Source organism: Nelumbo lutea, chromosome 1 (assembly GCF_056320005.1).
Source record: "Nelumbo lutea isolate HS-2025 chromosome 1, American lotus-T2T, whole genome shotgun sequence".
Lineage (NCBI taxonomy): Eukaryota > Viridiplantae > Streptophyta > Magnoliopsida > Proteales > Nelumbonaceae > Nelumbo > Nelumbo lutea.
Window position 1 is genome coordinate 206,445,485 of NC_142684.1, and position 124,986 is coordinate 206,570,470.

At 38.5% G+C, this 124,986-nt stretch overlaps 5 protein-coding genes and 1 long non-coding RNA gene across 6 annotated transcripts in view; all 6 read right to left on the reverse strand.

The window, feature by feature from the left end:
- Nucleotides 1-14,501: 14,501 nt before the first annotated feature.
- LOC148880585 (WAT1-related protein At5g64700-like) lies at nucleotides 14,502-18,330 on the reverse strand. The gene is made up of 7 exons (XM_088962542.1): nucleotides 17,872-18,330; nucleotides 17,689-17,751; nucleotides 17,435-17,551; nucleotides 16,791-17,022; nucleotides 16,180-16,338; nucleotides 15,011-15,162; nucleotides 14,502-14,905 (listed from the first exon to the last, which is right to left on the reverse strand). Exons 1-7 carry the CDS (start codon nucleotides 18,060-18,062, stop codon nucleotides 14,740-14,742), a joined length of 1,080 nt encoding a protein of 359 aa, XP_088818668.1. The 5' UTR covers nucleotides 18,063-18,330; the 3' UTR covers nucleotides 14,502-14,739.
- A 2,241-nt stretch (nucleotides 18,331-20,571) lies between these two features.
- Nucleotides 20,572-58,208, reverse strand: SRS2 (P-loop containing nucleoside triphosphate hydrolases superfamily protein). Its single transcript, XM_088962543.1, has 29 exons — nucleotides 57,844-58,208; nucleotides 57,023-57,758; nucleotides 56,855-56,896; nucleotides 56,623-56,786; nucleotides 56,139-56,340; nucleotides 55,502-55,558; nucleotides 55,316-55,421; nucleotides 55,102-55,235; nucleotides 54,887-54,961; nucleotides 54,553-54,678; nucleotides 54,332-54,463; nucleotides 54,167-54,250; nucleotides 44,638-44,751; nucleotides 44,402-44,502; nucleotides 39,524-39,590; nucleotides 39,047-39,097; nucleotides 36,750-36,827; nucleotides 36,285-36,494; nucleotides 36,114-36,152; nucleotides 35,674-35,745; nucleotides 35,480-35,566; nucleotides 35,342-35,398; nucleotides 33,295-33,500; nucleotides 33,087-33,180; nucleotides 29,528-29,578; nucleotides 28,665-28,727; nucleotides 28,412-28,471; nucleotides 22,778-22,840; nucleotides 20,572-20,887 (listed from the first exon to the last, which is right to left on the reverse strand). The coding sequence occupies exons 1-29, from the start codon at nucleotides 58,002-58,004 to the stop codon at nucleotides 20,798-20,800; spliced, it is 3,522 nt and encodes a 1,173-aa protein (XP_088818669.1). The 5' UTR covers nucleotides 58,005-58,208; the 3' UTR covers nucleotides 20,572-20,797.
- A 16,647-nt stretch (nucleotides 58,209-74,855) lies between these two features.
- Nucleotides 74,856-79,187, reverse strand: LOC148880587 (uncharacterized). The gene is made up of 2 exons (XR_016104605.1): nucleotides 78,630-79,187; nucleotides 74,856-75,097 (listed from the first exon to the last, which is right to left on the reverse strand). It is a non-coding gene; the product is annotated as an uncharacterized LOC148880587 (long non-coding RNA).
- A 7,598-nt stretch (nucleotides 79,188-86,785) lies between these two features.
- LOC148880588 (U-box domain-containing protein 33-like) lies at nucleotides 86,786-101,590 on the reverse strand. The gene is made up of 3 exons (XM_088962544.1): nucleotides 100,522-101,590; nucleotides 87,446-88,207; nucleotides 86,786-87,098 (listed from the first exon to the last, which is right to left on the reverse strand). The coding sequence occupies exons 1-3, from the start codon at nucleotides 101,059-101,061 to the stop codon at nucleotides 86,916-86,918; spliced, it is 1,485 nt and encodes a 494-aa protein (XP_088818670.1). The 5' UTR covers nucleotides 101,062-101,590; the 3' UTR covers nucleotides 86,786-86,915.
- A 3,461-nt stretch (nucleotides 101,591-105,051) lies between these two features.
- On the reverse strand, nucleotides 105,052-107,602 carry LOC148880589 (U-box domain-containing protein 33-like). Its single transcript, XM_088962545.1, has 3 exons — nucleotides 107,025-107,602; nucleotides 105,572-106,342; nucleotides 105,052-105,497 (listed from the first exon to the last, which is right to left on the reverse strand). The coding sequence occupies exons 1-3, from the start codon at nucleotides 107,562-107,564 to the stop codon at nucleotides 105,315-105,317; spliced, it is 1,494 nt and encodes a 497-aa protein (XP_088818671.1). The 5' UTR covers nucleotides 107,565-107,602; the 3' UTR covers nucleotides 105,052-105,314.
- A 10,894-nt stretch (nucleotides 107,603-118,496) lies between these two features.
- Nucleotides 118,497-124,986, reverse strand: part of LOC148880590 (Mitochondrial import inner membrane translocase subunit Tim17/Tim22/Tim23 family protein) — a 9,148-nt gene continuing 2,658 nt past the window's right edge. The window contains exons 2-8 of the mRNA XM_088962546.1: nucleotides 121,728-121,867; nucleotides 120,917-121,016; nucleotides 120,716-120,814; nucleotides 120,238-120,585; nucleotides 119,775-119,867; nucleotides 119,480-119,686; nucleotides 118,497-118,975 (exon numbers count right to left, since the gene is read on the reverse strand). Of these exons, the coding sequence (XP_088818672.1) occupies nucleotides 118,712-118,975; nucleotides 119,480-119,686; nucleotides 119,775-119,867; nucleotides 120,238-120,585; nucleotides 120,716-120,814; nucleotides 120,917-121,016; nucleotides 121,728-121,867 (1,251 nt within the window). The 3' untranslated portion in view covers nucleotides 118,497-118,711. The remainder of the gene's footprint in view (nucleotides 118,976-119,479; nucleotides 119,687-119,774; nucleotides 119,868-120,237; nucleotides 120,586-120,715; nucleotides 120,815-120,916; nucleotides 121,017-121,727; nucleotides 121,868-124,986) is intronic.

The following is a 124,986-nucleotide window of genomic DNA, read 5'->3' on the forward strand; positions in this document are numbered from 1 at the left end:
AGGTTTTCCAGATCCGAGGCAACATTCGACAGCCGTCGATGCCTCTGCAACAGCATTCACTAGCCATTACAATGGCCGGAGAGCTGCTGGAAAATGAAACTGCCTCTGCTATCATGTCGTTGGCTAGGGTTTCATATTTTAGAGATTTTGGAACCCTGCTTTACCGGTGATCTGAGAGCGAGAATTGTTTGATTGACTGGAAGAAAAGATTCTGGGAGAAACTTTTGAATTGTTTCTTTTTCCGGCGGTGTTGGACGGTGATTCTGAGCATGGCTGCAGGAAAAGGGAATTTGGAGAGAACTCGGAGAGGCATTCGGACAATTTTCTTCATGTTGACGATGGTAGCGGCACTTCTGCCCTTCTTGGCGCCTCTTCTCGTCGCAATAAGAGACATCTATATTGGTTTCAAGTTTTACGCGTGTGCTAAGTCTGTAAGATGCTATAGCTATATTGATAGAGCATTTGACGGTTACTGGTATCAAAAGAAAATGAGATAATAGGTAAAGGGCATTTTTGTCTTTTTAATATAATACTTAATGTCGGTTAACGGTTTTGCACTAATTTGACACTTTTTGAAGATAATGGAATGACACGTTTGAAAGTTCGTGTACTAAGTTGACACTGAAGTGAAATTTTCCCCACCTACTGTGTTGACACTGAAGTGAAATTTTCCCCACCAATACTATGTTGAGTTTGAGCCCGAAGCGGATCAAACTGGTTCGTTTGAAAGAGTGAGGGTCCATTTGATTCGTGGACAGGAACGAAATCACCTATTCTTTACATACAATTGGTTCAATCAGGAATCCAAATTTAATTTCAATTGTTGTTGTTTGGTTCATTTGAAGTTGGATCAGAATTAGCTAAAAATTTTTTATTTTTATTTAGTCTATTTATTATTTTATTAATTTATGATTAATACACTATTACTTTAATAATATTATTATTATATTGTTTTTGTTTTGTTACTTTATAATTAATTTATTATTATTTAATAATAATATATTTTTTATTATAAATTTATTAATATTTTAATATTATTTTAATTATCAATATATTCTTATCTTATCATTACTTTCATAATATTTTATTATATAATTGTAAATTTTTATTATTATTTCATGAATTGTTTATTAATATTGCATTTGTTATTTTATTATTGCTTTAACTATATTGTATTAATATTTTATTTATACTTTATTATTATTTAATAATAATATCTTTGTTTGTTATTATTAATTTATTAATTTTTATAGTATTATCAATTTATTAATATTAGGGTTTTGGGGTTTTTTTGTTATGAATTCTTTACTTCTTGGCAGACTTTAGAATAGAAATGGCATTCCCCCATTTTGTAAGAATCCTATTCCACCAAGAATGGGAATCGAAATCTCATTCCAACCAAACAAACGGTTGTATTTGAAATGAGCCATTCCGGAACTAAACAAACCCTGACTGATAAGTCATTATGATCATAAGGTTTTAACCTTTGGGGTGTGAGGTTGAGGGTTTATCATTTCTAGCCTAACCGGCAATTATAGATATAGAGGTGCATGAGTTTAAAAACCCAGAACATGATGAAGCTATGTTTGGTAAAAATAAAATCCAAAAAATTGAAAGTAGACTTGTACGAGTTGTAAAATCAAATTTTCTATGAATTTATTTCATACATGTGCCTCATGTGGACAGAAGAACAATAGTGTGTTCACTCCTAATACTAATGGGTTGCCCATCCCATTCCTTCCAGAAGTGGTTCAGTGATGCATCCAAATCAACATAGTGCATTTTACGTACAAGTAAAAGAGATAAAAAAGACCAAAGTTGGGCATCAAGCTCTCTCTTTGATGTAGCCTGTAGGTTATAAATATAGACATACTTTATAAATATAAACAAATATATTATTTTATATGATATGATATATGTTATAAAATGATATACACAATAATATTATATATCATATTTCATGTTGATATAAATAATAATATAAATTTTATACATATAATATGCCATACTAATATAAATTATTATTATATATATATATAGTAAGATAGTCCACGTCATCATGCCTGTCCTTGATCCATTACCCTCTTTCTCCTCTCCCCTTCCCATCACTCCTATTAAGCCAACTAAGAACCCTCTATCTCCATTTCCTAATTAACTCAATATATTTTACCTAAAATCTCTCTTTCTTTACAACTTAAGTTTCTCACTCTCTCAACCCAAATAACTACTCTCCTTAATTAATTAAATTCAACTCATCTCTCTCTCTCTCTCTCCTAAGAGCATTCCTATCCTATTGAGACGTCTCCTTAATAAAAAACAATTCTAAAATTCCTCTTTATCCCCTCTCTCTCCTAAAACCTCTCCACACTCCTAATTTATTGTTATTCATAAAGTCCTAATTCCTAAAACCTCTCTTCATTCCTAAAATGCTGCTCATAACAAATCCCCACTTCCTCAAAGGCATCTCTCTCTCTCTCTCTTCAATCCATTTAACTAAAGTGATGCGATTTATTAGATCGGGTATGGTTTGTGATATGGCGTAATCCGACTGCTCCTTGTTGGAGACGATTTGGCTACTAGCAACAACAAGTACTGAGGTTCCTATAAGAAATGAGTCAGAGATCCTGGGGTGGCTTACCCGACGGGGATGCTCCAATGGCTAAGTTAGCACAATATAGAGAGCTTGAAGATGACAACAGAGAATTAGAGAGCTAGAGAGCAAAGATTATGCATACACACATAAAAAACATAACATACCTTCACCCCTGGGGGGTGAAGTCTTTATATACTGGGTCCACATGGGTTGGTGGAACAGTTCCTGGATCCTCGTTGTGATGGGATCCGTTTGCGTGTTTGGTTGATAAAATGCCACCAAACGGTAAGATTGCCTGCTTTTGTCTGAACCAGGGAGTGGTTGAACTAATATAACTGTTATAAGTCATAACCTCGTAAAATGCATAGTACGGTGGTGAGCTCCTTGGGGTTGTAATGTGGAAGTCGGCCTGACTAGGTAGCGGGCTGTCTGTAAGGTGTCGGGCTTCCAGGTGGCGGGCCGACTACTGACGAGCTTCCTGAGCTCATATACTTTAGATCCGACCTATTAAGAATGCCGAAGTGCCTTGGGACCGAGGTGGTCCTGGTGTGCCCTTGCGCTGAGGTAGTCTTGACCAAGGTGGTTCACCTATTCCGGCTGTGATCTGTAGTGGACTTGATATTGTTATCCTGGCCGCGATCAGATACCAGAGTGACTTCAGCTCGGGGTATCAGGGTACCTGAGGTTGCTTGGTAACGAACTGATCTGTCACTTGTGTCGAGTCATGTCCATGTGTCAATCTGATCATGTTGAGTTGTCACTCACGTCGAGTCACGTCCACGTGTCTCCCAATTACAAGGTCGGGCCAAATCATCCTTCATCAATTGCCCCCCACTCCCCGAGCCAGGGATCCTGATCTAGTGCGGGGAGTTCACGATGTGACAAGTGGATTTGGCTCGAAGTCCAGACCGCTCTATTAGACAAGTCGCGTGCGGTTTACGCGCGGACGTCACACGGTCTATCAATTCCTTGGATGCCAAAAAATGCTTTAAACTGTTTTTGATCTCGAGGGTCGTGTAGTCGGTTTTCTTAGGAGCAGCCAGATTGCTTTGATCTTGACCATTGCTTCTTCGGTACTGATGGAGGATGATTTGACCCGATCCCTTGAGACAAAGACACGTGGACCTGACTCAGCACGAGCAACAACTCAGCACCACAACCTAACTATGACTAAGTAACGAGCCTACAGGACATCTTGCTATGTCGTAGCTCGCTACAACACGAGCTTGAGGTCCCCTGAGCTACCGAAAGGGAATACTCCAAGACTATCCCAACTCGCGAGCTAGGGTAACCAACTCGCTCCAACACTTAGGTAGAAAAACTGCCCCAAAGAAAACCTTGAGAAGGGTCACCTCGAAGTACCCCTGGGAGCTCGCTACGAAGTAGCTCGTGATAAGATAGCTCGCTGCGTGACAGGGTAGCTTGCGACTAAGCAATGCGACTCTCTCAAGGAAGCTTCTATCTAACAAGACAGTACCTGTCAAACTGTGCCACGTCTCTCGACTGATGGCGCGGTCCCTGTCCTTTCGGCAGACCATACCCACGTCTCTTGACAGATGGTGGCATGTCTGTCCTCCCGGGACGTGTCACCCATCCAATTGGGTAGTACCCTACAGCGATCACCTGCGCAGCCCTGGCAGGTAATGGTTGCGACAGAAGCCCAGTGGAAGTTACGCCCGATTTGACAAGAACGCCTATATAAGAGCTCCTAGTTAAAGGGAAGCTCTCTCTCGAACATCAGAGATCCTATTTGAAACTTACTTGAGAACTCAGTGATCTAGCGTGACCTACATTCTTTGCTTTCTCCCCCAGCATTCTAACTTAAGCTTCAGAGTATTCCCGCCGGGAAAATCCCTCGGGAGTCCATCTTCTTCTTCTCAGGTGTCATCACAGATTGTTGTACTTAGCGTCCAACTATTGTTTTTGAGGAGCAGCTCGCGGCAGGGCTGCGCTTCCCTCTTCACCCTTTCCTAATAGAAGTAGTTAAGTTTTACAACATCACCATTGACCAGCTTCATCCAAACTCTATTCAGAACATAGTTTGTACTATTTCTTTGTTTCACGCCTATAATCGGCCTTTAACCCTTGACATCTCTCCCAGGCCTGGATTCAAAATCCTGTCCGGTTGCCCGAACAAGGTTCTGGCCTAGAAAAGACAGTACCTCATCGTCCATAACCCGGAAGGGTGGTCTTTTCCAACCCACTGGAGGGTGGCTACCCAGGACCCCGGGGTGATCTTGGATGCAAAGACCAGGGCAGTGATAAATTCTTGGAGGGACCTCGGCCTCGAGATGAAAAGCTTCTTGGCCGAGGAGACACTGGTGCAAGCTGGTCTGAGCCTTCCCGATAGGTTTCTTTTTTCGGGTACTTATTAAAAATGCTTTTTAAGTTCTTGATTAATTGCCTTGCTTTTTTGCAGTTACAATGCCAGAGGTCGATGCGGATAGCCTTCTGAGGAGTTCCCAAAAGGGGAAGAAACGGAAGGCCACAAAGAGACCTCATCGGGAAGTTGGGCCTTCAAACTCTGGACCCACCGAGGTCCTAGCCGTGGAGCCGATCTCCAATCAACCTCCCAGGGAGGAGGTCCGAATAGCAGCTCCCGTGTTGGTTGGGGGCGAGGACTGCGAGGGGTAAGCTCGTACCCAAGAGCCAGGAGGCTCGTCTATGCCCAAGGGGGCGAATTCTGAACCGGAGGGCGTTCCTGCAAGCACGCCAGGAAGCATAATGGATCACGAGCTTGCGATTCACAAGAGTCGGGATGTCGTCTACCACAAAGAGGTCGCGAGATGGGTTGACATGCCTCCAAAGCGACTCTTGGGACTAGCCGCTAGTTGATGTATGGTGGTAAGTATCCTGCCATCAATTCTCTCTTCTTTTTCTTTTTCTTTTTTACTGACCTTGGTCTTCTGTTGCTAGGCTAACTCTACTATTCACACGTTGGCTTTCCAATCTGCAATCCAGTCAAAGGAAGCTTGGGATGCCAAGGTGAAGGTGTGGAAGCTTCATCGCGAGCTGGGCCTATTTCGGGGCAAAGTACTTAAAGCCAAAAAGGGAGCTGAGGCCCAAAAGCTGATGATCTTGGCACACCAATTCTGGAATTTGATATCTTCAAATTGCTTACCGTTGTCAGAAATGAGCACTCGAGGTAGTCTGAAGCAGCATACTATGCTCTTCCAACAGAAGTTCTGTACAGTTCGAGTTATGATTGTTGCTAAGTGTTCCGCCTCTACCCATTCTGTAAAGTAATCCACTGCTACTACCAGGAATTTCCTCTGTCCTGTCGCTGGCGGGAATGGTCCAAGAATGTCAATTCCCCACTGCGAAGGGCCATGGGCTAGTGAGGTACTTCAAGTCGGCAGTAGGTTGGTGATGGATGTTGGTGTGCCTTTGGCATTTATCCCATTTCTTGACAAGCTCGAGTGCGTCTACCTTCATCATGGGCCACTAATATCCTTGTCGTAGCACTTTCTGAGCAAGAGCCCTGCCCCCAAAGTGTCTGCCACACAGGCCTTCATGAGTGTCGTGGAGAACGACCTCAGCCTCTGAAGGTCACAAGCAACGCAAGTAGGGGAGCATGTAGGATCTCTGGTAAAGCCATCCGTTTATCTGACGTACTTGGCTGCCCGTCACTTTACCCTTCTTGCCACATTGCGATCTGTAGGTTGGGTTCCGTGAAGTAGGTAGGTCGCGAGTGGGTCAATCCAGCTCGACTCTATTTGAATAACAAAAGCGACCTCTTCTACGCCCCCCCCCCCCCCCCCGAGAATGTTGGGCCGAGGTAAGTTCTCTATGTACATGGTCCTCATGGCATTGCTGCCCGTGCTGGCTAACCAGGATAGGGCATCGACCTCAGCATTCTCAGACCTTGGAATCTTCCTGATGAAGTATGACTGGAAGCGGCATAGAACCTCTCTGACTTTGGTAAATAATCAGTCATGGTGGGGTCGCGAGCTTCATAATCGCCAGTGACCTGGTGGACCACGAGCTGAGAGTCACTGCAGATAATGATGTGTTTTACATGTACCTCGTTTGCCAGTATGAGCCCGGCTAGCAATGCTTCGTACTCTGCTTCATTGTTGGATGCCACGAACTCGAACCGAAGTGCGTACTCCAGCTTTACCACACTTGGCCCGTGTAGAATGACGCTGGCTCCGCTTCCTTGCTGATTGGATGAGCTGTCTATATGGAGGATCCAGGGCTCCTCGTCCCATGTTGGCCCCACTCTAACCAGGGGTGGTGCCGCAATGGTCGAAGCCTCCTCTCTGTGCTCGAGCTCAATCAGTTCAGGAACTGCGGTGCTGAAGGTGCATTCTGCAATGAAGTCGGCCAAGGCTTGGGCCTTAATCACCATCCGAGGCTCATACTAGAGGTCGTATTCATTGATTTCAATGGCCCACTTCATCAGTCTGTCGAACACCTCGGGCTTGAGTAAGACTTGCCTCAGAGGTTTGTTGGTGAGAACGACGACTGTGTGGGCTTAGAAATATGGGCAAAGCTTTCGAGGTGCTATGATTAGTGCGTATGCCAACTTCTCGATCTCTGGGTACCTAGTTTCGGCATCTTGCAAAACTTTGCTCACATAGTAGATAGGTCGTTGCACTCGATCTACTTCCTTTATTAGTACCGAGCTGACCACCTCATCGCTCGCGGAGAGGTACAACTTTAAAACATCACCTTCCTCGGGTCGGGTTAGAACCGGGATGCTAGCTAGGTATTTCTTTAGCTCGTCAAAGGCGAGCTGGCACTCTTCAGTCCATTCAAAGTCTTTACTTTTCTTAATTGCTTTGAAAAAAGACAAGCAACAATCTGCTGACTTGGACATGAAGCGGCTTAGGGCAGCCATGCGGCCATTCAACCTTTGAACCTCTTTCAATTTGCGAGGTGGCTTCATATCCTAGATAGCCTTTATCTTTTTGGGGTTTGCTTCGATGCCATGTCGGTTAACTATGTAACCCAGGAATTTTCCTGAGGTGACACGAAAAACACAGTTGTTGGGGTTCAATTTCATACTATACTTGTGCAGAATTTCAAAAACACATTGCAGGTCACTTATTAAACAATTCAAAAATTGGGTTTTGACGACCATGTCGTCTACATAGCATTTAACCTTATTGCCGATCAATGGCTCAAACAGTTTGTTGACAAGGCTTTGAAAGGTTGCATCGGCATTTTTAGCCCAATGGGCATGACCTTATAATAATACAGTCCTAGCTTGGTTATGAATGTTGTTTTTTCCTCATCGATGGGGTCCATCTTGATCTGGTTATAGCTCGAGTATGCATCCAAAAAACTCAGCAACTCGTGCCCTGAGGTCGCGTCCACTAGACGGTCGATCTTAGGGAGTGGGAAACAATCATTCGGGCAAGCTCAATTCAGGTTGGTGTAACTGACGCACATGCATCATTTATCGTTGGCCTTTTTTACTAGAATGGGGTTAGCCACCCAGCTCGGGTAATGGACCTCCCTAATGAAATTGGCTGCGAGGAGTTTCCTGACATCCTCGTTGACTATCCTCTAGCGCTTCAGGGCAAGGTTGCGTTTTTTTCTGTCTAACTGCCCTGACTAAAGGATTAGTATTCAGTTTGTGAGTTATTATTTTTACATCTATACCGGGCATCTCTGCCGTGGACCATGCAAATATATCTAAATTTTTAAGTAAAAAGCTTACCAGCTAGGAACGGAGAGGCTCATCAATTATTGCTCCGATCTGGAGGGTCCTGGATGGATCTTCTGTTGAGGTTGAGATGTGGACTGTCCCTTCGGTTGGTGTAGCTCGCTCCTCGAAATACTCTACAGGTCGCTCTAGCTCAAGGTTGTCCGCCAGCTTGGCTTTCCCTTTGAGGGTGGCAACGTAACACCTACGGGACTCGAGCTGGTCGCCTCACACTACCCCAACTTTGAAGTCTGTGGGGAACTTCATAGCCCAGTAGTAGGTGGACACCAATGTGCAAAGCGCGTGGGTGATAGGCTGACCTATAATGGCGTTGTACGGGGAGGGAGTCGCAACCACCAAGAAAGTGTGCTCGAACCTTGCAATGCTAGGCCAGGTGCCGATCTCCACTAGTAATGAGATCACCCTAGGGGCTTGACTTCCTCTCCGCTAAAGCCTACCAGTGGAGTGCTTGTTGGTTTGAGGTCACCTTCCCGGAGCTGGAGCTTGTTGAACACGTCTTTGAACAGGATGTCTGTTGAACTGCCAGAGTCGACTAGCATGCGCTTCACCACGAAGTCGTTGACCCTCATCTTTATCACCAGTGCATCATCTTCCATGAAGAATATCAGGTCTTCGGGCTTAGGTCACTTCGGCAGATTCCGCTCTACGCATTCTAGTTCACGAACTGAGGACTCCCCTGCGGCCGAGGTGCAGCCCGCGACTATGGATCCGCCAATGATCTTGCTGATCATCCTGCAGATTGGTCTCTCCTCGGGCAACTGCCTTTGCGGTTGCTCGTTGTACTGGCTGCTGGGCTCGGGAGCATCTCTCCTTTGCTCCCCTTGCCGATCTGCCTGGTTTTTATTACTTTTTTGTACAAAATCTTTCAGGTACCCACGGCGGATGAGCTCTTCAATCTCGTTGCGGAGTTTTAGGCGTCCTTGATCGCCATGAGAATTTCCCCTCGCTTCGCGTTGAGGAGTGTGAAGTTCTTTCTTTGAACCGGGGGAGCTCGGGGATGAAAATCTGACATGTTCCCTCCCCTGGTTGGGGACTTGCTTTTAATTCTTTTGCTGCCACCATCATGCGACCTATCGTCTTCCCTCTTCCTCTTCTCTGTCGGGACTTCAGACCTTTGGTTCATCTCCTCTTTAGTCTCGATGAACTGATCAGCGAGCTTGAGGAATGCAATGATGTCCTTAGGCTTGTTCGCCACCACGTGCCACTTGAACTCCCTATGTGTGATTCTCTTCTTTGCTACCGCGAGTCTTACAACAGGATCCAAGTCCGGGATCAACAAACAAGTATCATTGAAGCGCTTAATGTAGCTTCGAAAGGACTCTCCTCCCCTATGGACTATGCTGAGGAGGCTTTCTTGTGACCTCGGACACTTCTTGCTAGTGATGAAGTGCGAGGTGAACAATTGTACGAGTTGCGCCCAACTTTTAACTATCTCGAGCACGAGGTTTCTGTACCATATGCGAGCTACCCCTTTGAAAGTTATGGAAAAGGCAATGCACATGCAAACTTTGTCAGCCCCAGCGAGGTGCATCTGGGACTAGAAAGAGTCTATGTGGTCATTGGGGTCGAAAGACCCGTCATATTTGTCCAATAGAGGCATTTTGAAGTCCTTTTGCCTTGGAATGGCTAAGAGCTCAGAGGACAAAGGGGTGGCACAAAGAGGAGGGGAGCGGTTTTTGCAACTTTCAAGCTCACCTCTGCCTTGCCTTTGGGCAGCCTGGGTCGGCTGGGTTCCGCAGCAGTGCGGCTGCCCTCCGTGTTGTCAGATGGTATCTTGGTCGGAAGTGATTCGGACTGCTGACGCTAGCTGCTACAGACAGAAAGGCCTTATCTTGAGTCCTCGGCTAGGACCTCAAACTGGTTTCCTGTGTTGAGTGGGCTGATTTATGTTGGGCCAATTTATGTTTAGTTTGTTTTCTTTTAAATTAAGAAGTTGTTGGGCCTTGGGCCCATTAGTCTTTTATTTTCAAAAGAATTGTAAGTACTTAGTTGAGTTGCCACCCTACTAGGGGCATCTTTGTAATATCCCATATTTAAGTTAATTATAAATAGAATGAGGGGCTGGCGGCTAGGGTTATTATCACTATCCTAGTCGACCTTCTTCTCCTTTTCTTCCCTTTCCTCTGTCTATTGCTGAAACCCCCAACTTTCCCCTCTTCCTTTCACAAGAAGTTTGGCCGAAATCAACACATAAGGCTTTCTACTTCCTGCAAGTGTGCCTTCAAGTTGCGAGGCCCGAGGTGAACTTGTTCTGGTGGGTCGAGTATCTCTTGACCTGCTTACTTGCTGGGAGACAAGAGGAACTTATCTTTCCTTCCTGCCACAAGGCGAGACCTGGGAGGTCTCCCCTCAGAAAGGATGGTTGTTCTGGTGGTGAGGCTTGCTCGGGGTGATTGGACACTGAGGTGGGGTTGGTTGTTGGTCCTGCTGCAGCGATGGGAACTGCTGCTGGTACATGTGGTGCAGAACTTACTGTTGGTAATGATGGAACTGTTGGACCTGCTGCATTTGGGCTTGAATAGCCCATACACGGTGTACCAGGTCACTTAGTTGGTTATGTTCAACTCCAAGGGAAACTGCAGAGGGTTCAATGGAAGTCGCACCCACTACAAGGTGAAGTGGGGCGTTCACAAACACAGTTGGCTGAGGCATAGTCAGTGCTGGGATCCCACCCGCGAAGAGTGGTACGGTAAGTTGACCTATGCTGAAAAACGGGAACTGAGGTTGCCCCCGGAGACGTTTGCTTTGTTGTGTTGTTCGGCGTTGCTAGAAGAAGCCATGAATTTGATTCTGAATTTGAGGTTTTGGAATGGAGATAAAAAGCTTTTAGTAACGATTTCCCACAAACGGCGCCAAATGATGTGTCATAATCCGGCTGCTCCTTGCTGGAGACGATCTGGCTGCCAGCAACGACAAGTATTGAGGTTCCTGTAAGAAATGAGTCAAAGATCCCAGGGTGGCTTACCCGGCGGGGACGCTCCGGGGGCTAAGTTAGCAAAGTATAGAGAACTTGAAGATGACAATAGAGAATTAGAGAGCTAGAGAGCAAAGATTACTCATACACACATAAAAAACATAACATACCTTCGCCCCTGGGGGGTGAAGTCTTTATATACTGGGTCCACATGGGTTGGTGGAACAGTTCCTGGATCCTCACTGTGATGGGATCCGTTTGCGTGTTTGGTGGGTAAAATGCCACCAAATGGTAAGATTGCCCGCTTCCATCTGAACCGGGGAGTGGGTGAACTAATATAGTCGTTATAAGTCATAATCCTGTAAAATGCAGAGTACGGTGGTGAGTTCCTCAGGGTTGTAATGCGAAAGTCGGCCTGACTAGGTAGCGGGTTGTCTATAAGGTGCTAGGCTTCCTGGTGGCAGGTCGACTGGTGACGAGCTTCCTGAGCTCGTGTTCTTTAGATCCGACCCGTTAAGAACGCCGAAGTGCCTTGGGACCCAGGTGGTCCTGGTGTGCCCTTGCACCGAGGTATACTTGTCCTGAGGTAGTCTTGACCGAGGTGGTTCACCTGTTCCGGGTGCGATCTGTAGTGGACTTGATATCGTTATCCTGGCCGCGATCCGATACCGGGGTGACTTCAGCTCAGGGTATCACGGTACCCGAGGTTGCTTGGTAATAAACTGATCTGTCACTTGTATCGAGTCATGTCCACGTGCCGATCTAATCATGTTGAGTTGTCGCTCACGTCGAGTCACGTCCACATGTCTCCCAATTACAAGGTCGGGCCAAATCCTCCTTCATCAGTTTGGTTGCCATTAATCCAGCCCATTTACTTTGAATAGTATACTACCTATTACTTATAATTAATAATTTCATTTTATTTTATTATAACTCATACCAAAATGAATTAATTATTTTCGTTATTAATTAAAAATTCCCAAACAATATTACTATTGTTAATAATTAATAATTTTCACTTTAGTAACATTTTTTGGATTAATTACTAATATTGTCAACAATTTAATAATACCTTACCAAAATTAATTAATTCTTTTTAGGATTAATTGAAAAACACCAAAATTCACTTAAAGTCTATTATTTATATCCATGATTTATTAAAAATTTCCAAAAATTAATACCAAAATATATTACTATTTTTAATATTTAATATTAGTGATATATTAATAATTCATGATCAATTAATTATTGATATATTACCAACAAATTAAATAATTACCAATAATAATTAAATTTTTTACCAATTAATATTAAAATTTAAAAATTAATAAAATTTTCATGAATAATTAAATTGATTATTAAATTAACTATTATTAATGTTAATAACAGTAATATTTTATAAATTAAGAATTATAAAGTTTATTAATTTATAATTTAGAATTATTATTTATAATTATAAATTTATTAATATTTTTTAAATATTAATTATAAAATTTTAAAAATAAGTATTAACTATTTTTTGAGTAAATAAAAAATACCATAAAATATTACTATTATTAGTAATTAATATTACTATTAGTAACTAGAAATTAAACTTAGTGCTATTAATTACTAGTGAGGACCCTACGATGCACAAGTTTTGTTAAAAGAATTTGAGGCAAAAGGAGATATGGGTGTACCTTGGGTTGGGTGGGCCTAATTTGAGCCCAACCTAGTTCAACCGAAGCTTTTGCACAAGTTGGGCTTGAGTTTTTGAACTTCAAGTTGGGTTTAGGCCAAGAAAATTAAGGCTCACCTAAACTCAGTTTGGCTTTGGGTTGAGCCCTCGAGTAATTTAAGCTTGACCCAATTCAATTTGAGCCTATGCCAACATTTTAAGATATACATATCTGCATATTATCAATATATTCTACTTGTAAATTGGGCTATAAAGCTCAATACACCCAAGCCCAAGTCTAGCTTAAGATGTTACGTTAAGCTTGGATTGGGCCTAAGTTGGTAAACTCGGGCCTGTGTTAGTAAATTATCAGTAATTATTGAAAATTATCACTAATTTTTCTCTTACCAACTTAGGCCTAACCCGACCTTTAACCCAACATCTTGAGCTAGGCTTGGGATTGGACGTGTTGAGCTTTGTAGCCCAATTTATAAGCTTATAATATGTAGATATATATATATTACAAAATGTTGGGCAGGTTTGAATTGATCGAATTAGACTTGGGCTGTTCAAGCCCAACCTAAATTTAGGTTAGACTTGAATTAAGCCCAACTTGAAGTTGAAAACTCAAACTCAACCTATACAAAATCTTTAGTAGAGTTGGATCGGGTTAGGACCTCTCAAGGTGCACCCCTAATTTCTTTTCCCTCAAGTTCTTTTAACAAAGCCCATAGGATGAAAGGCCTAAAACTCGGTCCAGCCCAGGTCCAATTAGAGATCACCATGGATGCTTTGTTTATGTGAGAAGAGCTAACTACTCACTCCCAGCTCAGGCCTTTGTCGAAGGGCTTCGTTCTAGGACTTCCATTCCGTCTGGCCTTGTATATAATATCCCCAGTTTTCTATCTAGGAATTTGTAGCCGAGTTTGATGGTGAATGGAATTTGCCTTTTAGTCTTTTTAAAATAATTTTTTTTAAAGGCTGGTAAAATGTTGAATTAAATTGGTTGACATGATTAAATCATGCTTGGTTTTTGTAGTAGATGATCCTCGTCCATTGGTGCAGTGAGACCCAAAATGTCAACAGATGGAGAGCTAAAAGAGACAACCTCAATCAACCATGTTTAGTTTAAGCACTCAAAGCCTAAATAACATGGGAAGAGTGAGTGGTAAGTAGAGTCTGGCAGTCAGGTCTGGTCTAATACTAAATAAATACTTTTGTGTTAGGGTAATCGTTAAAATGAAGCTTTTCCTAACCATTGATTTGGTATTTATTTTTTGTTCCACTTAGGTAGCGTCTAGCTATCGATAAATACCAGAAAAATGTTTATTAACCATTTTTTCTCAATTTTAAAAATAAATAAAATACAAATATTTATTTAATAAATGCCCACAGAATCAAACATATGCTTGGTCTGGTTGGATTGGCGCTGCATAGTACCCAGTTGATAAGGTATCTTTCTGACAATAACCGACACTTGGGATCAAATCCCGCCTGCACCACGGTTAGAATGGACACAGGTCTGCCTGAACCCAGTCCAAACTCAATCAAGCTCCAAAATAGAGACCATCCCAACCTTTGAGGTCTGGGCAGGGTAATTCTGGCCCAATATATACAAGCTACGGTCCAAGCAAGATTGCTAGATATGAACTCTTTGGTTATATGGGTTTAATGGGTTCAATGCTGCATAACACAACTAATGTTTTTCTTTAGCAAAACTACATAATTAATGCTTGATTGTGAGTAAAGCAAGCTTTCTTACGTGTCAACTAATTAACAGAATCAGAAACATCAAAATTTGAAGTGAAGTATTTTCTGATGACCCAGAACTAGTTCTCAAACCTTAGCATCTAGAGCACATATATAAAGCTCAATCAGGCCTTCTCATGTGCTATGATAAATCACTTTCCTTCAATTTCAGAAGATGTAATCTTCATCTTAGATGATTCAGAGCCCGTCTCCATTTCTCCTCCATTTGTTGTTTTTGGTATGAGCTTTTTTGCCTCCTTTATCCTTCCCCATAGAAAAGCATAGAGCCCAACTATAATCATAAACATGCCAATTAACCTGCAAATTACATCAAATCCTGTGGTCAGAGCCTTCAAGTGTTAGAGAAAGGAAACTACAGATGGATTAGGGTTGTATCAAATTGCAGGAGGGAGGGATACTGACGTCCCAATACTAATAGCCTGGCCGAAGAAAAGGAACTCAGAGAAAGCCACAAAGATGAGGCATAACGGACTGAACATGGGGGGATAAGTTGGTCCCTGATTGGTAACTACCCAGGAGACAATGCAGAACTTGGCACCTGTGCCCAATGCTCCCTGTGGCATTAATCAACATTAGAGTGAGAATTGCATTAACCATCTTTTAGGTTTAGTTTGGGAAGAGTACAAATACATACAAAATAATATAGAATACAAAGTTTTGCGCTTCACATAAAAGAGATTTGTTGCAACTTGAAAGGGTAGATAAAACGGACATGGATTGAAGTAGTAAGAAATGATTTGGAGGGTGTTTGAGAACGTGGTTGCTAGGTGTGGATTTGAGCCAACTCGAGCCGAATATTTGGCTATTCGAACTCGACTTGCTGAAACTATGTTAAATAAAAAAACATACATATAAAAATTATTTTTATTTTACATACAAAAAATAAGAATTATAAAAATTATTTACTATTACACATAAAAAATAAAAATATTATATATAAAATGTTATTATATAAAATAAAAATTATATATATTATACTAGGCTCGTGAGCCTTACGAGTCGAGCTTCATTAGGCTTGAACTCAGTTTAAACCGAGCCGAGCCAAGTTGAGCTTTTTATAAGATGAACTCGAATAACTCGTGAAAAGCTATTAAAAGGCGGCCACAAATCATTTATACACGTCATATGAAATTAGGTCATTTCATTGCATGTTTATTTCAAAGTATCAATTCTCTGAAACTCGCAAAATCCTGTATCCAGAGTTTTTAACATACAATACTCTTTTCTTTTTTCAGTTTGATAAATTCACAAATATATTAAGATAGATATTAACAATATTTAAACCTATTTAAAGGCCCTAACTTAGTGTCTCAATGACCCTGAAAACCGATATGTGTTGATATTTGGAAGCATAATTGCATAATAAAATCCAAAAAGCAAAGTAAATCTGTTAATTCTGAAGAGAATAAATGGAGATTAAGAAGATGCATGCATTTACTTTATCATATCAGAACCAAATAAAGTATTTGATTCGGTGGCTTTCAAAAGCTCCAACATTAGTTGACTATATGATTTTGATCTGGCTTTACCAAAAAAAAAAAAAAAATCAAAGGAAGGAATCGTATATATACCGAGTAAATTATTGTAAGTAGCTCCAAATTCCATCTTAACTCCCATGCAGCCTTGCTTCTATTTATCAATAATCCTACCACAGTCGATTGCAAGCACCCTACAGCGCAAGTTAGCGTTGTTGCCCAATATTTTGAAGGGTATACTTTGAACAGTCTTACCTGTACAACAAATATAAATTATATTAATCTAAATATTATATATCGTTAATATTTACTTGCATATATGTATAGTACGTACTCTTACACTAGTTACAACGATGGTGTTTCTAATGCTACAAGTTAATTAAATAACATCTACTATTGAAACATTTATAGCCTAAAATCATGTTTCAAAGTATTAATACAGATGATATATGCAAAAAATTCCATGTCACACGATTCTAAACATCTATATGAGATGAAAACTAAAATCTTTCAGAATGATTTTTTGATTTCTACATTTTATTTATTTTTTTTTCATGTATCGCCCACCCCGAAAACGATATATATTTATACTTTGAACCATGGTTCAGAATCAAGAAATTAGCCTTGGAGTGAAGAAGAAATGGAACAATTGGAAACCATAGTCTCTACTAGACTGAAGAGATCAATATGATAGAGTAGTCTCATACCTGTAATACATACCAAAAAGAGACGCTCAACAAACTGCCAAGGAGCATGAGCGAACCACGAGCCCAACTGTTGCTGTAAGCTTTGATGATGGGGTGGTTCTGGGAAAGAGATGGGCGAATGTGAAATGTCTTTCCCTTGTAAAGGCTGAAAACTAATGCTCCACCAACACAAAGTATCACTCCTCCTATCTTCAACCTCCCTTCTTTGCTTCTTAATCCCAATTTCTCTATCCTTTTTGCACCAAACAAGCCATAAAAGAAATTAGCAGTAGATGCTAGATAGTTTCGTCAACATGCATAACTATGAAAGAGTGGTTTGATCAGTTGAGAACCTTCCATTTTTCTCTTTATTGACCAAAAATACCCTTGACCCAGTTCATGAATTGGTGTGGTTTTTTACTTGTTTTAGGATTTTTGTTTCACATAATAGTGAGAAGGATATCCTTGTTTGCCCCAAAAGAAATTACCAGTAGATAATGACAACATGCATACTGCTAATCAAAATGGCAAATGTAATGGGAAGGATGGTTTGGTCAGTTGAGAGCTTTCCGTTTTTCCCTTTATTGACCAAAATACCCTCGACCCAGTTCCTGAATTCTTGTGGTTTTTTACTTGTTTTGAGAATGAGGTTACGATTTACTTACCCAGCTGTCACAGACATGGCGAAGGTGACGATAGGAGCCATATTGAGGAAACTAACGCTATATGTGGCCGAGGTAGCTGCCAGCCCATAGTAGTACAACCCCATTCCAATTGTCACCCTATGGAAAAACACAAAATGGGCCCATCGAGTGGGCCCTACTACGTAAGAAGGAATGAATTGTGGACATAGGTTAGCACAAAGTAGGCCCATTTGAGGGGGTCTTAAACGTCAAATCGGACCCATTTCATCATTTACCCGCATAAGGCGTTGGTGAAAATCCAAAACGAAGCAGCCCAACTGATCCTTCTTTCCATACCTCTATTGAGAATTTGAAATTAAAACAGTGAAAAGAGAAGAAACAATCACATACTCAGATAGAAAATGAATATATGAAAGAAAGGAATGAAGAAACAAAGAATAAGGGAGGGGCGAGAGTACTTCTCCATGAAGAAGGCAAATGGAGCAACGAAAATGGCTGCAACCAAATGCCTGTAAGCAATCACAGCAAAAACGAAAGACCCTTGACTCAGTATCACACGCGACAACAGTTGCAGCCCCGTCAGCGCCACCTCTACAAACAACATGCCCAGCGCCCACTGTGATTTCTGAAGCCAACCCTTACTACCCATCTTCTCACTCCCTCTCTCTCCACCGAAACCAAAGGACTTAAATAGCAGAAATGAGAGAGAGAGAGAGAGAGAGAGAGATGGGCAAAGTTTTAAGCATAAAAATGGCAGAATTTTAAGCAAAGAAGTTAAGAAGGTGAGGGTGAGTTAATGTGGTCATTGGGAAAAGAATCGTGAACTTCTGGTATAGATGTCGACAGCTATGGAATTCAATAACATTCTTTTCCTTTTTCATTTGGAATGCACAAATGGGCATATTATACAGCATTCTGAAAGAAGGGTTGTTATTGCAACAGATAAGGTATTACCCAATTGGGTGGATCTACTATTACTCCACTTTTTGCTGTTGCCACTACTGTGGCCCCATTTTGTTAATAAGATCATTCCACTGGCATCCGTGGCAGCTCCTAAATTCTATTCTTTTATCTATTAATTTGGTGGCAACATTGCAGTCATTTAATGATTTGCCCAACTTAAGCAAAGTCAGTATAATCATCACTACTTACTAGGGAAGGGGGTTCCAAGTTGATCTGGGTGGAAAGGGATCCAAGGTAACATAAAAACCCTTCTCCTTAACCTGATGTGGTGGTGGGCACACTCTCACAAAAGCCCTCCATTCCAAGTGGAGGCATGGGACCTAACCTGTATAATGGCAGTCTCATTGTGGTAGGGCTAATAGACCTCATGTGCACCCTTCTCTGCCCCCTCCTGAATCCCCAATTATGTAATACCACAAAAACAAAAAAGAAAGAAATTCAATCTCTCACTTTGTGTTCATGGATGGGATGGTGTAGAGCATATTATTGGTTGGGCAATCATCCTATTGAGCCAATCCAAATTCAACAAAGTAATCGATGGGTGAAGACATGAGTGGTAATTCTAATACTTCACTCAGTTACATTTCTGCCATCCTTTTCAAAGGTGCATCATGCATCATGCATTATGATATGCATATATTTGACATTCTTTCTATTGGTATACTATTCAAATCATAAGTGAAGAAATATAATTATTTTGGGGCCACCAAATAAGATTTCAAGTCAGACCTGATGGATACTCATTAGCGGAATCCATTGTTGGGATCTCAATTGGAGAGTACCTTCGTGTTTGTTCGTAAGTACAGACAACTCTAAATGCAGCATGTGGTCTGTTTTTTTGGTAGAAAGCAAAGCAAAGGCCATACAACATGATAAATATATGGCTCCCCTCCAACCAAATGCATACATATTAATTTTCAAGTTTCGGGTAGGAGCCAAGTAATGTGAGTTGGGATTTCCTGCACTTGGTTTCGTGTATGCCGGGGAGCACTTCCAATCGGATTTTAACACGCTGTGGTTCACATGAACATCTGGCTCACATGTGTCATAAAAACCCCTAAAAATCTTAACTCTACCCTACTGAACTAAAAAAAACCCTAAAATTAAATAAAAAAAACCAAAAAAGATGTGAATTTATCTTCTTCCCCAACTCGACAACTAGAGAGTGATGGCTGGTTCTACACCCACTATTCCTCTCCTCTCTCGCCCTCTTCCTATCTATTGTTTCCGTTTAATTTGGATTCAGCCACGTTTAATTTGGATTCCCCCTTCATATTCTAATTTCCCTAATAATCGGCTTAGACTAGGGAGCTAAGACGGTAATGGTAGTAGACTTGCCATTTTGGAGAGCGAAGCGTGTTGTTCTGATGTGCTGCCGGATTGCACCTCCGGCTGTACTGTGAAGTTGCAGTTGTTGATAATAGTTAATGTCTTTAATAATACCCCTGTAGAAACTGAAGCAAAATAAAACAAAGAATATAAATCCAAATCGAGAAATGAAATATGCGCAGAGTCGTCGTTGACACAGGTTCTTATACTGCATTACTTGAAACAAGCGCAGTAAGAATAACATAAGGCAAGAAAAAACACAAAGAACGTTAAGCTAGGCCAAACCGTGAAATAGCTTCATATTGGCTGCTTTAAATTGTCAACAACCATAGAAGATTTTGAAACTTAAATGAAGATTCAATCTACCCAAGCGGTTAGTTCCCCATTAGGCACTAGCTCTTTTTTTCTTCAGAGCATTTGTCAATGTTGTTTGGATGCCATAGTGAATGATCAAATAAGAGAGTGATCTTCTGAGTACCAACTTCTGTTACCCAGAGATGGAAAAGAATTGAAGGGTGTATCCGTGAAGCTGGCCGCCGCTCTTTAGTTGTCGAGTTGGAGAAGATGAGTAGTTCTCTTTTTCATTTTTTAATTTCAAAAAATGTTTTATAAAATTATAAGAGAAGAAAGTTCTGTGCATAAAATGATTAATAACATAGGAGGATGAGATGTTAATCCCGACTTTCTTATCCCTGCTGTGCTCTTTCATTTTGAATCAATTATTTCAAAATTCGAAAAAACCAAGATGCTGGTCAAGTAGCCCAATGTACTAATATAATAATATTTGCTGGTAGCCCATCCAGAGATTGCATAAACCTGTGGTAGCACATCAGTCTTTGTTTTTCCTTTTTGATGGCATGGTAAATCAGTAATGAATTGTTAATTCAATATATTTTACAAAAGTGGCGTTATGCATTTAAAATTTACATGAACTTTTACTAAAGATGACAATGAACCCCATCCCCCTAGTAAGAATGTAATTTTCATCAGAGAAGTTGATACATTTTTACATTGGTCATTATCCATCAATATATTAAAAAAATAAAATAAATATGGACAACCAAACCATTTCCTAGTATGCAAAGCAATCCCTCACAAGGACTTGTACTGCTCAATCAAATGGGAGGCATGGAGACGCGATGTAGGGACTATAGTGCACCCTAAATTCTGAAGATAAGCTATCTGCAACCAAAAATGATGGTTGAAAACACACAAGACTAGAAATGGTGCTAGAAAAAGAGAGGACCACCAATAGTTGGAAATCAAATGCAGACTTAGATAACATGAACACGTCAAAATAATGAATGGATATGGGAATTGAAAGAAAAATCAAGTCCTATTAGCAAACTATGCTAGGATCCGACATATCAACTAATGTCAGGACGATTTGAAAAACTTCTTAAATACTCTTTTTCATTAATCTTATTTCATCCGTAACTACTATAAACAAGCATGGCAAAATCCAAAGAGACTTTCTTGTACTCACAAGACTTATCAAATAAGAAAAATCTTTTCCTTCTCCAACATACAGCATATCCCTCTAGAAAAGATAATCCGTAGTAGTTCTGTATACATTTATGACGATATTGTAGAATGTAGAGATAGTCGTTCACAAAAATGCTCCAGGATAAAAGATCAGATTGAATGCCAGATCAGCAATAATGTCTATAAAGTATAAACCAAATAAGGGATTTGTTATAAATCGGATTTGGTCCTCACAGCCTTTGCAGCCGAGCATTGGGAACATCTCCTTGTATATATTTTTTTTCATGGGGAGGTATTCTCATTGCACGGTTGCAAGGGACTGTGAGGACTTTGTGAGGATGATCCTGTGAGGACCAGATCCAATTTACATTTCATGATTGCTTTCCAAAAGCAGTGCATTTAAATGAGTAAACAAAAGGAGTACAAGGTTGGAGAAACAAATAAAAGCAGTGCATTGATGGGTAAGTTCAGCAGAAAGCTTTTTGGACAGAACATGGATTAGAGATCAACCTCTAAATGAGCTATGTCTAAGTCTGTATTTGCTGGCTCAGAACAAGGAAGATCCTATGAACGAGTATTATGCAAGGCTGGGGAATGAAGGAGTTCTAATGTGAAGGAATCTAAAGTGACTAGGAAAGCTCAAGACCTCCAATGAGTCCTGCTCACATTAGGAGTTTTCTTCAAGGGAGACTGCATCCTGAACCAGAACAGAATTAAGAGGGGAGGGGGGGCTTCTCTATGATTTCATTACTCCCAACCTTACATTTCAGTTACATTACAAGTACTGGACCTGTTTGAGAGGACCCTGACTATGCACAAACCTGATGGGCCAGGCTCGGTTTGAACCATCCTTCTTAACAACCTCATATATCTGCTAGAAGTGCTGCAACGGACCAATTGATCCATCTACTCAAGACAGCATGAGATGGAATTTAGAAACATCAGGAATATTCACTGTGAAATCCTTCTTCAGATTCTTGATTCCATTTAACATAGAGAAAGTCCGATGGTAAGATATTTAGCCTACTGCATATGGTCCCATTTCTTGCGGTTCTTCAGGCAGTTTACAGAATTTCCTCGAGAGTTGGAAAGCCTTATTGCAACCTGACCTGGCTAAGATATTTAGCAGTAGAAGAAACAAGTTGTGGTCCTTGACTCCTGACACCAAATGGTGGGTTATCTGGTTATAAAGGAAAAACAGAATATTCTGCCAGTCAGGTTTAGAGGTTGATAGTTTGACTGCAAAGGTGGACAATTAACTACTTGATTGGGCAAGAGTGAATTCAAGGGCTTGAAGCAGTAACAGTTTCCTAATCAGTGGGATAGAATTCTTTTTGGGGATGCTGTAAATGAGCGACCAACAGATGTTTTTCGTTTAGTTAGTAATACTTTTTGTTTATCATTCAACTTTGTACAGTGGCTTGGTACACCAAGGCTCTGATGTGTATCTTGATTCTTCTTCAGTTAATACAATACAATTTGTACTTTTCAAAAAAAAAAAAAGTCCTCAGTTCATATTCGTAAAGAGAAGAAATGCAAAAATAAGAAGATTGAACTTAAAAACCCAACAAACTGAAGATCCCTAACCTGTTTAGATGTAGCTTCTGACGACCCCATTGCATTTTCAATTCTCAGTTTCTGGAAATGCTCCTAATAGCAAAGTAAATAGTACATAGAATAAGGATCGTGCAAGAGCATGCATACATTTGACAGGAATTGAAATAAACCTACTTATTTATCTCCGTGTATCTCAAATTCTATACCAGAAGCACCCTGATATTTCCGTGTAAAGCATCCAAGCCTATTTGAATCATGTCAAAATGCAACCACCACATCTTATAAGACAATATATTTGCCATTCTTTAATATATGCATACAGAACCACTACCCAGTGATAGTCCTGATTATCCAGGATCCTGGGAGGAATAGACTGGATATAGACCTAAAATTTGGATTTTTTTTTCCCCTTCTTCTTCGTTTGCAGAGTGGCTGTCCTTAGACAAGAAATGCCTAGATGACAAGGCCTCCATGAAAGGTTGTTTCACTCAAGCACCTAACGATTTTATGCACAGTGCTATGAAATATTCTTATATTCTTTATTTCTGAGGCTACAATAAAAAATAGGCATTATTAAACTTAGTTATTCATTTTGTGGGATTATCACTAGATTCCTTTTATTATTTTCTTATTTGTTAAGGTTCAATAAACAAAAGTGTCGGTGTAGGCAGTCTTCAACCCTCAAAGATTTCAAAAACTAAACCGATAAGGAAAAACTTAACTATGTTGATTTACTATGTTTCAGATGAAGTTTACACTTTTTTATGAAGATTATAGATAATTACTTGTGAAAAATGGTCGGTGGTTATATTGAACCTAGGGAATTACCATAGGATTAATTGTTACTAAAATAAAACATCACCTAGGCGACACCTTGGCACCTTGAATACTATGTTCCCATACTTGTATCCAAGATTTTACCATTTTCAAAGCAGTGGCCCCTATTTGTTTAAACATTTGTGTACACATTGCAAATAAAAGAAATCCTTATCTATATGAATAATAACATCAATCTCTGTGAAAACTTGCTTCCTTCTGTCTGAACTCATGGCTGACAAAACAACCACCGCACATTTTCTTTCTTATTGTAATTTATATGACTACAGGATCAATTAGAAATAGAAACTTATAATCGTGCAAAAAGGCTACTCTTTCCATCTTACTTTTGCTTTAGAATCAGTGTTTTAAAGGTGCAAGGCACAAAAAATGTGCAGGGGTCAATTTGCGCCTGAGGCACAAGGTGCAAGGCGAGGCACACGCCTTTTGAAGCAAGGCGCAAAAATACAAAAAAAAAATGCTAAAAAATAAAAAATATGTCTGAAATTTTAAAAAAATGTCAAAAATTAAAAAAAAATAAAAATATATATATTAAACATAATATTACTAAAAAATATAAAGTTAAATTTTAAGATAATGTTTTCAAGCATATTCAAATGAAAATTTAAAAATAAAATCAAAGATATAAAACATTTTCAAGCATGTAAAACCTCTAATCTCTTTTTTCACTCAATTGCAGTACTTTACATAGCTAATGTAATGTTAAACATATAACAATCCTGATTCTACGAGCCACCTTTGTGCCACTCCCCTTGAGGCAAGCCCAAACAAGTCCACGTTAGGTCTTAAATTCTTAATTTTCATGCAAAAAATAATGATTTTATAGTTTTAACTGCTTTTTAAGAAGACATTTTATTAGGATGAATGAATGAACAACATTACCAAATTGAGGGTTCTCGGACCTTTGGTGAGCGAGCAAAGCGAGAGAATTTCTTTTTATTATTTTATTACAAAATAGACATTATTAAAGAAAAATATTCATTTTTGTGTTTATAAACACATTTCTTCCATAAGGGAAGAACTTAAAATTTTGTCTAATCAACACATTTCTTCCATAAGGGAAGAACTTAAAATTTTGTCTAATCAACACATTTCTTCCACATCATCATCATCTTCTTTTCCTATAACAAAAATAGGGGTTCAGCCCTATATTTTTTGAATTTTCTTTCCTTCCTTCTTTTTCTTCTTTTTCTTCTCATAAACATGAAGTTTATAATTTTCTTATGAAAATTATGGATAGTTATTAAAGAAAGTTGGTTATGGAACCTAGGGAACTACCCTAGGATATGTGATTTTTACTTAAAACAATCCATCGTTTAGGCAACCAGGCAACAAAGCGTCCCATTGTTGCCTAGCCTCACCTTGGCGCCTTGAAAACTATACACCAAAATTTTCTGTTATAATAAATATGAAATCCTCAGGCTTCTTCAAAAGTTCAAGAGGCATTCGCCAGGGTGATCCCTTGTCTGCTCTCCTCTTCCTTTGTATAATGGAGGTCCTGACCCAATTCATCAATAATGCAGGGCAGGCAGGTCTCTGGGAAGGTTTTGAAATTATTCCAGGGGGTGAAAGGGTCAATGTACTCCACTTTGTGGATGATACACTTTGTTTCATTAATGCTTTGATCTCTCAATTAGAAACACTAGTGGGAATCTTCTCTTGGTTTGAAGTGGTAACAGGGCTGATGTTGAACTTGGGGAAATCTTCTCACATTCTGATGGACAGGGTTGAGGACAATGATCTATGGGCAGAAACTCTTCGATGTAAGGTGAATAATCTTCTTACCACCTATCTTGGTTTGCCTTTGGGTGCAAACTAAGATAGGTGGAAACCAAGTTTTTTTCTACAACAATTTGCGAGCCAGTGATGGAAAGACTAGAAAGGAAACTTACATCTTGGAAGGAAAAATATTTATCAAAAGGGGGAAGAATGACCTTTATCAGAAGTACTCTCGCAAATCTACCAACGTACTACCTCTCCTTCTTCCTTAAACCAAGCTCAATAGCTAAGAGAATAGAAAAATTGCAAAAGAACTTCCTATGGAAAGCATGGGAAGAAGAGAAGAAAATCCACATGATATCTTGGGATAAAATTTGCACTCCACAGGATTCAGGTGGTCTGGGTCTAAGAAGAATTAAAACTTTCAGCACAGCCTTAAAAGGAGTGGGATTCCAGTTAGGAGATGGGGGTGGAGCTCGTTTTTTGAAGAACAATTTGTTAAACGATGTATCTTTGGAAGAGAGATTCCCCCTTTTGTTCTCAGTGGCTGACTCTTTCAAGTTAGTTCGAGATGAAGTGGTGTGGAAGCCTAAATTCTGAAGGGATTTTCAAGACTGGGAAGTGGCTGAAGTTGTGAACCTGCTGAGTAGCCTAAATAGTTTCTCCTTCCACCCCCAGTCAAGAGACCAATGGACCTGGACCTGGACAGCTGATGGAAATTTCTCAATCAGATCTTTTGCATGAGCTGACTAGGGGTGAGCATTATTCGGTTAAAACCAAATAACTGAACCAAAAATTTTGGTTTCGCCTTTTTGGGTTTTTGGTTAAATCGGTTCCGTTTTTCGGCTTTTGGCTATTTCGGTTTTCAGTTTCGGTTTTTGAAATTAGAATTCCAGTTAACTGAATTAACCAAACTTTTTATTATTATATGTAATATATAATATGTAATATGTAACATATAATATAATATATAATATACTGAAATTTGATTTCATAATATATATTTTAAAAATATAATAGAGTATATATTATTAAAATTCGGTTTTAACTGAAATAACCGAACTGAAAATTTCGGTTTTGGTTATTTCAGTTTTTCTAAATTTCGGTTCGGTTTTTTATTTTTTTAATTCAGTTTTTTAAATTTTGGTTTATTCCGTTCGGTTTTTAACTGAATAAACCGAATGCACACCCCTAGAGCTGACTGGCAATAGGAATGCAGACTTCCCTTGTAAGCAAATCTAGATCCCTTCATCCCCATCTAAAATCAATTTCTTGATCTGGACCTCAGCACTAGGAAAATGCCTAACAAGAAGCAACCTGGCTAAGAAGGGATTCAGTTTAGAGGACCTAAGTTGTGGAATTTGTGGTCTGGTCCAGGAATCCATGGACCACCTCTGCATTCATTGCAAGCTTTCTTGGAAAATATGATCCCATTTCCTCTCTGCTGTGGGTGTTTGCGGGGTAATGCCGAGCACAGTAAAGGATCTGTTACAAAGCTGGCACCTCCTGGGCTATCAAAGAAAGACAATTACATTTGGAGATCTATCCCAGCAGCAGTAATCAGCACTTTATGGTCAGAGAGAAATGACAAAATTTATAGAAAATAGAAGAGCCCTAAGGTGTTGATGCAATTTATTTTTGGCTGCGTTCTGTAATCAGAACTCAGCTCTTGGTTATCAGTCCTACCCGAGTTCTGTTATCAGAATATGTTTCTGATTCTTAATTTAGTTAGTTCAAGGGATCTCTGATCTTTTCCTGAGGGGGGATCTGGTTTATGGTTCTTCCCTCTTTGTATGACTATTTTTCTCATTAGGCTCAGTTTGGAAGGAGTACAAATACAAATATGTAGAGTGCAAAACTATGTATTTTGTATTATTTTGTATGTATTTGTACTGTACATATTTGTATTTCTACTCCTTCCAAACTGAACCATAATAGAATTTACCTTCCAAACTGGGGGGACCACACAATAAACGACAAATAAGCACTTTACGCACTTGGCAAAAAAGGAGTGAATAAGTGCATATTTTCAAAATAAATACTTAAAAGCAACCCAGTGGATGCTTAAGTTAAAAGCACTTATTCCATATTTTTTGGACAAAACTGTCCCCATCGTTTTTCAAAAATCCCATCAAGCATCTTCTCCACTTGAGCTCCAACACAAACCAGGGCTGGCAGCAAGCTACTCCAGGCTGAGATATTGTTCCAGGTGCGTGGATATCCTCTCTTTTTCTCCATTTTGTGTGCCGTTTTGGGCAACTCTTCCTGGCTATAATTGTCAATTCCACAAATATAAGTACTTATTGGTTATGTGGCTCACCAAACACTGTAACCCAAATAAGTACTAATGAACTTATTTCTCAAACCACTTATTTACCAAACATAGCTTGGGTCCACCTGACAACCAATTATGTCAGTTCTTGTTCTGTGATTTTGTCCCGAATAATAATTGGATTGGAACTGGTTCTTAAGGTTCTGAACCGATGCGTACCGAAACCAATTATATAGTTAATGATATATAAAGATCTCTTGTTTTTCTTTTTTCAACTTTCTATTATATTTTATATCTAAAAGAGTAAATGTCATAAACGGTAAATATGATGATTGTGGTTAAAAGCATATATTTTATCAACATATAAACAGTTTAGTATTTTAGTCTCAGTTTCATTAAGGTTTTTTTATCAAGGAAAAGTTGTATATCAAGAATTCTTTTCTTTTTCAACGAAGGTGGCAATAGCAGGACTGGAAGCCGCATTTCCACTGGGACTACCCAGCTAACATACCAACCGAGTCACCACTCAGTTTTATTAAGGTTATATTATGAAAACGATGTTCTAAACTGTTATTATCATTGGTAATTATAAGTGCCAAGTATAGTTGGGTCCAATCAGGTCAAACCCGACTCTCCTGATTAATAATCGGTTCGGTTCTGGGTCCTTCATACTGTCCCGATTAGTACCTGCAATGGGGCTGGTACAACATGTCCCAAACCAGACAACCCATTGACAGCCCTACCTAAGAGCGCCCAAAGTGTGCCTTCAAAAAATTTGATTCATCCACTACATTCCAAGAATGAAAGGCATTGCAATCCATGAAATGGAAGACTACCTGTTTTTCTCTCATTAAATAAGCACGCTTATCAGCAGGAATTTGCTCCCAGCTTAAGACCTGTTCAAGAAAAGCATGTCAACAAATTGATCAGTAAGTTTACTTCAAAACGGATGCAAATATTTGACCCAAAGAAGCAAAGTTACAGCCCCAATTGCAACTAATATGAAGTTGTAAAGAGCTTCACAATCAGAAACGTAACACTTCTTATTGGTAAATAAAACTTAAATTTTGAAAATGTCAATTAGCATACATATTCAGCATAATGAAATGCTTCTTCACACTTCAAGGAAGACTTCAGCGCACGTAAAACATCCTGAAGAAAAACTGCTAGTCAGAATAATACAGGCAATAAAAAGGACAAAAACTAAAAACCGTGGGTAATACAAATTTAATTATATATGTAAAAATTGAAAAAAAAACAATTTAAAAAATGAAGGTAATCTGAAGAAAAACAGTTATCATTTTTTCTTCAGAGAAGGTCCAAAAGAAGCTACACTAAAACTACAGATTAAATGCAACAACCAGTTATATGGCTTTTGATGCATTACTAAAATCTAAACCCAATGAAACTAAGGCATAAAAATCAAGTACTGAACCTTATGACTTATTCTCAGAGCTGTAGCAACAGTATCTGGTTATTTCCAAAGTAGTGGAACCAAATACAAAGAAGCTGTGAGAGTTTCAGACCAAAAACACAAAAGCTAGACAAAATTGTCAAAAATATATCCAAATATATCTTGGAAATGCTATTCCCAAAACAGCGAGATAAAATCAGTAAGCAAATTAAGAAACAACCTTCTTGAATATCATCAAATTTTCTCAATAAGAAATAAACAAATAAGTCCTTTGTTCCATTAACCATCTCCCTGTTTTCAAACCATGCATTTCCCTAACCGCCTCAAAGAGATACCCATGTTACAAGATGAAGCAAATAAGGATAATTTAAGATGTTGGTGAAGTTCTTGATCTTCAAATCTTAATTCCACTTAGACAAGGATAGAAATTCACTTGTGTGCATGCTATGTGAGGTTAAGCAATGAATGGCAATTGTTAAAGTAATTACAAGTTAAGAGCACAATGAACTAGTAAATTTATTGCAAAATGGGGACAAACCTTGTTTTTGCATGTCTTTATTCTAAGCCGCTCATCAATTACAAAGCCAACCTGAACCATACATTAAAAAAGTAAATAATAATCGAAGAAAATCGTCATCAGATGCATATATCCTAGTATTAAACTAAAAAAATAAGCATGGAAATAATGTCACCATGGCATTATGGCATTTTAACCATATTAGTTTTGGTTTTCAAGTATGATAATGTCATTATGGAATTGTGCATTGGCATTTTAACCCAGACAGTTGACCTGCTGCTAAACCATTAGTTTCCAGCTCTAATGGATGTTCATCCACTATTGTATTCTTGATCAGTATTAGGTTTCCCAGCATCAATACTGGATTGAAATTTCTATGCCAACCATTTCCAAAAAGGAACAACAATGCAGAAGCTGCACACTTTTGAGGAGATAAAGAGCAGACGTAAGAAATAACAATAAGATTCCTTATCAGTGTGGCCAACTGATAAAGAGCACAGTCCAAAGTACTGTGCTGCACACCACAAATATCAGAGGTTCAACTGTGGTAAAAAAAGAGGTCAAACTGTGATGGCATATATATGTACATATATATTGCAAGTTACATAATAACTATATCCGATATATTCTACAAATGTTATTGCACTTGAATGTGATGGATAAATGGCTAAAACCTTGGTTTTTTAAAGCAAATGACCAAGATCCAAGACTCAACTCACATTTTCTTTAAAAGAACGTGTGTATTAAAGCAAAATATACATCAAAGAGGCATAAATCAACACAATTTTTTTTCACAATTGAAGAGGAATTTTATTAAGACAATATGAGAACTGTTACAATCACCTTACTGAGAGGCATGAGGTGTGATCTCCCTTAAAGAGTGAAAATGAAAACAAATTAAGAGATGAATTTGTTAGACAATGTATGCCCTTAGGCCTTAGCTCCAATCAGATTGATGTACATAAACATTTACTTGTAAATGAAAAAAATACATTATTGTTTCATGTTAATGACGATATGTTTTCTGTGAATTACCCCTTAAAATGGACACTTATGAGACTCATGTTAGTTTAGAATGTTCTTAGCCATTGGGTAAACTTGGGGAGTTTATCCCGACAAGGCTAACACTGGCGTGCTCCAAATAGTTAGAGCAGCATGTCTTGGTTGGTAGGGTTAGACCCCAAGCACAAGCAATAACGGGTGTTTGAAAGAAACACTGAACCTAGACCAATTTTCCAGTTATTAAGGGTGGATTCGAACTGAGTTGAGCCGAATACTTGGCTATTCAAGCTCAGCTTGCAAAAACAATGTTAGGCTTGAGCTTGAGCTCGACTTGGTTAAAAAGATCGCAAGTTTGAGCTCGACTACAAGCCAAGCTTTTCTAGAAAATAAAAATTATACATATAAAAATATTTTCTATTTTACATAGAAAAAATTAAGAATTATAAAAATTATTTACTATTGTACATAAAAAAATAAAAGTATTATTATACATAATAATTTTTTTATTATAATATATAATATAAGAACTATTTAATTATTATACTAGGCTCACAAGCCTCACTAGCCAAGCTTCATTGGGCTCGATTAGCAAATGAGCCTATATATCGAGCTTGAGCTCAGCTCGAAGCTTGGTTTCAACCAACCCGAGTCGAGCTCGAATAGCATGCAAGAAGCTCGACTTGTGGCCACCCCTACCAGTTATACCCTGGATTTGGAGATAGATGGGCAAAACTAGAAAGTTACACATAACCTCAGACTTGATTTTGATACTACACTAAATAGTGGACCGGGTTGCCATTGATGTGCCAAGCAGTGAGATCAATCATGTGTCAAAATATTTAGGCATGTTGGGGCAGTTTGGGATATTACTTGAGTGGGTGATCATAGTGATAGGATTGACCCCTTTGTCAGACAAAGTGAATACAAGGCTTTGACTCTCTCTAATGGAAACCCAAACTGTCAGCAATGGATTTCATCTGTGTTTGAAATTCGGTTTTGAAAAATACATTTATATATCATTATACCACTAATTTATGAAAAAGGTTTGCAAAAGATTTTACTCCCGGGATCCATTCGAGTAGAGAATGTAACATTATATCTTGCAAGGGAGAGGTCCTTCCCTGTGTGTAATGTTTTAATGATTATTGGCTGAGATTGTGTAAGAGACCATTACAGGGATGATTACTTGATGGGCTTTATCTCACATAAGTCCATTATCCTTGAGACTTTATAGGGTGGTTGAATCCAATGATTATTTAGGTGTAAATGTTGGGTCTAGACTGAGCCCATGCTGATTGGCTCAGGGGTTCACTACCCTGAGTAGTGATTTTAGCCTAACCTCTTTCAGAGGTGGGGCCGAACCCTCATGGACTTGTGTGAGCCCTTTGTGGGGTCCCACGCCATACAATATCAGGCTCAAAATGGTCATGCAAAACCTAACCTAGGGACATGAGTCATTAAAGAAAATGGGCCAAAGCCATATACGGGGTTAAGAAGAAGAAGGCCAATAGAACTTGCCTTCCTCCCCTCTTGCTCTCTCCTCTTATCTCCTTTCCAGAAACCTTAGTTCAACCTAAGCATTGATAGAACTGATTTTTATCAGTTTTCCGAGTATGTTTTTGCAAGAAAAACATTGGGGAAATCAGGCTTACAAAACCCTGTCGATCCAAGGAAGTTGGATAGCAGTTTTGCAGAAAATAGTGTCGGTGAAATAGCTTCTCATTCACTGCGCCATCTTCAATCAGAGGCCAATTTTTTGGACTGATTTTGAGTGTGAACTACCACTCTGGGAGCTGCGATTTGTGGACTCGGCATCAGGTACAAATAGTGTTAATTTTGGCTTCAAATCTGGTCTGTTTCAGAGCAAAGATCGATCCAGAAATTTCAGATTTCAAAATCTCCAGGAAACTGGTTCCCGGGTTGGGTTAGAAAAGTTTTGAAATTCAGCCAGCCATTAAACCTAGTTTGTCCATCCATATTCTGAATTCTAACTCATCCAACAGAATTAATAGTAACAAGACAATACACAATTAGAAGGCAATGGGTTCAAGTCTTGCCACCAACAATTTTGAAACTTCCATTCATTTGATGGCCATGCGGTTTTATAAAACCGGGTCTGATTCACCTATTTTGTAGTTAAACTAGATGGTTGGCCAGTTTTTCATGAATTAGGGTATTCAGCAAATGACTGAACTAACAAAGGCATCAGGTCACGACTCAACCAGTCTGATGAGCCAGTTCAATCTAGTTTTCTACACAATCATTCTAGGTATAGATTACCTTCCCACAAATCATGAAAGACAAGGCTTTACAAAACACGTTAACATCAGCATATGAACTATCTCATGACAATATTTACCATATGAAGCATTGTAAGTGGGAATTGTAAAACAATAGGTCTCGATCATTTTCTACCGTTATAGATACCCATGCATTGTATAATAGAATTCCTCTATGGTACTTGTGGCCCCAAATGGAATAACTTTTTGAGACCAAAGAGGGCCAATGCAAAGACAAAAAATAACAGTAAGCAGAATCAAGAACAAAAAATCATATGACAATGAGGCATCAAGAACACCTTGTCCAGTAACCGCTTAGGATTTTGGAATGCTTGCTTTTTTGCCCATTGATGAAATAAATGGGAAATTATTGATCGGTCCTCCAAATTGAATCTGTCAAATATGGTTAGATCAAATGACATTGAGCAGTGGAAGAGCAAAAAAAAAACAGAAAATAACAAGAAATGATTGCAGGATTTAGTCAATAATCCTACTTTAAATAAATACCTTCTTAAAAAGTTATTGCCATTTGACCCCAACAACAGTTCTGGTGGAACATTAAAAACTTCATCACCTAGAGTATTGGAAGTGTCAGTTTCCCCCACATCTGCCTTCAGAAACTGTTCACGTTCTGCTGCAGCAACAGAAAATTGAGCATTTCCTTCTGAAAGCTCCCGAGGTATTTTTTGCAAATCTTTTCTAACCAATTCACCCTGCAAAGAAATAAATTTGGCAACTAAACAAAACCAACAAAGAACAATATAATTGTAGAGGAAAAGGATAATCCTCAACTACCATGCATGGAACTGCCCAAATCTCTGATATATGTTCACTTCAAAATGTGTATCCCATCTTTGATGAAGCTGGTAATAACTAAAGACCCTCAAACTCTTGAGATAAAAATTGATTATGAACTGTTGGTTTGTAATGATTAGTGATATTATATACGGTCAAATAGATATTAATCTCAACTTCTTGTTGTTTGTGTTGAGTTATGGCTCTACAATTAATTTATTTTGTTACATAGGTACCACTTAACAGCTATTTAATAATGGTAAAATGGAGTAATCCGAGGACTTATCAATTTGTCTTTTAGCAAACAAGTTATCAAGGATGTTGTGATCTCCTTAATGACTGAAACTAAAATAGGGCTGAATGACGGTCTGCCTGTAGGGAGAAATCTGGAGCCAAAAGTAATAAGAAACAATCTAGGGCTGTTAAGATCAATGGCAAAGAACCAAGTAGATATCAACACCAATAGCTTATGTGTGCAGTTTCTCGTCAAGTTGTTATTAAAGCCAAGACTAATAGTGATATGCATCATTATTCATGCAACCAGGCTGCAATAAGTATTTCTCACAAATCCAGAAGGCAGGGTCAAACAACACACAATGGGATTGCAATACATTGTCAAAACTTGAATAGAAAAGTTTCAACATCTCATCAGATCTGACTACCCATACAAACTTCAGTTCACCAACATATTAACTTAGGGAGTTCATATAGTTTTGGCGCAAGATAATTTGACCTAGTCATGAAGGATTGAAACTTTCCTCATAAATGACGGGAATTGGTGATGAATAGATTGACTATTGTCTGTGCATTACTTACTAAACTTGTGGATGATGAGGACAATATTAAACTTGATAAATGAAGAGAAAAATAAGAAGAAAGCAAAAGATATAGGTTAAGTCAGAAGAGAAAAGAGATTGATCAAAGAAAAAGGTGAGAAGAGAAGAGAAGATTTTAAAAGGAAGAATCCTTTTAATAATTATGCATGTGGAGTGGTCCCAATACAATAACCCAAAAGAAAAAGATCACAATACCCCTGCTGTCAGTATACCAATAAAATAACAAGGAAAAAACAAGAAACCAGTTAGACGAAAGACTAAAGACTAAAAATTGCAACTACAGTGCTGTCCAAATACATACATCATCTAAGCCTTATCCCAATTATATGCCAGGTATACGAGGTTGGCTACACGAATTGTGTTTCACCATTCCATTCTCTTTACTGTCATATCCATTGGGCTGTTCCAATACAATTATAACTCAAGAAAAAAGACCATAATACCCCTGTTGCCAGAACAGCAACAAATAACAAGGAAAATAAATTGTTACTTAAAACTGTCATCGATTAACATAATTATGCTATCACTTGTGATTTCATATTTACAGGTCAACAATTGACTAATCAGTATGCACTAATTAGTCAATCATATGAAAAAAAAAACACATATTAGTGGTGGAATTAACACATGCTGCTAAAATTGCTAACTGTGTCCCAATATAATAAGAACAACTTTCAAGTTCTCCAATCAGGACCAAAATTTGGTAATTTCAAAGTCAACACGATATAGAAGTTTCAGAAAAGAATAGCATATCAAAGAAATAAAAGGCAACACTCCACCCTGCTGCAAGCTAATATTAGATGCAAATATCAAGCAATTATTATAGACATGGCAACCCCAATTAAAAAGACTGCTCATGATATTAATAGCACAACTTTTCTAGCCGGCAGAATCAAAATTACTACACTCACAACTGTACATACCTGTACCTCCAAGAGGTGATCTGGAATTTCTTTTAGAAATCGTGAAGGCCGGAGCAACTGAAAGGCCCAGGTATATCAATTATAAATGAAGTAAGAAATACGGAAGCAAATAATAGATAACAGATAAGTAAAATTGACCTGCCAATTTGAATCCATAACAACATAAAAGATGTAAAGTTTCTTTCTTGCACGAGTCATTGCGACATACAATAAACGCCTCTCCTCCTGAGAAAATATGCCAAAAAGTCAGGATACTATGAAAAACAAACAAATGAAGTAACACGCACACACACACACATGAAAAACAAACATCTGTTGAGATGCACGCTTACCTCAAGAGAGGTTCCACTTTCATTCACAACACCATTATATTCATGCAACAAAGGGATCTCAGATTCATTTGCCTGTGATAATAGATCAAAGAATCACTAAGCATAATAAATTCAAATGGAAACGAACACCCTCTTTTAACATGACCTAGCAAAAGAATTATATGTAATTGTTGAAGTGATCTATTAGGCCCTATGGTTTGTTTTGTCTTTTTTCAAATAAGCTGTATTAGGGGCATGTAGTTAAGGGCAAACTTGTAATTTCCTCATTTCAGTATAAATAACAATTATTAGAGTGTGAGATCCAAGTTAGACTAGCAGCCCATTTTCTATTTTCTTTCTTCCTTTCTTTTCTTCTTTTCTGTTCAAACCAGATTCTAAGCCATATATCAAATGAGCAAACACAAAACTAAAAGCCAAACTATCAAATTCCATCTACATACCTTGACAATGAAAACAGTGTCCCATTCCAATCCTTTTGACTGCACTAGCAACGAATCAAAAAGGGGAAAAGCAAGAAAGAAAATGCCTGTGAGATTCCAAAACCTCAACACAACTGGCTTTAGCAAGAAACTAAAGTTAACTCAGTAAGAATACATTTGCCTGTGAAACACCTGATGAATTGTGGTCAATGTGACAGAATCCTCATTATCTCGTCTCCTAGCCCGAAAGTTTTCTACCTCCCTGGCAGATATATAGTCAACAAATGCCTTGAGTACTTTGATACAGCCTTTCTTTTCTAATACACAGTCTCCTTCCACGTCAGTATTACTAAAATGTGTTGATAAGAAATCAGAGACATCATCCAGTAGGTACTGAAGGACCTGCATTGTGATATGTCCTCTAAACTTAGGTTAAACTTCCAGAGTGCAATCCTATTGTTACAATTGTGAAGATGTTTCCATGCAGATTTAGGGTTACATCATCTAGCTCTTGAGCCCATCTTTAGAGAATATGATGAAACAGATACACCCTCAATAATAGAAACCAGTAAGGAATAATGTTTGATAAGGGTAAAAAAAAGAGAGGAGAATGGATCAAATACACTTAATACTCTAAATAAATTAATTAGAACTTACAGATCTTATGTCATTATCCTCATTCAATAATTTCCCACTATCAACATCAACAACAGCCCGCTGCTCAAGAAGGTATTTCTACAACATGGAAATGATAATAATTGTGTAGTGTCAATTTAAGCAAAAAAGCATGTACTACTCAACATAAGAAATGTTGTCACTAAAGAGAATCCTTCACATCTAAGATATCATATTATTGCATTCTAAGTAATAGCACAAGAGAAGTCACTAGTACTTATGGCATTTTGGACAGGGAAGTAGATGAACATTACCAATGCCACCAAACCATCAACTAGTCAACCAACTAGTCAGTTGAGGGCCAAACTAACTACATCACATCACTAACTAGTTGGTCAAAAGTCATAACGCAGTTCCCTAGAATGACAAATGACAAGCAAACCTAGCCAACGAAAAGGTCATTTTGAAGCTTTGTTTGTTTGCTTCAATATCTAATTACTTGAAATGATATAGACTATGTTTACATTTTGTTAATTCATGATTGCTGCCTTAAAATGTTTTCTTCCAATCAGTAGTTTGTTCATATGGATTTTCCACAAAGAAGGGGCTCATCTAATGGTCAAGATGGCACCCTTCTTTGGAAAATAAAGGCTGCGATTCCCTGCCCTACTCTATCCATCCCAGTGATTTAAAAGGCACGCCTAGGCGCTCAGGCGAGGCACATTTTAGGGTAGGCGCCACACCCAGGTCCTAGGTGCAGCCCATTCAAAAGGCGCATGCCTAGTGCGCCTTGCGCCTTAGACCAAGCATGCGCCTTTTGAAAATTTGCTGCTTTTTCCCTTTATTGAGTCTGGCTGCTGGGTAATGTTGTCCATTTGGTAATGTTGTCCATTCATTCATCTTAATAAAATATCTTCTTAAAAGCAATTTAAACTATAAAATTATTATTTTTTTGTGTGAAATCTAAGAATTAAAGACCTTAACATGGACTTGTTTGGGCTTGCCTCGAGGGGCGTGGCACAAAGACGGCTCGTAGAACTAGCCCAGGTCCTAGGTGCACGCCTGGTGCGCCTTGCGCCTTAGCCCAAGCGTGTGCCTTTTGAAAATTTGCCGCTTTTTCCCTTTTTATGAGTCTGGCCGCTGGGTAATGTTGTCCATTTGGTAATGTCCATTCATTCGTCTTAATAAAATATCTTCTTAAAAGCAATTTAAACTATAAAATTATTATAGTTTTGAGTGAAATCTAAGAATTTAAGACCCTAACATGGTCATGTTTGCGCTTGCCTCGAGGGGCAAGGCACAAAGGCGGCTCGTAGAATTAGGAATGTAATATATCACATTAGCTACTTGATGCAATGGAGAAAAAAAAAGAGATTGTGGGTTTTATATGCTTGAAAATGTTTTATATGTTTGATTTCATTTTTATATTCTCATTTGAATATGCTTTACATATTATATTTATGTATTTTAATTTTAGATGATAGGTTTTTGAAACATTTATTTTAAAACTTAAGTTAATATTTTATTAATATTATGTTTTATAATTTTTTTAGAAAATTTTGCATTTTTTCTAAATTGTGTGCCTTGCCTCAAAAAGGCGCACACCTTGCCTTGCGCCTTGCGCTTTTAAAGCATTGATCCATCCCAACTTTTCCTTTATTTGTAAAACAATGACTATAAAAGTAAATGTTCAATATCATTCTTTTCTTGCAATTTAGTCTATACTAAGTTATCTATGAGATTGCATCTATATCTTTTCTATACACTAGCCAGCAACACCTAGGACTGATTATTCATTGACTTGTCGCATCAACTAATGAGACCAAAACAACTAGTCGTTACTTTACCACATTGATAACAGTAACACAGATCATTACTTCAAAAGCTTGAAATGGAAGTAATATAGTTTCATGACAGATGACATTCTCTGCTTCAGTTATCACCTGAATCATAGCCATCTGCTTTTAGCATAAAGCTTGAAATAATTTTAGCTTCAAGCCTTCAAGTAATCATTTGACAAGGAAAATGAAAAGGGGTTATTTTTGGGTCTAATGGTAAAATCTTGAGATGAGAAGCATGAGAATGCAGTTATGAGTTTGATTGCAGCCATTTTGTGTAAAAAGATAACAAAGTAGAGGCCCATATCAAGCCCACCCCTCTCAAGACCCCAGATGGCTAGCACCAACTTTGGGCATTCACCTTTTGGCTATCAAGAAAATGAGAATAGCTAAAAGCAGCAGAATACAAATTAATACACAGAATACCAAGCATTTAAATAGAAATCAATGTAACACTGCCACAACATTATTTTTCATATATTCATGAATGAGGATGCAAACCTGAGGCAACAAGTTCGCCACTGATGTTATGACAACTGAAATCGATTGTTCCTGTAACCACCAACAGACAATTAGAATCTTCCAAACACAAGAGAAAAATCCTCCAACAATACAAAAGGAAAGAATTTTGTATTAGACCGAGCAAAAAGATGGTGATAAAATCTGGAGAATTCTCATTCAACCCGGTAAAATTGTTGGGATTAAGCAGTGAAGACAAGTAGTATCAGTGGCGACACTAGGTCCCACATTCATTCTCCAACAATAAAGTCTTGAGCATTCCAGCTAGACACTTACAACCCTGGGCCCCACATACAACATACGTCAAATGGCGTAGACCAAGCTATACAAAAATATCTAGACCTAGAACTAGAACTACCTCCGATCATAACATTGCACAAAATTTAGCTAATATTCATAATGTGACAACAAAGAAGTAATAATTCCCGAACATTTTCCACAAACAAGCCTAAGGTTTACCCTCTGAACAAGTTTGGATATCATTTCTAGTGTAAGCAGCACTTTGCGTCCATGGTTAAGTTGTCTCCTACATCAGGAAAAACTAAAATTTAGCACACAGATGTATCAAAAGCATACAAAATAAAAGGAAATAGAAGTGATTTCATAAATCTAAAAAATTAAAAAATAAAGACAAAGAGATAAAAAAAAAAAAAAGATGCTCTGCTGAGAAATCTTGTAATACAAGCAAACCCCTCAAACAAAAGAATAGATTAAATACATGTATGAACTAAGGGCCATTGGGATAAGGCTAAGATAAAGACAATGATATGAACTAAGGACCTGTTTGGAGAAGCTACTAAATTAAGTTTCAATAAAAAGCCCTTTTTTGGCTGAACGATAGCAAATTTGGGCTCTCTGCAATTCTCACCAAACATTGCTTACATGCTGTCAAGGGGGGCCCACTTTGCAAAGCCAAAACCTCTCAAACGAACAAAGGGCTAAACTAAAACAAAAAATTAAGTGCAGAAATAAAGGGGATTGCAACTACAGCTGTATATTCTCCTTCTCTTTTATCTTCACCTCTTTCCCTTTGGGAGGGACGAGATGCAGCCTCCCCTAAACATTATAAGTAGTCATAGAAAAAAGAATACACAGCTGCAAAAATAGCCAATCCCTAGCAGACCCTTTTTTGCAAGATAATCAGCCAAAGCATTTGACTCCCTACCCACCCACTGGTATCTAAACGAGATGTGCCTTGTTAAACATTTGACTTTTTCGAAGTCATCCCTATTACTCCAAGCAACTGAGTCTGGATTTGACAACCAACAACCAACCCACAATCACCTTTGAATCCCTTTCAATTAAAAGGTTCTCTACTCCTAGTTCATTAGCAATCCGAATTCCTTGTACTGCATCCAACAACTCAGCTCTTGTGGAATCCCCTATTTCAACTAGGCCTGAGAATAAAGAAATAATATTGTCATTCTCATTCCTCATAACTCCTATGCCAGACAGTCCTGGGTTACCCTGACTTCTTCCATCAAAATTTAGTTTAATAACCCCCATCTGGAAGAGTTACCCAAAATGTTGCAGCCTGGTTTTCCTAATCAAAGTGTGTGCAACTGCAGCCCAATTCCTCCAAATATCATCAAATGAGAAAGGGTTGAACCCCCTTAAGTCAGATGAAAGGATTCGGTTCCCTTCTCTTAAAGGATTAAACCCCCTTTTCAGTTGCTTCTTCTTTCAAAATACTTTGCTCATCCTGTCTTTGTACCCTTTCCTGTTAAGAAAGTATGGACTAAGCCTATTCCCCCAAAGGTTTCTGTCTTTTGTTGGGAAGTGTTCCTTGGGAAGGTTAATACTTTGGAAAAGGTGCAGAACAAAAGGCCTTACTTCTGCTTGTCCCCAAACTGGTGTTCTCTTTGTAAATCCAATAGTGAGTAATGTTTCCATTGGTTCCTATCTTGCCCAGTTGCTACAGCTATTTGGTGTTGGATTTTTGCCCACTTTGGTTGCAGGTGGTTGCTGCCAGTAGAAGTCTCTCAGCTGTTTGAATCCTCAGTTCTTGGTGATCAATCAAAAAGAGGACGATTAAAGTGGAGGTGCATTAATGCAGCTTCCCTTGGACTATTTGGGAGGAAAGGACAGTGATTTAAAAGGTGTGCCTAGGCGCACAGGCGAAGCGCATTTTAGGGTATGCACCTCGCCCTGGTCCTAGGCGCAACACTTTCAAAAGGCACAAGCCTTGTGCGCCCAAGTGTACGTGTTTTGAAAATTTAATGCTTTTTTTGCTTTTTTTAACCTAACAACTAGGTCGGGGCTATGCCCCCAGACCCCTGACCTACGCTTGCTCACCGAAGCTCCGAGAACCCCCTATTTGCTAATGTTGTTCATTCATTCATATTAATAAAATATCTTCTTAAAAAATGATAAAAATTATAAAATCACTATTTTTTGTGTGAAAATAAAGAATTAAGACCCTAGCATGGGCTTGCCTCGAGGAGCGTGGAACAAAGGTGGCACGTAGAATTAGGAATGTAATATGTTTTACATCACATTAGCTACTTGAAGTAATGCAATTGAGGAAAAAAAGAGATTGCAGGTTTTACATACTTGAAAACGTTTTATATGTTTGATTTTATTTTTAAATTTTCATTTGAATATGCTTTACATGTTATGTTTATGTATTTTAATTTTAGATAATAGGTTTTAAAACATTTATTTTAAATTTTAAGTTTATATTTTTTTACTAGCGGGGACCTATGCGATGCACGGGCTTTGTTAAGCAAAAGTTAACCAACAGAAACATATTAAGAGTAGACAATTGTTTTATATTCTAACTTTTTAACTAATTAATTACTATTTATATTTTATATAGTAATTTTAATAATTTTTTTCCAATGCAAAAATAAAAATAATCAATTTCAGCTAGTGTTTCCCCTCAAACCAATGAAATGACCCAACTCGACTCGAGTTGGATGGTTTTCTAATATTTTAGGACGGCTTTGGTTAAACAATTTTCCAACGCAATTAAGTTGGGCCAAATTTGGTTTGGTCATTTGTAAACTTTCCAAAATCGAACCAACCCATATATATATCTTAATATTTTATATTCTAAATATAATTATTCTAATAAGGGAAAGTTGGAAAATTCCCATATTTCTAACTCTAAAAATATTTTATATTGTAAATTTCAAATTTTTAATTTATTTTTTCAAAAGAACCGTTCTAATTTTTTTATTTAAATTTCTAGTTTATATCTTTTGAACCAACCAACCCAAACTAATACAACCCGAATTGGTTGGTTTTCACAAATGGTCAGTTGATTTCAAGTAACCAACTCCCCAACCTGACCAAGTCCCAAATCTCCTTGGTTGTAACTAAGAACATAAAATTCACACTAATCTTAAGTACCATATTGTTCCACAACCATGTCATAATATGTGCATCTTCTTGTTCCCACTTATTGTTACCTTAGAATCAACTAAGGTTTTCTCCTCTTTCACATGATTCACCTTATTCTTAGCCCCAACAAAGACTTCTACAGATTTAGCCCAAGGTACATAATTTTCACCATTCAATTTAATAGAGGTCATCATCACATTAAGACAATCAGGGGGAATCGTAACACTAGGAGTCTAGATTTATGTTCAATGTTGTCTCCTATTGCTGCCATAAAACCAAAAAAAGCACTCACTATTACTTCACAATGCTTCACTTGCTAACCACCACATTGCACTTTTTTCTTTTTAGCCCTAACTATCACTACAGTCCTGTTGTTTCGGCCAATGTTCTAAAACGCAAAGGCGTGTCACAAGGCATTCCATTACCTGGAGTCGGGAGGCGTAATTCAGAACATAAGAGGCATAAGCCTCCTTAAGAGAAGAGGGATGAGGAGGAAGAAGGAGGCATAAGCCTCCTTAAGGGGCAAGCCTTCTTAAGAAGAGGGGGATGAGGAGGAAGGAGGAGGCGTAAGCCTTCACTTTCTTTTCCTTTCTTTTTTTCTTCTTTTCTTTCTTTTTTCCTTTTTTTCTATCTTTTTATATGAAATGTGCATGAGGTGTACGCCTCTAGCACGCCTCATGAAAAAGGCATATGAGGCATATGCCTAAGAGGTATCAACGCCTATGGCATATGCCTCAGGGCATTTTGGGGGCGCCTCACCTAGAGGCACACCTCCAGGCGTACACCTCCCACACCTTTTAAAAGACTGGTTTCAACACCACAACAATCCTACTTTTTAGCCCTAAATGAAGAAGCCTACAGCCACAATCACAACTGTGGCACATTGCACATGTTTTTTTTTTCTTATTAGCCCTAATTGTCGTTGTAGTCCTGCTGTTTCAGCACCACAGCAGTCCCTTCATTTTAGCCCTAAATGAAGAAGCCTACAACCACAGTCACAACTTCTCCCTCTTGCATTAGATTTTATATGTGAGATTTGGGCTCATGAGTTCAAACTTGCAAGCTCGATTAGTTTTTTAAAGTTTCAAGTCGAAGTCAACTTATTGAATATTTAATCAAACCGAAATCAAACAAGAAAACAAAGTCCAAATCGAACCCATTCAAATATAAGAGTATTTTAGAAGAACCAAGCCAACACATGCTAAAGTTTGACTTGGCTTAGTTCAATTACACCCCTATCTTAGAGCCCTAGATTCTTTGCTTCAATCCAACCTCCAAACTCCAAAGCCTATTACACCAAAGGATGCCACAGTAACATTTTTTATAAAAATAAGAAATTTTCATTAAAATAAAAATAAAAATTACAAAGCATTCTCAAGTTTATATTCTTTAATTTCAAAAATGTCCCAAAAATTAGATGCTAGATCTGAGGCATTCACTTGAGCAAATACAAGTAAGATGAACACCCAATCAATGACAGCCCTTCCTGTAGATGCCACAATCTTCTGTCTCCCATTGCTTATCTTCAAACACACACCATAGTAACATCACCTTTCATTCCTCTAACATCTACCTCCTCCGCACATTTCTTCTTTGTTTTGCTATCAAATGTAAAGGGAGGAGAAAATAGAAAAAGGAAAAAATGGACAAGAGACAGAAAAAACTTAATATAGACTGCAACATTGCTATTGGCCCTCATGTCCAAGTTGTGTCTCAAGTTTCAGATGTAAAAATAAGTTGAATGTTTAAGCACAAATTCAAAATTTAAGATGCAACAGTAAACAACAATCAAGCAAGAGCCACTCAATTTACAAAAAGAACAATTGAACCTTCCAACACAATAGAGACTAATTAAATACTTCAATAAGTGCACCAATTTCAATATTAAAGGCTACTAAGAGATAACATATTATTCCATTGAAATAGAAACTTAAATCCATCCATACTAATATAAGAAACCAACTCAAACGAGAGAAATGTTTAAATCAAGACCTCTTGAAGGTACCAGAGATCTTTGCAGAAAATATGTTGCAAGCAGCTGACATAAAGCTACACTTCCTAACTGTGCATATCTTGTCAATATATTCAATTACCTAAAAGAATCATCCCAATGTAATGAAGTAAGAAGACAAAGTAACAGAAAAAAACTAACTTCAGTTTGAAGTAAAAATTAAAGAAGCAACAATACACGATATGTAGAACAGTAGAATAAATAATAAAACAACTACCCTCTTCTTTTCTTCTTTCTCACAGAGCAATAAAGCTTTGAATGCCTGACGAAACGGGCCATCATCACAACCAGGCAATGTAGTTTTAAGCATTGCCATAATGGAATTAATTACCTAAAATAAGATATAACATTAAAGCAATATCAAAAAACTGAAGCCAGTATATCATCAATACTTATGCATATATCCTTCAAAAATGAAACAGAGATTCATGGATCAAATAACTGAATAAGACATGGATAACAATATTGTTGTTGCAACTGTTTCAAACAAAGACAACTTAAAAGGTCATCATTCTTTTATTTTTTGAAATTCCCATTAGTGTCTTTGGGTGTATGTGCTTGATGTAGTGCCAGCTCAGTTATAGTCCTTAGAGAATGTTTAATCCTCTTCTTGATCAGAGTTTTATGGCTGTTGATGGCTGTAATGGAACCTGGAATCACTCACAGGGTGCCTAAAATCACTCTAGGGCATGGGACTCAATCACCATAGCTAGCATAAGGTGAAGAAAATTCAATAAACTTCATTGCCTTTGTGTAAAACGTCCATACATATTTATAGACTCTAAAACTCATAATAATCCTAGGAGTCAAACTGTTAGACTCATAATAGTCTTAGAAGTCCAACTGTTGGACTCAATAATCCTACTAGGACTCAAATTAAGTTGTCATATCCTATTTCAATTCAAAAGAATACTCAATAACTCTAATCCTACTTATGCAATGACTTTAAAGTTTTAAATATAAACAAACTATAAATAGACAATAAAACCCTATTATTGGACCCTACAGAAAAATTATAAAATGGCAAAAATACCCTTGGTGTTCAATTCAGTCCAAATCCCAAGTACCATCATTACGCCATGTCAGGACCCGTTGTAGGGCCTTCTTCTTTCTAGAACAAGTCTTTAAGGGTGCCGATCAAGTCCTATCAGTGCTTGTTTGTTCTTTATCCAAGCTTTGAGTCCTAAATGTTCAAACTTGATTCAAATCTATTAAGATTGTTTTCCTAGGACACATAAATATGTAGAAAGGTTATCATTGTCTTGATCATATCTCTAGAAAGGGGTATGCATGTATAGTCCTAACTGTTCAAACTTGTTGATGATTTCTTGTACCCATCCTTGTTTTTCTCAAGGGAAACCTTTGCCTAAGTTGCCAAAATGAATAAATCAAATTCTTTTGCCACTTGTAGCATATTATTACCAGCCTATGTATAGGTTGAACATAAAAAATGCCTACCTAAAAGAAGATTTACAAGAAGTACATATGCAACATCTTCATTGGATAAAAGGGATAGAAAGGAAATTGGTGAGGACTGTCAAAGAGGTGCTGAGGTAAAGGTGATGATGAAGTTGGAGGAGGGAAAGAAGGTGTAGAAATTTCAGGTTCAAATTTTATAAAAGAAAAAGGAAATACAGTTTTCACCCATTGCATGAGGTCGAGAACCTTGAAGCTGAGTCTGATGGAGTTAATAGACATAGATGAGAAAGATGTTATTATTGACGAAACTTAAATTAAAAATGCCCAAAAATGACAAGGTGGGCTTGAAGCAACACAATGTTTGGCACATGCATCTCAGCATAAACCTCACTAGAACTCTTCTCCTCACGATCCCCTTGCATTCCAAGACATTAATTTCATTTTCACCATCAAACACCCCACTCCTCCTTTATTAGCTTTCAGGTGAGTCCATTCACTCTTCCTAGGCAAATTCCTCTTCCCGCCCTTCTCCTTCGTTCACACCTCTCCTACCATCTCCCAGTGCTTTCCTTTATTACATTCTTCCCTCTTATTCCTTTTGAATTGTTCAATTGCCTTTCTAACCACCCTCTCCCCATCCAAGAAGAATAATCCAAGTGATTTTCCTACCTCCACTTGTCTTTCCATGAATTATTCAATCTCCGCCCTCCCTTCAGCAGTATTTTCTTTGCCAAAAAAAAATCCCCTCTTCCAAAACCTTCTGTCACCTCACCACCCTCCTTTAATTCCTCTGCCCCCTTCCTACTAACATCCACTTCTCCCCTTGCAGCCCCAATCCCTACACTTCCCTGTTAATGAAAATCTTCTCTTTCGACTATGCACTCTAGCGTTGTTCATTTTTCAGAATGTCAATTGTCCAAGTAAATGTTTCCTAGGAAACACTTACCCAAGTAAGTTCACTTACTTATCTTCTTTTAATTCCCAGGCAAGTTGTATAATGACTTATTAAACCATAAAAAGCCAATGTTAGATTGGGCAAACATGTCCCATTATGTTTTGCAAACTTTCCCCGCATGTGGGAATTTTACTTACCCACTTGGGAAATGGAAATCACTTACTTGAAAACAACTTTACCAGGGGGCCCAGAGCTTACCAAAAAAGAGCATTGTAAAGATGGTCGATGGAAATCACTTTCCCATTGACCAATTGTCTCCCTCCTATTTCCAGAAAAACAAACAATTTCCCCAATATACTCAAGTCTGTCACACTCCCCATGTGGCTTCCTCTTCAAATAGTTTCCCCAACTAGCCCTTTCAACTCCCCTTCTCCGAATATCCTCTTCAATATTGGAGACTATCAGCCCAGACAAAGAGGGAAGAAGAACTGAACTTACTTGGTGTTTAGTTGTTCAACTGTCTCAAAGGTCTTCAATCCAGGAGGGTATCTTTCCACACCTTGCAACTTAGCCTCCAAACTTCCGTAAGTGACACTGGCTAAGATATCATCGCCACATGAAGAAATGTTCTCAACTTCAACTTGATTTTCTAGCAAATGGGCTTCGACCAGTTATCCTCCTTGTGGTCTGAAAACGCTTTTTATCTAGATTGCCTTTCAAGCCACCTGAACATTCTCTTGTTGAGCATCTTCTATCTAATAAGAATCATTCACTGTCGCCTTCATCTTCCTTCCTCAAGTTTGTGAGATTTTCTTATCTTTTTCGAACATTGTTACAACCAACACCCATTCATCCTTCACAATCCCCAACCTTCTACAATTATTATCCCCTTTTGGACCCTCAATCTCAACATAACTCAACTTATTTCCCAAAAATGCCCCTCATAAATTACAACTTATTTCTCTAGTCCTTGTTCTTTAACCTCCTTGTTCTTTTGAAAAAGTGAATCCACAATCCCCAAAAATGCCCCTTTAAGCTCCTTATTCTTTTGAAAAAGTGGATCCACCCCTTAAATCCCTCTTACTTTCACCAACTAACAATTATTGCTTCCCCCTTCTCCCCCACATCTTGCCCGACTGTTGGTCTTCCACCACTTTGCATGACTCACCCACCACCTATCTTCCATAAAAACCCCCCAACCCCACTCCCACTCCCACCACATCATCCTCTCTCTCCCCTCTAATATTGCCACCTCAACTTCTTCCTCCATACAACTCTCCAAATACCTCTCTTCCTCCAACTTTTGCTTAGCTAATTAGCTCTGAAGCCAATGTGACCTTCAACACCCACCCTTCACGATGTTTCCTTCCTCACCCCTTTACCAACATTGTCTCTTGCTCCACTCGTTCACATTCTCCTCTACTCTAAGAAAGGTCTCATCTTCCCCTCAACCAGAATCATCAATGAATACTAATGTAACCATTTCTGGTCACGTACCAATTTTTTGTGATGTATCAATTTTTTTGGCTAAGTACCTCGTCATTTGACCTAGTGGTGAAGTGCCTGGTGGTGAGCTACTTGGTGGTGAGCTACCTAGTGACGAGATCCCTGGTGGAGAGCTACCTGGCACTTCACCACTAGGTCAAATGACAAGGTACTTAGCCAAAAAAATTGGTATGTGACCAGAAACAGTTACATCAATTGGCGCCGTCTGTGGGATTTTGTTCTCTGGCGGCCTCCCGGGTTGATGCCCGAGCTGCTGCTGAGGTGCATCCTGCTATGATTGATCCTCCGATGATCATGTGGATTGTTCCCCAAACTGGTCTTTCCTCCGAGGGTTGCTTCTACGGTTCGGCTGGTCGGCTGCTGGACTCGAAAGCATCTCTGTTTTGCTCTCCCTGTCGACCAGTCTTATGACCATTATTATTATTATTATGTTGTACAAAATTTCGTAGGTACCCGCGACGGATAAGCTCCTCTCTCGTCGTGGAGATTATTATAATGTCCGGTGCTATGACCGTGGTCCCTATGGAAGCTGCAGTACAAGTTTTTATTCCTCTTGTTCAGGTTTCCCTTCAAACGAGGTGGCCGCTTCACATACGAGGCGTCTTTGATCGTCATTAAGATCTCGGCCCGCTTTGCGTTTAAGGGCGTGTAATCCGCCCGACCTGCTAAGGGAGCTCGAAACAGCTGGCTTGGCTTCGGCCCCCAAGCTAGGTCTCTCTTTCTCTTGTCATCTGAGTTGGAGGGCTCGCCTTCCCTCTTCCATTTTTCAATCCCGCCTTCAATCCTTTGGTTGATTTCCTCCTCTGTTCTTATGAATTTATCCGCGAGCTTGAGGAACTCGGCTACGGTCGCGGGTTGGTTGACTACCATGTGCCACCTGAACTCCTTATGTGTCACACCCCTCTTGGCTGCCGCAAACTGTACCGCGGGGTCTAGGCGCGGTATCTGCAAGCATGCGTCATTGAACTGTTTGATATAGCCCCGGATGGATTCTCCTTCCTTCTGGACTATTCTGAGGAGGCTCTCCTCGATGCGGGGGCACCGCTTGCTGGTAACAAAGTGTGCGGTGAAGACCTGTACGAACTGGGTCCAGCTTCTTATCGACCCGGGGGCCAAATTCCTGTACCAGGTGCGGGCTACTCCCCTGAAGGTTGTAGTGAACGCCACACACATACAAGACTCACTGGCCCTTGCTAGGTGCATTTGGGACTAGAAAGCATCGACATGGTCATTGGGGTCAAAAGACCCGTCATACTTGTCTAAAGGAGGGAGTTTGAAATTCTTGGGCATGGGGACTACAAGGAGTTCCGATGACAGGGGGAAGGGACTGAAAGAATAGGGGCAACTTTTACCTCGTCCGAGCTTGTTTCTTCTTTACCTCAGAGCTCGGGCAAGATGCAGGTGGTTGTTCGGCGACTTAGTCGACGTCTTCGCTGCTGCTTAGAGGGCCTGGTGTTGGCGCTACTTGCCTCGGTGTTGCCGAGGTTGATCAACTCGGACTACTGGTAGTCCGCTGCCAGGACGCCGAACTAGTTCTCTGTGAGCGAGAGCTCGAACTGAGAGTGCCGAGGTGCTGACTTGACTGGCAAGGAGGTTCCTGATCCGCCGGCGAGTTGCAAGGCAGGGGTGATTAGTCTTTCCCTCCTGCCCGGGGATGAGGCCTAGTTCTTGGAGGGGTCCTGGAGTCAAGAGACTCCTCCTTAGTGAAGGCGCCCGCCCTGAGCGGAGGGCTTGGCCAGCTTTGGATTAGGGTGCCAAGGTGGGAGTTGTGGTTGGTTCAAAGGCAGTTGGGGGAACTACTGTTGATAGTGATACTGGGAAATGTGGTGCAGTACTTGCTGCTGATGGAGTTGATGTTGCTGGAATTGCTGCATTTGGGCTTGCATTGCCCGCATGCACTGCATCAAGTCATTGAATTGGTTTTGGCTAGTCGTTAGAGGGACAACAGTAAGTTCAACGAAAGTTGTCTCAATAGGGAGGGGAAGGGGAACATTCACAGGTGCCACCATGCTTGGTGCATTGAGGCTAGGGATTCCGACCGTTGAGAGGGGGACAGTGAACTGTCCGATGCATACAGTGGCGGGCTGAGGGTGTTCCCCTACAGCATTCAAGTCGGCATTGTGCCTGTTGCTACTGGAGGAAGCCATAGAAGCTAAAGTTTCTTTGTGAGAGAGAGTTAAAGGATTAGGGAGGCCTTTTGAAAGTTTCCCACAAACGGCGCCAATTGATGTAACCGTTTCTGGTCACGTACCAATTTTTTGTGATGTATCAATTTTTTTGGCTAAGTACCTTGTCATTTGACCTAGTGGTGAAGTGCCTAGTGGTGAGCTACTTGGTGACGAGCTCCCTAGTGGTGAGCTACCTGGTGACGAGCTCCCTGTTGGTGAGCTACCTAGCGACGAGCTCCCTGGTGGTGAGCTACCTGGTGACGAGCTCCCTGGTGGTGAGCTACCTGGTGACGAGCTACTTGGTGACAAGCTCCGTGGTGGTGAGCTACTTGGTGATGAGCTCCCAGGTAGCTCACCACAAGGGAGCTCGTTACCAAGTAGCTCACCACCAGGGAGCTTGTCACCAGGTAGCTCACCACCAGGGAGCTCGTCACCAGATAGCTCACCACCAGGGAGCTTGTCACCAGGTAGCTCACCACCAGGAAGCTCGTCACTAGGTAGCTCACCACTAGGGAGCTCGTCACCAAGTAGCTCACCACCAGGGAGCTCGTCACCAGGTAGCTCACCACCAGGGAGCCCGTCACCAAGTAGCTCACCACTAGGGAACTCGTCACCAAGTAGCTCACCACCAGGCACTTCACCACTAGGTCAAATGACGAGGTACTTAGCCAAAAAAATTGACACATCACAAAAAATTGGTACGTGACTAGAAACGGTTACATCAAATACCTTTCCCAAGCACAAATAAGGCCAAGACTATATGGAATGGCTAAATGGCTACCACCTCAATCATCCTTGCCAGGTCCAACTCCCACAATCTATTCTTATCATTAATCTTCAAAAAGTTGTCACAATGATTTCCCACTTCTTCGGAACTCAGAAGTCAATAAGCTCCAAGCATGCAAAGGAATACTTGCCACCCCAATCCAAACCATGTGTCTTCTCCTATTTGCATAGACTTCCCTTACCGCCAAGTACCACCAATCTAATCTCAACTCAAATTCTCTCTTCTTTGAACTTTTAGTCTCTAAAACCCACTCCGCATACTGTTTGTTATGGAACATAAACAATAACTAACCAAACTCACCTGTAAAACTCTCATTATTCCCTCCATTTTCCCTACCTATCTAACATCCACAAATTGTAGTGAGGTGTTGTATTGGAGTATAGTGTCCACTTGTTGCAAGATTTTAATCAAATTTTTTGGGGTTTGAGGTTTTTGGTTGTTGGGATGAGTAGGTTACTGGTCTTTCAATTTGGAGGTCAGGATTTGGTTGTGCAACTATGGTTATTTGTAAGGTCTATTTGGCGACTAGTGACTACTTCTCAGTTTGGATTTGGTGAGTTTTGTTTGTTGGGGTTTTTCTTTGGTTGTAAAGATCTGAGATTCATGTTGGAATGCAGTAGGGTGTAGTAGTCTTCTTTTTTCTTCAGGGTGACCTCTGGTCACCTTTCTATGTAATCTATTTTTTCCCAAGTTGATAGGATTTTACATTCCAAGAAATAAAGTGATGTTGAAAAGGTCCATTTATGTGCTGAAATAGTCGCCAAGATCTTGGCCCAAGAGGTTCAGAAATGTTGTTCAATCCCAAGTTGATCAACCCTTTTACCAAAAAATAAGAGTAACCGATTGCTGCACATATTATTTTTTTGTAAGTAGATAGCCTCACATATTGTTTATGTAGATGGTATTGTAGTTATGAGTAATCATCCTCAGGAAATAACAAAATGAATTTGTTTCTTTTTTGCAGTTCACCTTAAAAACTCATTCTAGGGAACTTTTCATTTCCAAACAGAAATGTCCTTAGTTTGTTAATACAAGCAAGTTCAGAGTTAAGATTGTGGAAACTCCTATTAACCATAACCACAATTTTTTATCAGTAACTCAGAAGGAATATCATTACACTTATGAGCAGACATAAGAACAAGAAGTTGTGGAGTAAACAAATAGACTTGACAATGTCTAAATCCCCCCACAGAATTCAAACGAGCCCAAAACATAGGTTGTCTCTGAACCCCTTGCTTAGCTAGACCATCTGCCAAGATGTTTGCAAACCTTCTAACCCAATTAACTTGAATGAGCATGTCCTTTGAGAGCCAGTTGAACCGTCTGAGATCATTCCTTAGATGCCAAGACACCCCTTCCCCCTTCTTTAACCAGTCCACAACTATTCTGGAATCACCTTCAACAATTAACCTTTTGAAACCCAATTCTTTGGCTTTATCAACCCCAAAAACAGCTGCAAAGAATTCTGTTGTAACAACATCATCACCTTGCTCAATTGGACCTGAGAAAAAGGCATGTATCTTTCCTTCTTCATCCCTTATTACCCCTCCAATTCTGGATCAGTCTGGATTGCCCACACAACTCCCATCAAAGTTCAGGTTCATGAGGAGATCATTCCACAGCTATCATCTGTCTTCTAGAGGATGAGTCAGCAATAGACCCACAAGACCTAAAGAAACCACCGACCTTAAAATCGGAGAAGAGTTTAACCTAATCACAATTGATGACTAGGAAAAAAACTAGCTGAAGATAAGGATAGTGATTAACTGAGCATTACACTTTGTATAATTTCACATTTTGACTATACGCATCTTATATATTTAGCATAGTCAACCAATAAACACATCAGGCAGCGGTTCCATATATAGAAGTCACTAAAAGGATTTTAGCCAATCTGAAAGATACTCTAGGTATGGGAATTTTATATCCAATCATGAGCATCTAAAAGTGGAAGCTTTATGGATGCTAACTAGGCAAGCAAACTGATGATACATGCACAATATCTAGAAATTGCACCTTTATTGGAGGTAGTGTTCTAGCACACAAGGTACAAGGTGAGGTGTAGGCCCAGATGAAGCAAGGCAATTTTTTAAAATATTCAAAAAAAAAAGCATTAATATATGAAAGGAGTGGAAAACCTTAATTTTAAAAGAAATTAAATGTTTTAAACAGCATATTAGCTCAAATTAAAATGGGTGAGAACAACATATAAGACAAATTCAAGGTACAAACAAAACCAAAAAGATGTAGCAAGGTGCCTCAAGCACTCAACAATTCAATCATGTGAAACTCTAGCATGTTTGTCAATATCCTATTTGCATTGCTTCTACAAGAATGTTTGTATGTGTGTATTTTTTTTCTTGAGGAATTTGTTGCTCTTTGGTGAAAATTTTGCTATCTAAGATCCTATCAGCAATGACTAAAGTTCCAGGTATTCAAAAGGTTTGTTTTCCATTCTTTTAAAAGTTAATAGACCATTACAAGGCTGTAAAACACATAAAGAATGTGGGGAAAAAAAAACTTATAAAAGGGGAATGCACAGGCCAAGGCACAAGGCACGTTCTCATGCTTGTCAACCCAAGATTTTGCCATTGCAAAAAGCAATGGCCCCTAGGTTGTTCCTGAGTCCAAAACTAAGATGGACCAGACCACCCCGACTAACCAGATCAGCTTTTGGCCCAGGTCTTAACTTTTAAGATTTTGACTTTCTCATTAGAAGATAATAAATACAGTACAACCCCAACTCAACAGAGAACTGAGAAATTTAATAATCATGAAAAAATGGCATAGAAAATATGTGACCAGCATATGTAACTAATATAGACAAGTTCATATGTATAATCATTTTCATCAAGATTTCCCACAGCCAGAAAATATGCAAATAGGTTCTTCTAATGTGTGAACGCTTGCTTAATGCAACCATGTCAAGGTAAGAAATCCCCACAAACTGAAAAATAAGGATGCCATAAACCTTTTTCCTATAGAAGGCAACACCATGAACATTAAATGGTATTTTCCTACTGCGGAAGGCTATTTGGAATACTTTCCCAGAGACCTGCAGAAGATGAGAAGGTAGATTGGTCATTAGACATCCCATTAGTAATTCATGAATATTAGGAATTGGTTAACACCTTACCTGCCTCCGATAAAGAATTGCTATACTCCCGAAGGAACACTTAGCATCTGAACCATTAGAGACAATTTCCATGATTTTATCAACGACAAATGCACACTGTGCATCTTCATTGTGGCATTCCTTGACAATTACCTGAACATTGTCAAGCAGACCATGCATTTACATAAGCAGTTAAAACTTAAAAGTAGAAAGTTAAAAATAAACCTCATTAGCAAAAATACCTTACAACCAGAAGAATTATCAGTAGTAACTTGTTTTAGTTGGCACCGTTTTACATTATTACGGATAAGCGATGATGCAGCCTCAACAATATATTGTGTGGAGCGATAGTTTTTAGTTAACCGAATCTGAAACCATCAGGACAAAAAATTGAAAATATATGGGCCAAACATGATGGAGTCAAATAGTTAGTTGATAGAGTCATCACTGTTAAATATCTACATCTATATCTATATCTATATCTATATCTATATCTATATCTATATCTATATCTGTATCTGTATCTGTATCTATATCTATATCTATATCTATCTATCTATCATAAGAAATAAATACCTCTTTGTGTCTAGGGAAATCCTTACGAAATGAATCAAAGCCAGAAACATCAGCCCCATTGAAACTGAAAATGGACTGCAATAAGATACACAACCAATTGGACTTCAGAATGCTCCTTAAGTAAATAACAAATGCTGCCAAAAGAAAAAATAATAATAATAAGATTATGCCAAAAGATTTCTTCCATTCAATATTCAACAAGAAAAAGGAAGCACCTGATCCTCATCACCAACAATTGTAATGCAGTTATGAGATGCAAGAATCCTCAAGAGTTTATATTGCATTGCACTTGTATCCTGAAACTCATCTATTACCAGGGCTTTCCATGCATTTTGGCACTCACAGTAAACTGAAATTTGCAAAATATTTGTCAAGACAACAGACAATTATGAAGTAGAATGGTCCAATAAATCTACAGACTATAATAACCTTCAGGAAAGTCAGTAAGCAGCTCCACTGAACAGCTGATTAAGTCATGGTAGTCCAAAGCGTTACAGGATTTCAAGATGTCACTGTAGTTCCCAAGAATTGCTGCCTGATTCAAATGTAGAGATATGAAATTTTGAAAATATTAAGAAAGTCAGTATACATTCTAGCGATATAATATCAACTTACTCCAATCTCATCACCCAGTTTTCGGCACTCTGAAGGAGTTCTACCAGAAGCTTTAGCCTGAAATGAAGTTCATTTACCAGATTTAGCACTAAAACAGTATAGATATGCAGAACCTCCATGACCAGACACCTTCAGTATACTACCAGGAGGTATAAATAGAAATAGAAAAGAAGAAAAGAAAAGATGACTCTTCATTACTTCCTATCTGCAACATTGGCATATTGAAATGTTTTTGGCCTATTACGAGTCTAATGTATTTAACACTTTTTGAATATCCTGTACGATAAGGAACTTGAGAAAATAGAAAGAACTATGCCCCCTTTTATACCATCCCCCTATCTGCAACATTGGCATATTGACTGGGAAGATAATTTGAAGAACTATGCCCCCTTTAATTGTTTAACCTATCATAGCGCAGGATTCTAACATGGTTACATGCTTTAAGTCCACAAAACCAAACACTTAAAATGGACGAAAACAATGATCACAAGGAGAAGTTCAGTAAGATTAACAGTCCAGGGGAAGGAAAAAAGTCTTATCATAAGTACTTAAGAAGGGAGTCTGAACTAGTATAAATCCACATAATTTCCATCCAGGCATAAATAGCAATAAGAAGTATAGAAGTAACATTACTTACCTGAGTCAAAAACTTCTGCCATTTTTTTGACCTACCCTTACAATATTCTAAACCACTTGAATCTTCATTAAGTTCCCAAGAAACAAGATTTTGTTCATTTTGTTCATTCTTTCGTGCATTTTCCAATAATCGCACCGCCTCAATGATTGCTCGCCTCTGTTGCCCATGGCCATATACTAGGAACTCGGATGTGCGCCCCAACCTGCACACAAGTTAACAAATTAGTAGTTGTGTAATTGCCATATCAGCTGAGAAAAGCAAAGTTAAACAGCATTAGAGCAGTTGGTGAGAAGTTTTTTTACAGTACAGAAAATAACCATAAAATATTCTTCTAAGGGCAACAGAATCTAAGAAAATAGAATATATAACTGTAACCACTCATGTTAATGTCGAACAAAAAAACATTATTCAAAATTTAAAGATTCAAGTTTTTTGTGCGTAAAAAATTTAGAACTCTCAATTATCATTGACAAAATATGCATACTTCTCTGCATGTGAACGACAAAGTTGCAAACAGAACGAATGGAACGTGCTGATCATAAGCTCCTTTGCAACTGATTTCCCAGTCACTGCTCCAATCCGATCCCTCATCTCAGATGCAGCTGCCGTTGTAAAAGTCATGGCGAGAATATGTGATGCTCCAATACCCTAAAAATACAGGAAGGGACAGTGGATCAAATTTATAATAAAATCCAAGGAGTTTAATGTGTCATTACCTCATTTAGCAGTGTCAACACTCGCCCAACCATAGTTGAAGTCTGAAACCAAAAACAAGAAATGAAGTCCATGCTTACATGCAATAGAAAATTTTACAAAAAAAAAAAAAAAAGTAAACAGAAATTAACAGATGTTAGAAATGGATCTCGTCCCATTAAAACGCGTACCTTTCCACTTCCTGGACCTGCAATGATCATTAAAGGAACTGAAACATCACTTAGAGCAGCTTCCTGTTGTTTGTCATTAAGACCCCGCAAATACTCGAAATATGCTTGCGGCAAGCCCTCACTCTCGACGTCCGGAGAAGCATTTATCCCATCTGCTTCTGCTTCTGCTTCAACCCTTAACACTCCCTTAGTTTTATCACTGGAAGTGTTCTCATTGGATTGCCTCCCCACAAGATGATCGCTACAAGCATCCTGTTTTTCTTTCTCTATTGTAGCAGACTCTAAACTGCTTTGATAACCCGCTCTATTCTCATTGGACTGACTTTCCACGGGAATATTGTTACATAGGTGCTGCTTCTGTAATTTTTCCGCTGACCTCTGCTCGCATAATGCATCAATCTCCTTCAAGACAATCTCGTCGATATCATCATCAAGAACACTAGTCGAACAGAAAGCATCGCTTAATTTACAGCTTTCGAGTTGCTTATCCGGGGTGATAACAGATATCATCACAACCCCATCTTCCTTGGAAACCTCCTGGACCCCGGTACCAAATTGCGCATGTTCAATAGCGCTCTTGATGGATATCCTTTCAGGGCATGATCTAATGAACTTGTCGCTTGTTAATCGGGCTCCCTTTATCGGAATTGGGGAAGGGGTGTTTACGGGTATCTCTGCAAGGGGAAGTCTGGAGTTGCTAGACGCCGGAGCCATCGGATGCAAACTGTGCGCCTCCCTATTGATGAAAGCAGAAATTAATCAAAACATTCAAATGTAGATTAGAACTAAGGATTGAGAAATGAGAGAGTAGGTTGACTAACTTTCCAGGTGTTCGGAATGGGATAGTTGCGACATTGCGGGGCCTCTTGCGAGCGAGAAGTGCCTTGGCGGCCCTGAAATTCTGCGATATTCGAGTTTTTTGTTCAGCTGTAAGTCCTTCGCTGGGCAGTGGCAGCGTCTCGGACGCATTTTCCTTGCTCATTCTTTGTTCCAGAGTGATGGTGAGGTCCGCAAATCCACCCAGATGAGACGAACCATCCCTTTCGTGCTTGATTTAAAGCAGCCTGTTACCATTTCTAGCCCTAGGCGACGCGGAAGAAGCCATTCCTCGTTGTTTCGAGCGGAGCGAGTTGACACTTTTTCTCTTCGCGCCCTTTCTTCTACTTTTAAATGAAGCGTCTTGAGCACGTTTCAATCCATGAGGCTACTGACAATTATAAAAACCTACCCTTAAATTATAAAGACCCCGTGTACTATGGTTCTGTGACAAAGACCCTCCTATACTATGACCGTGAGACAAAGACCCCCTTCTTTTAGCCTTCTGTTGAAAAAGGCTGTTATAATATTTTTTAATTCCCACATTACCCATGTAATAACTATTTAGGCAAGGGAGAAAAACACTGTTCGTCCTCCCCAACCTCACGATACACGAACAACAGTGGCAATAATCCCCTATACCTCGGATTCCTTCACATTTCTCTCTCCCCCGATCTCTCTTCTTCCCCTTCTTCATCATCTACCACCACAACAATGTCACCATTTTGCATGCCATTTGCATCAATAATATCCAAGTCCTCGCCCCAATCACCATCAGCAGCCTCTTCATCATCTTCCTCTGCACCCATTCATGCATTATCCATCCCACCCTCAAAGACACCTTTCATAGCCCTCAACAAGGGCCAATCTCCTCCACAAAGAATAGGTGATGGAGGCATCAAAAGCGGTAGTACTCTCCCCTCTGACAAGGTTGGAACATCATCTCCTAATTCAGCTATAAGATGTTCAGCAACATCTTTGATACCATGGACAACAACAGTAACATATGCAAGGGGCAAATGGCCAGCATTCTCCAAAATCTTGACACACTCCTTGACATCACCCAAGTACAGGGCATTATGAAATTGGCCCATAACATCATGTACGTTTTCCTTTTCTGATTTGTTGTTTCTTTATATTACCTTTTTTCACCTCCATCTCACTTTGTCCCTAGTTGAAGTCTTGAAGATATAATCAAAGGGTACCAGTAAAAACCCACTTTCCTACATTTCTTTTGATGTACTGCGATCTGACTACTCCCTACTAGAGGATGATTTGGCTTCCAGTCGGGCGGCAAGCTAAGCGATTCTACAAGAAAGGATCAGAGAACCTAGGCTGGCTAACCCAACGAGGTCGCTCCGATGCTTAAGTCAATAAATTGATGCGAGCTGAAAAGCTTTGAGAGCTTAGAGAGCTAGAGAGCTAGAGAGTATAAAAATTACATGTACCTTGCACCATTGGGGTTGGTGCCTTTATATAATGAATTAGTCATGGAGCTCACGAAAGAGCTCTGAGATATTCGAGGTGTGGAGATAGAGTTCGTTCCGCTTCCGAATGAACAATATACATGTAAGGCTTATCGTTCCACTTCCGACTCTGGCGAAGTCAAGATGAATCCTCATCGTAATCTCGGAAAAGTCAGAATCTATTAGCTCATTGTGATCTCGAGAGATTCGGGATTCGTTAGAGAGACCTCTGGAGTCAGTTACGTGGCGATTCGAGTTGTTGGTCCCGAGCTAGTACTTCAGTCTTTTAGTTCCAAACTGATTTGAATACCAAGGTGCCTCGAAGCCAAAGTGAACCTTATGCCGAGGTAGCCTTGCACCAAGGTGAGCCTTATGTCGAGGTGACTGAATACCCAAGCTCAATTATTGCAAACTAAACTTGGCAGGCTGAGTTGTCATCTCTTGGTCAGGTCGTGTCCACATGTCCCCTTATCTTTCACCGTGTTTTAGAATGTTAAAGGCGAATCTAGATTGTGCTGTTGTTTTGATTTCAATTTTCAGGTGTTTTTGGGCAATTTAGTTTTGAAAAGCTATTCTACACTGAGTTCCCGAATCTCTAGTGAAATATTTGAAGTTTGAAGGAGAAACTTGATAATTTGATATGTAAACTTTAGATTGAGTTATGCCTTTATTTGCTTTCTTGTAGGATTCGTGAGAATTTTGGATGAGCAGGAAGTAGATTGGTAATGACTTTTTTTGAACTTTTTTTGCTTTTGGCATGCTTGATCTTTGTTGTTGGTGTTTCTTTAATGGATAATATTCATTTCATTTATTTGTTATATTTTTATCTATGAATGAGATTGTCATACTAGTTAGTTGGATGGAAAAAGGGGGAAAAAAAGGTTAAATAGGTTTTAAGAAAAAAAGTGCAAAAAAAGAAAATAGAAAAAGTTTAGTGGGGTATTTTGGTAATTTAATGCATTTCATCATTTGACTTAACAGTCAAGGGGGGTCTTTGTCTCACGATCATAGTACATGGGGGTCTTTGTCACAAACCCCATAGTACAGGGGGTCTTTGTAATTCACCCTATCTTTTATTTCTAAAAAAGCCTTCCATAAAATTTTGAAAAAAAAAGAAAAACTGTAAGTCTACAACTGCTTCCCTTCCATAGTTCCATTATTGTCACAGTTCATTAAAAAAAGGAAAAATTCCCAATTAATACATTGTACTTTGGGCTAGTGCCACTTTGGTATCCAAATTTTAAAATGCAATAATTCAATACCCGAACTTTCAAAGCATGACAATCCAAAATCTGTTGTTAACTAATTGTTAACTAGTTGTTAAGTGACATTTAAGAAAGGCACAAATGTCATTTTAAGTGTCATCTAATTTTTTTATCAACTAATAGTCTTAAATATTTACCTCTTCTATTCAAAAAAATTGGGGTCACCAGAATGCCCACTCAAATGTGACCCCAACTTTCTTGAATGGAAAAGGCAAACATTTGGGACTGTTAATTTTTTATCAACATTTAGATGGTTTATAAAGAAAATTAATAGCAGTGACCAATTAACAACTAGTTAACGACAGGTATTGGATTGCCACATTTTAAAAGTTTGAGTATTTAATTGTTGCATTTTAAAATCCAGGGACCAAATTGGCACAAATCCCAAAGTACAGGATATTAATTGGGGATTTTCCCTAAACAAAATGATTGTTTCAATAACAGAGACTTAAAAAGTTACTAATCGTTAGGGCATCTTTCAATATAATCCAGATTTTTCCCTTTTAGACTTCAATCGATCATAATGATCTTACAAAATGAAATTACTCTTTTTAATCTGACATAAGGAACTTTTTAGTTAAAAATTAAAAGTCTGTTTTTTTTTTAAATATTTTAGTAAATCTCCACCTCAATTGATAAACATAAGATTAAATTGGGCATTTTCAAAAAAATAAACTAATGCATTAAGCCAATGTTTTTTATAGGGAGACGATTGAATGGAGGTAATTGCAGGATAAACTTCAAGCGATGTTTTTATTATTATCAAAAACTTTTGGGAGGTTTAGGTTTTTATATTTTACCCAAATAATTAAACCACCCTTAAGTTTTGATAAATCGACTAAGACTTATCCTATTGTTAAAAAATTACTTAAATATCATTAAATTTTCGAATAATAAACAAAATTCTCCTTGCCATTAACACACCGTTAGAGTCTGCTTGCATGTAATGCCACATGATTATTAGTGATTGCGCATATGAATAGTATTCATAGTTGGTAGGAATAGTTTTAAGTGATTTTTAAACGATATGGTAAATTTTAATCTGTTTGCTAAAAGGGTAGTTTAAGTATTTTACCCTTTTGAGTCCAATCATCTAGAATTTTAATGTTAGAAGCTGCATCTGATTGTCCAAGTGTAGGTTTATAACTACAAGCTTGGATATCAGAGTCCATATTTGCTAACTATAACACGTAGTTGGTTGGGTTAGCATGGCCGACAATGTGTTGTGGTCAGTAGATCCAAATTCTAAATATCCTTTTTAAAAAATATATATTGTGAAAATGCATTCTTTTACCATTCAAGTTTATTAATAATAAATGTGCATTTTATGATATTCATAAAGCAAATATGTGGGTTCATAGTTTCAACATTACCATTTTTTTTAATACATTGTATAATAGAAGGATCTAACTACATTGTAACCACAGATGGAAAGGTTGAAACTACCAATTCAAAATATTAAGATGGTAACGACGTATTGCTATGCCTCTCTTATGATAAGTGCCTTAGTAGATTGTTCACATCCAATGAAAAATTAAAAGAGTTTTAATTCAATTAAAGTGGAAGGAGTTCCACCTTGAATGCTGAAAGAGCATGGCATTAGATGCCACTACCCAATAGTCTTAAACCAAAGAGGTCACAAACATTAAGGGGCAAAAATCAGCCAAAGTATTAGCAAATGGTCTAATCACTAAAAGGGTTTTGGTGGAAGGACCTAATTGCAATTATCAAAAAATTAAGTTTTGTTAACAACAACTAGGTCAAACTCCATATTATCTATAAAATAGGAGTGGATTCGAGCTCGAGCCTCGTCGAGCTCACCTTGCCAAGGTAGTACAAGGCTCGAGCTTGGTTTGAGCTAGAACCTTGAGCTCCAACTCGGCTTGAGTTAAAAACTCGTAAGCTCAAGCTCGACTTGAGAAATAATATTTTATAAAAAAAATTATATATATAATATTTTTTATTTGATATTTAAAAAAATTAAGAATTATAATAATTAGTTATTATTATATATAAAAATGAAAATAATATATATATATATATATATATAGTTGTTCAAGCTCAGCTCGATTATAAAACAAGCATGTAAATTAGGCTCGAGCTCGGCTTGATTATTAAACGAGCCTATAAATTGGGCTCAAGCTCGGTTGAAACCGAACTGAACCAAGTTTTTTACGAACCGAGCTAGAATAGCTCGTAAAGAGCTCAGCTCGTGACCACCTCTACTATAAGGAGAGCATTTTATAGTGAAACTCAAAAAAAAGTCAAAACCCCTATTGACAGAGAACGCTATCACAATTATTTGGAGTCGCCCCCTTCTCCCTCTTTCCTTAATTTTTGTTGGTTCAAATTAAAGAAAGGTGAATTTGGGGCATTGATTTACTGATTGTTTCATGTGAAATATCTTAGAAACCAAACATTTGCAAGGTTGCACGACATAACCAAGGCAGTTTTTTTTTTTTTTGTCAACATTATTGGATTTGAAAGACAAAAGTTACATAATTTTATTTTATTTTAAATTAGGGTTTTATAAATCATCGGGAACATTGTCTTTGGTGATATCAAGATTCTTGTTACCCTAAATTAAAATTGGTAATATTAATATTAAAATTACTGATGTCAGTAATAATAATTATTAATATCGATAAGTAATATTAATGTTAATCACTGATTTTGGTATTTTTAATTAATTTCAAAATAAATGTACATTTAATTATATTATAGGATAAGTTAAGTAATTTTTGGTAATTTATCTTTGTTTTTGGTATATTGGGAAATATTAAATTATTGATTTCCATAAACTAACTTTCATGAATTTGGTAATTATTTTGAAATTACTGAAATTAAATATTCAAAATAATTTTCGAAAATTAAATTTGGTAATTTTCATTGGTTTTCGGAAAATTGGAAAGTCATTAAATTATTGATATTATTTTCAAAAACGATTCCAGTTCCAGTAATTTCGAAAAATTAATTGCAATATTGGGATTGATACTTAATGAAGATTTAAATTGAAGAAAATTAATACTATTCTCTTTCAAGATTATTACATGTTGTTAGTTAAAAATATTATTATCTGAATATATATATTTTTAAATTTGAATACTACTATACCTAAATTGTCAAATAAAGAAATAATTATAAAAATGATATAAAAAGAAACCACAAGAAATTATTAATAAATAAATTACCAAATAGATACCAAATAGTTATCAAAAATAGTAAAAAATTACCAATAATCTATCACATAATAAGTATAAAAAAATTATATATTTACCAAAAATAAACTGTTCATAATTAAATATTTAATAATAAAAATTAGCAAAAACAATGTTTGAATTTTGCTGATTGAATTGGTTTTGTTTAAATTTTTGGGTTTTGTACTTTGAATGTTACATAATGTTAGTTAAAAATGCTGTCATTTGAATTCTGCTTAATGAATTACTTTGGTTTAGATTTATAGATTTTGTGCTTTGAATATTGTTAGTTAAAAATTTTGTTACTCGATTTTTCTTTTATTTGATAACTGTTACAATTGAAATTATCAAATAATGTAACCATAAAATTTATCAAATAAATTATCAAAAAATGAGTAGAGATTATGACGACAATTACTTGAAATTATCAATAAATTACATATAATTATGATGATAATTACTTGAAATTACATGAAACTATCAAATAATTTACCAAGAATTATCAACTCTTAGTAAATAAATATAGTGAAAAAATTAGAACTCTCCAGAATTTAGTACAAATAGTATAAATATCAAAAACCATGAATTATCAAAAATAGTTTACCAAAATTTAAAATAAATTAATTAATACAAATTAACAGAAAATAGCTAAAAAATAAAAAATGAATTATCATAAAATATAGCCAATAATAAATTACCATTAATCAACATAAATTATCAGTATTTATAAAAATTACTTAAAATACATGAAAAGAAATTAGCACAAATTATATATTATTTAAATATTTAAATAACTAAATATTTTAATTAATGAAATATAACATAACTATATTTTAAACAGTTAAAATAATGAAATTATGTAATAATTTAAAAAATTTTCCTAAAACTAGAAAAATAATTATAACATAATATTCAAATTAATAACAATTTAATATTTTACAATTTTAATTAAAAATATGTAAAAATACTATAAATTATAATTTTAAGGATTATTTAATTCAATAAATAATTAATATTTTCAAGTTTAAATAATGAGATTATGTAAATAACTAATTTCACTTACATTAATTAACAATTCTATAAAATAACTATCAAAAAATAATATTTATTAATAATAATTTAAAAATCATAATCTATATTTATTATATTTTAATATATACTAAAATTAATATTTATTGTGTTTTAATTAATTTTTTATTGTTTTTTATAAATATATTTTCGGTAATTATGTATAAATCTATTTTTGTTTTTATTTAATAGTAATTTTTTAATAACTATTGGAGATTAAACTACTCTTGTTTAACTTTTAAAGTTTAATTTGTTGTATTTATTGTATTTATTGTATTTTTATTATCTACATATTTTCAATATTTGTGTATTTTCGCAATAAATCTTCAATAATTATTGAAGATTAAACTATTATTATTTATTAGAGACATTTAACTATTAATTTAGTTGAAATTAGGAGTGTTCATGGATTGGTTCTGTTTGGTTGTAGGTTGTTTGGCCAATCAAATCAACCCAGTCAGGTTGGGGAGTTGGTCACTCGAACTTGACTAACCATTAGTGAAAATTGGACAACTTGGGTTGTATCAATTTGGCTCGTTTTTCGGTTTGGTCGATCGGTTCAAAAGATTTAAACTGAAAATTTTAAATTTAAATTTAAAAATTGTTGTAGCATTATTAAAAAATAAAACTTTAAAATTAAATTTATGATATAAAATATTTTAGAATAAGAAATATGAGAATTTTTTCACTTTCCCATATTAAAAGAATTATACTAAAAATAATATATATATATATATATATTAAATTTAAATTTAAAAATTGTTGTAGCATTATTAACAAATAAAACTTTAAAATTAAATTTATGATATAAAATATTTTAGAATAAGAAATATGAGAAAATTTTCACTTTCCCATATAAAAAGAATTATACTAAAAATAATATATACACACACACACACACACACGCCAAGTCGTTTGATTTTGGTTGATTTACAAATGACCAAAGCGAAACTAATCCAACCTAGTGAAGTTGGGAAATTATATATTGAACCAAAGCTTACCAGAAATAATAGAAAACTGATCAACTCGGTTCATGTTGGTCAAGTTGGTCGGTTTCATAAGTTTGATGAACAACCCTAGCTAAAATTAATTATTATTATTTTTGTATTGTAAAAAATGATTAAAAGTAGTATATAAAATATAAGGAAAAATCTATAATGCGGGAAAGATTTGGCATCGAAGGAGTTTTGATCAATCAAAATCCCCCATGAATTTTTATAAATAACACCTGATTGGCACATTTATGATACGAATTGATTGGTCAAAAAATTTTCAGACTGTTTCTATTGTTTAGCCTTCGTTTAATAAAACACATGCATCGCACGGGTCCCTACTAGTAAATATATATAGCAAGATGGTACATGGCATCATGCCTCTCGTTCTTCCAAGCCCCCATTCTAATTTCCAATTTTTTTATTTTTTTAATTCCACATAATTTCCCATTAAACTAATAAGAAGGTACCACATCCCCCCACTTTCTCCTAAATTATTTTTATATTATAATGAAATTATATACTAACTTTAAAATATTTATTAAAACTTAAAAATTAAGTATAATAGATTTAATAATATTCATATTATTAATAATTCAATATTTTTACAAATTTCACCATGAAATTATGTCGTAACAATATAAATTATAATTTTAAGAATTATTCAATTTAAATGCTATTCAAGTAATAAAAATTTAATATTAAAAATATAAAACATTATTTAAAGATTTCATCAAGTAAAAAATTTAAAATAGCTAAATAATTATATAACAAAACATTTAATATTAGACAATAACATTAAAATAAATAAAATTCAAACAATATAAAAAATTTTAATATTTTACATATTATTTAAATAACAAAATATTTAATGTGACTAAATTTTAAATAGTTAAAATAACGAAATTATGTAATAAATTTTAAAAAAGTCTTAAAAGTAGAAAAATAATTATAATATATGTATAAATAATAATTTAATATTTTACAAAATTAATAATGAGTTATGTAATAATAGTACTAATTATAATTTTATGGATTATGAAATCCAATAAGTAATTAATGTTTTAAAATTTTAAATAACAATATTATTTAAATAACTAAATAATATTGTAAATAACTAATTTCACTTATATCAATTAATAATTATAGAAAATAACTTTCTAAAAAATAATATATCTTAGTAACCATTTTACAATAATAGTGTATATTCATTATATATTTATACATACTAAAATTAATATTTATTTTTTATTCAGTAATTATATATTATATTTTTATAAATATGTTTTCAAATAATTATTTATAAACCTATTTTGTTTTGTTATTTAACAAAAAAATTGCCAATGATTATTGGAGATTAATCAACTATTATTTAACTTTTGAAATTTAACTTCTCGTATTTATTGTATTTTTTAAAAAATTATTTTTAGTAATTATGTATTTTTACAATTTATTGATTAATATTTATTAGAGGTTAACCATTATTTGAGATTACACTATTTATTGACTAATTTAATATATTTTCAGTATTTATTGTATTTTTATTAGATATATATTGTATTTTCATTATAAATTAATTTTCAATAACTGTGTATTTTTCTATAAATTTTTAATAGTTATTGGAGATTAAATTATTATTATTTATTATAGATTAGACTATTAATTTAACTAAAATTAGGAGTATTCAAGGATTGGTTCTTTCAGTTGTAGGCTGTTTCGCCAACCAAATTGACATGGTTAAGTGGGGAGTTTGTCACCGAAACCAGTTGACCATTAATGAAAACCCGCCAACTCGAGTTGTAATAGTTTTGGTCTATTTTCGGTTTAGATTGTTTCTAGAAAATATTTAAACTTAAAAATTGAACTTAAATATAATAATTTATAGTGGTATTATTAAAAATAAATTAAAAATTTAAATTTATGATATAAAATATTTTAGACTAAAAAAACATGGGAATTTTCCCACTTTCCTGAATAAAAAAAATTATATTTAAAATATAAAATGTTAATATATATCTATGGTAAGGTCTTACAAATGGCTAAACCGAAACTTACCAAACTTGGTTGAGTCGGAAAATTGCTAAATCAATGTTGAACAGAAATACTAGAAAATCGACCAACTCGTGGAGTTCCACTACAAAAAAGACTGTCGGCATTGACCAATGCCGACAATCTACCGACGGTCTTTCTTTCCCGATATAGCCACTGTCGGGGAAACTCATGACTGCCAACAAAATTGTACAAAACCGCGAGCCTAGGTGGCATCAATTTGGACTATTAAATTAAGTATTGCCGACATTTTGTCAGAATTGTCAGCTTATCGTATACTATACCAGCAATCATAAACCGTTGGTAAAGTAAAAAATAAATTGATAATTTTCAAATATATTACAAATACCAGCATTACAAACCGCGGGTACAAGTAAAAGCAGACCGCTGACATGATTTTCAATGTACATGTGTGGCGGTAGTGTAAACCACCGGCGTAGGTTTTGGCAAAAAAAAGTCCTACTCTTTTACCAAAATGGTCCACGACACCTCCTTCCCTTCCTCATGATAAGCCCTACGTAAAATTGATAAGCTCTACTTAATGTCCCACCTCAAAAAAATATTTGATTAGATGACAAGAATGGCGTCCCAATGGTCCCACATATATTTCTTCTCCTCCTTGCTTCAATAGAAGTAGCTATTTTTTCCAACATTGAAGGCATTGATTTATAAATATTGGTTAACTCATGTATAGCCTACTGATTTTTTTTTTTTTGAATTAAACATGTATCACCTCATCAAAGGCATCAAATGCACCAACCTCCCAGCTAAGACATTCATTAGAACGGTCTTACCAGCACCACTGACATGCATAAGAGTTGTAAAGACTCCTAGCCTAAAAGCTCCACTCACTCCCTTAAGAAGCTCTAGCTGATCTTCTGGAACACTTTGTGCTTTGAGTTCCTGGGTGTACAGAATAATCAACTAATCGTTGGTATTATCAAATAAACTAGAAAGAAAGAACCCTTCCTGTTCATAAGGCTTGATTTGGAAAGAGTACAAATACAAATATGTACAATGCAAATACAAAGTTTAGAAATGCAATTTACGAGGTTTTGTACTATACATATTTGTATTTGCTTTCTTCCCAAATTGAACCTAAACAAATGATTGGATATGCACATCGGGAATTGACAAGGGAAAAATTCAAGGGAGTCACATGGACTCCTTGATTAGAGGATGGATGGGTTACAAAGATTGGATATGCATAAAGAAGACAACAAATGAATGCCACATGGGCAAGGCATGGCTGGGAAGATCAAAGTTTAACTTCAAAGGTTGCAGCCTTAGCAACCCAGAACCTTCAGGTATTGCAAGTGTAATAAAAAAAATCCTAATCATTTATAGAAATCTGGTGTTGGTAGGAAGCTCATAAAGAGCTTAAATGGTGGCTCTTTTGCAAGGACTAAAACTTGGACTCACATCACATTGAACAGAACTGATTTTAGAAGGTGATCGTAGAGTGGCAATTGGGTAGACATCGTCAATGAATGAGGGATTGTGGCTCTTGTTGTAAGGCTTATTTAATTGTTACTTTATAGTTGTTGTTAGTAGGTTGTTCTCTTAAAGATACTATCAGTTAGTTATTTTTCCTTTTTTCTTATTAGTTTGTTTCTAGGGTGTGCCGTTAGGGGCATATTTGTAATTTCTATTCTTTTTATTAAGTTAATATAAATAGTGAACTAGCGGCAGCCAAAGATAGTTTTCTTTTTCTCTCAATCGCATCTCCCTTTCCTTTTCTTTCCCTCTCTCTCGTCTCCCACTCTCCATGAATGATTACATGGTATCAAAACAAGTTTTTGGGCTGTAAAAGAATTTTGGTCCCTCCTGTTTTGAACCTGCTTTGCCTTTTTTTTTCCTTCTTTAAATTCTTGGACATGGAAGACAGAGAAACCCTAGCAGACTACTGGTGGCACCTTCTTCTGTGGGTTCTTCTTTGATCGTAGTATCAAGGAAACCCTAATCGAAGAAGGGCGATGCTGATAAAGACTCCCTTTCTTCTCTGTTCGATGTTGTGAAGTCGATTTTTGGTTGGCACCTTCGTACAAGTGCTAGATAGGTGTGTTCTTGTTTTTGTCTCTTTTTTGGCCAATGGTGTGAAGACCTTATTCCTTGGTTCTTTACACTCGTTTGGATGTTGGATTCTTAGACTGTATGGGCTGTAGTCGGATTGATAGTAACGTCTGCCTTGGTTGTGTTGGACTGATTATCACAGAGTTTATTTCAACAATTTCTTATTTTCTTCCTCACATCCTAGAAGTAAATTTCTTGATGGTTAGTATTCTGCTTGTGACTGTTGTGTAGTTGTGTGGGATTTGGATTGTTTTCAGTAGTATTCTATGGCAAATTATGAATCAACTTCATCGGGGGTTACACCGACTCGTAGCACAACTGGTATGGGAGGTGAAAACATGATGTTTCCCATGCCAATTACCCCTTTAAATGGTCTGAACTACTTGGAGTGGGCTAAAAGTGTAAAATTCTATGTAATGGCAAAGGGAAAAACTGGTTAGATAAATGGAAGGGTGAAAGAACCCAAAGGTGAGACAGTTGAAAATGATAGGTAGGACCAAGAAAACAGTATGGTGATGTCTTGGCTCCTTGCAGCCATGGAATCTGATGTGAAGAAGAACTTTATGTGGGCAAACACCGCTAGTGAAATCTGGGAACAAGCCAAAACTACCTATTCTGAGCAAAGGCATTATGCCAAGGTTTACCAGTTACAAACTGAATCTTCAACCTATAAACAGGGAAACCGTAGTTTGTCTTCATATTATTCAGCCCTTACCTCCATATGGAAAGAATTGGATCATTATCAGGCTATAGAGAGGAAACATGATGATGATGCTAAGGCCTACAGGAAGCTGGTCTCTCAACAACGTGTGTTTGCCTTCTTGTTGGAACTGAACCCTGCCTATGAACCTTTGAGGGTTCAGATCCTAGGAAGCAAAGAGTTGTCATTAGTTCACGAGGTATACTCCCTTGTTCAATCGGAAGAAAGTAGGCAGAGTGTGATAGTTACAGCTGAGGAGGAGCAACAAGTTGCTTTGGCTACGATGAATAATAACTCCATAGGGAAGAAAAGTGACACTAAGAAGACTGATGATAAAGACAAGTTGTTTTGTACCCACTGTTGGCGTGCACGACATACACGTGACACATGTTGGGACATCCACGGGAAACCCAAGTGGGCAGTGAAGAACCAAGAACAAGGTAAAAATCAATGACAGAAAAAGATGAATACAACACAGAATGCAGCACATGTGGCAACCCAAGATACTCAAGTTGCCGATACTACCCGGGACCACCTTAATAATTCTGACCCCAAGGCAGATATAATGAATTCCTTCAGAGAACACCTGGAGTCTTATGGTAGGGTTTTGCAACAAATGGATAGCTCAGTCACTAGTACTCCCTCTACTTCATTTGCATCTACATCAAATAATACGACTTCTACATTTCATGTCACTCCAATGGGTTCCCCTTGGATCATTGACTTAGGGGCCTCCAACCACATCACCGGTAAGTCGAACTTGTTTCAGACTTATAGCCTTTTGTCAGAAAGGGATAGAGTGAGACTTGCAGATGGCTCATTTTTCTCCATTACAGGCCAATGATCAATATCCCTTCCCCATGGCCTTAACCTAAATTGTGTATTGCATGTCTCTCAACTTCCTATAAATTTGCTTTCAATTAGTAGTATCACAAGCTTTTTAAACTATAGTGTAACATTTTTTCCTGGCTCATGTGTTTTTCAGGACCTAACTTTTGGAAGGACGATTGGTAGAGGGAGCCTAGTGGATGGTCTCTACATTCTCAACAACAAAACTGGTCTCTCGGTGTCATCCTCAGAGTCGCATAGTCAGTCAAATAAGAGTCAATTTTTTTTGTGGCATAGTCGTTTAGGTCATGTTTCTTTTGAAATAGTAAAGTCTTTGTTTCTAATTTTGTTTAAGTCATGTCTAGTGTCAGAGTTCTAGTGTCAAACGTGTCAATTAAGCAAACAATGTAGAACAACTTTTCACTTTTCCTATGCGTAGAAGAGACAAAGTTCCAAAGATTGTGAAAGATTTACAGACGATGGTATTTACGCAATTCCATGTTGAAATACAGATCTTCCAATCCAACAATGCAAAAGAATACTTCCATAGTGAGCTCAATGAGTTCTTTGTCTCCCACGGATCTATTCATAGGAGCTCACGCGCCAAAACACTACAACAAAATGGTGTTGCAGAAAGAAAAAATAGACACCTCCTTAAGGTAGTTCACGGGATGATGTTATACATGAATGTTCCAAAAAGGTTTTGGGTGAATGCTATACTTGCAGCTGCTTATGTCATCAATCGCATGCCCTCCAAAGTGCTGAACTACATGGCCCCTCATAAGTTATTGCCCCTAAATCCCCTTTTATTTTCCATTCCCATGAGAGTCTTTGGTTGTCATGCCTTTGTCCATGATTTGTTTCCATCTCGAGGTAAGTTAGACCATCGATCCATTCCTTGTATCTTTCTAGGGTATCCCTCCTCTCAAAAAGGGTATCGATGCTTTGATCCCGTTAGTCATAAGTTTTTTGTGTCTATGGATGTGTCCTTCTTTGAGTCTAAGCCATTCTTCCCTGCTTCTCCTCAAGGAGAAAAGCATGTTCAGGTCTGCCAAATCTCTTCCTTCTATTCCGAACCTTGCTCCCTTTCGTGTCTTCCAACGTACACATCGTAAAGATCATCAATGTGATAGAGATGTGGAACAATCAAACATTGAGCAACCGACATAGTTAGACCCCCAAGAGGTAAGTCCAATCATTGTTGCACCTATCGATACCCCTATTCCTACTATGGATGCCTTGACATTCCTATTGCTCAATGAAAGGGAGTTAGGTCATGCACTACCAAACACCCCATTACCCATTTTGTCCCTTATGATCACATTTTCCCCTCATACCAAACACCAGAATTGTTGCAGAAGCCTTAAAATGCCCCAAATGGACAGATGCCATAAAGGAGGAGATCAATGCTCTTTACAAAAATTAAACTTGGGAATTGGTAGATCTTTCGAAGGGGAAAGACCCCATGGGGTGTAAATGGATGTTTACGGTTAAACACAAGACAGACGGAACAATTGAAAGGTACAAAACAAGATTAGTAGCCAAAGGGTACAACAAGTGTACGGGGTTGATTATGATAAAACTTTTACTCCAATAGCTAAGATGAACTCAATTAGGGTTCTCCTGTCATTAGCTACTAATCTTGACTGAGAATTGCATCAACTAGAGATAAAGAATGTTTTTCTGAATGGTGACTTAGAGGAGGAAGTATACATGGTTCAACCCCCTGAATTATGTGCTAAGGAAAGTGAAAATAAGGTGTGCAAGCTACGAAAGTCTCTTTATGGCTTAAAACAATCTCCCAAAACATGGTTCAATAAATTTCACATGGCAGTTCAATAGATAGGTTTTAAACAATGTCAATCTGATCATACACTCTTTGTGAAGAGATGTCAAGAACGGATTGTTGTATTGATAGTGTATGTAAATGATATCATCATTACAGAAAGTTGGAATTCAAAAATACAAAAATTGAAACAATTCCTTGCATCTAAATTTGAAGTGAAAGATCTAGGTCCCCTGAAGTTTCCTTGGGATTGAAGTCACTCGCTCAGAAAATGGTATCTTTATCTCTTAAAGGAAATACATCATTAATCTATTACAGGACACAAGAAAACTAGGTGCAAGGCCAGCAGATACTCCCATGGATGTTGACCACAAATTGGGTGACTGTGATGGTGAACCTCAGAAAGATGTGAAACAGTTCCAAAGGCTAGTGGGAAAGCTGATTTATTTGTTCATGACCCGTCCAGACATTGCCTATTTAGTTAGGGTTCTAAGCCAATTCATGCACTCTCCTAAGAAACCACACATGAAGGCAACAAAGAGAGTTCTTAGATACTTGAAAAAATATCCCAGAACATGTCTACTATTCAGCAAACATAATCACTTAAGGGTGGAAGTCTTTACAGATGTTGATTGGGCGGGTGTTGTGGATGACAAAAAGTCCACGAGTGGGTATTACACATTTGTGGGAGGAAACCTAATGACCTAGAAAAGCAAGAAACAAAGTGTGGTAGCAAGGTCAAACGCTGAAACTGAATATAAAGCTATGGCACATGGGGTCGTTAAAGTCCTTTGGCTAAAGAATCTTCTAGAAGAGCTTGGAGTTGTTGTTCATAATCCTGTCTCTTTACTATGACGATAAGGCAGCAATAAACATCATCAGCAACCCTGTCCTACATGAAAGGACCAAGCACATTGAGGTGGACAAACACTTCATATGAGAAAAATTGGAAAAAAAAGAGAAATTTGCATCCCTTATGTCAACTCCAAGGAACAACTTGCTGATGTCCTCACAAAAGGGCTTCCATACTTACAACACAATGAGTTATGTGACAAGCTGGGCATAATAGACATATTCAGCCCAACTTGAGGGGGAGTGTTGTAAGGCTAATAATTTCTATTCTTTTTTTATTAAGTTAATATAAATAGTGAACTGGCGGCAATCAAAGATAGTTTTCTTTCTCTCAATCGCATCTCCCTTTCCTTCTCTTTCTCTCTCTCTCTCTCTCGTCTTCCACTCTCCATGAATGATTACAACTCCTACAACAATTGATAAGAAAACAATGATCTTGACAACCCATATGAACTGATTGTTAAATTTCATTTCCCAAATTGGTGGATAGTTTAGTGGATGCACTAGCAAAGGGCAGGAATCAACATAATGAATTGTGTTGGGGATCAGCAGGTCTAGGGGTGGATAGATTGATTGTGTAATAAAGTGGTACTGTTATAAGTGGAGGTCTTGTATCAGATCTAGGCTGGTTCTACTTGCCCTCATTCCAATCCCATTAGAAGGAAGACTTATTTCTTTTGTTTACTAATTAAATACTAATTTTTGTTACTGATAAAAAAATTGAAAATACTGTAAGACATGTAGCAAATAACAGCACAAGTAATTGTATTTTCAATCTATAATTGTAAGGATACTTAGAATGTAGGTTTTTTATGCAAACAAGTGTCCTTTTAATTAATAAAGCCCATGATTTGTTACTGATAAAAAAAAAAGCAGGAAAAACCCTATCTACAGGAATCTACACTATCTGAATAGGGTAGTCTGAAAGTTACCCTAAGAAGCTTGTACAATATGGATTCCACATCTTCCCCAACATATCCTGCCTACACATAACAATATTTTGTCATGGTCCAAATAATAACAAATAGCATAATTTGTTTCCTAGCTTTCTTTATTAGTGGAAGCATTTGAAACTCATTTTACATGTTAAAAAAGATTTTCATGAATCATCCAGGTAACCTCCTATTTTATTTGACAGTATTAGTAAATTGCTATCATGAAACAAATGAAGTCAATATTGTTGAAACAAAGAAGGCATAAGATGCATATACAATTTTCTGTTATCTACAAAAGTACACTTATCTGAATTTGACTTTCCAACTATCTTATTGAGAATCCCTTCTTTTGAAGATTTTACTGCATCAACTCTCCTAGTTTCCCTCTTGTTTTGTTATTGCTTCATTTCAGAGCTAAGTTCATACATCAAACTGGGACCCAAACCCAAGAGCACTCAAAAGAAGAGCCACCCAGGGCCCCTGGTGACTCTAGCTCTTGTCAAATTGGTACTGGAGACAGTTATGGGGAGGAGGCACGTTTGAGCAACTTGAAGCAGTTGTTAGAAAATTCCTTAGGCAATCTACTAATGACGATGAAAGGAATTATACAATGATTGGAAAACATTTACCTACCTATGATATATAGTGCTAAAAATCTCTTCTTTGCAAGAAAGAGACTAAGAAACTCATATATACATTTTCACAAGTTTTCTCCAGATCTTACAAACTAATGCATTTTTCCCTAAATTCATTTTTCTATGAAGTATCCATTGACCATAAGGAACCCTTTCAATTGTTGCAAAGATACAATTACTATTGCTCCAGCCATGAGCCAAACTAGAGTTGCCTTTAAGAAAAAATCAAGCCAAACCCAATTATGGCTGACATGACCTTGATAGTTCACTACAAATATGCCATTTACCTATCACTAGGACTTTATATCTAATGCTTTCTTGGGTGGTTGCTAATCCTAAATTTAAGCACCTGAATGTGCTGAGCTGCTCAACTCTCAATCCATTTGGAGTATGTAATTTGAGTGAGTCTTTGTGGTGTATGTGTTCTGTTGTATTTCTGATCCAGCCCTATATTGGAGAGGACCCTGTTGTATCTCTGTGTACAATGTTTTGTTATTAAAAACTGAACTCTAGCCCTATGCACCATCACAGTACGCCTATTTATTCAACAACCCCAAATAAAAACATATGTCAAAGCAGTTCAGCCCTTAATTTCCCAGCTCCAATTCCTTCAATCATCACCTAGTCAACCACCTAAATTCCCTGTTGCCAACTAGTCAAATTGGTAAACCAAAATATTTAGGTATTAGCATAGTTAAATGTTAAAGTGTGGTTTGTTTGCAGTGCAAATCCATTTTTATTGGTGCAGATATATGATAGTGCAAATGAAATGAGAACATTGAGCATTGATCAAGACTAAGGATAAACTTTTCCTTCCACACATGAATCGGTATACAACGGGTGCTTCATAAAGCAGCCTACTCAGATGAGTTTTATCCCATGTGAGCACTACTTCAAAAGATACTATTTTAAGAGAAACTTGTCCTACCATTCAATTACATGCAACAAAATCAGGGAATTTATGATCTCCTGTACATTAGATCTGGTCCAGACTAATCAGTATTAAAGTAAGACCCATCCAATGGTGGCTCCTAATGCTCAAAACAAAGGACAGGTGCCAAGTTGTGGGCCCACACCGATATTCTGTCCTACATCCCTAAGCCTGGCATTTAGCAGAAATATTGTAGGTTCAATAGTCACAGTCAAATTTTCCCATTCAAAGTTGCCAGAGCTGGATCATGAGGTTGGACCAAGTATAATGTTACTTACAACTAAGAAAACATGGGCATGATAATCTGGAAAAAAATTTATTCAAATTTAGAAAGACTTTAATATGGAATAAAATTAAAACGAGTTTGACTTCAATCAAAACAAATAGGAATTGCTAGACTCAGTTCAGCAACCTCTGAGTTCAAAGGTAGAATATGAATAATAAAGTTTTTAATGAGGGAGTGAGGGATAATAAATAGGAACAATAAAGTCTTTCAGTTCAAAACAACCTGTAAGGAGAGAAGGATGGAGGTCCTTGGAGGTTAGTCCACTATCTGACAGAGGCCAGAGACATCTTGGGTTTGTTGCATGTCAACCTTAATTGGGTTCCTAGGGAACTAAATTCTATAGCTGATCAATTGGCAAAATCTGCTGCACACAGGGAAGATATGTATAGTGACAGAAATCTACATATGTTTTCGTAAGTTGTCTGTGCTCTAGTTGTACATTATCTCATGTACTCTTGCTTTGATAAATTCAGTTAATTTTTCTCAAAAAAAAAAAATCCTTGGGAATGTGTTTTTAATATGTTGTTTCTCTTTTAATTTGATTTTTTAGGTCATTTTCTGTCTTGCTGTTGTTTTAGGCAATATGATCATTCTTCTTTCTGTCTTAGCTAGTAATTTTCACTCTTTACTGATAAAAAGATATCCTGAGACTCACCATCTAGTGAAGACTGAAGACTCCATGTGGTTGGTGTACATTTATAAGCTTGTTACTTGTCATGACTGATAATGGCCAAGAAATCATAATTGGTAGAGTAGAATATGGTTTATGAAGTCACAAACTCCTAAAGAAATTTGTTGGAATCTTAAAAAAATTAATTATATATGACACATTACCCACCCAAACAGCAGCTTATTAGGTGATTGAAATGGGCTCAAAGTATGCTGGAAACAGGTTACAAAGCCCTCATCATCTTGAGGTTACCTAACAAAATATTCCAGGCAGAATAGCAACTCAGAGATACCCCTATTCGGCCTCCTTAGGAATAATAAAGTCTTTAAGTAGGCAGAATAGCAACTCAGAGGTTGCTGAATTGAAAGACTTTATTATCCCCTCACAAATAGGAATTGCTGAACTGAAAGACTCCAATTATGAATCTCTGACTTAAATCTGTACAACTTCAATCAAACTCTTGAACCATTGAACTACAATTATGAATCCTAGCGTTTTTTTGTGTATGTGTCTGATATAACCAAGGCAGCAACCTGAAACTCTAAGAAAGTACAATGCATTCACAATAAATTTTCACATAAACTTCACGTACTTATCAGTTGCACTTCTTGAGTTTCTTCTTCCTAATAAAATAATAGTTGTTTTTTTCTTTGAATTTTAAATATGAAAATAAAGGTGTAGAAAACACCTCATCTACATTTTTGGATATTTTGGGGTTAGTTCTTAAATTAAAACTTGCTACATGGAAATTAGGTGATGACCGTTGATCAGTGAAATGCATATATAAACATTTTCCATGTACTGAGAATTGTGTGTAAGAAGGATAATAAACATATATGATAGAAAAATTAATCCCTAGATCATACAGAAATCTTATTAGTAATTTAGTATACTAAACCAAACTAATCCCCAAAATTTAATTCCCAAGAACCAACAAGGAAATGGCACAATAAACCAATAAATTAAGACGAAGACATTTACTATTACAATATGGATTAAACAACTAAATAAATAAAAGCATAATTAACCAAATAAATAAGCAGTATGTATTCGATTACCAGGAGCGGATACCAGGAGCAAAACAGTATGTATTCGATTGAACTCTAATCTCTGGCTTCAAGGCAAACACTTTGGCTTCAAATCGATGGGGTTTTCACAGGTTCACCTTTTCAAATCGATCTCTCTGAATCGATCGACTATTCAAATCAACCTCTGTTCGTGGCTGGCTTTATAGTTCTCTGAATCAGTGGAGGACGCTTCAACTGTTCGTGGTTATGACTTCATTTGAATCGGTGGAAGAAGAGAAATAAGAAAGCTTTGAATCGTTGGAGGAAGAAAAATAAGCAAGAAAGCTCGAAGAAGAAAGAAGAGCATTACAGGAACTCAAGAATTTTTAGCGAGGGATTCGTCGTTTGGTATTAACGAACCCCTCGTTTGGCGCGATTATCCGTTTTGGCGGGATCCCCGCCAAACCAATTTAGATTTATTAATTTTTTTTTATTTTATTTCTAAATAACAAATGCCAGGACCCATCATGTGGTTACGTGATCTGTTAGAGTTCAAATCTGACCGCCGGCCTCTAAGCAGCTTAAATTATTTGCGAATTTGCCTATATTTGTTGGCATTACACAAGACCGCCGAAAGAAAACCGCCGATTCTAACGAAATTTCTTGTAAAACAAATATCTATTCTTATGTATTACTATCGTTTAACTTTCTCTTAATAAAGTTAATTTATCGCACAGGTCCCGTCAGTTTATCATAAATTGGAAGGAATGTCCAAAAATAACCACTAAATTACATAAAATGCAATAAACTATCATATAATAAGTATAAAATATTGGTATATATTTATCAAGAATTATCATAAATTAGTATATAATAGAATTTTGAAAAATTAATTTCAACATTGAAATTGAAATTGAAATGGATACTTAATGAAGATTTCAATTAAAATTTTAATATAATTTTGGTAATTTACCTTGGTATTCAATAAATTGGAAAGTCATTAAATTTTAGAATAAAGACTATAACAATCTCTAAGGAACTATAAATCTTGGTTGCATCTTACCACAAAACCCACAAAGCCCCTCTTGTTCTATATGCTTAAAAGGTAATTTATCTATAATAATCATCCTAGCAAGTTCTTTCTACATTCATTTTGATCAAACTTGTAAGGCATAAGTGATAGTGTGATGCTCCTTCCAAAGTTGTTTGTCGTTTGTCTATATTATTAAAGGGATACTATTTACATCTAGACAATTGATTACTTAAGGAACTAGTACCACTTACAAATGGACAAGCTAGGTCTTTACCACAATAATTATGGTCTGCCTTTTGTTCACTTTTGTCCTTATAGTCAAGTTTAATAAAATGATCCCACACGCAAGATTTTTTTTTTCTAGAATAAGTGGTACAAACTTTTGAATTAATCTCTGAACTAGCTGGGTTAGATGAATTACCAACATTACTTGAAGGTGTAGGAGATGGGTTTATGCTTGTGGTTCTAACCAAGGATTAAGGTATCAATATGACACTCTTGAACGGGGTGTATCGTTTCTGTATCCATGATCATGGAAGCAGTATACGCTACGACTGGATACGTATCATATGAGTCATGCTTATTGGTACGATATGCCTCCGTATTGGTATGTATCGCACCGTATCGATGGATACGGTCCAATACACATCGATATAGAGATGTATCCGTGTCTAGTTTGACAAAATTGTACATCGAGTACTTTTGGACTATTTTTATCTATAATACAAGTTAAAAAATAGTATTGTGAAAACTAAAATAAATAATTTAAGATTTATTTTTATAAAAAATTTAGTAAAAACTAAAAGTTATAAAAATAATATATTTCATCTACCTTAGATGATTTATATATTTTATTTTACACATATTATATGTTAACAATGAAAACATAGTTATTATTTGAAAAAAAGAGTTATTATATAAAAATATTAAATAAATAAATAAAATTCCCAACAAAATTAATGGAAAACAAAAAGTTCTAATTATAAAAACTAAAATGAATAATTTAAGATTTAGTTTTCCCAAAAAATTAATAAAAGCTGAAAATTAAATATAATTTATTCTATCTACATTAAATGATTTATTTGTTTTATTTTACAATTATGTGTAAAATAAAAACATTATATGTTAAAAAGGAAAAATACATTTATTATTTAAAAAATAGCTTTTATTTAAATAAAACACTGAATTAATAAATTTTCCCATAAATTAATAAAAATTGAAAATGATAATTATAAAATTGAAAGAGTGATAACTATTGTACAATGTTTGAATGTTTTAGAGTCCCAATATTGTTTATTGTAATATTTCTCTTCATATAACCTATTGAAGTATGCATTTCTCATGTGTTTATATCTTATTCATAGATAATTCAGCTTTGCTTTAGTATGATTAATGTATTTATGTGATTTGTATGCATTTCACTAGCGTATCCAAGCATTTCTATATCTTTCGTTCGTATCCATGCATATGAGTTATCTGATACGGTACCCGATACCAATACTTTGATCATTGGTTCTAACTAGATGATTGGCACTTTGAATCTCTATCATTGTAGTGTTATCACCCATACTTGACATCTGATAAATAAAAAAAATACATGTTTAATTAGAAAAAATAGACATGATTTAAGCCAAAAATCCAAAATCTCCATAAAATTAGAAAAAATAGACATGTGATTTATGTCTACTTAAGACAAAAAATAGACATCTCATCTCCAATTCTCCATGTTAAATCAAGAATCATCTTTGTTATTTATGCAAACAATGAATATACTACTATTTATTCCATAAAAGAAGCATTCAATCATTCATTTAAACATTCATTCATTCATTAATTCTTACAGTCCCAAACAATGAAAAATATACTACTGTTTAGGCAATACACACATACATACATACACACACATACACACACATATATCATTCATTCATGATTCATTAATTCTAATAGTTCCAAACAATGAAAAATAGATTATTGTGGTAATATTTATGTAAAAAATATAATAAACATTCATTCATTTAAATTTCTAATAGTCCAAAAAAACATTCATTCAAGCTGAAATGAAAAATACAACAAACACTCATTCATTCTAAAAATACAAAATAAAAATAAAAACTAAACAAACACGATAGAGGGGCAAGGGCGAAGTGGTGGCCGATTTGTTAGCTGGTTAGTGGTTGTTGTCGCCTGAAGTGAGAGCCTGAGAGGTGGAAGAGCCGCGGAGATAAGAGATGAGAGAGAGAGAGAGAGAGAGAGAGAGAGAGAGAGAGAGAGAGAGAGAGAGAGAGAGAGAGGGAGAGAGAGCGACTAGGCGGTGACTATCGTCTTGGTTGTTGTAGCTGAGGCTGGCTAAGGCAATAGCTTTGACTTGGTGCTTGCCAACGAGGCAACGACTGGCGTTGCCGCTTGGCGGTTGGCATGACAGAGATGGCAGATAGGCAAGAGAGAGACAGAGACAGGGAAGTAAAGGGGAAAACTAGCCACTGGGGGAGAGGTCGTCAGTTGGAGGACGACTGGCACCAGAGGAAGGCAAAGGGAAGTTCGGTTAGCCACTAGGGATTGGGGAAGATGAAGAGACAAGAGAGAGTGAGAAATTATGTTTAGGTTTTGAAGAAGGGGAAAAGGTAGACATTCAATTTTAAAAAATAAAAATAAAAGTATAATACATAATATAATATATAAAATATAAAATATATAATATATATTACTGTAAATATATATACCAGTTGGTTCGGTTAATTGCTGGTTTTTTAAAAGGTTAACCAAAACTGAACTTTTAGTTTTTTAAGAATATCGAATTGAAACCGAACTGACCGGTTCGATTAACCGATTTTTTGGTTTGATTTTGGTCGGTTTTTTTGGTCGATTCGATTTTTTTATTTTTTTTGCTCACCCCTAGTCATTCTCTCACATCCTCCTATATTCCTTTCATCCTTCCACTCTCACTCATCATTGCTATCTCTCTATAATTTCTCTCCCTCGAAGTAGTTGTTGTGAATAGAGCATCACTGGCTCATCATTCTATCCTTCCCTTCCTTCCATCTCTTTCTCTCTCTCTCTCTCTCTCTCTCTCTCATCTTCCCACTACTCCTGTTGCAACTCTCAATAGAAGCGGTGGTTCTTTCCAATTTTATTCTTATTTTAATAAATTATTTTTTAATTTTATAAATTGTATTTGTATTAATTATTAATTATTTTAATTTTTATTAACTATTAAATATTTTAATATTTTTAATATATTAATTTCATAATAATTAAATATTTTTTCATTGCTTCATGAACTTTATTACTATTTTCATTATTTTTTTAACTCTTAATAATTTATTTTTAATTTATAAATTTATATGTAAATTTCAATTTTATTCTTATTTTAATAATTTTTTATAATTTACTCATAATTTTCAGTATTATTTTGAATTTAATATTTTTTATGAAATAATGCAAATTGAATTCAAAATTAACAAATAGTCTATTTTAGGAATAAAATAATAAAATTAGGGAATTTTATATTTATCAAACGCCATCCAAGTTTGAGAACCCAAAGCCCATAGCTAAAAAAAAAGCTTCTCTTACGAAAGTAATGATATTATCGACAAAGATCTACGTGGTGTAGCTCTCCACAAATTAGTGGAGAGAGAGGTTATGATCGAGAAAAGTAAAGTCTGGGTCTGTGTTTCTTGAGGGGTGAGGGGTTTGTTAAGAGGGCCTTTGAGGAATTCGAAAAAAGAAGAGAAATTGAAGAAAAAAAAACTCATTCGGAACGAAGTAAGGGATGGGACTAGTGGTGGCAATTGGGCGGGTTGGGTTGGGTTGAGCTTCAAACCAATCCATCTAATTCGCCAACCCATTAATGACCCAATTATATACAATTAAATGGGTTGGGTTCAACCCAAACCTGCTTTAAACCAATCCAACCCGCCCAAATCCTTTAATCTTATATTTATGAACTTAAAAACCAAGCTAACTCTCTCTTAACAAATAAGTTGGTCATAACTTGGTGGTAATAGTAGTTACTATTTACATAAGTGGTGAAGGTTCAAAACATTACACGCATGTTATTTTTACACACGCGGTGAAGCCATTTGACTATGTTCGGATTTTGGATTTGATTGAACCGTTTAGGTTCAAACCGGTCAGACCAACTTGAATTATCTGATTGGATTATCTTCGAGCTAATCACATTAATCACGTAAAGGGTGGTTGAATCGTTTAGATAGCTCGATCGGACCGATTCAGTTAATAGTGGATTGACTTGGACCGACCCATATCAGGTTTATGCACGGGTTTGGGACCGAACAGACTAACCCAAAGTGGGTCAACGTAAGTAAATCAGGTCGGTCTGAATTCGGGTCAAGTTGTGTGGATGTTGGTCGGAGCGGACGGTCCAGACTGGGCAAAGCACACAAGCATTGAACCATCCCACCCGGAGACGTTTCAGATTCAGGTCGAACCAGATCGGTTCGTACTGGGTTGGGTTTGGGCTGTGTGAATACTGGTTGGACCGGGCACCCCAATTTAGGCAAAGCAAGTAGTATCGAACCATCCCACTTGGGGTCTATTTCGGATTCGGGTCGACCTAGATCAGATTGTACTAGGTCGGGCTGTGTGAATACTTGTTGGACCGGACACCCCAAATTGGGTAAAGCAAGCAGTACCAAACCATCTCGCCCGGGTCTATTTCGGATTCGGGTTGACCCGGATCAGGTTGAATCACATTGAACTAGTCCGGGCTCGGGTCAAATTGATTTGGATTTATGTTGGGTGAAGTGTGTTGATTCAATACAAAACAAAATTTAGTTAATAATTAATAAAAAATTAATGCATTAATTATAAATTATTTAATTCAAATTAAGAAAATTAAAAAAAAACTAAGTAATTAATACTTATGTCTGTAATGATTAACCTAATGGTAATCCACAACCCAACCCATTTAAATGGGCGGGTTGGATGATGGGTTGATCACACAACCCGCCAAGTAAACGAACGGGTTGGGTGGATTAGATAATGGGTGGGTTCAGCGGTTTGGGTGAAAAATTGCCACCCGATGTAGATTGAAAAGGGGTAATAGAAGAGGTTTATTATTTTTATTTTTTATGAGGATCAGTTGTCGCTTTGGTGATCCTTGTTTCATTGGGATCTGCTTTGGGTTCCTTGGTTTATTTTGGGCATATGAGAGTGTTTAGGCTCTTTCATATCTTTTCACGTGTCTGTTGTTTCTGTTGTATCTTACCATTCATAACTACTAAAAAAATTGCAAAGGAGTCGTATGAGAACAATTCCAAAACGGCAAAACCTTCCAAATTTGCTTGCTTCAAAAAGCTACCATCCACATTTGCTTTGACAGTTCCAAGTAGCAAAAATTTGAGGTGTAGGACACACAATCGGATGGTCCTAGCATGGTTTTTTTAAACCAAACTGGTTAGAGGTCCGGTTACCAGTTTGAATGGTTGAATGGTTGACCCGTTCTGATAAAAAAATAAAAAAAAATTAGAAAATTATCAAAACCGCTCGAGTGGTTCAAACGGTTTAAATAATTAACTGGCTAGTTCAACGGTTTACTGACCAAAGTCAACGATTTTGGGGGAAAATAGAACCGATCAAATGACCAGTTTCCAGTTTTTCTGATCCAACCATCCGGTCCGATCCAGTTTTAAAAACCATGAGTCCCAGCTAAGCTAAGGCCTACAGAAAAAGTAAAAGCTTTTAACCGGTAGACATACTTAAATAAAACCTTTTACCAACTTTAATATTGAGCCAATTAAATCATAATCTAGGACTGATAGGCAAGTTAGGAGACCTTAATTCCGTCTCCAAAACCTAAACTTATGCCTTCGGGGGAATTTCATATCACTGAACTTAACCTAGGAATATATATGTTTTGGGCCCGGAAAATCTCCTAATTTGAATTTCTAGATAGAGATCTAAGGTGGCGTTTAACTTAGAAGCCGCTTGATAATGGCTGAAGTTGCCCAACTGAAGCACTTATTGCTGTCTTTTATTGGATGGCATAGTATTAGTAATTTTCCAAAATTCAGTTTCAGTCATTGAGGAGCCCACAATGTGGTTTATCAGCTGTTATTCAAAAGGGCAATTAGATAACATGTGATCTTTTGATATTTTGGGAGAATTACTTGCCACAATTCCATCCATAATGTGGTTTATCATATTTGATGGACAGAGTTCTCTCCCTTCTTGACGTACTTCAAACAGTAAACCATCTCCAACTAACAAATGGGGCCGTAACAAGTAATTTTCTATAGCCTATATATAGTCATATACTGATTACATGTATTCTTTTTCTGTTAGAGCATAACTGGGCATGGTTAAAAGTATCGATCGGATGTATCGTATTATATCTTTTGAAAAAGATATGGTCTGAAAGGTCCCCCAACTTTTTTTTTAATAATAAAAAACATCTTATAACCTTCCTAAAAAATACAAACTTTGAAAAAAAAAAAACGAAAAAAAAATGTGTATCGACCATTTCTAAGTACCAATATGATACAACCAAAATGCGTATCATATCGATACTTTGAACCTTGTACCTAGGGAGCCATATATGAAGGGGATGAATTCCCTCTAGATTGGTGAAGGGAAAATCGACGTGTACAAAATCGACCATTTCTAAGTACCAATACGATAAATCATTTTGGCTGAAGATTCTTCACTGTGAAATGAAAGACCCCTTTAAGGAGGAAATTGATTTATTGAGAACAAAGATTGTGCAGCAAGACAAGTAGCCTGAAGAGGCAACCAGTTTGAGCAGACTATGGCACTATGGAAGCTTCTATCATCATCTTTTTTCTTGGCAAGGCACTTTCAAACCAGAACTCACCCAGCTTGGTCTGGTGTTTTTCCAAAAGAAAAAAAAAAAAAAAAAGAGAAAATCCAAGACTCAAAAACAAGGATCCCTAAAACATAGATAGACATCCAACAATAGCATAGCGATGGATATTTTAAGGAAACACCAAATGCATCAACAAATTGAAAAGCACCAAGTAAAATACAGAACCAAATTAAATGGTTTAGGTATTTTCATAAAATATAACACTGATTTAAATGGTACTAATTTTTTAAGAGTTTTGAGTCTGAGGTAGCACTGAATTAAGTAGCAGAAAATGGGGTTTTTATTTAGTGTGAATTTATATGGGGCAACAATGGTACTGCCAAAGTATTGAATAAAACCTTCTCTTTTATATACCTGAAAAGTCTTTTAGTACATCTTTTGTAATATGCTTTACACACAACAAAATGGGAAAATCATCTTAGAAAGATGAAATTAAAGATCGCATACATGTAAAGTTTCATGACTGCTGTAGCCACTCCTGAATAGCAGCACGTAAGGCGTGGTTGGGGATAAAATTGCGGTGTTGGAGCCGAAGGTTTGTCATCGGTGAAGTATCATGACCAGTGTCTAGCCATCTTTTCAATGCCTCGCGTTCATAAGTGTGACCATCTGCTGCCACATGTGGGTCCTGCATGATTTCCTGCAATTTCATCAAGTAAAAGCAATTTCAACAACCTTAACCATGAAGTGCATACCTAAATTTTGTATTGGCTAGATCATGGTCCATTTAAGTATAACAGAGTTTGCTGAGCCATCTATGCTCTTCCTGGTTTACTGACATGGTGGATGAGGGAAAGTCAATTCATATTGAGGTCCAATGCTTTAAACCTAGTCTCTAGCCCAGGTTCATCCCAATTGCTCAAAGCAGAACAAGCCTATTAAGGAGGATGCATTGATCCATCTAAAATTTAAAAAACTAGCATCACTTTCAATGTTTTTTTTTTTTTTTTTTTTTGATAAATGTTAAGGAACAAGCTTACTACCAACCTGAAAAATGGGGCAAATGAAATGCGATGGAATCTCGCCATGTGCCTCGGATCTTTGATGATTTGATGATGAGGCTCCACATGAAAACTTCAGCCGTTCAAGTACAATCGACACATCTGACCCAAGGTCTGGCCGCCTCTGCCGCATCCGTTCACAACACCTCAGTGCCCAGTGAGCCAACTGCTTTGCCTGTAGAAGGGGCCATTTCCCTGCGGATTCATCCAATATTTCATGAAAGGTATCAGTATCTAATGCAGACTTGACCATCTGCACTATACCCAGGGCTGGTCCTCCTGTCAAAAGCAGTAATAGTATGATTCCAAATGAGTATACATCTGATGCTGGTGTTAACTCTTGAGTTGCTAGGAACTCGGGGTCGATGTAGCCATGGATGATAGGGTCAATTCTACGGCATGGTGTGGAGGTTCTGGCTGACCTTCCATTGTAGGGAATTAAGCAAGAATTGCTGAAACCACGCAGTTTGCTGACAAAGTTATCATCCAGAAGGATATTATCTGGCTTGAGATCACCATGGACAATCCTGTTAGGGTTGTTAGAGTGGAGGAAGATGAGAGCTGAGCATATGTCGGCAGCAATGCGGATTCGGACTTGCCATGGAAGAGGAGGAGTGTTGTTCCTACAGTTCAGTCGATCTTCAAGGCTTCCAGTAGGAAGATACTCGTAGACAAGAAAGTAATCTTCTGGACAGACGCCAATAAGTGAGACAATATTTGGATGCCTCACCTTGCTCAAGACATCCACCTAAATCAGAGCAATGGGCATGAACCATTATCAAACAGCATTGTTGCACTTTGATGATTTTGATTGTCAGTTCACATACAGATCAAGAAAAATAATACAAAAAGATGATTATAGATCATTGGTAACACAGAAGATGATGGGTCAATAGGATTAGTGCGACATATAAAGTGGAATACAGTTTTCTGTTTTAAACACATATATGGTGCTAATCCAGGTAATTCCTTCAATAAACATCTCACTCAGTTTAAGTATTTAAACAGACAACTAAAAATGTTTTAAAATTAAAAATATTATAAGATTACAATGTGCAGATCAAATAGAATTCAGTAACAAAGTGATGCTTGAATTTAAAAACATGCACAAAAAGAACAGCATTTTTGTAACATTGCAGGGGTATAAGGCAAAAACTTGTCCATGAACAGAAGGTGATTTCGTTGAGCGTTGATCCCTTTTAGGTTACAACCTAGGCTACAAGATGGATGATACGAAAGAGCAAAGAAGATAAATGGGAAAAATAATATTTCTTGATGATATGAATTCAACAGGTTACAACCTATTTATAATAAAGCTAAGGATACAACCAGAGAACAAATCGGCAAACTAAATTGGAATACAAAAAAGAAGGAAAAATATGTACAGCTAATTGGAGTGGAACTATATCTCCTAGAATTAAGGAGATAAAGATACAATCCTAAATCTGATGGAATACAATAACATCCCCCGTCAAACTCAAGATGGTAATGTATCAGTCATCTGGAGTTTGCCAACTAGAGTACGAAAGCGAAGAGGAGAGTGAGCTTTGGTAAATATATCTACAGACTAATCCTGGGAAGGGACTGGAATAAGGCGAACAATACCCTCGAGCACATGATGACGAATATAGTGACAATCAGTCTCAATATGCTTAGTGCGCTCATGAAATACATCATTTGGGCAATCTGTATGGCGCTACGATTGTCACAGTAAAGAGAGGTTGCAGATGAATGAGTGATTCCCATTGTTAGAATGTTAGAGTGATGTTCGGCTGATAAGAGTTCTTATTAGCCCATTCTTATGTTTAACTTATCTTGTAACTGGGCTTGTGTTAATGGGCCTGGGCCTAATCCTATTTAATGATTTAAGTCATCTGGGTGTCCCATCACTAATCAGGGGCATCCCAGTAATTTCTTGTACCTTGTACCATATTCATCTATAAATAAAGGACTGGTCGACTCGATAGAACAGTTCGACACTCTCTTCAGTTCTGTGGTTCTCTTCTCCTCCTTGCTACTTTGAGTATAGCTCTTCAGATTACATGGTATCAGAGCATTAGCTCCTTCCTGGTTTCAGCAGGCGCACTCTTTTCTCTTGCTGTCCTTTCATCTTCTCTCTTCCTTTTCTGGGTTGCTGCAGTGAAAACCTAGGAGTGTAAGAGAGTAAAGCAAGTTCGAACCTAGGGTTTCTCTTGGTTGTAGGACTCAAGGGAAGTAAGACCCAGAAGTAGATGTCCTACTAGATTACACCAGCAAGTAGTAGCTATTGGGCTATTAAGAGAGGTCTGTATAGGACAGACTTGGTTGAAGGCTGATTCAGCAGTCCTAGAACTAGCCGAGAGGGGGAGAACTTCCTCTACAGTTGCAGCTTCGTGCTCCAGCAAGACTGGTGCAGAACAAGTGGTAAAGACTTAGCTCCTTCAACTTCAGTTGCAGTCTTGGTGCATCAGAACAAGTGGTAAAGACTTAGCTCCTTCAACTTCAGTTGCAGTTTCGGTGCATCAGCTTCTACAGTTGCAGTCTTGGTGCATCAGCAAGACTCTTACAGAACTGCGGCAACTTCAGTTACAGATTTTCTTCAGGTCGGATATCAGCCCTACTCTTGGACTGAACTGGTTCAGTTACAGACCTTTACCTTTTACCAAAACTGCGGCAACTTTTGCACCACACAGTTGCGGCCTTAAACTTTTACCAACACTGTGAACTGGTTCAGTTACAGACCTCTACTTGCTACTGTACCCGTACTGTGAATACAGTGACCAATTTGGCCAGTCCTTAACAGAATCACCTATAGTACTGTGAACAACTCTTGGACTGAAGTCAAGATGTCCTCACTATCCGGGGAAGTTTCCTCTAGAGATAACAGACCTGTTACAAGGTCCTCAAACCTGGAAAACCCTAATCTGCACAGCTTGCAGATTACAAGTGTGCTGCTAGATGAGTATAACTTCAAAGAGTGGTCTGTCTCAGCAATGCTGTTCATTACCTCTCGTGACCTCATAGGCTATTTGGATGGAGACAAGAAACAACCAGAAATTGGCAGTCCTGAATACACCGTGTGGCGCAAGGAAAATGCCACAGTCATGTCTTGGTTGCTGGCCTTTATGACTCCTAGGGTGGCCAGAACTGTTCATCACTTCCCCACAGCTGCTAAAATTTGGGAGAAAGTATCTAAGACATATGGCCAGAAAAAGAACAATGCTAGAATCTACAGGCTGAACCAAGACATTGCAGCCCTAAGGCAAGGAGACATGTCCGTGGCAACCTACTTTGCAACACTGGAAGGCCTCTGGGAAGAGCTTGACCACCATTTGATCTTGGATTGGGAAAATGCTAATGATAAGGGGAGGCATGATAAGCAGATTGAGGAGGGCAGAGCCTTCAAGTTTCTGGCGGGTCTTGACCCTGTATATGAAGGTATAAGGTCACAGATTCTAGGGAGAGATGAATTACCTGAGCTTCACCATGTCTACTACCTGGTGAGGAATGAAGAAGTAAGGAGAAAGGAGATGCAAGTTGACTTCCAGACACAGTCAACAGAACTACCTGGAGAACATTCAGCCTTAGTCTCCACTAAGGGGAATAGATTTTCAGACAAGAAGTCCCTCAAGTGTACACATTGTGGTGGTGAGAAACACACAAAGGAGAAATGTTGGGTCATGTACCCTCATCTGAAGCCAGTTGCTCTGAGAAAGGACAAAAGGCAACATAAGGGCCACACAGCAAGTGGGAATCTTGCCACCAACAACAGTAGTGACAACAACTCACAGAGTATTCAGACAGTGTCATCTTCCATCGCAAGGCAGGCTGCCGACTCCTCTGGACCAAGTACTTTGGGCTTCACAGCTAGTGAGGTAGAAGTTCTCAGCCGGGCATTAGCCCATCTGAAGAACAATTCTTTAGCTTCCACCTCTCTTGCCAAATCAAGTACAACCTCTGCATTTAGTGCATCTAGTTCCATTAATTCTACCTCTTGGGTGATTGATTCAGGAGCCACTAACCATATGACACATATGTCCTCCTTATTCTCCACATATCATCTGTTGTCTGGCCAAGATAAGATGAGAGTAGCTGATGGGTCCCTCTCCACCATCTCTGGAAAGGGGGTGGTTGACCTAAGCAAGGATCTCTCTCTTAAATCAGTCCTACATGTTCCTAGTCTTACCTCAAATCTGTTGTCTGTTTCAAAGCTTACAAAAAACTTGAACTATAGTATAACTTTCTTTCCTTCTCATTGTGTCTTCCAGGACAGATTGACGAGGAGAACGATTGGGAGTGGTCATGAGTATGGGGGCCTCTACTATTTTGATGAAGATGTCAGCTCAGCCTTGCAAGCTTCTACTACTAGTCCGGAAAGTGTGGAGTCAATAGCTAGGCTGCACTTGTGGCATGCTAGGCTAGGTCATTTGTCTTTTTCTTCCTTAGCAATGTTGTTTCCCAAATTATGTAAGGGCATTCTGAGTCAGAGTTTAATTTGTGATGTGTGTCAAATGTCAAAACAATGCAGATCAATGTATCCAATTTCTAGTAATGAAATTCAAGCCCCTTTTGATTTGGTTCATTCTGATGTTTGGGGTCCTTCACCCATTGTTTCCATTGATGGCGTCCGTTACTTTATCAGTTTTATTGACCATTATTCTCGGTGCACTTGGATTTATCTGTTGAAAGGACGTGAAGAAGTTCCCCAGATAACTATGATGTTTTGCAAGATGGTTGAAACACAATTTGATAGAAAGATCAAGCAATTCCGTTCAAACAATGCAGTTGAATACTTTGAAAGATCCATGAACTCATTCATGGAAGATGCAAGCATGTTACATCAATCATCATGTGCTTACACCCCTCAGCAAAATGGGGTTGCTGAGCGCAAGAACAGGCATCTATTGGAGACAGCTCGAGCCCTTCTTTTCCAGCACAATGTGCCCAAGCAATATTGGTCTCAAGCTGTTCTTACTGCATCTTACCTGATAAATCGGATGCCATCTAAGGTACTGGGTATGAAGACTCCTTTCTCTGTTTTGTGTCCCACTCTTCCAGAATTTCCTCTTCCCCCGCGGGTTTTTTGTTGTACATGCTTCATACATGTGAATGATCCAAAGAATACCAAGCTGGATCCTAAGGCTACAAAGGGAATATTTTTGGGGTACTCTCCTACGCAGAAGGGGTATAAGTGTTATGATCCTGCCTCCAAGAAAAAATGTCACTAGGGATGTAGTCTTCTTTGAGTCTCAACCCTATTTCCAGTCTTCTCAAAATCCTCTTCAGAGAGAGAGTAGTGGGTTGGAAGAGGATTCTCATTCTCCCTTCTTTTTTGTTCCCATTTCATCACCTTCCACTACTACTAGCTGTAACATTTCGGGTCAACTTAGTGAGACTTCCACTGTGCCAGTTGCTTCTCCAAATTCGGCTGATGCTCCTGAAGGTTCTAGTAAACAAGAAAAAGAGATACTTACATACAGTAGAAGGAAGAAGGCCCCTCAACCTCATGATTGCAACCAGTTGAACTCAGATCAATCTGTCTCTGCAATCCAAGGTAATTCTGATTCACTCAATTCAGATTTGGATCTTCCTATTGCTCTCCGTAAGCCTGTTCGTTCTTGTACCACTCGGCATCCCATAGCCGATTATGTTTCTTACTCACACTTATCCCCTGCCTATCATTCATTTGTGTCTGCCCTTTCCTCTGTATGTGTCCCTTCCAGGTATTCAGAGGCGGCATCTGATCCGAGGTGGAAACAAGCCATGAATGAGGAGATGAAAGCCCTAATGAAAGCAAGGACATGGGAATTGGTGGACCTGCCAGAAGGGAAAGGCACTGTTGGGTGCAAGTGGGTATTCACAGTAAAGCACAGGGAAGATGGGTCAATTGAGAGGTACAATGCCAGACTTGTGGCAAAGGGATTTATACAAAAGGAATTGACTACAAGGAAACCTTTGCCCCAGTAGCAAAGCTCAACACAATCAGTGTTCTACTGTCACTAGCAGCAAAATTCTCTTGGGAACTTCATCAGCTGGATGTGAAGAATGCCTTCCTAAATGGTGATCTTCATGAAGAGGTATTCATGGAACCCCCACCTGGATATGATGTTGGAAAGAATGTATGTAAACTAAGGAAAGCATTATATGGTTTGAAGCAATCTCCCCGGGCATGGTTTGAGAGACTTTGTTTGGCCATGAAGAAAGTAGGGTACACTCAGAGCAGTGCAAATCATACATTGTTTACAAGGAGACAGGATGACAAACTTACAGCACTCATTGTGTATGTGGATGATATGGTGATTATTGGAAATGATGTGAAAGAGTGAAGAGGCTGAAGGAGTTCTTAGCTTCAGAATTTGAGATCAAAGACCTGGGAAATCTGAGATACTTTCTTGGAATTGAAGTTGCTAGATCAAGAGAAGGAATCTACATATGTCAAAGAAAGTATGTGCTAGATCTCCTAGAAGAAACAGGCATGATGGGGTGCAGGCCAGCAGACACTCCAATAGAACCAAGCCATGGATTACAAGAATCAATGGGTGAGGAATACTGTGATAAGGAAAGGTACCAAAAGTTGGTAGGAAAACTGATATACTTATCCCTTACTCGGCCAGATATTGCCTATGCAGTGCATGTTGTCAGTCAATTCATGCACTCACCAAAGGCCCCTCATATGAGAGCAGTGGAAATAATCCTCAGATACTTGAAAACTTGCCCAGGGAAAGGAATTCTATTCAGAAAAAACAACAGACTTGAAATTGAAACCTACACTGATGCTGATTGGGCTGGGTCCGTTGGAGACAGAAAATCAACCTCAGGTTACTGTACATTCTTGGGAGGAAACCTAGTCAAATGGCGTAGTAAGAAGCGGAATGTTGTGGCTGGATCAAGTGCAGAAGCAGAATACCGGGCTATGGCACACGGAGTTGCTGAACTCTTATGGCTTAGGACTCTCCTTAATGAGCTTGGTATCAAGACTGAGGGTCCTCTCAAGCTGTATTGTGATAATAAAGCTGCTATCAACATTGCCAATAATCCTGTGCAGCATGACAGGACAAAACATATTGAAATTGATCGACACTTTGTCAGAGAGAGAATTATTTCAGGAGAACTTTGTGTGCCTTATACTCCATCAGAGATGCAGATTGCAGATGTATTAACTAAAGGGCTGGCATCAACGAAGTTCAGGGACATACTAGGCAAGCTAAACATGATTGATATTCATGCTTAGCTTGAGGGGGAGTGTTAGAATGTTAGAGTGATGTTCGGCTAATAAGAGTTCTTATTAGCCCATTCTTATGTTTAACTTATCTTGTAACTGGGCTTGTGTTAATGGGCCTGGGCCTAATCCTGTTTAATGATTTAAGTCATCTGGGTGTCCCATCACTAATCAGGGGCATCCCAGTAATTTCTTGTACCTTGTACCATATTCATCTATAAATAAAGGACTGGTCGACTGGATAGAACAGTTCGACACTCTCTTCAGTTCTGTGGTTCTCTTCTCCTCCTTGCTACTTTGAGTATAGCTCTTCAGATTACACCCATGTCATGGAGTAACCATCGTAACCATAACAACTCGGAGGTAGTGTCAGTAAGAGCTCGATATTCAGCCTCAGTACTGGAACGAGAGACAACCGTTTGCTTCTTACTACGCCAAGATATAAGAGAATCGCCAAGAAAGAAGCAATAACCAGTAATGGAGCATCTGTCAGTAGGATCACCGGCCCAATCAGCATCAGAATATGCGATCAAATAAAGAGAGGAAGAACTGGAGTAGTGAAGTCCACGAAACAAAGTGCCCTTGACATAACGGATGATGCGAAGCACGGCAGCATAATGAGTAGTGCGAGGGGCAGACATGAACTGACTCACAGTATGGACAGCATACGCAATATCAAGACGAGTAACCGTAAGGTATACAAGACTGCCAACTAGTTGCCAATATAAGGTGCAGTCACTGAGAGAGGAGTACCATCAGTGGCTGAAAAATGGGCATTAGGCTCAACCGAAGTGTTAATAGTCTTAGTATCAGTGATGCCGGTATGAGAAACAAGATCAGTGGCATACTTGGCCTGAGATAGATAATATTCTGATTGGTCGGAGGAGACCTCAATGCCTAAGAAATAATTTAGTTGACCAAGATCTTTCATTTCAAACTGTTTGCTGAGAAAAGTTTTAAGAGCATAAATGCCCTGCAAATCATCGCCAGTAATGATCATGTCATCCACATAAAGGAGGAGAAGTACACAACCCTGAGAGGTCTTACGAATGAATAAGGCATGATCATGAGTGATAGACTGAAAACCAAACTGACAAACAATAGAGCTGATTAGGGAGATGATCATAACCAGGAGGGGGCTGCATATAAATCTCTTCAGAAAGATCTCCATTGAAAAAATCATTCTTAACATCCATCTGAAATAGCTGCCAGTGCTTAGCTGCAGCAACCGCAATAAGACTGCGAACAGAAGTGAGACGGGCTACTGGGGCAAAAGTCTCCTCATAATCAATGCCATACTCCTGTGTGAACCCTTTTGCTACCAATCTAGCTTTATATCTTTCAACTGAACCATCTGCCCGAATCTTGATTTTGTACACCCACTTACAACCAATCACGGATTTATCTGAAGGCAGGTCAACTAAATCCCAAGTATGAGTGCTTGTAAGAGCTTGGATTTCTTCTACCATTGCTATTTGTCATAGAGGGTCAGTATTAGCCTCGCGATAAGTACAAGGATCGTATAAAGAAACAATGGTAGAGTAATAGTGGGAACCATGAAGAAGAATGGAATGTTTAGTGACCCTACCAGAACGACGGAGTGGAGCATCAGAATGATCAGGGTCTAATTCAGCAGGAGGAATCAAGAGTTCAGAATAAGATAGAGCTGGAGAATCCATAGCTAAGGTAGATGCATAAGGAGAGGTTGCAGGTTGTGCATTATTGTTAGAGCTATCAAGAAAAAACGAAATAGTAGGATCAGTAAAAAAATTTGAAGATGTCGTGGTAACTCGAAATGGGGAGAGACTTGAGAACATTTTGTGTTCCCAAAAGGTAACATGATGAGATATGCGAAGTCGTTGGGAAAGAGGATCCCAACACCGATATCCTTTATGTTCAATACCATACCCGAGAAAACAATATAAACATGCTTTTGGTTCTAATTTGGTATGTTCATGAGGTTGTAATAAAACAAAACAAGCACAACCAAATACACGAAGAGACTGGTAATCAAGACAATGGCCATACAACCGTTCATAAGGAGAAATGTTACCAATAACGGGAGAAGGAATCCGATTGATGGTATAAACAACAGTGAGGGCTGCCTCCCCCCAAAAACGCCCAGGACAAGAGGAAGAGATTAAAAGAGCTCAGGCAAGATTAAGAATATGCCTATGTTTTCGTTCTGCACGCCCATTTTGTTGAGAGGTGTCGGGATAAGATCTATGAATGATGGTTCCAATTTGTGAAAGAAATTGGGTAAAGATAGAATCGCTATATTCCTTAGCATTATCAGTGCGAAAAATTTTGATGATAGAGGAAAACCGAATTTTGATCATGGTGGCAAATTGAATATAAATTGCAGGTAATTCAGATTTATTACGCATGAGATAAATCCATGTATACCAAGAGAAATCATCAATAAATCACAAAATAACCCAAACCACCCATGGTATTATGAGGCGAATGCCCCCAAATATCAAAATGAATAAGATTAAAAAGTGCAGAAGAAACAAAATCACTTATATTAAAAGGCAAAGCATGATGTTTTGAAAGATGACAGGAAACACAATCAAAGGGTGTTGTTTTAACAGGACCCAAACATCCATTAGAAATTAAAAATCCTAACCTAGAGGTAAAAATGTGACCAAGACGAGAGTGCCAGACGCTAGAAATGACAGCAACATCAAAAGATGGTAATTGAAGAGATGATAGCTCAAACAGTCTCTCAACCTTACGACCTGTCCCAATGATCATCCCTATCCGTGGATCCTACACAGTACAACCGCGACTTGAGAAATGTATGTCAAAATCAAGTTCACATAATTGTCCAACAGATATAAGATTTAGAGATAATTGAAGTACAAAAAAAGTATTAGGTAGTGACAAACGAGGTGTTGAAATAGTTCCTATACTTTTGACAGTTAAGGTTGAACTATCGACAGTATGAACAATTGGTGCAACAGAAGGTTGGAACTTGGAAGTATACAAAGATGAATTGAATGCCATATGATTGCAACAGGTAGAATCAAAATACCATAATGAGGTAGTACTTGGAGTGACGGACAAGACTGAATTAGAAGGCATACCAGAAGCAGGTTGGAGCTGGTGAAGAAGGGCTTGGAGGTCTCGAAGAGAAAATTTTGGAGAGGTGTTATCAGAAGAATCCTCTGTGGCAGCAGCGACAGTAGAACTCGAAGCCTGAGAACCCATGGATAAGGACCTCTGTTTAAACGCCGTTTTGGCTTGCAGGCGGCGACACTCAGAAATAGTGTGACCAGTCTTCTTGCAGTAATTGCAGAAACTCCGTTTTGAGGATTTAGAGGAAGTTGAAGAAGTACTAGACGTACCTGGAGTAGCAAGAACAACATCAATAGATAGTAAGGATTGTTCATCTCGAAGTGTTTTTAGTCAAGTTTCTTCAGAGAGCAAATCTTTGATCACAACTTTAAGGGAGGGCAATGGGCTACGATGAAGTAGAGTACCACTAATGGGTTCATACTCATCATTAAGAATCATCAGAAGATGCCAAACAAGTTGGTGATTGCGAAACTTGGAATAAGTAGTGGCCGCAGAGGTACTATCCCATTCAGGTTCACACTGTGCCAACTGATCCCAAAGAACTTGTAATTCAGAGACATAACTGTGAATGGTCTGTTCAGGTTGCTGTTTCATACGGTGAAGATGCCTATAGAGTTGAAACTGGTGCACATCATCAGAAATAGAATAACGAGCTTGTAAGAAATTCCATACGTCTTTAGGAGAGTCGTATCTGCGAAATTCCAACTTGATGCTTGCAATACAAGTATTGCGAAACCAGGTCAATATTTGATGATTTTTCCCATCCCATTTTTCTATTCGTTCGACAAATTTATCCTCTGTTTCATCAGCAATTTTAGTGAGTTTGGGAATCTCACTAGTCACATACCGCCATAGAAGGTGTCCCTTGAGAAAACTACGCATCTCTTGGGACCATAAATCATAATTTGAGCCATCGAAGGTAATAGTGATGGGATGAGAAATATGTTGAGCAGCTTCAGATGAATCCATGAGGAAAAATGCAAAATTTTGGAGCAACAAGTCACGGGAAAGTCTCAGTACTAACCTTAAACACAGGTTTCATAGCAAGCAACTTAGGCACAAGTTTCGGGAATGCTCACACCAATGGCACACATGGGCTGCATGCTTCATTCAAGTAGCATGGCATCGGTTCAAAAGAAGGAAGGATGCGACTGAGAAACGTTGAGCGAAGCACCGATCGTTGTTGTTCCATACTTTGCGAGTCGCGAGTTGTGAGGCTTTTGTCTTCTCAGAGAGAGAGAGAGAAAGACGATGGAGAATGCGTCGGGGAGCGCTTCTCTCCTAGGAGGGCTAGACGCGAAGAAGTGAGCCTTCAATCGGAGACTACTACACTACTCTCTTCACCATCGTATGGAGGTCAACCGCCCTTATCTTGCCGGTCCTGATGACATCCGCCGCTTCCACTCTGACGATTACGTCGACTTCCTCGTATCCATAAAACCCGAGACTCTCCACGACCACACACATGCCTGCCACCTCAAGTGCTTCAACGTTGGCGAGGACTGCCCCGTTTTCAACGGCTTGTTTGCCTTCTATCAGGCGTCCACCGAAGGATCAATTGGTGCTGCTATTAAGTTGAACCATGGGGATGCAAATATTGCCTTGAATTGGGCGGGTGGATTGCATCACGCGAAGAAGAGTGAGAGCAGGGGGGATCAAGAACCGTTGAGCAACAAGACGCGGAAGAAACCACCGAACTCAGACCAAATCAAAATTTGTAGAAGAGAAACAAGAACCGCAGAGAAGCAAGAAGACACGGATCGCAGCTCTGATACCAAGATACGGAAGAGCAAAGAAGATAAATGGGAAAAATAATATTTCTTGATGATATGAATTCAATAGGTTACAACCTATTTATAATAAAGCTAAGGATACAACCAGAGAACAGGTCGGCAACCTAAATTGGAATACAAAAAGGAAAGAAAAATATGTACAACTAATTGGAGTGGAACTATATTTCCTAGAATTAAGGAGATAAAGATACGATCCTAAATCTGATGGAATACGCTAACAATGGAAGTTTCCTAGTACCCCAAATGGTGTATTTATATTAGCTTCATTTTAGAGAATTCAAAAAGGGAACAGTTGCACAACTCTAGAGTCTACTTCCTTCACTCCCTTATTCTCACATTTCTTCCGGTCTCCACATACAGCTCTTCATCTTCATTTGGTTAAATCAGATTTTCTCCTTTTCATCCTCAAATTAGATTACACAAAAGAATAAATCAATTTTCAATTCAAAATTAAACTTAAGACAAGCAAGAAAGAATTTTAAATGCAACAAAACAAAAGTATGAAGATGTAAAGTACTTCTTTGGCAAAAGAAAATATAAAGTTAAGAAGCATGATATATTTATTGGATGAGGAGATAACAACCAGAAATATAAATATAAAAATGCACAAAGGGTGAAGATGGAATGCCCCAGAAGTCCAAATAAGAAAATAAAATAAAGAGAGAGGTTGAACAGAAAGTAGGAAAAGATTTTTTCCCGGATATATTATATGGTTTATTACAACTTATTTTTGTCAATAGATTTTATTAATCAATATGGAATATTTCTTTGTCTTTTTTCTTTATTTTGTGTCTGTCTGTATGACACCATGGCTAGACCTGAATCTCCTGATGGTAAAGTTTTCTTCCCGATCAAAGATAAACAGTGCGTTTGAATAGGGTTGAATTGGGTAGTGATCTGATTAGGCTCAATTGCAGATGTATCCAATCAGACTGGATGATCGATGATAATAGAGGTAGCAATGTGTGAAAGGAATGACAGGGTTATTACCTCCCTTTGAAATTCGTTGCGATCCTGCAAGGTATCCGAGCCAAACATCTTAATAGCGACCTGGGTATTTCGAAGTTGGCCTCTGTAGACGCTCCTCCCGTTTCCCCCTTCACTGATCTTCTTCGATGGGTCCAAGTTGAGGGTTGCTCTCTCAATTTCCGTGGAAGTAATCTCGGAGAAGAACTGGGGCACCTGTGAACTCCCGACCGCCTCTTGGCACCTTGTCCGTATCTCATCTGCCCTAGTTAATGCCCTTTCACGCTCAGACAGCAGTTGCTCACGCTCTCTCTGCAACCTATCGCGCTCGTTCTTCAACTCATCACGCTCTTTCTGCAATCCATCTCGCAACTCTCGCTCTCTCTGCAACTCAATCCGCAGGTCGTTCCGCTGTTTCAGCAACTCGTCTCTTTGGTACTTGAGACTGGCCATGAGTTCTACCCAAGAGAGGATCTTCTCCTCGAACTCATCCAGCATGCCATCGGAATCAGCGATTTGGCGATCAAGTGAGGAAATCCGCACGGACGACCACCCGAGATCCATTGTGACATTCACCGGCTTGTGAGAGATGTTTATAGTTGTTGTAGAACTTCGGAGTGATCACTGATCTGGACTCTTCTATTCAAGCGAGAGTAGCCGACGACTCGACGTTGACGATTTGAGTCAAAATCTATTTGACAGAGACAGAGCAGTCGTTGTAGAGATGTATTCTGTGAATCGCGTGTAGGGAAAAGAAAGGCAGGGGGTTCTTATTTGAGTTGAGCCCCACCATCATCAGAAGCTCAGCGACTTGCTAGCATGGCAGAAGGCTTGAGGCTCAGTGGATTTTAAAGAAAAGGTTTCAACCCTGCTCAACTGGTAACCTGGGTTATCTCTCTGGTACGAGAATCACACTGTTGGTGCTCGTACAAGAATCCTCTAAAGTGGGTATAGACGACTGAACTGAAGGCTAATAAATGGCCGTGAAGAAGAAGAAACTAGGTTAATAGGGATGTGCCTGAAGCTGAGGTGACAGTAATATCTCTGGCCTCTGGGCTGCTGAGTCCGGAATTCGGATCTCCCGTCCTCGAGACGGAGCGCTCTGCCGTTCAACTATTTATACGTCAGCCACATGAATTAGACGGCTGATTGGTGGTTATCCATGTGAATAGGAGACCGGAGTACTTATTTGTTATTATTAACGTGAGATGTTCCCAAGTCACGGTGGATGTACATGTAATGCGCCCATTTGTGAGGAGCACTGTAGACAGCTCTTGTAAATTTGTTGAAATTCTGTTTATCCAGCTGTCCAACTAGTTATTATATTCGGTTCGCACATTGGTCAGGGTTTGCGCTTTCTTGATTCTTTTCTTGTGATACAAGAATCTCTCAATCCGAAGTCGATTCCTTTTCTTTTCCCCCTATCAAGGATCCTTTGATCGGCGACAAATATAGTTAATACGACAACTACTACGAGATGTTCAAAGCTTCGGCATCACCTTTTTACCTGAATCCGTCTCAACTTGGAATTTGGAAAATGGCCATTTAATGCTCTCGGAGCAAAGAATAAGATAGTTTCCTGAATCCAAAGGTTTATAGCATTGCGTATGCTGAGAGTGCTCGTAATATTTGGATGGATCTCAAAGACAGAGATACTCACAAGGGAATGCTCCACATATTTTTTCATTTGAAGCGTGAATTAATTTTATTTAAGCAAAAAAATATAATCTCGGTTTCTTCATATTTTACAAAAATGAAATGGCTGTGGGATGAACTCTCCACCTATGCAAATGTACCTTAGTGATCATGTGGTGGTGCAGTCAAATGGAACGAGTGTATCAATTCCTCGTTGGGTTAAGTGATTGATGAATCAACGAATCAGTTAGGAGTCTGATTCCTGAGTTGAATGGCCCCACAGTTCAAATCAAATGGACGACCTCTTCTGACAAAAAAAACATTAAAATTTAAAAAATGGCCAAAACTGTTTGAGGGTTCAATGCTTTTATTATTGGCATCAATGATTTGCTGATCAAATCAATAGTTTTTGGTAAAATAACGGTTTTGGAGTAAAACAAAATCGGTCACTTGACTGATTCTTGGTTTTTCCGATCTGACCGTCTAATTTTGAAAACCATGTTTATTATTGTTAGATCTAACATTCTTGGCATGGGTCCTCTTCCAAGTATAGACAAAGTGGATCCCCTTGATGTTAATGGCACACCAAAATTTAATTTCAATAATGGAAAATATTGTCCAAAACTAAGATCGTTGTTATGATCAAGTAGGTTATTCGGCCAACTGGGAGAGCAAAGAACGTATTGTGCCAAAGGTTAGCAATGAAAATAAACAATCTAATGTTGCTTCAACATTCACCAACACTGTGGAATCCTCTCCGATTGCATGGCTTACTATTGACCAATATCAACTTGAGCACATTTCTAGTGCTTTTAATACCACTATAGCCCATAAACCTGTGCAATTATAGAATGGCGCTTTACTATTAATTCAATCACAAGGAGATGTTAAAATGACCCCTAATCATATATTACGTGATATCCTTTTTGTGGTTGAACACGGTATACTGCATTACTGATCTTGCATTGACATTTCACAACAAAACGGAATTATCAACATAAACATAGGCATTTTCTTGAGATGGCGCAAACCCTTTGTTTCTAGGCCTACTTACTTATACAATTTTGGGGAAAATGTATTCTAATTGCACAACATTTGATTAACTATTAACCTACCTCGGTAATTGATGGAAATACTTTGTAAGAATTATTATTTCACAAACCTCCCTCCTACAATCATTTAAAGGTCCATGGTTGCTTTTCTTATGTTAATACCTCCAAGGTGGGTCGAAACAAATTTGCACCACGTTCCCATAGACATGTGTTTGTTGGGTACCCTCTTCCATTTTCTAGTCATTCATCTGAAAATGGTCACTCTTCAGCCATTGAACCCATGGTATCATGAGCTCACAACTGACCCATGGTTCAACCATTGAACCCTCAACTACGCCTGCCCACATCAATATTGACCCACCTCATGAGATTGATTCACGCATTGACCCTGTAAAGGTTTCAGATTTGTCAACACATGTCTTAGGCCGACCCATTTGCTTCCGGCATCCTCCATCTCATCTCAATGGTTTTATATCTCACACATTATCATCTAATTACACTCAATTACCCCATATTCAATTACCTCACATCTTCACCCTCAGCTTTCCAAACAAACCTTATGAAAACACCCTTTGAACCCAAGTCATTTGCCCAAACCCATCAGTTCCCTTATTGGCACCAAACAATGTTTGATGAACTTGCCTCTTAAGAAAGAATTAATACATGGACCTTACTAATTTGCCACACTGAAAGATGTGATAGACTGCAAGTGGGTTTACAAAGTTAAGTATAAGGCTGATGGTAGCATCAAGTGGCTCAAAGCATGCCTCGTAGTTAAGTGCTACAAACTTGGGGCATGGATTACACTAAAACATATGCTTATGCGGCAAATAAATGTCAACAATGATTTTCTACACGAAGCATTGTATGAAGAAGTCTACATGTTACCACCACCGGTTTTACTTTCCCCATGAGATGCACATGTTTGTCGCCTTAACAAGTCCATATATGACCTAAAACAACAGATTTGACACCTCAACACGACCATTAAAGCATCGGGATCTGTATAATCTCTTGCTAATAATGCATTCTTCATTATGACCAGACTAGGATGTTTTCCATCGTCTATGCTTAGGTCTAAGGTCTCTCAACCAAGTCTATCAAAGATCAACTTGGTAGAAGCGCATTTCTGCCGAGCTGAGTTGTGATCAAAAGAAATACATCTTGTTGAATCGAGCTTACATAAAGAAGAACATAATTGAGAAAATCTAATTGGCGATATGATCATCCAATTTATCTACTTTGATAGAGAGTGGGGCCTAGACTTTCTCAACATACAATTAAACAAGATTGAATCTGCACTTCATAGAGGGCACCTCAAACTGACCTCACGGGCACATCCCACCATGCATTAGGAACGTCTCCCATATTTATACTTTATTATTCACAGGAGATGCTCCCAATGCATGGTGAGGTGTGCCCTGTGTGAGGAGCATATCCTAATTCTAAACGAGACTCGATCTGCTCTTCACAAAGGGCACCTCATATTGACCACATGGGTACATCTCACCATGCATTAAGAACATCTCCATTATTTATACATTATTATTCACAGGAGATGCTCCCAATGCATGGTGAGATATGCATGTGAAGTCGGTGTTAGGCACCCTGTGTGAGAAGTTTTCCACCTCGACCTGGCAAAAATTTGACCCAACCCGTGGACCTGACCTGGCCCAACCCAACCTAAAAAAGCAGAGTTAGGGTCTCATATTTATCTACCCGAATGCAAAAATGACTCGACCTGGACCGATCCGAAAAAAGTTGGGTTGGGTCATGGGTCAATCCATTGACCCGATTGTCAAATCTAATTGGTACTTCATTTTAAATGATTTTTATTCTCCACCTCACATTAACACCCATTAAAGTGTGACATATGAGTATTTGGTTTATTTGATAAATAATGAAACGAAATAGATACTTCATTTTGGTTCATATGCAATAAACGCGAACACCTGTGGTGCTGATGTGAAAAATGCCACCCGAACCAAACATATACTTACTAAACCAGTGTTCACCGCTGATCAGCATCTCGCCCCAACACACATTTTTACACTGTACCTTTGGTATAATTGAACCAATGAGCTAAACCAGTCAAGAGTAGTGTTTAAATACATTTACTAAATTTCAATTTCAAGGCTGTTGAAGCCACTCTTGAATTGCAGAACGAAGAGCGTGATTAGGGACGAGATTGCAGTGATTGAGCTTAAGGTTCGTCATGGGCGAAGTATCATGGCCGCCCTCCAGCCATCCTTTCAAAGCTTCCGCTTCGTATGTGTAACCGTCTGCTGCTACTTGTGGATCCTGCATTACTTCCTGCAATTTCAAACAATAACAATCAGTGCAACCAGACTACAGCTAGCAGAACAAGGTTCAACACTGGAACTCACCTGAAAAATGGGGCAAACGAAGTAGGATGGAGGCTGGCGACGTTCCACGGCCCCTAGACGGAAAGACGACGAGCCACCACATGATGCAGTCATCGGCTTAAGCACTCTCCACGCCTCTTGTCTCAAATCTGGCCGGTTGCTCTGGCTTCTTTCACAGCATCTTAATGCCAAGCCGGCCAATTGCTTGGCTTGTATAAAAGGGCAATCTCCGACCGATTCATCCAGCACGCCTTCTAAATTGCCATTGTCTAATGCATGTTGAACGTCCTTCACTATTCCTGATGACGCTGGTCTTCCTGTTAGAAGCCGCAACAGAACGATTCCGAATGAGTAAACGTCGGACATCGGCGTCAGCTCTCCGGTCTCCAGGAACTCAGGGTCCAGGTACATAAAGGTACGCTTTGGGTCAGTTCTCGAGGATGCTGTTGAGCTGCCGCCGGCTGCATTTTCAACGTACAGAATCAGCCGAAAGATGCCGAAGTCACTGAGCTTGCTAACGAAGTTGGCGTCGAGGAGGATGTTATCCGGCTTGAGATCCCCGTGTACAATCCTGTGGGGTTTGTGTGAATGCAGGAAGATGAGAGCAGAGCATATCTCAGCGGCAATGCGAATTCGGGTTTGCCATGAAAGAGGAGGAGTGTTGTCCCTGCAATTGAGTCGATCTTCAAGGCTGCCATTGGGGAGATACTCGTACACCAGCGACCAAGCTTCCGGGCATGCTCCAATGAGAGCGATAAGGTTAGGGTGCCTCAGTTTACTCACAACATCCATCTGAATCCAGACCAAGTGACATGAATCAATGTCAAACAACAAAAGTTTTTACTCTGATAAACGACAGAAGAGCTCTACTACTATAAGACGATTAAATGACCTGCAGATTCAAGTTTTAGCCTGAAACATCATTCAAGTAAGCGCTGAATGAATAATCTATTCAAATTTCTTGAAAATTTACCTTCCCTTTCTTAATATATTTTTTGAATTTTGAAAGGCTAGCTTAGACGTCAAGCAAACGATAATAATGGACCGATGGTGCGATGGACATTCTCTCTCCAATTTCGTAAAGAATCTTTTTACAGTGATCTTTTTGCTTAAAAACTTTCCGCGTGTCAAGATAAGATTGGGAGATTGAACATCATTACCGGGTAGTTCTAGTTCCTGGTGATGATCAGTACTGAGCGGCTGGAGGCCTGGAACTTGACGATCAGTCAGACGACAGGCAGAGTCACCGAGAGGTCTCACACGGTACGAGTCCACGGAGACCCGCCGCCCCGGCGGCCCCTTCTGTTCATCATTCTTTGATCCAAGCTTGGCAGGAAATCCCTTCCCTGCTTTAATTTTTTACAGCTTGGGTTGGAAGATTGAATGGAGCGAACTCCCTATCAATATCACGTATGGTGCATATAAAATGGTAACAGTGGTGGGCTGATTGTCGCAGTAGATTTTACTTACTTACCTCCTGTTGGAAATCTGAGTGATCCTGTGAGTCTTGAGGCTGGAACATCTTAATGGCTACCTGGGTGTGCCGAAGGAATCCTCTGTAGAGGGTCCCATATCCCCATTCGCCGATCTTCATTGATGGGTCGAAGTTTCCAGTCGCTGCCTCGATCTCCGAGAAGGAGAAGTCGGTGAACAACTGTGGCTTCTTCGAGCTTGAGCTCTCCTCTGCTATCTTTTTCCTCAGCTCCCCTGCTTCTTTGACAGCACAGTCTCGCTCCTTCTGTAACTCGTCTAGTCTGTTTCTTAGTGGAATCATGAGCTCCAAGACTGAGACCATCTTCTCTTCCAGCTCTTCCATCATCCCAATTGGATCAGCAATTTGCCTCTCGAATACTGTCGCCTCCGACGACGAGCAAGGGTCCATTGTCAGCAGGAATCGGTTTACGTTGAAGAAAGTAGAGGCACATGTATGGAATAGAGAAGGTTCGATGGCAAAGTCTATAAACAGATTAAGATAATTACAAATACCATCAACATAACAATTGATGATAAGCATAAAAAGTAAGCAACGGAACCGTGGATACGGTGGATTAAGATAAGTGCCACAGTGAATAATTCTAACATGCCCAGACGGCTAGACCTGGCAAAAAGTTGACCTGGCCCGAGAAGCACTAAAGTGGACAGTGGTGAAGAGGGTTGTCAGCATTGCACGGAATTGATGGTGTATCATATACAATGGAAGCACACTAGTCCAAGCTGACCGTGGTTTCTTGTAGGAGTAGGTGACCGGTATTACGAAGCGGATGCAGGCCAAGCCTACGGGACACATTACTACTTAAGATCCGGTCACCTCTCCGCCACGGGAAAAGTCAGTAAAGAGTAGACCACTAGTCACTCCAAAGCCTATGGGCCACATTACTACTTAAGACCCATTTGCCTCTCCGGCACGGATGAAGTTAGAAAAGAGTAAACCACTGGTCGCTCCCAAAGCCTACGGGCCACATTACTACTAAAGACCCGGTCGCCTCTCCGGCACGGGCAAAAGTCAAAGAAGAGTAGACTACGAGTCGCTCCCAAAGCCTACGGGCCACACTAATAAATGGATCAGCACTTACTAGCTCATCGACTTACGGGCCAAAAGAAATCTACTCCCTTCGCTGAGTTACTATCAACTCAGGAGTGGGGGGTTATTGATGAGGGCAGATTTGGCCCTCTAGTGAAATTGTGACACGTGGCACCTCGTGACAACTAGAAAACACCCAGCCAACAAACTTACGAAGTTGGTGACCCACCCGGACACTAGTCTGGCCGGCCTGGCGCAACCTGCGCGCAGCATGACGCGCGCCTGCGTGACCTGCGTGCAACAAATGCGACCTGCGCGGCGCACGCGCGGCCTACGCGAACTGTGCGCGGCCTGCGCGAACTGTGCACGGACTGCGTGAGCTGCGTGCGGCCTGTGCGATCTGGCCAACCTAGACCAGCCTAGCGCATCATCTGGCCAAGCCGCCCATAAGGCGCCCACTGACAAACCTGGCCTAGACATGACCCGCCGACTGACACAGGCGCCAGCTTGATGACCAGGTCTAGACACTGACCCGCCGACTGACACAGACGTCGACCTGACGACCTGGCCTAGACACTGACTCGTCGACTGACACAGGCGCCCCCCTGACAACCCGACCCAAGCGCTGACCTGGCTGCTTGACACAAGTGCCAACCTGACGACCTCGAGGAGTTCACCACCGTACCCCAGTTCTGACAGGATGTGACGAATCTTACCATTTGGAGGCTTTTCACCCACCTAACCCGCGAGGACTCCGGTATATAAAGACCTCACCCCCCAAAGGGAGGGGGATGAAAAAGGGAAGTAACCCCTGCTCTCTAGCTCTCTCATATTATCTTCAAAACTCTCTACAATAAGAGTGCTAACTTAATCGCCGGAGAGTCCCCACCGGGAAGATACCCGCGAGACCTCTGATTCAGTTCTCGCAAGTCCTTCAGCTCCCGCCGTCTACAAAGAGGAGAAAAAGATGGAGTTCTCGGTGGTCCCTCAGCTCCCGCCACCTACAAAGAGGAGGAAAAGATGGAGTTCTCGCAGGTCCCTCAACTCCCGTTACCTACAAAGGAAAGAAGACCACCTCATGTTGAGGGCAGTCGGATTGCGCCGCACCAGGGAGCTCCAGCATTCTCTAAGTCATCGGCCGCCTAGTAGGCAGTTTGCCACCGAGCAGTTCGCCACCAAGCAGTTCGCCACCAGGCAGTTCGCTACCAGGCAGTTCGCCACCAGGCAATTCGCCACCAGGCAGTTCACCACCAGGCAGTTCACCACCGAGCAGCTCACCATCGGGCAATTCGCCACCAAGCAGTTTGCCACCAGGCAGTTCGCCACCAAGTAGTTCGCCACCAGGGAGCTCGCCACCAGGCAGTTCGCCACCAGGGAGCTCGCCACCAGGCAGTTCGCCACCAAGTAGTTCGCCACCAGGGAGCTCGCCACCAGGCAGTTCGCCACCAGGGAGCTCGCCACCAGGCAGTTCGCCACCAGACAGTTCACCATCGGGCAGTTCGTCACCAGGCAGTTCGCCCCCAGGCAGTTCTCCACCGAGCAGTTCGCCAATAGGCAGTTCACCACGAAGTAGCTCATCACTAAGGCACGCCACCACCGGGTCAAATAGTGAGGTACTTAGCCAAAAAATTTTACATCACAAAACATTGGTACGTGGCCGAAAATGGTTACATCAATTGGCGTCGTCTGTGGGAACACGCTACAGAAAGCTAAGTTCTCATCTTGCCAAAACTAAGTCCTCACTTTTTAGAAATTGAAACTATCGCTTTATAGTTTACATTTTTAATGAACTCAGAGACTATGCAGGGAGCTAACGGACTAAGTAGCTCTACCAACCTTACTTTTGATTCAGATAATGCCACATCAGTCCTCTCCGCATGGCCCCCCCCCTACAAAGATGAGCTCTTCGTGGCTTCCGTGGGAGTTGACGGCCAACTGACTACATAGGCGCCCTTACCGGTCGAGCCTTCCAAGGCTCCCGTGTGAGCTGGCAACCTAAAGTTAGTAGTGCTGCCCCCGAAGGTCGAGCCCCTAGTAGCTTCTTGTAGGAGTAGGTGACCGACATTATGAAGCGGATGCAGGCCAAGCCTATGGGCCACATTACTACTTAAGACCCAGTCGCCTCTTCGGCACGGGCAAAGTCAGAAAAGAGTAGACCACTAGTCACTCCAAAGCCTATGGGCCACATTACTACTTAAGACCCGGTCGCCTCTCCGGCACGGGCAAAGTTAGAAAAGAGTAGACCACTAGTCGCTCCCAAAGCCTACGGGCCACATTACTACTAATGACCCGGTCGCCTCTCTAACACGGGCAAAAGTCAAAGAACAGTAGACTACGAGTTGCTCACAAAGCCTACGGGCCATACTAGTAATTGGATCAGCACTTACTAGCTCATCGACTTACGGGCCAAAAGAAACCTACTCCCTTTGCTGAGTTACTATCAGCTCGGGAGTGGGGGGCTATTGATGAGGGCAGATTTGGCCCTCCAGTGAAATTGTGACATGTGGCACCTCGTGACAACTAGGAAAACACCCAGCCAACAAACTTACGAAGTTGGTGACCAACTCGGGCACAAGTCTAGTCGGCTTGGCGCGACCTGCGCGCGGCCTGACGCACGCCTGCGCGACCTGCGTGCGGCACACGTGACCTGCGTGACCTGCGCGGCGTGCGCGCGGCTTGCGCGAACTGCGCGCGGCCTGTGCGAACTACGCATGGCCTGTGCGAGCTGCGAGCGGCCTGCGCGAGCTGCGTGCGGCCTGCACGAGCTGCGTGCGGCCTGCACGAGCTGCGTGCGGCCTGCGCGACCTGGACCAGCCTAGCTCATGATACAGCCAAGCCACCCATAAGGCGCCCACCGACACACCTGGACTAGACACTGACCCGCCAACTGACATAGGCGCCAGCTTGACGACCTGGTCTAGACATTGACCTGCCGACCTGACGACCTGGCCTAAACACTAACCCGCCGACTGACGCAGGCGCCCCTGACAACCCGGCCCAGGCGCCGACCTGGCCGCCTGACACAAGCGCCCCTGACAACCCGGCCCAGGCGCCGACCTGGCCGCCTGACACAAGCGCCAGTTTGACGACCTCGAGGAGTTCACCACCGTACCCTGGTTCTGACAGGATACGACGAGTCTTACCGTTTGGAGGCTTTTCACCCACCTAACCCGCGAGGACTCTAATATATAAAGACCTCACTCCCCAAAGGGGAGGGGGATGAAAAAAGGGAAGTAACCCCTGCTCTCTAGCTCTCTCATATTTTCTTCAAAACTCTACAATAAGAGTGCTAACTTAAGCGTCGGAGAGCCCCCGCTGGGAAAATACCCCCGAGACCTCTGATTCAGTTCTCGCAGGTCCTTCAGCTCCCGCCGCCTACAAAGAGGAGGAAAAGATGGAGTTCTCGGAGGTCCCTCAACTCCCGCCACCTATGAAGTTCTCGCAGGTCCCTCAGCTCCCGCTGCCTAAAAAGGAAAGAAGGCCACCTCATGCTGAGGGCAGTTGGATTGCCCCGCACCAGGGAGCTTCAGCATTCTCTAAGTCACCGGCCGCCTAGTAGGCAGTTCACCACCGAGCAGTTCGCCACCAGGCAGTTCACCACCAGGCAGTTCGTTACCAGGCAGTTCGCCACCAGGCAGTTCGCTACCGAGCAGCTCGCCATCAGGCAGTTCACTACCGAGCAGCTCGCCATCAGGCAGTTTGCCACCAGACAGTTCGCCACCAAGCAGTTCACCACCAGGCAATTCGCCACCAAGCAGTTCGCCACCAGGCAATTCGCCACCAGGCAGTTTGCCACCAAGCAGTTCGCCACCAGGCAATTCACCACCAGGGAGCTCGCCACTAGGCAGTTCGCCACCAGACAGTTCGCCACCGGGCAGTTCATCACCAGGCAGTTAGCCCTCAAGCAGTTCTCCACTGAGCAGTTCACCACCAAGTAACTCATCACTAAGGCACGCCACCACCGGGTCAAATAACGAGATACTTAGCCAAAAAATTTTACATCACAAAACATTGATACATGCCCGAAAACGGTTACATCAGTATATATATCAAGTTGGGAATTATAGCATGTCAATCCAATATGGAAGCGTTGGCACACAATAATCAACACTATAATGGCATTGTCTAAATCATCATAAATGAATGGTAATTATATCATCTAATAAATTTAACCAACCCCATGATATTCTTTATGGCATAATATTTTGGATAGGTAAAAGTTTAACTAATTACTTTACATAGGAATTTAGCAAAAAAAAAAAAAAAGCTCAAATCATCCCTAATAAATACAATATTCTTATATAAAAAAACAAAGAATAGAATTTTGTCCACCATTAAAAGAGTCCAAAATAATTACTACAGCTGAAAGTATGATATTGTTTTTCATCAACCTTCATCGGGGAGAAAACAAGTTTTGCAGCTACGCTGAAGCTTTGTTTTTGAAAAACTTGAAACCTTCCCCAAAACATCACCTGTGACATATAAGAATTGATTAGCATAAGTAGAAGAGCAAATGACAAAAGTTCTCAATCTTCCTTTTATAACTCATATGTAGAAATAAATTAGTACATAATTCCATTGGAGCGAATTTCATTCGATAAGTCATTATGAATTTTATGACTATTATAATTTTCATTGCTTATATTTCCAAGAATTCCTTTCCACCGTATATTGTATTGAGGAATGAAAGTCACCCTCAACAAAGATGGATATATAAACTTGGTCATCATATATTCTGGGGTTATTGATCTAATAGACAATTGATACTAATCAAGTTAAGGGCAATTGTATCTACATAACACAAAAGTGTGGTGCTAATTCTCTGCACTATACTAGGCTGAAGAAGCAAAAAGTTAAAAACATTTTTGGGTTTTTACAATTTCTTTATAATTTTGGATCACCTAAATAGTGTTTTCTTATATAATTTTTCCCATTTGTCTAGAAACTTTATTAGATTAGAACTACTTTTGATGCTTCAAGGTATAAAGCTTATGTTGGATTGTTTCATAAGCACAAGTGGTTCATGGATTCTCAAGCATCGTACTGTTGAGTATCGAGATAAAAAATGATCTTACCTATATTCAACTAGGTGAATGGTTGAGAGAGAATTTTATTTGGGAGGTGGGAGGCCTGGTGCCCAACAATGACTGGGAGTAGATTTGTTCACAGACTGGGCTTCGGGCCCAACTTTACACTGTCTTGGGCTTGGGCTTTAGGCCGAGCCCATTAGAATTTTGACAAAACCCAAGCCCAAGCCTGGCCCATGAATCGGTCTAACTGGGAGATAATTTTCTCTCTTCATATTCTTATATAATTTGGCTTAGATCACACAACATGGTGTATTTGTTCAAGTTTTTCCCTATCACATGTTTAGTGATAGTAGGAAATTTGTTTGTTGAAAATAAATGAACTAGTAGCCATTGCTATTTATTTGTTTTAACGGTTTTGATCAGTTTGGCTTTCAAACTACAAATTAACCTTTCGAGTAATCAAATGTTTCTAACTTCTCAGATAAATCAAACAGTAACGAGAATGATAGAATGTGGTTTAATGGTTTAATGGAAGGTTTTAAAAACCAGATCGGACAAGGAACTGTTTTGGGGACTGGATCCTGGGTCAAACGGTCTGACTGTCTGGTTCAAATGGTGGGTCTGTTCTGATTTATAAATAAAAATAAAAATAATTAAAGTAAAAAACAGTCAAAAGCCATTGTTCAGGTTGATGGGTCTACATTTCGATCTTTAGGCAGGTGACTGACCAAATCAACGATTTTTATCTCAGAAGCAGTTTTAGGGTGAAATAGAACCAATCGCCTTACCAGTTTTAGGGTGAAACAGTCAACCCATGCGCATGGTGCATTTTTTTTGTTTGATATTATCATATAATTATAAACAGATCACATTTTTTTGCAAAAATTTTATATTTTTTATATTTTTGTTTAATACGAAACATCTATTTTAATATTATTATTATATGACCCATTTGACCCATTTGACCCATAAAGCCATAGCCCATAACATTAAATTAATGACCCATTACTTTGATGAAAACTAATATAAAGTTTGCCGACTCCGACCGTTTTTCTAGTGAGGCTATACAATAGAAGTATTCCATCTCCCAGCCCATTACCACCTGCCAACAAAAACATGTTTCGAACATACATGGTGGATTCTACTTTTATGGTAGATTACAGTTTTATGGTGAGATGTGTTGTGTCAAATCAAAATCTCAATTCGGATTTCCCAAGGCATAATGTGGTCTCAAGTCAATCAAGTCAATCATACCCTAAGAATCTGGAAATAAGGCTATCTGTAAAAATCAATATCTCACAACTTGTGCTTTCTATAGGCTGTCTTTGCATCACACATTGATCTATCTATGGAACAGGAATTAAAAAAAAAAAAAAAACAATCAACTTTCTTTATTGCTTTTTCATTGAAATAAATAAAATGGAAAAAATCAATGCTCAGGGTAATATTTTATCATAAAAGTTATGCTCCTCGCAACGACTTCACAGAGGCATTTTCCACCGTGCATTGAGACACCATGTATGAAGAGCAGATCCCGTCTCATCATAAACAGGAAAAGGACCCGCCACTACATAAAGTGAGAAATTTCGGAACAAAATAGGCCACCTTGATACGGTAATCCTTTTTGTTTTTTATTAAAGGTAAAGTAGAAAGGATGCTTTTCTTTTCTGCTTTTGTCTTAGGAATAATTTGGTGTTACTACGTACAGAATTCGTCGGAAGTTCTCTCTTTTAAAACCTACATGATCTAAATGGCTTTTGCTTATTCTCGAGAGTTCTACTTCTACCCACAGGGGGTGTTTGGGCAACATGATTGATTTTGTTTTTTTTAAAACGAAAACAGCTGCCACATCAGCAAAATCAACATGTTTTTTTTATGACATGGCAGTTGCTTTTGTTTAAAAAATAAAAATACGTTCATATTCAGGGCTAATAGGCCCAGTGGCGCGTGCCCAACTTGTTTATGGCCAGACTCAGATTGTGTAATGCTGGCTCACCTGATGGGCCAAGACGAGCCCCGGCCTCATTTTCTGTACCTAATAGCTGTGGTTGGCCCAGCCCATACTCCATCCCCACTAATAAGCATCCCCTCAGTTACCTACAACTGGTTATCTTGGTTATAATCTTTAGATCCTTAATGGTCTCGCGTAATTCAAAGGAAATTGAACTATGCCAAAAAGCCAAAAAGCAAAAGGATTGTTGAATTTCATTGAAATGTGACTTTTTTGAGGCCATTTACTAAAACTCCCCTATAGTTTTATGGATTTATTAAAATCCACCTTATAGTTTAGTTAATCATCCTTCCATTAGATGACAGTAGAAAATGATAGTTTTGACCCCAATGCTCATTTGAATAAATTTAAGGGATAGGTAGACTGCACTCTTTCTCAAAATTCTGAATTCTACTGCAGATCTACAACAATTCAAAATTTTAAATACCTTCACCTAAATACTAATACCTGTCCGTGTATTAGCATCAATTTTGAGCTGGCACCTACCCTGACTGTACAGTGGAGCTAAGATTTGTGGGGGTGGATTGGACAGTAAAATCCCCTAAATTTAATCAAAAGAAAATAAAAAAAAAATGAAAATACCATTTTCCCACTAATAAGATACGGACAACCACTCTATTTGGCTTTATTTGGTTGATTTTATTTTCTTTACAAAGAAGTGTTAGGCATACCTTTGGAATAAACAATCATGGGCCCATGTCCTTGAACACTTTCCACTCAGTTTAGGTGATCATGTTACTATTTTCAGATGTCAAAATAAACACTTCTTAATGAAAAGTAGATCAAGTAAATAGGTTGCAAACTATAGGGAGTGTTTTAGTAAAATGAAAACAATAGGTAGGTTTTAGTAAATCCATGAAACTATAGGGGGTGTTCTAGTAAATGGTGGCCTAAATTTGGTTTAGTTTGGGTTGGTCTCTTTCAGATTATTGTTGTTTTCTTTTATAAACCATTTAAGCACACTCATTTTGAAAACAAAGGGGAAATGATAGGGGTGCAAGTTGGGCAGGTTGGGCCGGGTTTATGGTCAACCCAGGCCCGACCCTAAAATTTGGGCTTAAGGCCCAAGCCCAAGGTCAAGCCCGATCTTTCCAACCCGAGCCCAGCCTGCACTATAATTTGATTCACTTGGGTTGGGTTCAGGCCCGGGCCGGGCTCGGGTTGGTCAATGAACAGACTCTAAAATTATATATATATAGGGAGACTATTCAGCTCACCCCAGAATTCTTAACCCCACCGTACAGGTGGGATGAACTTACAGCCCCCCATAGTCTACTAGTAACCCCCTCCCCTATAAATTGCATCCTGCCCGATGATTTGTAATCGATCCACAGTGGAGTGCAATGTATACATATGTATGCATGAATATGTATAGTTGGGTTGGGCTTGGGCCAGGTTCAGACTACTTAAGGGCTAGGCCTGTGCCCAGCCCAAATAATAAAAAAGCCCGACTTCTTGGCCCAGGCTTGGCCTGAGAATTGAAAATCCAATCCCAGCCTGTGTAAAATTTTGGGCTGGGCCGGTTCAGGTTCTGTCTGGCCCGCCCAAATTGCACCCCTAGGAAATGAAGGCGAAGCTTGAGGACTGTTGAAACCACTCCTTGATTGCAGAACCAACTTTCTGTTAAACATATTGAAACATCTTGGGGGTTGGAAATTCCTTTCATGGCTTCTAATTAAGAGAATTATTTTGCTTAAAATTTAAATCATTGATCAGCTTCCAAGCTAGTGAATTTTGATGGGTTAGTGGAACTTATCTTATTGACTCATTACGTGCTATGAATTCAGCCAAGCCAAAAATTTGGGTAAAGCTGGGATTGGTAGATCAAATGAAATTTATCCGGATCCTCATTAAGGTTGATATATTTGGGTTGAAGTAGTGAGAAACAATGGACATAGCACTGAACAGGGCAAAATGGTGGAAGAGGGTTCATGTCTCTGACCCCAATGTATAATTCTTTAAGTTAAATTTTTACAGGGAATACATGTATTCATTCACGGTTAAACTGGTCCAACCAACTAAACTAAAAAAACACTAAAAACAGTTCATTTCATTACAGCAACTGAAGACAATAGCTAAAGCGAACAGCTTACACTTAGATTGATCATGAGGCATGTACAGAATTCGAGGAACTTAGATCAAACTTTCATCACAACAAACACAACCTTCTGGTCTGCAAAATATCCCAATTTTATCTATTCTTGTTTAAAACATATAAATGCCACTGAGCAAGTGGGCATCACATAGGATATGGAAATATAAACACTCTCTTGAGTTGAAAACATCGAAATATTTTCCTCCAAAAGTCATTTTTTACATGAAGTATGAAGTTTAGGTGTAATACAAAATGTTGTAATTAAATCCATTCAACTAAGCATCATTTCGGTTAGGTAAAATAAAAATTGCCTACATAACACTTAGAGACAAAATGAATGGTAACATAACACGATTTCAAACATACCCTAAATTGTGTTACCAAAAAAAAAACCCTAAATTGCAGCCAGATCAGAGATCACAGAATGGAACTCAGTTTAGTTTAGTAATTGATTTAAGTGGGTACCTTGGATTGGATGTATTGGGTATGAAAAAAAAATCTCGAAGGACAAGAACGCATGCATCCCATCCATGCACACAACCGGAATTTAGCCAGCATTGTATTAAAACTAGAACCTTTTTTTTTTCAGGCAGACATCCAACCTGATTACGTATCCATAAATAGGCTGCATTTCGAGGAGCGAAAATGAACTCGTTGGGTATCAAAGGGTTGCTCGCCAATAACACAACAAATATCGATACAGGCCTGTATTGAGGCTCGCTTCTCCATTCTTTTTTAAGTTTTTTTTTTTTTCAATCTGATTCAGAAGAATCGGTTTAAAGCCCGTTTACTCCCTGAACAATGGTCTGACCCAAAACATCCACTGTAAGGGTGTATCAGAAAGCCCAATATGTATGGAAACTTTGAACCTTGGGTGATAACCCCAAGTTAGTTAGTTGGTGGTTAATGTATTTTAATCAGCATCTAACCCACCCAATTGCTAACCTTTGTTACGAGCATTTTGTATAGTTCCATGTTGAAGGATGTCCTACGACCATGTTCTCCAAATAGAAAATCAGAGCCCGGATCAGCTGCTCGCCATGCGGTGCTTAAAAGACTACATGATTTATCACAAATGAACATGCCGATGTGGATCCCATGTATACACGCCACCCACATCGTGCTATTGGTTACAGAACCTTTTACACAGCATGGCCGGCGGCAGATCCTGAGTGAGAAAAATGTGGAGAAGATCCGGATCAATTATCATTGCCTTCTTCAGGAAACTATCGATAACACATTGCTTCGGTACACAAAGTGTGGGGAAATAAGAAGAAAAATCTACAACGTGAACAAGAAAAACCCTTGCATCTTACTGGTTAACATGGACTGGTAGCAATCTCCAGATTCCTTTTTCTATAGCTTCCAGATTCTGGGTTCCAAAAAATGAGGCAGAATTTCTTGCCCAACTTAAAATATAGCAAACGATCAAGTTAAAAAAAAAAAAAAAAAGAAGTCCAAGTTTGATATTCTGATTATATAGCTTTGATCAGAGACTAATTCCTTATAGTCCAGGGATGGATTCAAGATTATACTTTTCAGAGGCTGAAGTTTCAGTTCCTCGGCTCTCTTGCAATTTTGGTTTCTTTATCACATCAAAAGTTTGTAGGTATGAATAGGATGCATTTCGGTTGGAGGATGGACCTGGATTGCTTATCCTACTAGCAAGGAAGCGACGTATCAAGCCCCTGAGGAATGGGGCCATTGTGTCTGGCTCATGCTCCAAATAATACATAATTCCTCCCATGCACATGCAGAAAAGAGCCACCTGTGACATTTGGTAAAATAGATTGGATATTTCATCATACTTCAATCAAACTCTAAAAGGAAATATGCTGCTTCTGTTCAGTAAGAACTAAGTTGATTTTTGTAGCTAAAAACTCATTAATAAATTTGCACATGTGATCCACTTGAGCTGATGAAATTGCATAAACATCATAGGTAGATTTTTGTCTCGGACAGCATGGCCACTTGATAAAGATTAATTTGCACATAGTAAATTTCTACCTCAGACAGCATAATAGATTAATGGTCTAACAGTGATACCCATTTATCAATACAAAAAATAGAGTACTAATGGATCTATCATCTATTCTATAGATAATTTAAGCTTAAGACAATGCAACTTTTGATGCGAAGAAGAAACTCTAATCTATTTAATATACATAAAGAATGTTAATTGAGCTCAATCTACTTAATTTTCAGTATTTATGCTGAAATGATGTTGCAAGCCAATGCAATAAAAGAATTTGGAATGTTGCAAGTGATTTACCTCAGCATTCTTGATATCTGGAAGCAGATGACGATTCACTAATATATACCACAAAGAATCTCCAGCCCGTGGAAGAACATAAAGAGCCAGTTCTCCACGTCTGGCCTTCTTCTCCAATAGTACAGAAAGGGCAGAGAGTCCTCCAGAAACCCAATACACAAGCTTGTGATCCCTTGATGCTACCTTTCTGTGCAAACATATGACCGCCTTGCATCACCCAAAAATGCAACATTAGGAATATGGGATTGACAGATTGTCTAGAAATCAAGAATTCCATATACAAGTAACTAGCTACCTGAAATATTCCAACAAAAGCAGATAAGAATGTTGTTGAGCGAACAGCACCTTTAACAGCATGCCAACAGGTGCGAGCAGGAGACTCCATGAACTAAGAGGATATCAAATTTTCAACTAATCAGCTTCCACAGAAAGCTAGTATTTGCATTAATGAACATAATGCATATTGTGCAATGGTTGTTCAAAACATGTCTGTGTTACATGGAAAAAATAATGCAAGCTCGCATACACATCATAATTGTAGATATTGCATACTAGATCTAACTCAAAATACTTGCATGCATATATTCACAAACAACCAAATCAGTGACTTGAACATTTTAAGTAAATTCAATTTTTCTTTTCCCTAGATAACGTAACTCCAACAAAATTCCAGACCAGACACTTCTAACAAATATATCATATACATGTTTCTAATGCCGTAGGAAAAGTCTGGCCAATCTGTGGCAGAAATGATGTACCTTTTGCAAGTGCAGGACAACAAACGGTACAAAAGTCAAAGAGAAGTAGAGTGGAAATGTTTTTCTGAATGTTGCTGATGCTGCATTTGCATTATGAACTAAACACGAATTTATGTCTGGATGAATTATTGAACACGGTATTATAGAGGGATGCTCCTCCAACTTTACAGTGCCAGGTTCTTTCCGGTTAGATAGGTAAGCAGAGAGAGCAGCAACATCTACTGAGCAACCTCTACAGCTATCCCTTACAGCCTTGTAGACAGGCTCTGCAACTGGTCCAGTCTTCTGAATGAAATCTTGATATGATTTAGGCAAGCTCTCTGGACGCATTACAAAAGAATACATAACCTGCCAAATAATCAGACAACAAGTAATAATGAATGGAGTTATAGAAGTAACTTACCCCCACAAAATCAGGTGCAAACTTATTAAACGTCAAGATACGTGTGTGCATAGTTAGAATTTGAGCTTTCTTCACCTGGGCACATGCGAAAGCAAATAGTAACGAATCTCCATGACTCCAATGGCTACCCCAAAGATGAAATTTGTTCTTTGACTTTGCGGAATTATAAGCACACTAAATAAAATAACAGCAAGTATTAGAAAAATATTAGAAAATATGATTTAAACCATTTCTGAACTCCAGTTAAAATAGGCAATTCAAAACTTAATCATGTACCTGAGCAAGCCTAGCTAAAAGATACAAAGCAAGAGTGCGCCTCCGGCTGGAATCATCTAATGCTAAAATTGACAATCCTGCAACTGAACCTGCTAAAATTCTGCTCCATCACGCCCTTTAACAGTCATAAATATGGAATAGGAATGATCATGCATTAATGGTTATCAAAACCACTCAAAAATATCAATCTTTAAAAACAAAACCTAAAACTAAGTAGAGATCAGTGATTCTGCACTCCATAATCTTAGCAAATAGGGTGCTTCTCTTGAAAACATTAAAAACACTCGTAGGCCCCGTTCATTTTTCAGGAAGCCATTTACCTAGGTAAGTGCATTTACCTGTGTTCTTTTGATCAAAAAGTGTTTCCCAGGTAAATATTCTTTTGATCATTTTTTACCCAGAAAATGCAATTATTACGAGGGGCAATTTTGTCCCATGATGTTTTGGCAATTTTCCCCCCAGGTGGGAAAGTTACTTACCCACCTGGGAGATGGGTATCATTTACTCAGTGAAAAGCAACTACCCTGGGACCCACAGTTTACCGGAAAGTGAACATGGGATTGTTGGTCAACGGCAACCACTTCCCCATTGATCAACTCCCCCCCCCCCCTCCTTTACCGAAAAACAACGGGGCCCTAGTGTATGGCCTCAAGTAATCCTATAAAATTATTCTAGTCAATAATGAGAGTAATTTTGTCCTTGCCCAACAAGATGACCCTTTCATCAAAATTAGAGATTCCAAATCACTGCCTAAAATAACAATTAAAAATGAAAGCTAAAGACAGAAGTCATGTCATAGCCAGAAACTTACACATTCAAAGGTGTCTCTTTCTTTCTAAGCTTTCTTAGTAGACATCTAAGGGCATGATAAGATCCAGTAAAACCGCCAAAAAGTAACCCAATGCGACAAGCTTCTTCTCTTACTATAAGGTCTTTCTCTGACACAAGTTGCTGCACATAGAAAGCAAATAATGTATGATATCAACGTGACAAAACATTGAATGTACAGTGCTTTAATTTTTTTTAAGTCTTATTTGAGTAATGATGGGGCCTCTATCATATCCTCCAAACACCAGGCAAAAAACTAAATAGGAGACAGATGCAGAAATATTTACAAAGCCTTTAACACCATATAAGAAAATAACCAAGAGGATTTGACTTCCTTATTTTTCTTGCAACAGCAGAACTAAATTAAAACAGCTAGTTGTGCAAGACTATGATTTCCATTAGATGAACTGATTTGTTGAACTTAGTATGTTGATTAGAAGTGATAATTATGTTATTTCTGTACTTAAGCTGCCGATAATCAGTCTCCATGCAATTATTTTTATCAAACAAGCATCCCATTCTATGTCAGAATTCCTTCTCTTTTTTTATCAATAAAATCAAAATTCCTCCTTCGTGATCAGATATTTGATTGTGAATCCTATGACATCACCGCAATCAATTTATGGTATTGAGTATGGCTAGAGGAGATCCTTTAATACATTTCTCATTTTAGTTGAATAATACAGATAAAATAACAGAATTTTTTTCTTTCCTATTTTGCACCAATGGTCACAAGAAATGCAATAGAAGGTAAAGGAAAATGAGCACATCCTGCTTTCAAAATGGAACATAATTTAGAAGGTTTATCCAATAAAAAAAAAAAAAGGTTTAGTCCTCAAGATAAGTCCAATAGTATCTTGAGACCGGAATGGATCATATTTTGGAAGATTCAGTCCTTGGGGGCCCGCATTTAGCTTGGGTGCCCAAGTGTGCAGTTGATTATGTCATGAGCATAAGAATATGGTGTCAGCTTGGGTGTTCTTGCAGTTCCAATTTAAAGGGAGGATACAATAGAAATTAGTTCAATTTGTGGTCTGTTGGACTTGGACAATTCAGAAGGGAAGTGATTATAGAAATTTTGAAGAAATACAGAGCACTGAAATATAAACCTATACTTAGCACCCAGACCCATCCATGCCTACAACTGTGACATCTAAGTTTTCTCTTAATATACATCATTCCCAGTCTCTGTTCTCCCCTAACTCATATCATTACCCCTCAAAGGAGGGTACACCTCTGTCTCTTAGTAAATAGAAGTATTATAAAAGTGTAAACCAGTTGATTGAATAGTTAATTAAGGACTGCATTATTAATTAGTAGGTCAATGCTCATGATACATTCATCATCCATCTCGGGGGGAGTTCTAAACAGCTAAAATATTGGTGAGGGATCTTTTAGGTCTCTTGTACATCCCTCCCTTTTCTGAATACAAGTTTCCATTTCTCAAAAAAAAAAAAATAAATAAATAAATAAAATGTTGGTGAGGACTCAAGGGTTATTTTTTGGAGGAACAAATTCTGTGATGACCATTAGACCCATACATGGGTTGGCAGAGCTCAAAGCAGTGTAAAAAGTTCAGTGGCCTAGCCCAAAGCATGGCCTGTGAACAGGTCTAAAGGCCATCTGCCGATGCAACTATACCCAGCCCTATTTATGGATGAATATGAAAGGGATGTCCTAGTCAAAGAAGGTCATGCTAACTCAAACAGGGCAATTGTATGGAGCCTACGGTTTAGAAGAAATCTGAATTATTGGGAGGCTGATTCTCTGTTTGAGTTATTAAAAAATAAAATCCAAAGGGTTGTTCCTCAAATAGGAGCGGCAGATAGCAGGAGATAGGTGTGAAATAGGTTTGGTTCATTCTCAGATCAAAAAGCTCAACTCCAACGTTGCAGTGAATTTCCATGTTGCAGAATTTGCTAGACAGGTTCTCCATCCAAGATGGCATTTTTTGTATGGACTGCAGCCTTAGAGAAACACTTGACAATGGAGTAATGGACAAGTTCATTTGTAGAGGAATGGTACTGGATAATGCCAACTTCATCTTTTGCCTGGATGAGATTGAAATGCTAATCATCTTTTGTTGTATTGCTAGGTCACTGCCAGAATTTGGTCAGTTGCTCTACACCTTTGGTTGGAAGAGATGCTTTCCACAGTTAGTTAAAAACTTTATTCTTGGCTGGAAGCGGGATGGGCTAAGTAAGAAATGAAAGGTGGGATTGGATTTTATGCCTCTAGCCATCTTTTGGTGCATTTGGATGGAGAAGAATAATCACATATTTGAGAATAAATCTATTCAGATAATATGCTGCTAGGAAGAGTCAAGGGAACTAGGTTTTCTTGGCTATCTACACAGACGAAATTCAGGGTTTTTTTCACAGGGATATTTTGCTTATAGACTGAAAGCATACCGAACCATGCTTATTACGCAATCCCATCGTACTGGTTGTCAGTGTACATGAGCTTTGAATGTAACCAGTCATTTACACGATACATTTCATTACTTTTTCAAAATAAATAAATGTTGCATCCCACAATTTAGTAATAATAGGAGTGTAAATCATGATACACTTAGGATTGGAGACCAAGAGATAACTAATGTGACCATTTCCAGTATCTTGGTTCAATAATTCATAACAAGGGAGAGATTGTGGATGCCACCCAAAGAATTAGAGCAGGTTAGGCAAAATGGAGGTGGAGGGGTGCATCTGAACTTTTGTGTGATAGGAGAATACCAGTTAGATTAAAAGGAAAATTCTATAAAAACAGTTGTAAGGTCAGCTATGTTGTATGGAGCAAAGTGTTGGGCAGGCAAGAAACAACATGTTTAGAAAATGAATGTGGCAGAAATGGGAATGCCAAGATGGATGAGTGGAAAGAAAAACTAAAAAGGATAGGATCAGGAATAAAGCCATCCGTAGAAACCTAGGAGTAGCTCCAATAAGTGATAAAATGAGATAGAGTAAACTATAGACTATGATGGTTTGGTCACGTGCATAGAAGACCACCAACAACTCCAGTTAGAAGAAGTGATTTTTTACAAGTGGAAGGGGCTAGAAGAGCTAGGGGTAGACCAAAAAGGACATGGGAAGGTGTATAATACATGACTTAAACACTAATAATTTAACAGTGGATATGACTTTAAATAGAACAGATTAGCAAAATAGGATTCATGTAGCCAACCCCATATAGTGGGGATAAAGCATGGATGATGAGGATAATCCTTAGTCATCCTCTGGTTA

Coding starts and splice junctions, on each gene's coding strand:
- LOC148880585 (XM_088962542.1), bottom strand. CDS start 18,062: ATGGGTAGTAAGGGTTGGCTTCAGAAATCACAGTGGGCGCTGGGCATG. Junction 16,339..16,790: donor CTTTTTGGTATGTATTACAG/GTATGAGACTAC, acceptor TTTGTTGTACAG/GTAAGACTGTTCAAAGTATA. Junction 14,906..15,010: donor CAGGCTATTAGTATTGGGAC/GTCAGTATCCCT, acceptor TGTAATTTGCAG/GTTAATTGGCATGTTTATGA.
- SRS2 (XM_088962543.1), bottom strand. CDS start 58,004: ATGAGCAAGGAAAATGCGTCCGAGACGCTGCCACTGCCCAGCGAAGGA. Junction 56,897..57,022: donor CAGGTCCAGGAAGTGGAAAG/GTACGCGTTTTA, acceptor TTTTGGTTTCAG/ACTTCAACTATGGTTGGGCG. Junction 44,752..54,166: donor TTGCCTTCTATAGGAAAAAG/GTTTATGGCATC, acceptor ATCTTATTTTAG/GTAATTAATTCCATTATGGC.
- LOC148880588 (XM_088962544.1), bottom strand. CDS start 101,061: ATGGATCTCGGGTGGTCGTCCGTGCGGATTTCCTCACTTGATCGCCAA. Junction 88,208..100,521: donor GCAACGAATTTCAAAGGGAG/GTAATAACCCTG, acceptor GCTCTGATTTAG/GTGGATGTCTTGAGCAAGGT. Junction 87,099..87,445: donor TCATTTGCCCCATTTTTCAG/GTTGGTAGTAAG, acceptor ATGAAATTGCAG/GAAATCATGCAGGACCCACA.
- LOC148880589 (XM_088962545.1), bottom strand. CDS start 107,564: ATGCTTATCATCAATTGTTATGTTGATGGTATTTGTAATTATCTTAAT. Junction 106,343..107,024: donor ACTCAGATTTCCAACAGGAG/GTAAGTAAGTAA, acceptor GTCTGGATTCAG/ATGGATGTTGTGAGTAAACT. Junction 105,498..105,571: donor TCGTTTGCCCCATTTTTCAG/GTGAGTTCCAGT, acceptor TTGAAATTGCAG/GAAGTAATGCAGGATCCACA.